The following is a 144,179-nucleotide window of genomic DNA, read 5'->3' on the forward strand; positions in this document are numbered from 1 at the left end:
CCCCTCTTTCACTTTCTCTGTTTCACACACACCCACAGGACTGGGATATGCCATGACCTGACAAAGAAGTGTGTGTGGGTGGATAGGGGGTGATTAACAGTTAATCAAGTATACAAGATCATAGCTGTTCAATGCATGTCGGTAAGTGTAAGGGGGGAAAAAATGAAGCTGGATTGGAAACGCTAGGAGCGATGTAACAATATCCAGTGCACTTTTATTTTTTTTAAACATGGCACCTGATTTCCTTGACATGGCTTACTTTACAATTGTATATATGAAAAAGAAACGTGCACACTTAGACATGACAACGCACGTTCGAGAACACCAACCCCCATAGCTCACGTAGGCACAAGAAGTTAACATAGACCCCCCCAGACACACATTTACATATACATATACCAACCCCCCAACCTCAGATTTCTAACCAGAACAAATTTCTATGTTCTAAAGCTAAACATACAGAGCCACCAACCCCCAAACATCACGTACATCACACATAACCCAAACACAATACTCATGTTCAATACACAAATGATGGATAACATCTATCTATCTATCTATCTATCTATCTATCTATCTCTATCTATCTATCTATCTATCTATCTATCTATCTATCTATCTATCTATCTATCTATCGAATGAAAACGTTTGAACAGTTTATTCAAAGTAACATAATCAAAAGAGTTTTTCATGATATTTAAAAGCTACTGAATACCGACTTCAAACTGACGTGGCATCAGTTAATATTTTAAAAGTATTTTTAACTCTTCATTGGGGTGCAAGTCATCACAATATTTGTATCATGTTTTATCATTCCAGCCTCACAAAACTAAACATCTCTCTGAGGCAATAACCCATTCCCTAATAACGTGCACACACACACACACACACACACAAAAACTTAGTCATTGCCATAGCTATATACATTCATTACACCTCAAACACTTCCATTCTTGATAGAAACACTTCATACATACAAGATCTAAAGCGTCAAACGGCCCAGATTATGAATCTTTAACTCTTAGTCCGGTCATGCTGTGACTTGAAAAGAGGTGACAAAGGCCATGAATAATCAAAACCAGAGAAAGGGACTCTGTGTGTGTAAGAGAGAGAGAGAGAGAGAGAGAGAGAGAGAGAGAGAGAGAGAGATAGCACAGTCATATAATGTCTTTAATCACTGTTAATATTTCCATTTAAGTTAAAATTTTACTGTCTCCATTAAAAAGGTATAAAATTTGTATTTGAAATTGTATGTATTTGAAAGTGTGTGTGTGTGTGTGTGTTTTGTGTGTGTGTTATGATGTTTAATATATCTAATATGATGTTTTAAACTTGCGGGGACATTTACCTGCTTTTAAATAAAAAAAAAAAAGCTAAAAGTTTACTCTACAAATCTTTTGGTCCTTAGCTTCAGATTTAAGTGTTGCACAGTTCAATTTAGCTGCATTACTAATTATGCCAGTGGTGTGCCAAGGTGTGTGTTAACCGTTGCCACCTGCTGGTTTGGACTGAAACCAAATCAGTCTTCATATATTGTCACATGCCAGTAGATTGTCAAAATGGTTTTATTATTTAAGAATAAAGGATGCAGACATATTTATATATCATTTACAACAAATGGAGTATGAATGAAATGGAAGGAGAGGAAGATTTCAGTGGAAAGACATAAAAATGGGAAGTATGTGGAAAAAATATAGAATGTAGAAATGTTACACGAAGCATGTTATTTTATTTACAGACTAAATATACTGTAAATGATATATCGGATGCTGTTAAAAGTCAGCCATATTTACTTCTATTGCATATATAAATAGTAGATAGTAAGGAAAGGGAGGGGTAGGGGGTTGGGGAGATGGGGCTGGGCCTATTGAAGACTTATCCAGGCTGAAGAACTTATTAATAAGGTAAATGGTAAAAAAAATACTGAATTTCTTCATTAGATTCTTAGGTTTGCTGCACTGAAAAATATGCCGAAGCTATGCATAGAAAGTGATATATAATGAAAATCTGAAGCACAGGAGCACTTTATATGACACATATATGAAAACTGCACTATAAGTCCTTAAATATAATGAAAGTACTGTATATCTGGTTATCTAGCAATGGATGCAGAAAAGGAAATATGAAATGAATGAACACAGATCATTATGCACTGCAATAAAAGGCTTAACGCTGAAAAGAAATGTGCATGTAATATCACTTATATGATGTATAGTACAGCACAAGACTTACCGAGTTATTAAAAAAAAAAACAATTGAGTCAATACTCAATTAAAAAAAGCTGGGCAAATCATAAATCTATTGATTTAGTGATATAATTCCAACCATCACTAGAGTTTCTGTGAACAAATTACAGGATAATCATGCACTGATAAATATAAAAGAAGCATACACAAAATATGAGCAGTGATGTAAATGATGCATATATTTACCAATAGAATATGCTAGACTGTCACTAATTATTACAATCACAATTTAAATAGGTGACTTTTAATAAATCATTTATGGCAGTAAGAGAGACGCTTTGAAAAATTGTCCAGTTTCAATCAGTTTCTTCCATTTTCAACTGATATGACTAAAAAAAATCGGACTCATTTTGCAGCCTAAATGATCTTTAAAAATGTGTATTTAGTTTAAATGATGTATGGTATCTTTGGTTATACAAAAATAGTGATTCAATTGCAGTTATTAGATTTGTTTAGTTGAATAAGCAGTGTGGTTTATTCAGTTTGATGATGTGAAAGCCCAGAGAAGATAAAAAAAAAACGGTGGCAAGAAATGTTTTATAAAGGGTTTTCGAATTGAAACCGAGATCTCGCACAACTTGCAGACTCCGAACAGTGCAGACTGTAACTCTGGTATGCAGATCACATGGTGCTTCTTCTTTGCGGACCGACACAGCCGGCAATTTAAAGTTATTTGAAGCTGAGATGATGGGACTCCCTCTATTGGAGGATCTGTGCAAAAGGCCCAAAGCCTGAGGTCTGTTTGCTCATTTAAAAAATGTGTTACACCAAACAAAAGACATTCCATCGTCTTTAATAGTCTATTTTTATATTCTTATAGTAGGCAGTAGTTTTGATGTCCTCTATGCAGGCACAAAATGTTTTTTGTTAGTGCCACGTCCGTATGTCCACTTAAATCCCGAATAGAGTAGGAAGATTTGCTGAAAAAAACATTCGACTTCATTTGGCCTTCTGGGAGCCGATCATCACCTTGGAGACGAAGTTGACGATAGCGCTGGCCGGCTGCTCAGGGTCATGCTCTGCAAAAAGGTGACACACGTTCCCCGTGCTGCTCCCACTCTTCCTGGCGACAAAGCCAAAAATCCTGTGCGGGCACATATATGTATTCAACTTTATTATTTCGATGTATTTATTCATTATAACATGACCAAAAAAGAAAAAATGTATTTGAAAAAAAGAAGAGAAAGGCTTACTTTGCATTTAAACAGCCATCTCTTTTCCATCTGCAAATAAAAGAATTAGTGAGCCTTGCTGGAATACGCACTGGGTATGATATAGATATAAATGGAGTTGTAGATGTAAGTGTGTGTGTGTGAGTATTTACCTTCTGTCTTGAGGGTCCAGGGCACAGAATATGACTGTGTTGACTGGGTAATGTCTTCTAAAGAACAATCTGGAAGCACAAGATATTTTTAACTGAAACTGTGATTTCTGAATAATGGTGTAAGGGATAAAAAAAAAAGTGTGTATGTATGTGTGTATGTATGTATGAGTGTGTGTGAGGCTTACTTCCTCTGGTTATCTGTAAGCGTGATGCCCTGTGCAGACACTTTGAAGTGGACGATAGTGGAGGTAGCTGGAGGATCCTGACTAAAAATGACTGTGGTGGCCTTTTGTACTGCCTGTACACCTGTCAGAGACTCCAGCTCCACACTGCCCAGGAACCACACATTACATGCTGAAACACACAAACGTGCACGGTTGGGATCTGCTTCGTCACATGTTTAGAATTTAAGGTAAAACAGAAAGACACTGGACGGATACATTTTTTTATTAAATAGAATAAATTAAATCGAAAGTGTTGCCTAAAAGAAAAGTTTTCCTGCAAGTTCTCCTGCCATTATCCAGCACTCTTGTTTACCTTCAGCATTACACCATATGTGTTTAAAATTGTTTTTTCATGTCTAATAACTGCTTGTAGTGCCAACTTCTAAATCCAAGAATCATCTCAAGCCTTTTAAAGCCTGGTGAGCCCAGTGTAACAACAGATAAACAACTCATGACTATTGACCAGATATGTAAATGGAGCTTTGCTTTGTTGTTTGCTGGTGATTTAAATGGCCTCTTTCTGTAAATATAGATGGTACTTGGCCTGCACAGTCATCATGTACATAAAGAACATATAATTTCAACCATTTGATGAGATGAGAATACTGCAGTCAGCCAATTTCATCCCTTGAGGTTAATACGATCTAAAATGTTTTTTACTTTGTACATTTATTATAGAAACAATGTATAATTAAATATAAAGCCAGTCTACTGAAGGTAGTGAATGAGTGCGTGACTCTACGAAAATTCAGCATAGAATCATCTACAAAATACTGACTCTCCATTTAATCAGTAAAGAAAAGTGTTGTGGTGTTCAAAGGCATGTGGGCTGCTGACAATTAATCGAGACACACATATGCATAGTGGACTTTATAGCTTCATAAAAGCTTACAAACCTGCCCCTTGTTTCAGTAACTCAGTGGCGGAGTTTGTAGAAGTCTGTCCTTGGGACTCGTTCAACTCCTCCAGAGGGTCTGTTAGCAAGAAAGGGGCAGGGACATTGAGAGGGAGTTGCATTTATAATGTGAAGCTTAAAAATGCACAGAATATGTTATGGATAGACACACACACATACACACACACACACTTATATATAAACAGACTAAGTACCTCTGTCTGGGATGATGAGTTTACAGGGCAAGGCCAATGGCGTGGTGGAATGTTGGCACACGAGAGCTGTCAAGCTTCCTAAAAACAATATAAACAACATTTAAAAATAACACATTAATCAGCTCAAAATCGAAACCAGTTAGACAGAAAGGCATTCTCTAATGATGATGGTGATGATGATGATGATGATGCATGATTTATTTAAAAATAAACCCCTGCAGAATTTGGCCACTAGAGGGAACTGATGGTGAACGGAGAATTATAAAAAACTCTTGCGTTTTCAACTAAACAGATTCACCAGGTGAACAGACGTACACACGCACACACATTACCGAAGTAGGGTTCGTTTGGGCAGCCCTTGAGCCTGACCCCTTTCTGTGTGCACTCGATCAGGAAATGCCGTACCAGCTCACTTGTCAGATCCCCCACTGCGCACAAACACAGGATTTGCCATTAATTGCATACAGTAAATTTTTCAGAAAATTTAATTTTTATCTCATACAACTGAGCATCTATGGGGTTAAGGGGCCTTGTTCAGAGGCACAGAAGTGGAAGCTTGGTGTGGCTGGGATTTGAACTCATGACCTTCGGATCCAAAGCAACTACCCACAAACTAATGCTGGAGAGAAACTTGGATGACATAGATTCATGTATGCATAAGTGTTAAAAATAGGCTCAATAATTTCAACGATCATGGTCTAATATCTGTTTTGGCTAGTACACGCCACGTACAGGCATGTTGCTGAATAGAATATGACACATGAATGTACACGTAGAGTATGTGATATTGAATTGCAGCTTGTGTGACATATCTGAGCTTCTTTGCTAGCGATGACGGCTGAAATATCGCAAATATTTTCCAAATTGCATTTTTATTTATCCTGACAATTTTAATGAGGGTAACATTGTAACTTTCTATATCACATGTAATTATTAAACTATATTAAATTAACACCTAGTAATTATGACCCGGAACATGGATATAGATTTTTTTTTTTTACATGTGAATCAGGATGCAGGGTGTGCATATATTTTTTATTTATGTGTGTGTGTGTGTGTGTGTGTGTGTGTGTGTCTGTGTGTGTGTGTGTGTCACATATGGTTTATAAAGTTGCTTTGACATATAAGCATAACACCTTCTGGCAACAAACAAAAGCAGATTTGGCTTAATTCCTGCTTCAAATTTCAATAGCGCTTATCCTTATATAACGCAAGGAAAAGGACATCCTGAATGGGGTGCTGACATATAACGAGACACAATCACGATACAGAGAATTTAGAAATGCCAATCATCTAAAATTAAGAGTTTGGACTGGAAGAGGAAACCCCCATGGGGAGAACATGTAGAATCTGAGCACAAAGAATGAAGGACTCAACCTCAAAACCCGAGGTTTGAGACACATGGCTAACAACAAAGCAATGCTCCTGAAGTTTAAATGCCACTATAAAGCCAGACTATGTGTGAATAAGATGCCGTGTTCTCAGCCATCTCACCTTTCTTGCTTTGCTGCAGGATGGAAGGTGGGGGTGTGGCCACCTTCATGGCTAATCCGTACGCTCCCCTGAACGAGTGACTGTCTCTGACAATGAAGGCGCCCGGCTCTTTATCTTTCAGTATCGCTATGGCTACAGCACATCAAGAGACACGGTACAAAACGATTGTAATTGTTAGGCAAAACTGTCAAAAAACGAGACATTGACATTGAAATTGAAATCATGATTGATGCTCACCCTGCTCTCTGGAGATGTCCGGCTTGTACCAAAATTTTGACGTGTCTTGAACAAATTTCACGTTGTCAACTTTACTGGAAAATGAATCTGTTCAATATGGAAAACAAGATGATTCACATTTCAGGTTTGTTGAACAGGATTTGATCCAGATATCTTTATTGACATTTGCAACAAATGGTTAGAGAATATAAAAAAATAATAATAACATGACCTGAAGATGATTTCTATTCTATTTCAGGTTGGTCAGAAATCACATAATGGGTCATGGTTTACCTGGACTAGGAGAAGATGCTATTGGTGACCCATTGTTATTGAGACCACCACTTGGGCTGAATGGAAAGTTCAGGGATAGCTCTAATCCATCCATCCCTCTCCTCTTCTGAGGTAGCAGTGGTGGCTGTGCTCCATTGAAGCCCAGAGTCTCCAGGCCCTCCATTGCTTCCAGTAGACTAAGCTCTAAGTTCCCTACGTCGAGACTGGGTGGCAGGGCACGAGGGGAGCTCTGGGAGTTGGGAGTGGAAAGCGAGTGTGGAGGTGAAGGTTGGGGTGTGTAGAAGCTCAGGGGGGTGTTTGAACCACTATCCAACCATGAATGAGCTGGAACAGGGCTGGATAAACAGGAAGGTATAGAGAATTTAAGAATAGAGATTAGCTCAGTATTAGCTGAGTCCAAACTCACAATCAAGTTCAGTATTACAGACATACAGATGTTTAAATAGATTTCTATAAATCTCTGACCTGAACTAGGCCAGAATTACACTCCAAGAAAATATTCTGACCAATCCGATTTGAGAATTTAACAACACTGTGATCTGAATGCTTTTCTTTTGCTGGGCCATAAAAAAAAATGTAATTTATAATTTAACACTTAATTATCACAATTGTGTTTTTAGTTGGAAATATTACACATATTTTTTCATTAATGTGATTATAACATAATTCATGTTTTTTTTCTCTCCACAAAGCAGAGGTTTGGCTGCAAAGTGGAATCAGGTTTGGCTCCTGCTTGGTTGGAATAAATGCCACTTTGTGAAAACGTTTGAAAGATTGAAGGCTCCTGACTCTTTTTTTTTCTTCTCTTTCATCTTCCTTGTGTTCTTTATCTCCAATGCCAACGAGTTTCTTTTCCAAGATTCGCAATAAATGAATTGTGAGAAACAATACAAGGGCAGAAGGTTTGAGTTACCGTACCGGTCAATGTTAGGGAGTGGACTTGAGGTGCTCACTGAGCGCATGGAGCCAAAGCCTCTCTGGCAGGGGGAAGGCCTAGACGTTAATTCCGAGTGAAAAATGTCTCCGTCTGATGACATGGAAGAGTGTGTCATATTATCCGTATATCCACGCGATTCTGTCAGACAAACAAAACAAAACACAATCTTAATGCAGTAAATTACTCCAATAGCTTTTATTAGTCGCTTTATATGTCGTTTTCTCTGTATAGTATAGTGATATTTCCAAAAACCATGAACCCGAATGGATCTTTTTTTGTTTGTTTTACAAATAATTTGCATACACTTTTAGCCCTATTATATATGATTAGTTAAGAAAAAACTGAACAAATAATCAAAAGACTGCATGTGATCAAACGTGTGTGTCCTTTGAGTGGCTTTAGTGGCTGGTGGTCTGCACACACACACATACACCCACAACCCCTCCAACACACCCAGACACACATTCCTAACATTGTGCACATAACACAACACAGAGCAGGCGTCTTATAACAGATTCACTCCGCCACGAGCATTTCCAAAATCAAACCCGAACCACACATATCAGAAGCAACGTAAATTGTCATTGAATTCTAAACGTGTCCTTGTTCAGAAATTAAGTTCATCTGTACATTAATAGTTTTCTTGTTTTTTCTTTTAATGAATTATAAGGCATGTATCATGGTGATGAAGTCAACAACAAAGAACACAATCCATGTAGTATACTATACCTAATATACAATTATTACATACACAATAAACAGTATTTTATAGGGCTGTCAAAATGAACACGTTATTATAGCGTTAACACAAATAAATTTTAACAGCACATGACCATTTTTATAAAAAATATACATAAATAAATATAAAATCAAAGCACCAAAATCCGCCATGGTACTCAGATCTGCCAATTAAAACCGTCTGTGTGGAAACATAGCTATGTATGTGTTCAATATAGTCAGCGTTTTCATTCAATATATTCAGAATTCATTCAATATTCTCATATATATATATATATATATATATATATATATATATATATATATATATATATATATATATATATATATATATATATATAAAATCCTGGTATAAGATTGCATGGTTTAGTTACAGCATAGGTATACAGACAAACATGTGGTAAGTAAAATTAAGCCCCATGCACATATACTGGAGATAATTAGTGACTCTAAAAAATAAACCATAAATGTGAATTCCCAAAATATTTGAACTTGTATTTGTTCAGGGACTTGTGGAGTCAATTAGTGGAATTGAACTTGAGAGTGATACTTAGAATATGAAAGAAAAAAAAAGATAGGTATTTGTTTGATAATCTGAAAAAAAATGTATTAGTCAAAAACAAAAATAGAAAAAAAAAAGACTCAAGCATCAGGAAGATAAACGCCCTATAGGATTGATGACGTTCACATAAGACCAAAACACCTGCCCAATGTATTATGCTGCAATCAATTCGGTAAGTGGAAAGTTATAACCATGCAAATTTCAAGGTTACTATGTCTGCCTTTTTTATTTTTGGAGTGAGTGCCAGCTAAATGTGATGAGGGACGTACATTTTCCTCGGTCAGCGATAATGGTGTTAGACAACAATACATCTCTATGTATGAACTAAACTACAGTAGATACATGTATATATAGTATAAATCATTTTACATGAATAAAATAATAAACACTGCTCTGGTATCTATTGATGCTGTGAACAGCCATGTTGATTTGATGTCAATGTCTGACCAGTGTTGAAAAGACCTCCTCAAGCTTCTATGTAGGAGTTCTAAATGAATAGATAGATCACATTGTTATTAATCCCAGAGGCAAATTCATAATGAGGTTTTTTTTCCACAAGTTTCACAAGATACACAAGTTTAGGTGGAATGCTGCATCACTGTCAGCATGTTCACTAATATCAGACGGTGGTTTATCACAGCTGCAAATAGAGACACCAAATATAGCTTCAGAAGATTCCTAGCCTTAGCATGTAAATGGTTGTTGGTTATTTCAGTCATCGTTTAATTTTATGGCATTATTGCATGATATTCTGAATAGGCAAGATATAAAATAGCTCTACCAAACACTGGGGCAACAAGATAACTGCTTGGAAATAATCGGACTACAGCAAGAATGTGATTAAAGTCCACTCAGATGTTTCTTGATGTAAGGGGCAAGCCTTCCAATAGTCCAGACACATGCATAACAACAAGAAATCATATATCGTGTTTTATATAACGTGGGCCTTTTTTTCTGCTGTTTGGCATAAAAACGATGCATACAAAAGACTCTGTGCCTCAGAGAAAACCATACTCACAACTGACTTCATAAATCCACCCCATAGAGAGCCAGAGATTCATTTTTGTTCTAAATATAGCAAGTGACTGCATCACACATCCTAAAAAAGTTATATAAACTCAAATTCTCAGCATGTAGGAGTTTAAGAGGCTGCGAATGATTAAAAAGTGTGTGAGAGTCAATCATTTATTCCAGCAACAGAGGCTCTCTGGATTATATCTCTGGCAGAAAGACAAAGAAGGACTTTAGTGTTACAGGCTTAACAAACTCACTATTCAGAGGAGGAATGCATGCATGCATGCGTACACGCACACACACACACACACACACACACACACACACAGAGCCAAGTTGAAAACTATTCAGCTGTTGTGATCAAAGCTGCACTGGGGAAAATGAGTTGGGGGAGGAGAGAGACAGAGGGGGGGAAGCCAGAGGAGAGACAAGCCAATTTCTTAACCTGCGTGATGGTTAGATCAACGGTATGACACTCTAGTTAAAATATTTCTGTATAATTTGTAGTGTTATGAATCATTTTCACAATTAGGCTCTTTCTCTTTCTTCCATAACGTCATCAGACCTAACGGAACATTCTGCATTTAACAAGGTTATCCATCATGTACTGGCTTTGTGATGTATAACGGTAAAGTTTAAGACTTACTAATAATATCTAAATACAAACTAAGACTGCTGCTATAATAAAGTACAAACAAATAAAATAGTTGAACTCTGCACTTTCACAAACTCATCTTTCACCGTTCTGATGAAACGTATTATTTTTATTCACTGATTCAGGCCCAAACTGCCGTTAAATACTTAGGCATGTACAGTACAGACCAAAAGTTTGGACGCACCTTCTCATTCAAAGAGTTTTCTTTATTTTCATGACTATGAAAATTGTAGAGTCACACTGAAGGCATCAAAACTATGAATTAACACATGTGGAATTATATATGGAATTATATACATAACAAAAAAGTGTGAAACAACTGAAAATATGTCATATTGTAGGTTCTTCAATGTAGCCACCTTTTGCTTAGATTACTGCTTTGCACACTCTTGGCATTCTCTTGATGCCTACTTTGAAGAACCTACAAAATGACATTTTCAGTTCACTTTTTTGTTATGTATATAATTCCACATGTGTTAATTCATAGTTTTGATGCCTTCAGTGTGACTCTACAATTTTCATAGTCATGAAAATAAAGAAAACTCTTTGAATGAGCAGGTGTGTCCAAACTTTTGGTCTGTACTGTATATACCGAAATACAAATCCTTAGCAACTAATCACCCCTACACAATTCATGCAGACTAAATGAATCATATCTAGCTGTATATCTCCCTAAACATTTAACATTGTACTGACCATTAAGTCATAGTATTGTCATGTCAGTATGTTGTCTACTCAATATACTTCTCAAATCTTCTAATGTGCTGCAATCGATTTGGCCCGTTCTTTGTCTAAAAGAAAAAAATGACCTGTTAAATGGTACCCATGCATAAACTATACCAATGTCTGAGATTACAAGCAAATTTTAAATGTCATACACGGTACGAACTTTTACGCAAACATGTTCTTTTCCTGCAATTCAAAGCAGAACTTCCTGAGTAAAACTGAATAACCACAAATAGTATTGGCAAACATGGAAAGACCTAAAAAAGGTACCTTCAAAATGACTTTTAATGCTTTATCTGGAGCCGTACCTGCTGCAGTGATTTAGTTTTATGCTTACACTACATGGATAAAAAAAACTTGATTGGTTTGTGCTTTTTGAACATTTCTATTCCACATTTACTCCCTATTTGTTCCTATAAAAAAAAAACTCCACTCTTCTGGAAAAATGTTCCACTAGTGTGTTTGTGGAGATTTGTGCTCATTCAGCCAAAAGAATGTTAGTAAAGTCAGGTACTGGTGTAGGTGAGGAGGCCTGGGGTGCAGTCAGCATTTCAATTCATCCCAGAGGTGTTTAATTGGGTTGAGATAAGAGCTCTATAGCAGGCCACTCAGGATGTCCACTCCAAACCATGTAAAACCATGTCTTTATGTAGTTGGCTTTGTGCACAGAGGCATTGTCATGCTGGAACAGGTTTGAAACTGTTAGTTCAAATGAATGCAAACCCCATCCAAAGACATCTTATACAATTATACATCTTATCCAATTAGTGTTGGCAACTCTTGTTATTAAAGAAATTCCCAGGAGAACTAGGGTCAGCTCATATGAACTTCTCTAAATACCAGTTAATTAAGGCACATGTTCAGAACCAAGGCATTAATTCACAGGAAGGACATTAAGAGAAATGGCAGAGGGTGTACATGGTGTTATTCATGTGATTTGCACTTTCCATGTGATTCAAAGGTGAAGAAAAACAATGACGTTATTTCTGTTTCATTGCCTAGCAGGAACAGTAATAAATAACATACCTGTACATAATGAGTATTAAACATACAGCTTTAGAATGACGAAACTAGACATTCAGTTGAAAATGACTTGTGAGCTGTTGCTCCTATGTGAATAAACCCAATCTGGGTTTAAAAGCAACACGTGTTTCAAGTGCTCCTGGGTTACTCAAGGACTCCTACAGTCCTTTTAACACAGACAGTCATAAATCCAGACTTTCTAGAAGCAAAAGAAAGATCTACAGAGAACATTCAAGCATAGACAGTCACAGACAAGGAGATACAAAAGATTTTACTCCCTGCGATTACATACAGTAACCCTCTAGAATAAACTTGAAGTTACTGCAATAACTGCAATCCCTTGATAGAACCCAATTTTAACTGATTGAATGTTATGTTTTAGTGAGAAACTTTAATACAGTGGAATATTTTGGACAAAAATGCAATAGCTGGTGTGAAAATGTGTGACAAATGAGGAATTCCAAAGGTCTTAAATCTTATTTGAGTGCCACATATTTATTTCACTTATTTTCCAAAAAATAATATTTAATGCTTGAACTAAGAAACAGGATGATTCAAACTATCAAAAAAAAAAATGGAAGAAATATCAGTCGAATGTTTTCAGCTATTTTTAATCGCTAAGATGAATGTTTTTCCCCAGTGTGATATCGAGGCATGAACAAGTAGCCAAATGTGCTTTTAAGTTGTTTACAAGCTGCTCCTATCTGCTCAGATCTGCAGAGTTATCTCGAGCTCGAGTTAAAGCCTCAATCACATTCTTCTCCAAAACCAACGGGCAAAACAGGAAAAGTATATCAAATATATAGAAACTCAAAATCCTGCACAAAAAAATGCATGCACTCACTATATCTACAGTTACTACAATAATCATAGTGTTAAAGTTTATTTTTCTTTACTGTTCACAAGAACATAGTTAAACATCAGTGGAGGAAAGTTAGGAGCAGGCCAAGAGCTGCACTGACAAAAAATAAATAGGGAGAGACATCTGCATATGAACACAGTGACATTCCAAAGCCTGTCTGTAAACACACACATTTACTCAGGTTGGAATCTGCATGTTATCAGCACATGAGATGTAAAGAGAGAGAGACAGAGCAAAAGGAACGAAAGAAGCGAAAGCCTCTACTCTTGTAGGTTCAGGATCTTCTTACACTGCCTGCTGTCTGAGTAGACAATGCAAGCTTGCCAGAGACAGCTACAGCAAATGGCTAATCCATTAGCATGCAAACACACACACACACACACACACACACACACACACACACACAGATATTACACAGAACTCTGCATTCAAACTCTGCATACAGAAATACACAGAAAGTAGTTTTTACACATACCCAGAGAAGCAGTCATGATGAGGAAACCCTCATGGGAGATTCATACACAGGAAAAAGCCAACTCCCTTGGTTATGTGTAAAGTTTTGCAGTTGGAGACGTCTCTGTCCCACTACCACTGAAACTATGTCTCTGTCTTTAAAGTTGACGCTTTTCTCTTTGCTTCTTCACTATGCTTTGCTTTCTGACACAAATAACATGTTACACAGTTACCTCTCTCTCGCTCGTTTACTCTCTCTCTCTCTGTCTCTCTGTCTCTCTCTCTCTCTCTCTGTCTCAAGCGTTCTATTTGTCTGTGCCACGATTGAATGAAGTCATTCAGTTGGCCGAGATCTACGAGCCTCCAGATGGAAAACTACTCCATCCTTTCTTTCTAGAGTAATGTGCCATTGAGTGACTGCTTTGAGGAGACACAGGGAGGGACAGAGGGAGGGAGGAATAAAGAGGGAGGGAGGGACGGACGGACAGAGAGAGAAAGCAAGGGAAAGCCTGAAAAGGAAGAGGAGGAGGGTAGACGACTGCCCCCGCCTGGTGCGAGGTCGAGGGACTGAGAGAAAAGAACACTTTGGGCTCATTAACATATGACTTCATGATGACTCTCTGGCTTTTAAATAAGCATCCTGCAGATCTTCACAATCTGTCCTGTCCAAGCACAAGGCCAGCAGCACAGGTCAAAGGTTATGATGTCCTCTTACCGATGTCCGTATGCTCACTTTTTCCCCTCTCTTTTAAGTGCAAGGACTCCAAACATCTGCTCTTTGCACGTGCAAACACACTTTCTCTTATACACTTCTTTACAGTGAGCAAAACATTATTTTGTTCTTTAAGTCCTCCCAGTCTTTCCAACACTTTCGTTAGTGTTCATCGAAAGAAATCAACATGCTGAAGCTTTCTTTCAGGGGACATTCATATCACTTAGCTTTGTGATTTCTGATTTCTTGGTCACTTGATAAACAACAAATTTTTTAATCAAATAAAAAAAGACAGGCTAATCAGAAAGCAACCATTTAAAGGGGAACAATGTATACAATTTATAATTAAAAAGTACCTTTACGTTAAAACTGCTATATTGCAAGATAATAGTAATGCATCTTGTGATTGTTCCACAATATTAAATGTGTAATTAAATACTGTATCTAGTAAACAGAGATGGCAAAACTGCACACATAACTCACTCAAGTAAATATAAAGATGTTTTAAAATACTCTGGTAAAAGTTGAAGTAGTGACTACACTTTTTCACTCAAGTTATAGTAAAGAGGTTTGGGCTCTGACATGTACTTAAGAAAAAAGTAGGCATCACTACTACCTGTTTTAGTGTCAGGCTGGTAACTAGACCTTACATCATATTAATATATTAAAACAAAATAAATAAAAATGTTGTTATCTAATGATTGTATCCAGGCGGAAGAGCCACTATATAGAACACAAGCAGAGAAAAGATGATGATGATCAGGTGATCAGGAATGTCTCTGTTCTCAGTCATGTTTACATCACTGACTCCCTCTGTCTCATTCACATTAACCCCATACTTCTTGTTGCCTTCTGTCTTGATCATTGTGCGCCTCCTAAATTAGTCTATATCTGTGGTGTGTGAGAGCCAGTAAATGATGCACCAGTGGTAGATTGAAAAAGCCGCGTAATGACAAGACACAGGTTGATGGACACCAAATAGATTAAAAGTAACGAGCCTGTTTGAAAATGTAAGAAGAAGAAAGTACATATTTGTGTCAAAAAATGTAATGAGTGAAAGTAAAAATTAAATAGTGAAGTAAAGTAAACTTAAAGTACAGTAATGAAGTATCTGTGTCAAACCTCTGGTAGTAAATATGTTATAACAGTTAAAAAGTTTTCTGTGGTATAAGAGTAATACCCTGCAAAATTGACATTTTAGTAAAGTAAAATATCTTGAATATAGTCAGATACTTTAGCTTTAGATGTTTAAGCCTATAAACATTTGTTTCACTCCTTTTTTGAAAAGCTATAATTTTTCTAAGAAGATTATTTTGCTAAGTTGATGAGAAAAAAGCTAAATGATCTAGAAGCTAGATGATGCTGTATGTCTATAGGCTTAATAATTCTATATTGGGTTGCCTGTAATCATATAATAAGAAATAATAGACAGATTTGACTAGATTCTAGATAAAATTACTTTTGATGCTGTTATTATTTGCAGTGTAACACACTTTAGATTGTTCTGTTATATGAACATGATCAAATGACAGTGACTGACCATTTACCTCACACAATATACAGTATATTTATAGAACTAGAAATAAAAGACTATTGATATAATGCAAACTGTTTAAAATATTTGGACATACTATGTGCAAGTAAAAATGTTCTGGGTGAGAAATAGTGCACATCATATGTTTCAAATGTAAAAATCTTTGAATATTATTAAATATTTGAGCTGAGTTATGATTATTGAAATTACACTGTCTAAAATAAAAGAAGCTAGTGGAATATTCTAATACAATAAATGTTTTAAAGCCAGTATGGTACTTTAGGTTTAATTTGCTTTCCACATGCTAATAATAACAAACAGCTGTTGGTGAAGTACACTCTATAGGAAAAAAGTTTGGGACACCTGAACATGAGATTCATGAGCTTTTTGAACATCGCTTTCCGCATTTAATTAGATTAGTGTAGTTTAGATTAGATGCTTTATTTGACTTGATATTGTCATTGTAAGAGACGACAGGTACAGGGCGAATGCAATGCATTTAGCATCTCACCAGAAGTGCAAATAGCAATGTATAGAAATAAATCTAAAATAAATATATAAATATACAAATAAACAATAAATTCATTATTAGAGTGCAAATGTGCAATCATTAATACTGTATAAGGTGCAAATGTGAAGATAAACACCGAAGAATATTATGTGAAAGTGACCATAATGGTGCCAAAAAGACAACATGAGGTAGAGTGTTGTACTTGATGCAACAATAAGAGAATGTGTAGAAGTAGGCAGTAACAGTAAAAGCTATCAAGGAAAAAAAAAAGTTTACAGTATGGGGTTAGTGTACAGTCCAATCTTTGAGTAGTGTTAAGTTGACTGAGTTGAATGTAGAGATCATCGTTTATTTATAGAGTTCAGTACACTGCTAGCTGAGGACAAGAAACTGCTTCTGAGTCTGCTGGTGCATCAGTAAAGGCTCCTTTAATGTCTCCCAGATTGGATAGTCTGGGGTGAGAGGTGTCTTTGATAGCTTTTGGAGTGTTTATGTGAAGATTTGTGCTCATTCAGCTACAAGGGTGTTAACAAAGTCAGATCCCTGGGGTGAGAGCGTTCCAATACCGATTCACACCTAAAGGTGTTCAATAAGGTTAAGGACGGAGCTCTACAGCAAACCACTAAAGATCTCCCACTACAACCCATGCAAACTATCTTCATTAAACATGTTTTGTGCACAGGGGCATTGTCATGCCGGAACAGGTTTTGGTCTCCTAGTTCAATAGATGGGAAATTACTGAATGTATGTCCTACTGCATCCAAACACATCTTATAAGATTGTGCACCTCCAACACTGTGGTAACAGTTTTTGGGAAGAACCACATATGGCTAGAAAAGTCAGGTGTCCCAATACTTTTTATTCCATATAGTATAATTGAACACTCTGGTCAGTTGTGCAATCGAAGCAATTCTGAAATATTTAATTAAATGTATGTATTTGTTAAATGTTCACAACACAGACCTACTAAGAAAAACTTAAAGAATCTATATGGATTGTTAAATTCATTGTTGAAATATAGAACAAAGTGTTGTTTAGTAATAGAGCGAGAGGGGTTGGTAAATAAAAAATAATTTAAATGATCCAATAAAAATTCAAAATTTTGTTGCTTGCAAGGGTAGGCAGAGATATATTTTAATAACTAGTTATATAGTTTTCAATCCATATCACATGCAGATATGTACATCCTTAAAACAAATCCTGGTTGAGGCACAGGATGTCCATTTCCTGGCTCACAAGGCCACTTCCTGTAACTGAATAAACTATTTTAGCAGCTATACACATTTTATTAAGGGAGCTGATTTCGGGGAGCTTAGGGGAATTCTTTAAAAAAAAAATGCATACAACAGCAATTTGGTCGAAACTTTGTTCCCGTTATCATACATGTCAAGCAGGCATGCATGTCTGCAGGCAAGCACACACATATATACACACACACACACACTGTCTTAATGCCAGAGACCCTGACTGATACGTGAGGTCAGCATAGAGCAGGGGGTCTCAAAGGAAAGCAAACCAGCTGCACGAGCCGCTGCAAATCATTCTCAAAAAAACTGTATGTAATGTAGTCATTTTGAAACAAGAAGAAGTGGTGAAGTTTTAATGTTCTCCAAACAAAGCCGAGTTTGTTCATTATTACGAGTGCAAACACTACGTTTTATTCGTTTCCTGTATGAGAGCAGACAGGTGAATGGAGTTTACCTTGCTGTGTCCTTGAGAGCAGGTGCTGTGGGCCGGCCTGAGAGCTGAGACTCACAGGGGAAAAGTCATACACACCCTTCACTGGTTAAACAAAAAGACAGAAACAAAATAAACATATTAATTACACTCACACATAGCGCTCGGTTCTGAACAAGCCATATTTATTCAATAGTATATTGTACTATGTGCGTCATTTCATTGGACCTAATTTCAGAGCTTTATTACTTCTGCGTTATCTTTAATAGCAATGTATAAAGCCTGTTTATTTCTGCCTAAGTGACTCTTCTAAGCAGATAATCTGGTTTAGGGACCATAAACAGGAAAATAAACTTTCTGCAAAGTGATAATAGTCCATAATGTGGGAATGCCATAAATTAGTGACTAGGAAGAACACGGAATGTGAGGTCATGGAACCCTTGGGTCTGGCTAGTATATCTAGTGGATAAAAATAACTAATGGTAAACATATATCTAATAAATGGAGTATTTTGAAATGATCGTATTAGCATAGTGAGATATAAGGGTTAGATTATAAGGGGAATGTGGGATTAGTTGTCAGGGTCATTAACTTATGGCAAAGAGAAAAAACACAGCTGTGAAGGTGAAAGAAAAAGAATAGGTGAGGTGTGTGAGTGTGTGTGAGACAGTCAAATACACACAAACAAAGAAAATTAATTATTAAGTAAAAAAAAAAAAGAAAGAAAAGAATCCATAACATGGAAATAAATGTATTACTGTAAGCAAAAGTTTTAACAGCTTAATTCATGAAGGGAGAGGAATGTGTGTGTGTGTGTGTGTGTGTGTGTGTGTGTGTGTGTGTGTGTGTGATAATGAGTTGGTCAAAAGAGAAAGTGTTTCTTCCTGCAAAGCTTTTCTTTCATTTCATATTTTCACTTTATGTGACATGAAAACATTATGTGATATGCAATATCAATATTTATGTGATATGAAATATCAACAACAACATCAACAACAAAAGCTTACATGTAATCTCAACCCTGGCTTCTTCGACAGGAACTGTCCCAGCATAGTAACAATGAACAATGAAGATACTGAGTGCAGTTTAGTTTGACTCATTCCTGCAGGTTATGAACATTAAAATGGAAAAACAATTTGCACCAGGAGCAGCTGGTGTAAATAGTCTGGCAAAGCCAAGCCACTTGTTGTTTCAAAGATAAAAATACATCAAAAGGCGGGTACATTAATGGGATCTACATCAGATTATTTACTGTTAAACACCTTGAAGCTATTTTTCGTTGGTAACAGAACAATAGTCATGACTAAGATACACAGAACAGGATAAAGAAGTGAGGCTGAGGGTCAGTTCTTTCTTGCCCAGACTGTAGATTCATGCAGCAACAGCTGTGTCTGGTGAATCATATTTAAATAGTGATGGACAGTAATGAAGTAAATGTAATTTGTTACTGTACTTAAGTAGCTTTTTGATGTATCTGTACTTCACTGAAGTATTTTCCTTTGGGAGACTTTTACTTTAACTTTACTACATTTTAAAGTCAAATATTGTACTTTATTTACTACATTTTGCGAAATCAGTCGTTCCTTTTCATTTATGAGAGGATAGAAACTTTTTGAACTTGTTTTGATTGCTTCGTGGTATCTATTTAGTACGAACACACAGTTCAGCATCAGTTCAACAGCAAGAAGAATAAATGATGGAAGAAATTCCTGACTCGAACTTGACACAACACCCGTGTTTGCGCATTGTTTTTGAAGTAGTTGAATAAAAGGTTTTTGGCTTATGATCATTTCAATAGATATCAATCAACTCATTAATATCACTTTATTATTAGGTAGGTGTGCTAAGAGTAACATAACTTTTCACATAAACTGAGTAGATTAAGAGTCTTGTGACAAAAAATTTAATAGGAACATTATTGCCATAATAAATCATAGTATTTTGGATACTCAAGTAAAAAGGGAATTTTTACTTTTACTGAAATTATATTTTACCTACTGTATCGCTACTAAACATCTGCCAGGGCTTACCATAAGGTGTAGGAGGTGTCACAGGAAATGCGGGTGTCATTGAAGATTGGTTAAGATCCACCCATAACAGATGGTCAGCCTCAGGATTGAAATCCCCATGATCCACTGCATCACTTGCGTACACGCCTCCAAACTGGCACAAGCACACACACACACACACACAACAGGCCAGATGTTTACTCTACATGGAGGTGGAAATAGTTATAATGCATGACATATATTCTTTGGTTATGAAGGGGGTACTGTATGAATATAAGCCGTGTTTCTGTGTGTGTGGTTGTTTGGTGGGAATGTACCTCGGATGATTTGTAGACAGCAGGCTTTGATAATGGCTGTAAAACATCATCACTGCACCTGGATGCAGGCTCATTAGTGGCATTAGTAAGCGACTTATTCCACGAGCCTGAGAAAACAGGGAACAGAAGAATAAGAAATAGAGCTTTATGAATTTAAAAATTTCTGTAAGAAATAAAGTATTCAGGAATCAAATGAATCCCTTCAGCTATCATTACAATGTGTTGGCTGGGGTATTGGTGCTTCACTTTACTTGAGTTGTTGCTGTTTAGGAATAGGGCCTGAACAAGGATACTATAAATAATAATAAATGTTTCTGTATATAGCATATAATGTAGTTCCAGGGACACCACGAGGTAAAATTATTTAATCAGAGTTCAGAAACTCTCATCATGCATGATCAAATCTATCATATTTAGGGATCCTACCACCAAAGTCAACACACACCTGATTTGTCTCTAGCACCAAAATGAAAGATTTTTTGAATATTTTCCAGATTATTCAGAAGATAAGGTCTTAGATAAGCACCATTTCTTTTTGGCTAAGTTTCAATATAACTAACACATTGTGTTTTTCCTGCAATAAGCATTTGCAAATACGATTTTGCAATAAGCAACATCATGGAAGATGCCATGGAAGAAACTATGAGATGAACAAATGTTCTGTTCTTATCATTAAGCTAATTTCCCTGCTGAAGGGATTGGGCTTTATACTATATACTACATTATACTTTGAAAAACCATAGCGCCCTTTTTGCAGGTAAGACACACTAGTTTAGATCAGTTGTAACTTGTTGTGAAGTACATAGTGAAAGCAGAGCAACACAGATGCGAACTTCTGTTTGCCTGTAAATTGAGGACCTTACATCTTCTGGTACAGTAGTTCTTCTCCCCAAAATTTTGCCTTGTAAACAACCTTTTTTACCTAGATTATATTCCCGTGTTAGCCAATTGGCAAAATAGCAAACATTGTAGTTTACTTATATTCAAACCTAACATCAAGCTTGCTATCCTGGTGCATTCCTCAAATATAGATCATAATATGGTCTTAATCTACTTCCTGTATTTAATTTTGCTGCACTGTTTGGAGAATTCCAATTGAAACACATTTTATATACACTGACTCTGAATGTCCTCAGATTTTATCAAGAGGAAACTAGGTCTGAACAGAACCAGGTCAGATCAGCTGTAACCCCTCTGTTTGATGACCCAGGGATGACTCAGCATAGCAAATGTTTCAACAAAAACTTATTAATGACAATTAGAGTGATGCGAAATCCTCTTTCATTACGAAAACCATAAGCTGAACTTGGCTTCTTACAACATCCACAAGTCCACAAAATTATTACCATAAATGCTCTGACATTCTTGTACCTCTGTAAAACAAAAGGGATGGGGAAAGTAAACCTTCAAATGCATTCCTAAACTCTTATGCAATACATCTTCAAACAGAGAGACAGAGAGACAGAGAGACACACACACACACACACACACACACACACACACACACACACACACAACAGGACGTACTCCAAAGTTACTGTATAAACATCCGAGCTATTTCTATCTACAATGGGGCTATTGCACCTTTTCACTCAAAGCACTGTCCAGGAACGTCAAGGGCAACTTTAGTAAGTGAGTAAGAAATAACAGCACATAAATCCACTCAGTAGAATTAATGTATTACTTCTTTTTCTGAAGTTACGGTAAACATCAGGAAACAGGGCACTCTGGTTTTAGATTGCACTGTATATTCCTGATTGTAGAAAAAATACATTATTTATGGATAATATGGATCTGAGAGGATAACAGCCGCGACCAGTGGAGTAACAGAATAAATTAAATAAATGCATGCTCATAAACTATCAACCATTACATAAAGCAGATTAAAGTACAAGGGTTTGAGGCGCATACCTGAACTGAAATTTCCTAACTCCAAAAACTGATTGCATGTTATTTGTCAACACTGGTGGGCAAAAGAACTCCATTCCTGTATTGAGTAAAAGCACAAAGGTCCTTGCTTCTGAATGTATCAAAATTAAATCTACTGATCTGTGAGAACCATATTTAAATAATTAATTATTCATTCTTCTGCACATCATACATCATATCTTTATATGTAGTTTTTTTCTTTTACTGTTCTACTGTTTCTCCTGTTTTCTACTGGTGCAGACACACAATGAGAGAACCCTTACAACACACACCCTTACCAGCACTGTGGGGTTATGCTCGTGCCCTTGCAACAGCTTCTCAATGTACTCAGTTTATATATTTACTTCATGGTAGAGAGGCGAGACAGGCTTTCTGAAGTGGTATGATGTAAAAAATTAAGATGTCACACATTAAAATGTAGTGAAGTCAAAGCTTCCCAAAATGATAATACCCTCAAAGTACATATACATGAAAAATGCTTAAATACACTAACAAAGTCAAAATACTCGTTTGATGTCCACCACTGAACATCAATCCTACTTTAAATGCTGCAGAGGCCAAAATCACATTAATTGGTTTATCATATCGTGGACATTTTTCATACTGAATTCCAAGGATGTGGATTACAAATGGACCGATTTTGTATTCTTCTCAGCAGATTCATGACAGGAGTCAAGAGTCATTTAATCCCTTTGTGCTGGGTTTAAAACTAGAACTTGGTGAAAGTTAAAGTTAAACAGCACAATTGCTCTAACCCTAGATGTTTAGACACTTAACATACATATTAAACACACACACACACACACACACACACACACACACACACACACACGCACACACACATGCACATACACACACAAAATACTGCTCATTCTAATACCCTCCAGAGTGAACGGGTTTATTTTCCTTAGCTGTACCTGTTCAGGGTTTCACACAGAGCTCTATTGTGCATGTCTGTATGTGCGTAAATCCACTCAAGCCAACATAAGCTTTTCAAGTTACGAAAACACATAGTGATTCAACGCACTTTCAATTTTTTTTTTACATAGTCGGCAAAATCAAATATCTTACAGGGCTTTTTGAAGGCCCACAGTCATGTGGTCTTTATTCACTATTTCCTTTCCACCTGAAGTTCTCATTAAAATGTGTTTAGGTTCAAAATTGCCAGCAGATCCAGTCTGAAGTTCAGATAAAATGTAGTGTTATAATTCAACAGTAAAAATATATGTGACCGATGATTGTAATAAAAAATGTCAACTGTTTTTACATGTATATTTTATATATATATGTATGTGTAGCAGCCTGGGAAACCCCATGACATGGTGAAATGTTGACCTTATCTATTCTATATAATAAAGAAATACACAATATGAACAAACGTTTTGGGACACCTGACTTTTCCAGTCATATGTGGTTCATTAGAAGCATGCAATCATATCCGATGTCTTTGGATGCAGTAGCATTATATTTTCCTTTAATTTGAACTAGAAGACCCAAATCTGACAATGTCTATTTAACACCCTACATCAGTACCTAACTTTACAAATGTGTTTGTGGCTGAAGTAGTACATTTCCCCAAAAGCACCCTCCAAAATGTAGTGGACCATCTTCCCAGAAAAGAGGAATTTGTTATAACAGCAAAGAAGAAACTACATGTGGACAAAAAGCACATGTGTGTCTTATGATCAGGTGTCCACAAACTTTAGTCCATATATTGCACACAGGTTTTCTGAACTTTAAATAAAGTTTATTTTAACCTGATTTTAAAGTTTATTTTTACACCTAATGATTTATTTTTTTAGAGTGAAAAACTATTACTATTGCTATTATTTGTAACAGCCAGTGTCTAGTTACACACTGAACTGCTAAGTTCCACTGATTTCACAACAACATGGTCAACTCCAGGCATTCAACTTGTGAAGAAATCACACCATAGCTAGGATAGTGTATGATGTCAAGCATCAATAAAACTCTCAGCATTAGTAAAACTCTTTTGGCTTCTAACACAACACAATCATTATGACAGCAAAGGTCAGATAAATAAAAATATTGTGAAATACATTCATTATTTAATAAAGTTGAGGTGTCAAAGAAGGTTTTACTAAAAAAAAAAAAAACTAAAAAAGAAAGAAAACAAAAGGAAGAAATAATTTGGCTATCTATCTATCTATCTATCTATCTATCTATCTATCTATCTATCTATCTATCTATCTATACATACATACATACATACATACATACATACATACATATGTGTACATATATAAACTTAAAATTTCCTATGTAACTGAATAAATCTTACCTGATTGGATGGATTTTGCTTGACCAACTAAGTGTCCAACTCCATTGGCGTGTACAGAGTCTGAGCAAGTCACATGACCCCTAGCCAGTGTGGGTACAGGTTCAAACTCTGGATCTAGGTCTAGGATCAACTGGTTCAACTGTTCAATTGATTGGTCAATATCCAAAGCAAGGGAAGTAAATTCATCATCCTTGTCTGCATTTGGCTCCACCACCAGAGAGCTGTTCTTAATCCCTGGTTCCACCTTGTGTTCCAGTCTGTCTGACATGGTGTAAATGTACGAACCGGAAGAGACTAGCTGTTGCTGTTTGACCCACATGTGTGTCTGATTACTGTTAGATGTTGTGTGAGTGTGAGTCCGTGTGTCTTCCGTGTTCATTCCATCTGCAGAATCTTCTGGATGGGAAGTATATTCATGTGTACTCAATACAGCAAGTCTAAGTCCTGTTTCTTTGGGTTGCGATACTAAAGCAGCAGATGTATACACATCCTCATCCTCTAGGATATTGGTTTCTCGTTGTGCACTTGTAGTTTTACCATTCAAGTGAAAAGAAGTAGAGTCTATATGATGAAAATGTTCTCCCGTTGCTCTCTCATCTCTGTCACATGCAATGGCAAGTTCAGAGGAACGAGGCTGCTCTCCTGCCATGCTGTCCCCAAAGTGGCTTTCTGGACTTGGCTGTGGAGTCCTGCGCCTGCTGCTCCGGTCCACAGTGAGTTAGTGGAGAGGCCCGAATCACTGCTCACAGAGGATAGTGCATTCAGTCAGCTGAGCTGGGGGTGAAATGAGCACAAAGAATAAGATAAAACTATTGAAATAGATAGCATATATAGGCAGTTGCATGCAAGGTAACATCAAAAACTACAAAATATTATTTACTGAAGAAAAAAACTTTTTTAAGGATCATAATATTAATGAGATCATGTTAGTCACAGGTTTTTTATTTAAAAATAAATAAATAAATAAATGTATATTAGACAGGGTCATGTCTCTTTTTGGTTACATGTCTTCAATTACACGTGAATTAAGATGCCTGTTTCTATGTATAGAAAGATTATATTGTTTATAAACGATATGTATTATGTACACATCCTAGATATTTAAAAATCTAATTCTCTGACAAGAAAAGTAGAGAAATTTCCTAAACGCCAATATCGATTTAATCACGTACCTCGTTGTGCATGATTGCAAATATTACTGTGTTCATTCTCCCAAAACATTATTTCTGTTTACATTTCTAATAGTTACTTTTCAAGCTATACCCCATTTTAAAAAACACATTTCAGTGATCCTTATATTTGATAAGTACAGTGGGCTGTACAGGTGTGTTGAAAACCAAGTCACTGCGGAATCCTCTGCTGACGTACACTTCTGCTGTGTATCAGATCTGACAGTCTAGGCTCGCAATGTCAACACAGTGAATAAAGGGTTTTTTACACACAGATACATATGCACACAGACACACACACACACACACACACACACACACACACACACACACCACTGACAAACTTAATCTGGATTTACTTTTGTCTGACTATCATCACTATGTTCCAGCTCATCATTCATGCAGCAGCAGCTGAATACTAAGCAGACTTGATAAAATGTGTCATCTCTCTTTTAAGCACACATAGACGCAAACACCAGCGCACGCACACACACACACACACACACACACACACACAGAGACAGGTACGACTCATGTTCTTTAAATAAAAAAATGTATACAATCGATAGAAAATAAGAGGCACGTGATGAAAAAGTAATCCTTATTGTTGTATATTCAACATCATAATACAAGGAATGAAGGAAATTGCCAGAAAGAAAATAAAAAGAGTCCTGTATTGTTTTTTCTTTTTACTTTGAGAGCTCAATTGTGATTTCCTATAATAAGACAACCTCCAACACCAAAACATGCCTAGGGGTCATATGCATATATACACATGCCTTTACATGAAACCACCAGAAGCTTGCGCAAACCCAAACATCACTAAGTTTCATTCTTTATCACAAACTCGCATCACTTTTTCCCATCGCACACATCTGGAGTTTAAAAAAAAAACATCTCCACTCCGAACCCCAGCGAGAGGCTACCGACACGCTGCTCTCTCACACAGCATTCCAAACCCAGCAGTTAATCAATCTCTTCCATATGTTGAGATGCACCGCACATTCCAGAGTGTGTGTGTGTGTGAAGTAAAAAAAAAACAACTTTTAAATGTTGCCATGGTGACACTGAGGCCAACATAGAAAATGCTTTGAAATGACTTTATACATAATGAAGTTCTCTGGCCACATACAAATGCTGTCTCCACTGTGCTCCTACTGTTTTGTCCCCTAATCTCTGGATCATGTTAGGGGTTTTGCCCTAGTGCCTTTCAATTCTGTCCGTAAGAGGCATGTCGACTGGTGCGTGTTCGTCTGTGCGTTCGTCAAAGCTTCAACATTCGAAGAAACACAAGTGGATGAACAGAGATAATTATAGAAGCGGAGACATCATCCGCACATAAAAACACACCGAACAGCAACAAAACACACGTCGCATACACACGTCTTTCACAATTAGTTTTTTTCCCAAAAACTCGACAGATGGAAATCCAAATACCAGCTATGCGTGATGACCCACAGCTGGCTGGTGAAACACACACACACACACACGACTCAACAATCCACTCTTCGTGAGGTCATCTTTCACAGGAATTATGGTCATACCGAAATCTATCTATCTATCTATCTATCTATCTATCTATCTATCTATCTATCTATCTATCTATCTATCTATCTATCTATCTATCTATCTATCTATCTATCTAGGCTAGAATAACATCGTATCCCTCTTATTGCATTATTAACTTCAATTATTCTGCTTAACTGACATGTCCTCTATTAAATTGTAATTAGGAATTAAAATCGTCAATGAAATTCTAAAAAAAAAGCCCCAATGCAGCAGACATTCACATGGACTATAGTTTTCAAAAAATAAATCCTATATAAGATATCGTAAAACCTAAATCGTCATAGAACACATTTCACTTAACCATTCATAAATATACAATGTTGTTTATTGCACAAACATATCTGCGTAAAGCATCTTAACTCTCTTATCTTAACAGATAAGAGCTGCAAAGTAGGAACGCATATGAAGTATATCAGGCAGCTTTAGGCATTTTTTTTGTCTGTGGCAGAAGAAAAAAAAATAGTTTCTAACCGTTTGATCCTGCTGGTTCAGTCCATGTCCATTCTCTCAAAAACGTTTCTCTCTCCTTCTTGCTTTTCTTTGCTTCCTCACTCACTCAGTAGAGCTTCGCGGGGGCGGGCAGCTTGCATTCTTTACCATGAGGTGATAACAGCTCCCCTGTGTCGTCTTTTCTTTCCTAAACTTTCCTTTTATTTTCTTGCTCTCTACCTCCTATTTGTATTCCTTTTGCCCAAATTCTGCAAGGATATGAATCCCTCCCTCTTTTTCTTTCTTTCTTGCTGTTTTACTTTCTTTTCTTTTTTCCAGGTAACCCCGTATTTTGACTCTCTTGATGTACAGGAGAGGGGATCCTAGCTAAGGAAACATTATTCCTCTCAGAGCAGCCAACGGTCCACACACACACTCAAACACACACACACACACACACACACACACACACACACACACACACACACACACACGACCTTGAGCCGTCCAAATATGGTCTGGGGAATGTAAACAGGAGGGTGGAGCTACATGTGGGTGGATAGTAAAGTAGTAAAGAAACAAAGAGCAAGGTAAGGTTGTGACATAGGAGGTAAGAGAGAGTAGAAAAGTCTAGAGATATGAATGGGTTGTGGAGAAGATGGGAGAAAGTTAGGTGAAGTGAGAAAAATGTATTCCACTGCATAAAATGCATGAAAGCAAGCTGTTTATATTACACATGAACACATGGGACTATAAATTCGCCTCTAAAATCAGGGCATTGAAATTCCCTTTACATCAGGCATCTCTAATTACACAGTGGTTCAAAATTGACTGACACAACCAGATGTGCATCAACTGTAAATCACTGCCCTCTGACAAACACACACACTTGTGTTTGGGTTTGTTTTTTTGGTTTTTTCAGAGAGTGACGGAGAAAAAACAGGCTGCTTTTAAATATCCGGCCTGTTATTTCCTCTGTCTGGAGCCTGAAATGGGTCCAAAAATGTTTTACTCCCTAAACGGTCACATACAGATGGTGTGGAGTCTCCATTAGTGAAAGACTATAGTCTTTGGACTATAGTGGTAGTTTTCTCTCTGTCTCAAAGTTTCTCCTTCTAGCTTTCTGTGACAGGGAACTTCCATAGCTTTGGGTACTTAGATCCGCATTATCATTGATATAAAAATCAAATGCTTTCTCTTTTGTTGAATCATAATGGCAGCAAAATAATATGAGACAACAACTTCTGGTAACATTGTGATCTTGGTAGGGAGTATGCTTTGTATTTAAAAAGAAACATATTAATAGCTTTTTTTCTTACATGCTAGTTGTATGAGCGAATGCTGGTTGCAGCATTTACATTTATTGCATTTGGCACATGCCAAAGTGGTTAAGGGCCTTGCTCAGGGGCCCAGAAGTGGAAGCTTGGTAAGGTTAGGATTTGAACTCATGACCTGATCCATAGACAAATGCCTTAACCACTAATCTACCAACCATAGCATGGTTGTTGATGCTGGTTTGGCTCAATTTTCCTGGGATTTCCTCACACAATTATTACACAAAATGGTGCAAAAAGGTATTACAGGCAGAAATGTTGATAAGAGAGCTCCGGGAAGAATGAACAGACCGGTGTGAATGAACAGAAAGGCAACAACTCAAACCAGCACTCTTTACAACCATGGTGAGCTGAAAAGCTTTTCAGAATGTACAACACATTAAACGGTGGATGGGCTTCAACAGCAGAAGGTGCACACATGGCAGCCAAGAACAGGAAATTGAGGCTATAATGGGCACAGACTCAACAAAACGGCAATTTCTTTCAATTATTGTAGCTAATGTAAGCATTTTACATTCTCATCACTGGAACTTGCCTGTTTGAACTTGGCTGCGCTTTCTTCACAACAGTTCATTCACTTCAGAATGGTTTACAGTAATTCAAGCATTTTGATTCAGTCCTGTGAAAAGATGACGCAGGGGTCAAGCCAGTGAGTCTGGTAAAGGGTTGAATGTATTCTCTTAAATGGCTGATTCCAACTATAGGTATATAGCAGAGCACCATTTCCTCATTCATGTTTTCAGTACTTCCATGATAAATATATCTGGGGCATTATTTACCGGTACATTATTTAGAGGTTAGTGCAAGAACACTTGCACAGCTGCAAACAGTATGTTAAGTGAGTTAACTAATGTTAATAAATGCTGAACAAGTTTTCTTTGTTATAGTGTATTGTGACAGGTTTTGCTATTCTTAATTATTACATCTATCTGCGAACACAAAGTTATCAGCAGTGAATAAACAGGGTATTTGGGATTGTAGAATGATATTTCTAAACTGCTAATTTTAGAAATAAAAATCTGGATAAACTTTCTTTCGGCTTCTCCCATTAGGGGTTGCCACAGCGGATAATGCCTATTTATGATCCGCATGTTTGATTTGGCACATGGTTTTACGCTGGATGCCTTTCCTAACGCAACTCTCCCCATTTATCCGGGCTTAAATAAAAACCCTAGATATTGGCATTAAAACATTTTTATAATATGAACTGGTGACTGCTTTTTTGGTTATTAAATAATGTGTTGAATATAGGTTATTGTAATCGTTTTAAAAGTAATATATAATTTTCTATTGAGTATTTTAAACTTTAATATTAATTCAATAATAATAATAGATTTAATTTTCATGCATGCACATGCAAGTAAAGTCGCATCCCATTCTCCCATTCATTCACTCATTTATACACCACTCATTCATTCATTCAATTATTAATTCCAAAAACAAATTCTCAGCAAAGTTTATTAAGGTTAGGCGTATTGATATGAAATTAAAAGTATTAATGGTTAACCTCTATATCCATCCCTAGAGTATATTCCCGTAGTTGACATCTAAAGGACTAAAATGAGTCTGTCTATAGTTTGTTTAGTGCTTTAAAGCCAGTTCATGCTTAAAGCCACAGCATTCCAACAATATAGTACATGAATGGAGAGCACAAGAAGTGCAATTCAAGAAGACTTAAGAGGAATTTTTAGGATTCTGGGCTAACTATATGTTACCTTATAATGGTTATGCCAATGTGTGTGTGTGTGTGTGTGTGTGTGTGTGTGTGTGTGTGTGTGTGTGTGTGTGTGTGTGTGTGTGTCTGTGTCTTGTTTTGTCTTGTTCCTTGAAATTATGTGGACCACATCTCTAGTAAAACAAATGCAGTAAATATTCCCCAGACACCGGTCTCTAGACTTCAGTATCCTGTAAACAACAGCATCCTGAACCCATTCACAGTGTACAACAAAATAGTGGTGAGAAATATACAACGTCAAACCTACACACAAACTATTCATTCATGAGCACATGTGTGTCTGCAGCTAGTAAGTTAAGATTTAGATCAAATTTAAGGTAAGATAAAATTTATCCAAATGAAAGGACATAGTTTGTTTCAGTTAGTTTCATAGCTTGATTCAGGTCAATCTTTTTGGCTTTGACAGCATCAAAATGGCAAAGCTGAAATGAAGAATATGATTACTGTAATAATATCGATAGATCTCTTACATTTTATAGTCTGAGCAAAATGCTTATAAAAGACACTTCACATATTTGTGAATGGTCCTGACTTCCATCCATCCATGCATTCTCTATACCACTTATCTTATACAGGATCACGAAACTATCTCCAACCCGGTGCACAATGTTGAGGACAACCTGGAGAGATTAAGAACCCTTCACATGGTCCTTTACCAACAGTACACATTCACACACTTCAGATACATGTCAATGAAGTAGTGCGGCACAGGGTTGAGGCAGGATTTAAACCCCAATCCCTGTTGAAGTGAGGCAAATGATTAAACATGATCTCTTTGAACCAAACAGAAGATAAGAACATGTCTGTGTGGATACAGTACCTCCTGCTGTAACGTTCTCATAAGAATCCCAGTGAACCAAAGGATCCAGTGTGTCATAGTCAATAATAACTGCAGAGCTGTTCATCCAGCCGACACTCCCTTTACACAGAGTAACTAACATCAGCATGACAAAGAGCAGATCTGTGCCAAGTACACAGGCTTTCTGATTTTATTTTATTTTGTAATTCTTTATATTTATGAATATGAATGTGTTTGTCCCCTGAGGCGCACAGACAATTTTTTCTGTGAATGTGATAAAGAAGCTGTTACTTCACTTTATTCTTCTCCTAAAGTTCTGGACAACAAGGGGCTCAGTCTTAATATACAACCAAAGCAATTTGCATTATACTTTATTCATTCAATCAAGTAATTATCACTAATTAGGATGGCAAGATTAAAATGCTTACCTTGTGGAAAACCTGGAATTTGAGCCATATTTTCTGAGAAAACTACCTCCACCTCTGTTTCCTCCAAAAATCTGGGATCTGTTTTAGAAATAGACAGAGTGTCATATTTTTACTGTTTTACTGTTGCATACGCACCTATGAATGCTATGTCTTTCACTTTCCTTCTAAGGACGTCATTTTGAAGTGTAATAGTATTGACTCAGTAACAGTGTATGTAAACAGTGTAAATATATTTTACAGGCTTCTTTAATAAAAAAAAAAATAAATACATTTAATAAGTTTAGCCATTTTTTACTTCAATGTATATGCTGCTTTAGAAATCTATCAAGAACAGTGTATTATTCAGATATAATATAATTCTTATATTATTATACAGATGCTGTATAAGCAAAACAGTCCGGGTCTTTACTATATACATTATAGTCATTTCTTTGTAAAAGTTGGTGGTATTGATGGTTTCCAGCAAATCATGCTTGCTGTTAATTCTGATATCTGCTCAGAATTTGATAACAGCATTCTAGCTTGGTGGACCCATTTTTTAAAATATGGATGTAACTTAATCATCATCGTCTTTCGGCTGCTCCCATTAGGGGTTACCAGCGGCTCATCCGTCTCCATACCCCATTGTCCTCTACATCTCCCTCTTTCAAACCAACTACCTGCATGTCTTCCCTCACCACATCCATAAACCTCCTCTTTGGCCTTCCTCTTTTCCTCCTGCATGTTGGCTCCATCCTCAGCATTCTCCCCCATGTCCCTCCTCTGCACATGTCTCCCTCACCTTGTCTCCAAAACGTCCTACATGCGCTGTCCCTCTAATAAACTCGTTTCTAATCCTGTCCATCTTCGTCACTCCTAACGAAAACCTCAACATCTTCAGCTCTGCTACCTCCAGCTCCACCTCCTGTCTTTTACTCAATGCCACTGTCTCTAATCCATACAACATCACAGGTCTCACCACAGTCCTATAAACTTTTCATTTCACTCTTCTATCACAAATCACTTCTGTCACTCTTCTCCACCCACTCCACCCTGCCTGCACTCTTTTCTTTACTTCTCCAACACACTCTCTATTACTTTGCACTGTTTACCCCAGGTACCTGAACTCCTCCACCTTCTCCATCTCTTCTCCCTGCAACTCCACTGCCCAGTGTCACTCAATGTTCCTGATCTGACATGCAAGTGTCCATTACACAATCTTTGATTTGTCCTGCAAATATTGTACAGTTCATGACTTTTTTCAACACTTGTTTGTTTTGTACAAGAATGTTATTGCAAGAGCAGTGAGAAATACTCTACTCCATAGTAGGACTTCAGTATGCCATCTTAGGAACAGACTATAGAACTTTCTTTCTCCATGAGCCCAAGATTTTTTGCCTTGGTCAAAAACACTTCCCATTTCCTTGACAGGAAGCAGAGACACTGCATCAAGCATATTGTATGAGATAGTCATTGCTACAAAGATAAAAAGTGTAGCAGCTGAACCTGGATCCTATTATAAGCCTAACCCTTACCTTAACACACAACATTGTACAACATTAAACAAAATATTACACACAGTTATCCAGTCTGGAACAAATTAAATAGTTTTTAGCTCCTTGACATTTGTTTTGCAATGAATCTTTCAAGAATTATGAGCTCAGGCCAGAATATTACTAGTGTTAAAAAATGAAAAGAAGATGGCGGGGGCTTCCAGAGAGAGAGTCAGGTCATATCCTAGAAATGACGATGGGCTCAGCTGTCATTTTTTGCAATGCAATTAAAATGTTCCATTATGCAATATATATAAAAGTGGCAGGTCATCATACAGTCTTTAAAATAATCATTTTGTAAGTATGTTTAACATTTTATCCCTCTGTTACACCTGCATTTTTTTGTATGCCACACCACAAAGAAAGACAACTGGAAATCTATGTTCTCCTTGAAAGTGCATTTCAGACTGACAAGTACCTTTGTTTGCGAGATCAAGCTCCTTTTTGTGGAAGACGGCGGGGTGCCCATGAAGAGTGCCTGTGTGAAACTGTATGCGAAACACAGCTTCTCTGCTCTTCTTTGTGACGTTTTTATGATAGCATACAATCTGCAAAAAAAATCTCATTGTAGTATCACTTACACAATTTAAATGAAATGTTAAAACTGTGGTGCACTGCTACAAAATGCTGACAATGTATGAGTGAGTAGTCACATAAGACGTGTCATTAACTCACCACAATGTCTCCTTTGAGAAGCTGTGGTGGTTCCAGAGCAAAATACACTTTGTCCGTCTGACCCACAGAGACCTGACTGAGAGTCAAATACATTTAACGATAGTGCCACCTCGCCACACGTGATAATTTCTTTGGTGTAATGTGTGAGTATCTTACTGTATTCCGGTTGTGCACACCAGCTGCATGTCTTGGTATACTTTCACAAATAGACTGCATACTAAAAAAAAAAAATGCATGCTTTAAGAAGCAGAAATGTAGACATTTAATACGGTTTAATACTAATGAGTCTGTGTCTGCGAGTGTGTTTAGTTCTTGCCTGTGGGGTGCATGTTTGGCATGTTCTTCAGAGAGATGAAGTGGAAGAGGAGAGGAGAGGAGTTTATCTTAATCTGATGGGCCAGGAGCTTGCCAAACATCTGCACATACCTGAATCACACATACTACCATCAATCTCTTCATAGCATTGCAATAAAATTCTTTCCATATTAACAGACACAGGTTAAATATCTGCTGCTTAAAAATGCAAGGGATGGGAATCTGATTTATGACACAAAACACTATTATAAATATATAATATATATAATATAAATATTCTACAGGTTCTGGACTTGTACTCGAGAGACGGAACAGCATTCTTTCAAACGTTATTCCCTCACTTCATATTTTGTTGACCGTGGTGGAAAAAATGTCAGAGCAAAATCTCCTACAGGTGTTCAACTTCTGACTGGCTTCTAACTGAGTCATTCTGAAGGCCATAGCATACGATATACATGAGTTTTATCCTTGGCAAACTATCCAGTGAGCCCTTGTTCCCTGTGAAAGGGAAAATTATACTCTAAGAAAGCACTCCTTTCAAGATAGAAACATTTTATAATTTGATAAAGCAAAAACCATGAACAATAACCTTGCAGTGATTTTTTAATAATCCTTTCCTCTGACAAAAATTCAGCCTGGACCATGTCATTATTTTTGTGAGCTTTTGGATGCTATAACATATGTGTTGATTAAAAACATGGTATTATTCCTTCTAATAATTAATTTCATACTCTGAAAGTAGAATAGGATAGAAGTAGAATAGAATAAGATAATATAAGCATGTAATACAAACAGAAATCATACAATAATCTAAGAAACTTTATATCCATACTCTAATATCCAGACATCTCTGATATCTGAAATATATAGTGTTTAGAAGTATTCAACGTATTCAATAAAAGCATTTAGAGTGTTATTTATACATGAAATGAAGCTCTCAGAAATGTATGCAAATTTGTGGACTGCTGAGTACATTTAAAGATGAATACTTTTGTACTTTTACTCAATCAAAAGTTTAAAGGTAGTACTTTTACTGGAGTCATATTTTACCTACTGTATCTCTACTTTTACTCAAGTACATGCTTTGTGTACTTTGTCCACCACTAACAAGGAAAACTACTGTATTTTTTTTTTTTGGCTACGATTTGAACAGTGGCCAAGTTAGGGATCTAGGTGGTGTTCAAATGCTGAGTATAAGTTACTATGATCTGTTTCAGTAATATTTTTGCAAATTTGCATGGACTGAGTGAAATTATGCATGTGATCTGAGTGGACAAGTGGGCAGGATCTAACGCCCTACAGTAACAAAGCATTCCAGTGGCGCACAGGATTAAACATGCACTTTATGCTTGGGGTGCAAGCTGTATTCCTCATTGCAGATTTGGCAACATGTGATGTAAGATATAATTGCATATAAACTCTAAACTAAACTTACACTACACAAAGTGGTGCAAGTGAGAGAAACACTATAAAATGAAAATAATAGATTAATGGAAATAATTTAATGCATCATTTTAATGGTAGAATATATTAAAAGGTAAGTTAATGATTCAGATGTGTGTGGTGTTTAGGTCAGGAGAGAAGACCTTGCTGGCCCTGATGGCCTGCCACTGCAGGATTCAGACCCACACTGTGCCTGCTTGTGCATTTATCTTTGTAATGACAGGCTTATGCGTGGCAACCAGACTCAAATATTAATCTTGGTGTATTATGGAATGACTGTTCTTGCTGACAGTCTGATCACATCCTTCATTACATTCTTAGTCACCTAAACAACAGTTCCTCATCTGTCATACTGAATGTTGTGACTATATTACAGTTTATCTATTCACAGATCTTACTTCAGTCACTGTTTAGTTTTCCTGTTATCACCCAATTGATTATTTTCCTATAACAGCACTTTCTAAAATGTTTACTTCCTTATACAGTATACCAGTGTATTACCAACATGAAGAATTTTTTATTAATTTTATAATAACATTTAATTTTCTAGAACATTCACCAAACAATTTAGTTTTTCTTTTTACATACATTGGATAACAGAAATGCCATGTTACTGAGAGATCTCTTGTTTTGAAGAATTTTTAGTGTCAAAGCAAAACACAAAGAAATTGCTTTTACATCTGAAAATGATGACACAGACGAAAAAAAATGCTAAGTTGTTTGATGTATTGGAAATTTTAAACCGAGTGCAATACAAATTCGCTGAACTCCTGTCTCAAACATGCAATTATAAAAGTAGCATCTGATCAGTAGGAAATCAACAGCACTGTGAGATACGTACAACATGAAGAGATGTTTAGGGGCAGCTGTAAACGCTATTTGTCCCATTCATGGTAGCGCTTTTATAATTTGATAAAATTGTAATCATATTGCATTTGGTAATCGGTACTTCACAGAGAAAATCAACAAGAAATACTACTGTATAATGCATGTTCTGTGTCATATTTGTATCACACAGAACATGCACAAATCACATGTTTAAAATTATCCCCTTTATGCCACTTTACTCCTATGACTGATCTGCTGCATACACAATACTTAGAGAGAAAATGTTTGCCTTTTTTGGGATGGAGTCAAGAAGGAAGCCATCTTATCACTGTAGAACCTTTTCATTGTGTAGCAGTCTAAAGCCTTCTCATCACTGACACAGAGAGAGAGAGAGAGAGAGAGAGAGAGAGAGATTATGCAATGAGAAATCAATGGATAGACAATGTAGAAATGCTTACAGGTAGCTAAAAATTCGCATTTACAATACTGTACATTTGATCCAGTAAAATCGTATATGTATTATAATATACGCTAATAACCGGTGCATTATTGATCTTTCATGTTAGCTATGGAGCTGGCAGGCATTTGGAAATCACATGGCAACCCTCCCACAAACAAAACAAAACTTTGGCTCAAAGTTCATCCAAGGAGCCTCTTATCCCTGACCTCTTAAACACACTTTCCTTAATATGAAAAATAATGTGTTATGCAAAATATATTTATATTTATATCAGGGGATTACTTTGATTTAAGTATTTTGTTACAACAATTAAATATTTTTACTCTTGATTAATGGCATTTAGAATTTCAAGAAGAGAAGAGAAACTTGTTTTCTCCCCTTTTATCAAAATTTTTTTTTAAACATTTTTTTGCAATTAATTGAAGTCTTTCATCTTTTCATATTCATCCAGTGGATGTTTGTTATACCTGTATATTTGTTCAAAGAGCTAGGTTTAGCAGTGTGTGTGTGTGTGTGTGTGTGTGTGTGTGTGTGAAAAGCCATGAGTGTCTTCTCAGATGTTTTAATATGATGTCACTTCAAGAATCGTATAAAACAAGATGACCTTGTTTGCTTGCTAGAATTCATGATTTCCATTTAAGTTGGAAAACTTAATGTTGGGGTAAGTTTTGCTCATTTGCTAACATTTACAGGCAATATTTATTTAAGTTCATTTCCCTGTTCTTTGCTAATGTCAGGTTATTTGTTATCAGTTACTAGTTGATTGATATTGTACTTTTGATCAATTCATTACAAAACTACAGAGAACAATGTTATCAGGTAGAATTGTATGTTACTATAAAAAAGTTCAATCCAAAACTAGTCTTAAAAGACATTTAATGTAATGTAGCTCATTTGCTTTTTGTTATGAAAATAACATATATCATATTACATAAAATCAATAAAACAGTGTAAATAGCATTTTTTGACACGTTATTTACAATTTCATGTTAATAATAGTTGTAAATATTGATACTAACTTATCCCTGTTTATTACCCTCTTAGTTTTTGTGAAATGTGCTTGGTGTATATATATAAAATCCTAATTTTGCTAAAAAATGTTTTTGTCTCGCTTGCCTATATTGGAAGCTAAAATACATGTGTTATGTTCATTTTACCTGCTAGAGATGCTTGGAAGGTTAATATAGGATGAAATGATCACTCCGATCCGATCTTTTGTGCCCTATTAAAGAAACAATGTGAGATTGTGCATATGACACAGCACTTAAGAGTGCATCATAGAAGTACAATATCTCTATCAATGTTATAGATCACATCTATTAGATTATAAAGTAGGTCATGCTCCCCAGATATGTCTTTTTGTATAAAAATAAATGCAAATCTTTCCTCAGTCATATCAGGATATTGGATTAATTTTGAGTTTCTTTCTCATGCCATCTTGCTCATTACGAATCAAGCTATATTCATAATAAAAGCAGCTTTGTGCCAGTTGTGTTTACTGTTGAAAGTGCATTACCAATACAATAGAAACCTGATAATGAAAGATATTTAGTAAGCCATTTTATTAAAACAGAATAACCTCTGTGATGCTAACATTGTTTTGCTAACACTTGCACTAGCATTTACTGACTTAAGCAAGCATAACACACTACGTGTAGGAAAAAACTGCTTCTGTTGTTACATACTTTTTTCTATGGAACGAAAGCATCCATGAGAGAACATTCAGCATTCTTGCTTCTACCTGTGTACTGCTTATCTGAACTTATTTCACCATAAATCTTTACTTTATATAACTTAATTTGCTATTTGCATTACTGCTATGCATCATACTGTTTAGCTTTACATGTACACTGTTACCATAACTATTGCACTATAACCTTTATTTATTTGATATTTGCATTGCTGCTCAGATGCTAACTACAGATCATTGTCTTTGTACTCATACTCTGACACAGACAATAAATCCGAACCCATCCTTTGAACAATAGCGCTTTAATGATACAATAGTTTACAAGCAAGACCTGGATGAAAAGTGATATGAAGGAAACAGAAAGATGGGTTGAGGGTTTACCCTGCAGTGTAGCAGGACGACATGTTCGCTGTGTGTACTGAGCCAAGTTTCGATGCTCTTACACATATAACACAGTAAATGCAGGGTTGGAGCATGCTGTTCTGGCCAGCCAACATCCAGTACCTGAGAGAATACACAGATATAAATGAATGTAGCACATGCAGAGATCAGGGTTAGATTTATATATATATATATATATATATATATATATATATATATATATATATATATATATATATATATATATATCTTGTCAACTGTTTTGTAGACTTTACCCTGGCGTTTATTCTCCTTAGCTCTTCCCTGGGCTCCGAAATGTTAATAACCTGCCATCAGGAAAAACACAAGACTTTCTTATATTCTATAAGTTAATGAAGCAAATATTTGGCCAATTAGACAGTCTCAAAGACAATGCAAATGTATTCATCAAAAATTTTTTTGAGTTTTCATATTCATCAAAAAAGTATTCATCAAAAAAGTTTTTATAAAACTGTCCTCACCATGTAATTGTCTGAGTGTTTGGACTGCAACATCTGCGTGATGTTGTGTAAGTTGTGTAGGTAGGTCTTCTCTGGGCATGACTGATTAAAAGATACAGCAATTATGCGCTCGGTGATGTAGTTCAGGTCAAATTCGCATTCTTCTGCCATCATTGAACTCTCTAAAAAAAATAATAACAATATGCTCTTTTGAGTTCATCCATATGATAAACCATAAGGGTTAAAAGGCAATATAGGTTAAAGCAAAACTCGACCCTGAAATTCACCATTCAATTCGCTGCCAGTTGGGCTGGATTGAATATCTTACAGACTATAGTCTACACAGATTGGTACAAAAAACATCTAGAGGACCAGACCATACTGTTTCCAGCTGGCTGGAAGCATACATTAACTAAGAATACACCCTATAAAACCATCCTAAACAGAAATATATATCAGACCTTTTGAAGTGAATGGGCTACAGCAATTACAATTATTACAATTACAATTGAATTTAATCAGAGACAAAAAACAAGTGATTTGTCAGTCTGTTTTCACTGTTGGTATCAAAAAACAAAAGCTCAAAGGTTCTTTTCTTACACACCAGCATTCGATAACATTTAATGTTAGATTATTTAGACATTGGTGTGGAATTGAGGACACAACAAATATTGGATTCCAGTGGCGGGCCGTGCATTTGGTACCTGGGCCTTCAGTGGGGACTTACCCGACATAATCTACCTCTTAATACCACCACTATCATGTCACAATTATAGAAACCATCAATCTTCTTCTTCTTCTTTCGGCTTCTCCCATTAATGGTCGCCACAGTGGATCATCCGTCTCCATACCCCCCTGTCCTGTACATCTGCCTCTTTCACCCCAACCACCTGCATGTCTTCCCTCACCACATCCATAAACCTACTATACAAAAATGCAATATAACAATGCGTGGCATTACAGAGACAGGCATTTCACATATGGAGGGTAAATACCATTTTTACTGAAGCAAGAAGCCCAGTTAAGACAACTCCAAACCTCTACACTACAACCACAACTTTGCCACCTACATCATCTGGAGCAGTTTAGAATCAATATTTGTCTAATAACAAAAACATTTTAAAAAGTTATTAAATACACCAGAGATGCATACTCATAATTTGCACCACTCCTCAGAGGCTGTAAGCCAGTGGTACCGTTCGTATTCACTGGTCTGGAAGTGGTGAACAAACTCTTTCCCAGGCTGAGACATGTTAGCTTGCTTCAGGGTTGGCCAACCTCCTCACGATGTTTAGCTGCTTTTTAGCCTGTGAGGCGATTTTGAAATCTGATTGGTTAAAAAAACAGACCCATTGCTAATATAGTCTACGGTACATCAGCCAGCACTACTGATTCTGAAGGCCCTGGGCAGATTAGATTGACTTTGCAGCACATAGAGGCTAAAATCTGATTGGACAAAAAATCTAACATCCACATATATGTACTGGAAGCAGTGCAGCCAAGAGAAACACTACGGAATGAAGAGAATAAACTGTTGGGAATAAAATAATACAATTTCATGGAACAAATATTAGAATTTAGGTTGTAAATGTAGGTCAGTGCTTCTGATAGTGTTTAGGCCAGCAGAGAAGGCTTTGCTGGCCCTGATGGCCCACCAATGTTGGATTCAAGGTTCTAGAATGCTCGATTCTTCGAGTTAGCAATCTACAACTGATCTGTTTGAGCATAGTGAATCTATGAGTACATTAGAGTAAGAGATCCTAAAGGAATAAAGCGCTGCTGCAGTCTCCTTGAGAAGTGATAAAGCAAAGTGAATTCCTGTTCACACCACTTTAAAATGTTGTATCTGGTTTTTCAGGTCAATGCTAAAGCAAATCTTAAAGCAACCAAAAATATAAAGAAACAAGCTCCAGTGCTCCCTGTCTTCAACATACAGAAGCTGCCATTATATGTTTATTTTTATGGAATATCTATGTAAGATTTCATCAGTAGAAAAATCAAGCAATTCACTAAAATACCTATTGAACATTATATGGTCATGAAATAGACATTAATTCTTATAACATGTTTGTGTTGTTTAAATTCATTAAAAGCAGACCATTAAATATTGCTTTAAGATTTACATGAAAACATGTCCTTACACACTCTCTGAATTGTGGTATAAGGTATGTCATAAAGTATATCAAGATAGTCATAATGTGTCTGGAATGTAATAAAAACACAGTTTGACTTAAGTCACCTTGGCTAGATCTCTACAGCCCAGTCACACCTTAAGAAAGAAAAGAACTAAGCATTTTCTTTCCACACTGTCATTTTTCTCTTCAGAGTAAGGCTGTGTAGCTCACTTATGACAGAAAGAAAGTGTTTAATGCATATATCATTTATCAACACGTATATCACTACGTTATCATTCAGCACTAGTGGAGTCTTGTTTTAAATGAACCAATATTTGAAATAGTACAAAGTTCATATTTTATGCTAAAGTCTTTACATAGAGCTTACCTGGACAATGAGATTACAGAGTGTGCAGTCCTACAAGAACATCTGCTATATTCAGGCAGTAAAGAAGACAAAAAGAAAAGGAAAAACAAGAAGGATAGGGGAGGACAAAAAAGAGGAACACGCACTGTCCGCTACATACTACAGCTCACATGCACTTTGGCCAGCATTCGGTACGTGCGCGTGTTCTTCTGCTGTCAGCACTTGTTCTCAGTATGACTAAAGCAAAGAATTCAAGATTAAAGGACACACCTCTTGTCTATAATATTTGTCTGAGTCATAAGATAACTGCAATACAGAGAGCACTTTTATAGTGATACATATTTTACTGTGTACAGTACAATTTCAATTGAGTTTATTTGAAGTTTTTATTATATATTAGCAGGTTAATTTATCAAGCTATACATTCATTAATATGAGCATTTAGTGGATAAACAAAAGGCTAAAAAAAGATAGCATACACAGTGTGAAGTGATCCTGACAGATGTGCAAGAAGATATAAGTGAATATGATGTTGATTAGAACAAGACTTATTGTGCCCCAATGTGGAATACATGGCACTGTGGCAAATTAAAAAAAAAACCTGTTTCCCAACGTTAGATATTCTCGATCTTATGAGGTTTTTCTATTTATACTGTATAATTGACTGTATTTCACCTATGCTATGCTAAAATGCTACTGCAGTTTAAAATAAAGTATTGAACAATGCAGAAATGTCTGGTTTTCCAAAAAATGTCCTTGCACCGGGTATATTTAGTGGTTGTCCTTTTATTATCGTTAGTACAAACATGTATTGTATGGTCAGAATAAATGGCTAATAAAATTTACCATTTGGTCAAATGTATGTGGACACCTGACCATTAGATGCATGACGACCGAAAAAAGGCGAGGTAGGTCTGCAGCACGACCACAGCCCGACATCCGTGGCATTGTGCACAGTCAATTCGTCCCCAGGGGGGGCAGACCGGGTTCTCGAGCGAATTCTACTGCCAGGCTGGCGTCTGAGGGAGGACTTTCAGCTAAAGCCTTGGTGTGATTATCAACCCTAGTCTTTCCTTTGAGGCTCAAGTGGATAATATTACCAGGATCGCCTTCGTTCACCTTTGAAATATTGCTAAAATTTGAAATATGATGTCGTTACAAGATGCAAAAAAAACTAGTTCATGCTTTTGTTACATCTAGATTAGACTACTGTAACGCTTTACTGTCTGGGTGTTTAAATAAGTGCATAAATAAGCTTCAGTTAGTTCAGAATGCAGCAGCAAGAGTCCTCACTAGATCTAAAAAAATATGACCACATCACCCGTTTTAATCAGTTTACACTCCCAATTGAATCTCGCATTGATTATAAAATACTACTACTGACGTATAAAGCACTTAACGGTTTTGCACCGCAGTATCTGAGTGAACTTCTTTACCAGTATGATCCTCCACTCTTACCTAGATCAAAAGGTGCAGGCTATTTGTTGGTACCACTAATAATGAAGACTACAGCAGGGGGCAGATCTTTCTCTAATAAAGCCCCACAGTTATGGAACAGCCTTCCAATAAGTGTTCGGGACTCAGACACAGTCTCAGTGTTCAAGTCAAGGCTGAAAACATTTATTTAGTCAAGCTTTTATCAGTAGATTTTTCATAGGTAAAGGCACAGATCTGGAGGGAACATGGATATAGAGTGTTTGGTGAACTGGGATATTTGTATGCTGTCGTCCCCTCACATTCACACGTTCACTCAGGTTTGTTGACGGTGGTGTGGTGGGTCGTCTCTTATCCTTCTGGATCTTCCTTTTAGTTATGCTGCCATAGCGAATCTTGCCGGAGTCCCCAACTGCACAGTGTCCTTAACTTTCATACAACAATAAGGACACATAATAATCCATATCCTTCTCTTCCTGTCAAACCTCTCTCTCTCTCTCTCTCTCTCTCTCTCTCGGTCGAGTTAAACATGCTCCTAAGTTCCAGTTACCACTGTTCCTGCCCCTCCGCGGATCTTTCCACTTCGGGAACTTTAAGATGGATTTGGACTGTAGGTAATGTCAACAGTCTGCTTCATTGATTTAGGACTACAGTTTGCTTATAATCATCATCGATGTACCCCATAACATCGTTTATCTGCAATAAATGGACATTCGGTGCAACCCAGATGAGGATCAGTTCCCTCTTGTGTCTGGTTCCTCTCAAGGTTTCTTCTTTATGCCATCTCAGGGAGTTTTTCCTTGCCACAGTCGCCACCGGCTCACTCATCAGGGACAAACTTACACTTACAAAGAACATCTTAATTTTTAGCACCACATTATCTGTGAAAAGCTGCTTTAAAACAATGTGCATTGTTAAAAGCACTATACAAATAAAAATTAATTGAATTGAAATAAAGTGACCAGATCTGTGGCACGCTAGTCTTAAAACCTTTTGACAAGTTCTAGTTTATCATTATTAAAGCAGGGGGGACAAGAACTGCCCCAGAGATTGAAAACTAACCCTGAATCACAAACACACAAAAAAAACAAAAACATTCTCAGGGTTTTTTTAGCTTGTGGCTTGAGCTTATATTGTTTCTTCTGTAACTTGGCTGCAAAAAAAGACTGACTTGAATAGAAACTATAATGTCATCCAAACATGTTAAAATCTTTTCTGGTCTGCTTAGCATTGACATGGATTTTCACTTTGATTTGTGTTCAAAATGTGATATGCCTATTATTGTGTTGAAAGAAAACAGTGAGGTCATTCTTTAAATGATTACATTTACTGAACATTCATCTACAATGGAAATATGTGAAACACAACATTTATGGAACACCTTTGGTAACTTCAGGCTTAAATAGTAAGTGAGCAGATTGTTTATACAAGAGACTCCATTTGAATTACATTTATGTATAGTGCTTTATAAAAGTACTGGAAATTTTGTGTATGTTGTACATTCATCAACTATTTATTTGAACTGAAAGATATAAGGGACAAAATCTCAGTCTAAATCTCAGTCAAAAAACTTGCATTGCTGGGAATTTCAGCTGTCTCGAAGTATATCCCATGGATAATAGCAGCTCATTGGTTAACAATGAAAAGTAAACATACTTTCTCACTTTCCACCTGAAGTACATCAGCTTTTGTCTTGTGTCTTGGGATACCACAAGAGAAAAGGCTAAATAACCATATGGTCATTAGCTATATAACATGGTCAAAAGTATGCAGACACCTGCTCATCACACCAACTTTATATATGATCAACATTTTAGGGAAGTCACAAGTTACTGTTATATTAAACCTCCATTTTTTCAGGGGAAGACCTCCTATTGGATTGTATGAGTGACAGCAACCCGCCACAAAACCATTAGGGAATTCATGCAGTAATGCACGCATGTCAGGAAAGTCAGTGTTCCGGTTATTCCAAGGAGTGTTTAGTGGGTTGAGTTCAGGGCCCTGTGCAGGCGTTCTACAGCACACAAAGTTTGTATAATATTTTGCATTTCTCAACTATCTTCCAGAATACTGATTATTAAAGTGGATCTGTGAAGCATAGCCAAGGTTTAAAATATAAGAATTATTATTATTGCACCCTTTTAATAATTATACTTCTCACTTTAGTTGAAAAGGCTTAATTCAAGTCCCAATAACACAGAAAGAACAAAGTGTCAACTTGGATGTGGTGGAAAGTTGAAAAACAAATACATTGATTAAACACTAATAATAATAATAAGAAGAAGAAGAAGAAGAATAAAAATAATAAAATTTCCATAAATTAGAAATATTTTATTTATTCAATGTTATAGTTTTTAATTTTTTCAACAGGTAAAAAGGTCCTTGGGGGCCTTTAAGTTTAAGAACCCATGATTGACATTAGGCAGTCATAGCTAGACATCATATTGTTTAAAAAAAAAACAAACAAAAAAAAACATGTATTTAAACCAGTGTAAACAACAAGTGTATACTGCCTCCTAGCGGTTACAACATTAAATCAAACCAGCAAAAATCTATACAATAAGCGTGTATTTTAACATTTAAACTTAATATATTTACCTACTCATTCACATTATAGATTTAGTCAAATATGGATGTATAAAATACATTTTAAGCATAGTGTAGTAAAATGTTTCTTAAACACCATCATATGTTAAAAATTTGTACAAAATATTAAAAAAGACAAAACATCATATTCAACATCAACCACACTCTGGGCTGAAGTTTATATATAGATGCCTGACTCAAGTGGTGTGTCCTGGCTATTGTCTGGCCGGTTAGGTTTTTGTGCTTTATTGTGAGCATTAACATACCGGTTCACATGGTAAATTGTTCTACCAGTAAGCACGGCTCCGATAGCATATAAAATGGTCACTATGATTCCAAATAATGCCACAGCTGCATCTGCACCGTTCACACTGCAGTTCATCCAGGTCTGTCCGTTACGGGCGTACAGTCGCTCGCGCAATAAACACACGTCTGTCGAGTTCACTTTTATCACAAAATATAAATACAGGCCCACTGCAATGACATAAGCCACTGCTCCAATCGCCTGGAATGCAAACTGACCAATCAGGATCTTCCGGGAAAGCACATGGGCAGGCTTGTTGCCAGACATGACAAATAAGAGAGACAGTACGCCAAACGTGATGCTGAATGCCAGGCCGCCATAGATTCCAGGAGCTCTCATTTGTGAAAACTGCATATCAAGATCACGCACCTGCTGGAGCTCTGTCCCTTCGAACGGGATGATGGCGTCAACAAAACTCCCGCCGCTTGCAAAACTCATAGCCGACATGCCTGATAGAGTCACGTAAGCAGCCACGACACAGAACAACACCAGAAGGTTGCACAAAAATGCACACATCAGCACAATTCCTGTAACACAAAGTGGAATAATGCACTTATGAATAAAGATATGTGAGTCTATCAAATGAATAAAAATGATATGAATTGCAACCAACTGTAAATAATAGTATAGGAATGTTCGGATGTGTTGGCGCGTAGAAAACCGATATTTATAAATCCTTCTACTCAAGCAGAGAGCGCAAAACAAGTTAAACCAGCTTATAGGAAAAAGGAAACATACACAGTATCGTAGGGCGTGGTGTGAGCCGAGATAGAACTACTTGTGCTGTAAACATCTACACAAACACACCTCCGCTTACTTCGTTTATATTAAATGAAAATTACAAAACACGAGCTCAAAACTTACTGACTGTGAAAACCGTAATGTTGATATGTTTATATATAAAACTCTATTAATTTTTTCTTTATTTATTTTCCACTTCATCCTGTATAACACTACCTAAGATACTCTCTAGATCAGCAGTCCCCTACCACCAGAACTCGGACCAGTACAAAGTTTAGCACGGACCAGTTTAGTTTGGTACTGGGCTGTGCAGGAAGAATAACAACTTTTATTTTATATTTTAATTTTATTGACTTTTGCATATATTTTTTTATTATTAAATAAATTCATTCATTTTAAATTTGAATGAATTCATTCATTCTGGCAGCTGCATTTATCAATGCATAGAAAAAAAACTGCGAAGGTGCAGGAAAGTATTACGCACTGTGATGATATAAACAATGATCATTTCCCCACTTATTTTAGTCACAGCGTTTTTTTTTTTTTATGCATTAAAAAATTAAGCTGCCACTGACTCTGTATTATGGTGATTTGAGTTTCATTTTCATTATATACATAGCATAACTAAATTCATAATTAAATCATATACTATGTATAACAGTAATACGATCCCCGAGAAAAATTGTCTTTTGTGAAATTGATACGTGCTGCAAAAAAAAAAGGGTTTTTGGGGCACTGCTCAAGATCGATAAATTCACACTGCCAATCTACACCTGATTTCCTGATACACACCCCTTCTGGAGCAAATGTGGGCACACTTTGACCCATGGACATCTCCTGATGTTGGCCTTCTCCCATGCTGGGAATGGGATGACTGGTTTCTAGAGGTGTACTGGGATCTAGCAGATGATCTGTTGGAAAATAGGTTATATTTAAAACATCAAAAGTGATACCAGGACACTAGAAAGAATATGATGGAAACAATGGTCATAACAGTGCTTTTTTTCTTTACATTTTTGTACATTTTATACATTTCGTTTCCAAGAACAACATACTAAAGGGTTAAAAAGTTCAGTAGTTTGTCTGATAAGATCAAGGCTGTAAAAATGAGGGAAGGGGGGGAGAATGTTATGAACTTCCTGGCGTCCATTATCCAAAATAACTATCCATGGATATGAAAGAGCTGGAAAATGTGATCATGAAGACTCCAGATTGAGGTGAATATTGGGGTAGAAAAAAATATAAATAATATTCGGGTAAAAGTGCATTAGTGTGTACATATACACACCTGCTGTTGGAAGATGGTCGCGTGTTTTGATGCGGTCGGTGATGTCGTTGTTGTTGTTGTTGTTGTTGTTGACGCTCTCTGTGGCCTCCTCCGTGCTTCTCTCGGGGTCCACGCTGGGTTCTGGACTCACTCATAACTAAAACCACAAAGCAGGGAACAATAATGTCAAACTTTTCTCTTCTATTTGACAAAGCAATCCGAGACGAATAAAAAAGCGAACATAATGAAAAAGTGAAGATTGTAAATTGATAACGTTTAGATGAAAATGAAACCTGTTGTGCACGCGCCATTTGTTGTTGTTTTTTTTTTGCGGATTATTCACTACAAGCAAATGATTTTCAGGAAACATTGTGAAAGGAAAAATGCCGGACATATCCGCAATCCGGTCTCAAGTTATACAATAAACTACACTAAAGACGCTGCAGTGGAACAGGTGCAGGAGGGGGGAAAAACACTTACTAGTGATGATGATGTTGTTGTTGATAATAATAATAATGATGATGATATGCTCATCTGGGTCGAGTTACAATCTCAAAATCTCCGTTTCCGAGTTGGAGGTGAACAGCCGCTTTCGGTCAAAATCCGAGACCGCTTCTGCCTGAGTTTTTGTCACGTGATTCGAGTCGCACCTGCAGAAGGGGCGGGGCTTATGCTGTGCGACTATATAAGCTCACACTGGTCGCTTTTAAAAGTAGTTTGGACGCAAAGTTCATTAAAGAGCTTTGCAAATGAACACTTAGTTTATGTTGTTTCAAGGGTTGTTCAGTGAGATAAGGGGTCGCCTTGGTGTGTTTGTGCTTTCTTTAATGCTGCTAAAGAGCCATTTCTCTTTTCTGGTGAGAGCACAATAGCTGGGGAAGTTGTTGTTTCTGAGGTGATGCTCAGGAACGCTGTGAAGAAACATATAAGGTTGTTTATACCCATGTCCATGTTAAAATCACTTAGACTGGCTAAATCTTAAATAAATCTAATTTTTAACACCAGTCTAGTGTTTATTTTGTCTCCTAGTGAAATCTTAAGCAATGCTTGGTGAATATCATGGTAACGTAGTGACTTAAAGCCAGATGATCCAATACATATTTATGCAATAAACTAATGTTAGTCTTACTACTGTAATTCAGCATATTAAATAAAATCTGAGTATTTATATATACATTTAAATTGTTTTAATAATTTGTTTTAATTACACTTTCCTTCAGGAGGTATGGTGGTAAAAATGGCTACACTCTGGGTTTACTTTCTGTTCATGTTTACTCTGATATGTGAGTAGGATTCCAACAGGCTTTCTGGTTTCCATTCCAACTTGAAATACAGTGGTCATTATATACCTTAGAAACTGAATACTTGTACTTTTAAGTAATTACAGTATTGTGGAAATACTGGGCAGGTGTTACTCCATTTCCGCAAAAGAGTTGGAGATTTGGTCAGGATTAATGGTCTTCAGTGCGGAGAAATTTCAGGCAGATACTTATCCATCATACAGTACCATCAGGGAGACATGTGATTGGGCTCAAATTAATTCTGCAGCATGACAACAACCACAAAAATACAGCCAATGTCTTTATGAACTATCTTCAACATAGAGAAGAACATGGAGTCCTGGAAGTAAAAGTTTGGCCAACACAGAGTCCTGACCTCAACGTCAATAAATTTGTCTGGCATTTCGTGAAGAAACAGAAGGATTTAAGGCAGACTATCCACAAAAGATCTCTGCTTAGTTCGTCAAGATGTATGGAACAACCTACCTGCCGAGTTCCTACAAAAACTGTACCTAGAAATAGTCACAGCAAATATTGATTTCATTTTGATTTCTAATCTGTTCATACTTTCCATTTTGTTAATTAATAAAAATCAACTCAACACTATTTTTTAAAAGCAGTCACATTTTAAAGCTTTTTCAAACCTGAATAAAACCTATGAACAGAATTGTACATTTAAAAAATCCATTTTTTATATATATATATATATATATGTTACAGTTCCCGAACGTCGCTTGTCATGCAACCAATGACTATATGCTCTACACCAGTAGAGTGGGCTCAGTTTCACATACAGCCATCATGCAATCTAGTCCATTAATAGATGAAAAAAAGAATAAGAATAAATCCATGACAATGAATGAAAAACGATATCTGTTAGCGTGGGTTTATAATTTTATTGTGCTCATAAAAAAAAAAAAAAGAATTTCTCCTTTAACTTAATCTCACGATTCTACAGACGTGTATCTCGTTGGCCAAGCTTCAGCTTTCTTAAGGTCACAGAAACAAAAGGAGCAGAAAGAGTATTAAAATGAACATAACATTAAGCAATTAAAAGAACATTGAACAGTTACAGACAAAAAATCATGAATTAATCATTAACTGGAATGTAAATTACTTCAAATACATGAAATGAACTAATAATCAAAATGAATTGGGGGGGGGGCTAAACCTTATCCCCTTTCAATTGTATACACTGAAATATTATACTTAAAATCTAAACTTTAAAGTAGTTAATTCAGAATAAATAAAAGAAGTGCACTGGACGATACACAGCAATATTTACCCTTTAAAAGTTTATTGCCTAATAATAAGTAACAGAGGGTACATTTATATTTTTACAGCAACAAGGGTTACAAGACTGCTTTAAATATGGATAAGTTATCAGGTTTCAGCATTAAACTTGAGAGCTGTTTTCATGCAAAATCACATTGGTGTTATAAAAGAGAACTAGTCATTTAAAATATTTTTTACATGTAAATATATTATTAAATTAATTTTATCAGTTAAAAACAATGACTACATTTGATTGCAACTTTTGGACTGTCATACTTTTTGGCTGGTTGCAATATGAGATACTTATATAGGCCCTACTGACATTATCAGTGATACTAGAATAGCAATTTGTATCAGTCTTCACAATTCATTTTAAAAATCCACTAAAACGATTTTTGCTGTAAGCTTTCATGTTTCTCATTCACAAGCATGGCAAGTAAAATAAAAGATAGTCTGAATGCAAGTACCAATTCTTCACTAAACAACAAAAAAACAGTATAATATGTCATGTCCTTTGCCACCAGTATTGCAGCAATACCATATACCAAGCTAGACCCTCACATTTTAGTCTTGTATACAGTAATTTTATTAACAAAAATACTCCTCCTTATACAAATATTATATAGACATAGACTTTGGTATTACTTGAAACTGAATGGAAGATGCCTTTGCTATACACAGTTAATTGCCCAATTAGGTAGTTGATTGGTTCCCACACCTGCAAACTCTAGCAGTTCCTGCAGTTTAAAATGATGTCTCTCTCTTTTTTAAAAGAGAAATTTCACCTCATGTGCTATGTGAGTTATACTTCTGTAAATATTTGTATATCGTGTCTACATATGACTTGAATACAATTAGAAATCATTAATAAATAAAGCCTACCTTTTACATGTAAAGCTGCTGTTGATTGAGGACTGGTACTGAGCAAAATGCTTTTTCATTGTTAAGAGCTGTAATATTGTGGGAAAATGGATGGTGGCTTTGAGGATCTTGAGCTACGAGAGGCGCAAAGAGAATACCTGGACTTTCTGGATGATGATGTGAGCGCTTAAGCAAATTAATTTTCTTCTCTTCAATCGATAATTGCACAAGAACAGCATGGGCATTTGTATCATTTCTCTACATCTTTCTTTGGTGATTGCTTGATTGAAACAATGAATGTTTGCAATGCCTTAACCTTTTTTTTAATCGGATCATGACTATGCTTGAATTTCTTCACAGCAAGACCAGGGTGTATATCATGAGAAAGTCAGAAGTATGGTGTCTGAGGGCCAGTCTCGGCTCATCATCAATATTAATGACCTGCGGCGAAGGAATGAAAAGCGGCCAAAGAGTCAGTAACTCTGCTTAAGTTTTGTGAAAATATAAATTATAATGTGGTGATATTTGTTTGATTGCCAATGTTTTCTGGCAAACACACATCGGTCACACATTATATTTGCACATCAGTCTTCGGTTGAGTTTTTTTTGTTAAGTGAAAGTTTTTGGGTAAAGCTGGCTTTCATTTTGTCTCGGATGTAGAAACAATAGTGGTATTGTGGTTTTTTTTTTTTTTTTTGTGTGTTTGTTTGTTTTTGTTTTTTATCAGACTTCTAAAGAATGCTTTCTGTGAGTTGGTTGCATTCCAGAGAGCTCTGAAAGACTTGGTGGCTTCCATTGATGCAACATATGCCAAACAGTTTGACGAGTTCCATGTTGGTTTTGAGGGCAGCTTTGGGAACAAGCATGTCTCCCCTCGTACTCTAAGTGCCCGGTTTCTGGGAAATCTTATTTGTTTGGAGGGCATTGTTACCAAGTGTAAGTATAATATGTTTGTTAATTACATATTTCCAATTTTTCCCTCTACAGGTTGCTTTATGTAGGTATAGTCCAGTTTTTTCCCTTATATCTACTGTCTCAGGTTCACTGGTCAGGCCAAAGATCATGCGCAGTGTTCATTACTGTCCTGCCACTAAGAAAACCTTGGAAAGGAAATATACTGATCTGACTTCACTGGATGCATTCCCCTCTAGTGCTATCTACCCAACCAAGGTGTGTAAGTGATGCTAGTGTTGATCAACCCCTTCCAGTGGTGTTTTAAAAATGTGGACCTGTTGGTTTTGTGTGTGTGTGTGTGTGTGTGTGTGTGTACATATAGGATGATGAGAATAATCCTTTGGAAACAGAGTTTGGGTTGTGCTCCTATAAGGATCACCAGACCTTGACCATCCAAGAGATGCCAGAAAAAGCTCCTGCCGGACAACTTCCTCGCTCAGTTGACATCATTTCTGATGATGATCTTGTAGACAAAGTTAAGCCAGGAGATCGTGTACAGATAGTTGGTGTGTACAGATGTTTACCTGCTAAACAAGGGGGGTTTACCTCAGGAACCTTCAGGTATGTAAAGGTTTATAATTCAACTGCTAGAAATCTGGCCTGTTGTCTCAAACCTGTGAATCTACAGCTTGGTTACATGTTTGTTCCATACAGAACTATACTTCTAGCTAACAATGTCAAGTTGATGAGCAAAGAAATTGTTCCCACATTTTCTGCTGACGATGTTGCCAAGATTAAAAAGTTCTGCAAAGCTCACTCGAAAGTAAGCAGCGAAGAAACTATACAGATTTATTAGGATTTACTGGTCAAAATTGTTGCACTGCCCTATGTTTAGCATGTTGACATATAGCTTTTGCTGTGTTGTTCAGGATATATTTGAGCACCTTAGTCGATCACTAGCCCCCAGCATCCATGGCCATGAGTACATAAAGAAAGCCATTCTCTGCCTGCTCCTGGGAGGAAATGAGACCAATCTAGAGAATGGCACTCGCATCAGAGGCGACATCAACATCCTGCTTATAGGTTAGACTTGAAGTTGTACACTTTCTTTTGTTTTGACTTTAGGTATATAAAAAATTAAATGGAAAGTTTCGAGTTTAAAAATACTTTTTTCTTGGTTAGCATAGCATACCTGCATAAGTTTGTAATCTTTAACTTAATATACATAACATTGGGCTGGTGATGTTCCTATTGTATTCATCACTACATAAAGTAATGCACATTAAAGATTGAGTCATACTTTTTTTGTTTGTTTATTTTTGTAGGTGACCCATCAGTTGCCAAATCTCAGTTGCTGCGATATGTCTTGTTCACTGCACCGAGAGCCATTCCCACCACTGGACGAGGCTCGTCTGGAGTGGGTCTAACTGCTGCGGTTACCACTGATCAAGAGACAGGTGACTAAAATGCAGTGAAATTGTGGGCTAATATTCTGAAATTGGCAACCTCAGATGACATCTGTACTTTTTTTTTTTTTTTTTTTTTCTTTCCAAGAAAGCCCAATTAGGTTACCAAATATTAAGGATTTAAGATCTTTTGTAAAATTTTGCAATTTTCAATGCTTGTCTCTCAGGTGAGCGCCGGTTAGAAGCGGGTGCTATGGTCCTTGCTGACCGAGGGGTTGTGTGTATTGACGAGTTTGACAAGATGTCTGACATGGACCGCACAGCCATTCATGAGGTAATGGAACAAGGGAGAGTCACCATAGCGAAAGCTGGGATCCAGGCCAGACTGAATGCTCGCTGTAGTGTGTTGGCTGCTGCTAACCCTGTGTATGGAAGGGTAAGATATAGTATACTAGCTTTAGGGTATGCTAACTTCTGGTAAACACCTCCTTTTACTGTGTAGGGTTTTTTTTTTTTGCTGCAGTTTTTTTTCTTATTTAGCTAGATAAATTGTATAGTGTTTGGCATATAACAATGTGTTTAAATGGGTTTTATTTGTCCCTCCCTCACTTATGTCCATGCCAGTATGACCAGTATAAAACCCCTATGGAGAACATTGGGCTGCAAGATTCTCTACTCTCCCGATTTGATTTGCTCTTCATTGTTCTGGATCAGATGGATTCAGAGAGTGATCGTGAGATTTCAGAGCATGTGCTACGCATGCACAGATACAGACCCCCAGGGGAGCAGGAAGGGACAGGTGAGCTTGTTATTTAATGAAAATAAATAAGGTCTGTTGGAAATTGATACACTTGTCAAAGAATCTGAATGCCATAATTTCTGGTGTCAGGGGTCAAGAGGGCCCTTCTGATGGGATGCTATTCCTTCTCTTTCCAATACTCTCTGGGACTAAATCATGAAACGTCACTTACCAGGACTAAACTTAAGACATTTTTGTGAGATGGACTTAAAAATATTTGTATTTGCCATGAAATATCCATTAAAGCGAAGATATGGCAATAAACCCAAATACAATCAATGCTTTCATATTCCAGAGAGGTTAACCAATCACTTCTGGATAACTATACAATACATGAATGCATAGTTAGAGAATGAAACAAAATATAAGCAATGTCTATTAAATAGGAAGTTATATTGAGAAACCAGCATACGTGACTTATATATGTGCTGTTTTGATTGTGAATTATTGTGCTGTCTAGTAGGCAATATAATGTCTCCTGGTGTACTATATATCAAGACCAACTTTTCTATTGTGGACAATAGCAATGCCTTTGGGAAGCACAGTGGATGTGTTTGCCACAGAGGACCCAAACATCACTGAGGCCACTGAACAGGAGCTGCAGATCTATGAGAAAAAGGACAATGTCCTTCATGGCCACAGAAAGAAAAAGTAAGCCCTGGTTTCATTACTTTCACAGCAGAGATCTGTTTTATTTGTGCACCTCAAAGAGCTGGCAATCTGGGAACATTTTAAACAAAATGGTTGAATTAAAGCTGTTTCATTAACCCCTGATCATACCTTTCAGAGAAAAGATTGTCACTATGGAGTTTATCAGAAAATACATACATGTGGCGAAGCTAGTGAAACCAGTTCTCACTCAGGAGGCTTCTGACTACATTGCTGAAGAATACACCAAACTGAGAAGCCATGAACAGGTCAATAACGACCTGGCAAGGGTGTGTATCCAGGATAGCATTGAAAATTTCTAGTCATATTTACTGACTAAGTCATTTATCTTATGTCCTGTTTATTTTTGTGTTTTTGTTTGAAACGTGGCTCCAGACGATGCCCGTCACAGCACGTGCCCTAGAGACTATGATCAGGTTGGCCACAGCTCATGCTAAAGCCCGCATGAGTAAAAGCATTGAGTTAGGAGATGCAGAGACTGCTCTAGAGCTCATGCAGTTTGCCTATTTTAAAAAGGTAATTGTATGAAGATTTCTTTAAAAAAAAAAATATTTATTAAAACTTAAAGCTTATTCTAAATGGTCTACATAGATTCTGGAGAAGAATAAAAAGAGGAAGCTTCCTGAAGATGGTGTGGATGCAGATATGGACACAACTCCAAGCCAGGAGACCCAAAGCCAAAGAAGTGTCAGGTCTGAGATTTGAGATTGTTCAGTTTTTGGATAGTAATAGTGCCTTAAATCTTATGGATATTTTTATTGATGCTATCCACAGGAAACGTTCTCGTGTATCTAAAGATGATATGGATTCAACAATGGCAGACGACTCTGATGATCCATATGACTTTACAGAAGATGGAAACAGTCAGATATTTCTCTCGCATGTTAAAATTACTACAAAAACATTTCCAGTTGATGTTTAGTTTGATTAAGCTGGTTGTATTTTAAATTCTTTAATCAATAGCCCAACCCAGTCAACCAACCAGACCAGTATCTCAGAGAAGCAGCCAAAGGAAGAAAACGGACATAAGTCAAGACAGGTTGAGTTTTTGCCACTTTTTCCTTTTGTCTCTTATTGTACCATACAAACATTGAAGTACAGTAGTTCTCTGCCTGATGTGCTCTTGTCATGTTTTATGCTGTACTATTTATTGACCCTTGTTTCAGGATGAAGGTTTTCAAGGCAGCCCTCCTCAAAGCATTCAAGGTGACCAGGTCTCAGTCCGTGCCGATTCCTGAACTTCTCACTCACGTCAACAAAGGCCAGTCAGAAGAATTTGATCAGCAGGAGGTGCAATTACTTCTGGAGCGCATGCAGGATGATAACCAAGTCATGATGTCTGAGGATGTGGTCTTCCTTATCTGATTAAAGGACTTGATGGACACGATAAAGGAAATGATGGACTCTACACATGATCACAGATTTGAGATTGTTGTATATTTTCAATTATTGTCTGTATGGTTCATTGTTGGTAAATAATAAATAGTTTGAGCACCTATAAAGGGGTCTTTTTTATTATTATTTTTTTTTTTTTTTTAACTACTCTTGCACAATGTTTAAATACAAGATATGTTTGCAAGCAATTATATTTAATTTTAAAAGTCATAAAGATTGGGTTGGATTAAATGAATGAGCAACAAGAGCTATTTTCCAATTATATTGTATGCCAGCTGGAGAATTTCTGAAAAGGAAAAAGGATCATATTTTATACAGAGAATGGCAATATAAATTACACGATTACAATTTTTTTTTTTTTATCACTTACAGCCGTTTACTGTTTCTGGTACGTTTCCTCTCTCGTTGTCTGTTTCTCCACTTCTTTGGAGTCTCCTGACACCATACACCACACTTGCAAGCACAAGCAACAATGTAAGCAAGGCTACAAAAGCAAAAACCACAGCTGATGTAGTGTTTACAGCAGACAGACTGGGTAAAGAGCTTTTTCCCTCAATGTAGCCAGCAGGCTGAGGTACAGGTTGAGTCTCCAAAAGTCCAGTCACATCTGTGCAAGAAAAGCAGATGAACAAAAACAATTATGTTGTGTGACACTGGTTTCAAGATACTTAGTAAGCACCAACGAGGTTAAAATGTATTCATTTTATAGCGACAAAAGTTTCCCAAATTTACCTTCTAGACTAAGGAGGAAGATGACATCACTTCCTTTAATGAAATCCCGACTCTTTAGACGGCTGTGAGTGATGAAAGAACTGGTGCCAGTACCCGGTCCTCTGTAATAAAAGGTACCGTCTGGGTTTTTTACAAGACTGCCCACCTTCTGTGGGTCATCCCAGAAATATTTGATGTTTCCCAGAGCTTTAGGAAGGAAAGACTTAATTTGGTATCATAAATATCTGGTGTTTTAAGCAAAAGATAAAAATCTAGAAACAATCCTGGAATGAATAAAGTCTCTAATTTCAAAATCGCTGCCTTTTCCCCCTTTTCCTCTTGTTTTTATTGCTTTCAGAATGATATTGTAATTGTGAACAATTATAATCTAAGAATATCAGAAATATGAATTATTCAATGTTGCAATGTACCGATATCTAGTATAAATTGCATACAGCCTTATTCCACATAATTCTACAAACAATACCCCATAATGGTGATGTAAAAGAAGTATGTTTGAAATCTTTGCAAATGTATGAAAAAAATACAAAATTTGTATGTATAAGTATTCACAGCCTTTTCCGATGCACTGTACATATGATTTTGTAAACCACCATGTCTTCTTGTTACTTCTGATAGCTAGCCATGCAGTTGTTAGTAAATAAGCTTGGCTTTGCTTTAAGTTGTGATATTAGTATTAAACTGCATTGACAAATTCTCAGCAATATATATTTAACAATAATTGTCAAATGTGTCAAAAATATACTGTACCATCATAATTCTATTTTTTTTAAGGTAAGATAATCAGGCTAGATTAGCATGCAAATTCTTTGGCTAAAAGTTTAAATAGGAATATTCCATTCAAGAAATCATAGCCAGTGAAAATGTTTTGAAAATGTTGGTGGTGGAGGTCAACCTCCCTCTAATCCCTGTCTCTGTTTTAAACTCTTTTAAACGTATAATTTATTTGGTTCTTACAGTCGGTGGAGGTCTTGCTGGGATCAGTGGTGATCATTCTTTGATTATCCATGCGTTGCTGAATATTTGGATGCTGGTCCATCAGTGCTATGGTAGCCTGTCTCCATGGGCATGGCCATTGCAGTTGGCTATCATTGGGACCAGAAGTCAAGTGCAAGTACATGCCCATATTATTAGAACTGCCTGATTTTCCATTAATGTACAGACCAATCTGGAAGAGTAGCCATCAGGGGATAAGAAAGTCGGGCTGTAGATTTTGGAGCCAACAGGTGTTGTGGCAAGGAGGCTGGTAAAATTTCGTATGTGCCATGTATGATGAGGACATTGTGTTTCTGACAGGTTGACATCATCCAGAGAGAGACCTCCTTGAGATGTTCTCATTCCCTTCACCCCTTCAAACACGAACCGGAACTTTTGAGATGCGTCTAGAGTCACATGGTGAAGCTCCCAGGAGTTTCTCAGGCCACCTATTTCAGAAAAGAAAAAAAATTGTTAGCCATTATGCAAAATTTGCGATTGCAAGGACTAAAATACTAGCTTGTTGTTCAGGCTGTGTCGCAAAACCATGCATCAAATTGGCAACTATTTTTACATTACTGTATAAAATACCCCGGAATGTCTGAATGAGTCTCAACACTGCTTTAGGATTTTCCTTGGTATATTCATGAACCCATATGTTCAGCTGGTCATCAGCACTCCCGCTGTTGTGCATGTAGAATTGCAGGCACTGGCGTCCTCTTTTGGGATAAAAGAGTCGACTTTCCAAGTAAGCGTTATCTCTAGGGTTCCCTGTAGCTGTGCTAAAATGCATAAAAAAACCTATACCTGCAATGAAAAAGCAAACAATTTATTATTTGCTTTGTAATAAAAATATTTTAGTGTTACATTACAGTCATATTGGGTTAGAATAAAGTAAAAAAGAAACACTAATCTGAGAGAATGATCAATTCCATTCTCATTTGCTTATATGATCTTATCTAAAAAGTGATGTGTTATCAGTAGAAGCTCATGATCACTGGAATGTACGGCTTATAAAAGTTACAATGATCTTTTTAACCGTAATAAATGTCCATACCATTACACTGGCCCATGTTAGTGTAGTCTGTGTTTGCACCACCATCCACACTTTTCACACGCACCCACTTTGCCTTTGCATCTTCTCCCTGGATCATACCACAAATATTGGGCTGCTCAAAGCTACAAGAGTCCATGAAGGTAGAGGTGGTGGCTGGAAATAATGATAAAAATAATAATAAAAACGAGGTAGGCAAAAGAACAATATTCTTCATTAGACATTTGAGTTCAGCTTGAGGTTACTAGCACTTTATTGTATCATAGGCCATATCGTATAATAAATGAGTGTAATAAAATGATTGAATCTTTAACTGACATCATAAAAACAATAAATTATAATGGAAAGGGCTGCACCTACTGCAGTTATACAGCCTATTTAGCTTGCGCACATCACTGTAACTGAACTCCATGCGTTGGCCAATGATGTCCATGAACTCTGGAATCTTAGTGACGATGGTCGGTTTAGAATCCTTGTTAAAGGCAGTTTTACTGTAGTGCATAACAGAGGTGTAGTCGTAAGGGAAGCCTAGAGCGCTGGACACTGTGTCATCGTAATTGTTGAAGTTGTGCTCTTTGCCTAGGTATAATGCAATGCAATGAGTCATAGAGTGTAGGCAAGTAAAACAAATAGATTTAAAAAGTTCAATAGTAAAATTTAATGAAAAAAATGTATGCATAGTGCATCACATTATTATCATGTACTGTCTTTATTGTGGATATGATCCTAACATATTAAGTTAATGGCCCATTGTTGCAGTTATACCAGCTTCAATCTGGTCCCACATGATGTTGACGTAATCGTTTCGGTCGGCTCTGGATTGCTCGTGCCAGAAACCCAGAGCATGCAGGAACTCATGCTCCACAGTTGCAAGGCGATCACAGTTGTTTCCAATTGATAACCTTTGCTTTCCTACATGACGATTCCCCACAGATGAAAAACACCTATAAAATCCGAATTGTGGTGGGGAAAGAAAAGGATGGGAGAGACTTCATTTTTTGCATTTTCTTGCATTGAGAAAAACATCTGCCTACAAACTGAGAGGTGGTGTTGAGCCCATAACCGTGTTCTTCTGTGGCAATCATCAATGAATAGATACAATAAGGTTTTTCTGTGTCTGTGATGTTTGTGATGTATAAATCATTTACAATCTATCAATGTATTTTTTTATATGCAGCTATAGTATGTATACAGTGTGTTTACTTCCTTTGATAGCATCTTCCAAGTGCAATGATCCTTTTTGTTCTGATATCAAGGATTGATTCTGGAATCATTTGGATTCGTTCCAAACCAAGATAAAGTTCAGTGCAACATTTCTACTGGTCAAAGTGTAATGTGTTTTTATGAGTTAAATCACTTGAACTGTGATTTATACTGTATATCAAGAAAATGTCAGACCTTCTACATAAACCACATCGATCCCTACTATAACACAACCAAAAGAAGACATTTTAGCTCTCTGGCATTCAGTAGTTCAGCTTGGTGGCTTACAGAACATGGTGTGGATTGTGCCTGAGACCATTTGAAGCAAGATTTCTGTACTCAGGTTTCAAAATAATCCAAATGTTCTGAAACCTCTCTACAAATTGTCAAGGGTTCTCAATTAATTTCCATTTATATTATTTTGCAAGTGTCCTGGGCTACTTACAAAAGTGCCTTAGTCTCTATTGATGAATATCTTCTGATTTGTACCATGATTTTAACAATAGACATTATTACAAAGAAGCTGTACAGAAATAAACATATAAAAAAATATAGATTTTAAATGCCAGTGGTGACAGGGGTAAGAAAACGCTCGTTGAGGAAAAAAACTCATAACAAAGGAACCCATCCTCATCTGGTTAATACCAGATATCCATTCATTATAGTCTTATCATTGTTAAAATTAGCAGCTCTTTACTAAGTGTAAAACTGTTAATGGCAGATGTATGTTCTGGTGTTAAAAAGTGTGTGAATGCCCAAGTCTTTCTTACCCAGAACCTTTGAATACAGAAATGTAGTTTGGCTCGCCACTCCAGGGTTTGAAGTTAATACAAGTCTTGAGTTGATATTGCTCGAATGCTTTCAGTACCACACCTTTAGCATTGATCTCTGAGCACAATCAAAATAGTAAGGAGATGTACAGCATGTTAAAGTGACATTAGTGGAATTATACTGAGTCTTGTCTCATTCGATTATTAGACTTTTTTGTCAATATTTCTGTTTTTTCTTTATTAAAAAAGGCTTAGGCAGGTTCTTACCCAAGCTGTCCTCCAGATAGTAAGGCACAGTGGTCGGCCACCGATATTCCGAACCCAGAATACTGTTCTTGCTATCTCCCTGTTAATTAATTCATGTTGTTGTGACATTTAAGCAGCTCCTAATCAATAATAATGAATATCGGATTCCGTATATGCAAATTGTAATGTTACAGAAAATTGACAAGCAGGTACATAAAGTGATGTGCTGACCTTTTTAATCACTATGTCTCCCTCTTCCAGATCAAGTCCTGTTTCTGTGACACAGACACAGTTGCTAATGGCAAACTGATTCATAATGCAATAATAGCATATATATATCAAACATGCCTCAACACACTAATGTAATATTTTTACTCATACCTTCATTTATGTCAAAAATATCCCAGTCTTTTCCATCATCGATGTCCACTTCTGTAAAACCTAATATTAAAAATTCCAAAAATCATGTCATCAAAATATTATTTGATGGCCAAATTTGTTGGTACCACTCTACAAGGAACCTATCATTTTCTCTGAAATAACTTGAAATGGACTAAAGTAGTTGGTGTGCAGCATTGTTTATGGTAGGATTCAAATCAGGGTTCAAAAAAGGCTACTTCAGAATAATGTAGTGTTTTGTTCTTAGCCTTTTAAAAAATATAATCGGGCATGTTTCCAGCCATATGTATTATATAACACTGGCCACACATCAGGCTTCCTCACTCTATATAAGTACCTAATTTTACTAATGCCCTGATTTTACTAAATGTGTCTAAATGAGCATCAATTTTCCAGAAACATACTCCAAAATCTAGTGGAACATCTTCACATAAAGATAAGGAGAGAGATGCATATGTCTTACCTGAGATAGAAGAAGCTGACTATAAAAAATAAAAAATAAAATGATTATTGGCAGATCATGCTAACCACTATAATATTTAACAGCATGAATGAGTTTTTTGTTTGGTTGTTTGTTTGTTTATATAATAATTTGCTGCATAACAAGACAAACAAGATAATATTTCAGATAATATTTCTCTGCATTGTTGTTTGGTGTTATTTTGAACTGTTCACTTGGTTACTCCCTGGTCATTCCATTAAAGACTTTCATCAAAAACTCTCTTGCTTGCGTTCTGCATTTGGGTTCTTCTCCTAGTCTCACCCCCTTACAGTATAATCTGACCAAATATTTGGCCAAGGGCGCTGTTTTGCTCCAGAGTACCACCTTGGGTGCCACTCCACTCACTTGTCCTGTTGAGGTCACCACTGCATGCCAAAGCCTTGCTAACAATGCGTTCCCTCTCCGGGTGTCTCTAAAGTGTTCGCCTGGCCTTCTGGTTTTACTGATGTCTTGGTCTTCTTGGTCTGCCTCAGATCTCTGCCCAGGGCATTGCTCTGCCTTAGACCTCCACAGAGGGCATCGCTCTGCCTCAGACCAGGTACTTTCCTGACGTCCAAAGTGTTCTACCTGGTTGCGGTCGGCATTAAGTCCCGCTGTGTTCGCCGCTGGCACCCCACCTTTTTCATGCTCCGGCTCAAGGAAGTTTGTGTCTGCCCAGTATTCCCCTCCACCAGACCCCCTCCACCCACTCAGGGTGGGTTGCGAGGCCTTGGCTCTTCCCTCTGCCGCCTCTTACTTCCCAGACAATGGGCAAAACAGGGCCGCCTGGAGACAGCAGTGGAGGGGTGGGGGTTGGGGTGCTGTCAGGGTTTTCTGGGCTCTCTGCACTGATTTCTTATACCGTAGAGACTATAGATACTAATATACTAATATACTAGGTACTAATAGAGACTATTATACCGTATAACAAGATTAAGTCTGTTTCTAAGCAAATGAAATCATCTGAATATCTTAATTAATTATCTTCACTCACTAAGGTGTTATGTTTGCAGTGTACACAGGTGAGTCAAATGCATATTATGCATTGTTCACTACATACGTGTTTCAAATGTATATAATTTTTCTACAAAATCTCCATTTTGTTCAATGCAAGTGTATCTGCACTTGACAAGGGTTTGATTGCTCCAGGATAAAAAAAAAACTCTTGCGCTTAAATACAATAATTTAAATTTGACTTGTTATTAATCGATAATCTTTTAAAAAATTACATTTGGTATATAGATTTGCAGATTTATCACTAAGGAAATCCTGAAAGCAATAGTTATGCGTTCTTTTTGAGTTGCTGCTTTTTCAAGATGAGCAGTTTCTGCAAAGACTCGATTTATTTACACAATTAGACATCTATTTATTATTTACATATCACATTTGCACTGATCTCATTATGCTTGAATTAAAAACAAGGAAAATGCTTACCAAATAAAGTCTCTCTGCACATAAGACATAGACAAGCAGAACGGTCGCATATGTTCCCATAGTTACTGTTGCATGTATGTAAGCTGCTGTTACACACTCTGCAGCCGTATGTGTTTATGTACGAAGTACAATAAAAAGGAGGAGAGCATGCTGTGTTAGTAGTGAACTGTGATAAGGATGGTGAACTGATAAGACACTGACTGATAATTCTGACCAGTGGTGATGCGGTAAATAAGATTTTTAATAATGTCATGTTGTATAACGATTATATAATAAGATTTTCCATCAAATTCCACAACGATATTATTGTGTCATGAAATAGAGCCAAAGGTGAATGCCAGTGCAGACTTTTATTGCTAAGTAGTACAAAAAATATATACACAAGCAACAAAAACCAAAACAAGACTGAAACTAAAAGCATAAAAAAGAAATCACAACAACATAGTAGACATCAAGAAAAGCCTGACAATGAGAGAGGTTGAAAGAGAATTTGAATAGTGTTGCGAATTAAGATAAAACTAGATTTCTGGTTATATAGAATTATATATAAAATCTAACAACAAATACATTTTAGTTGTTTTTGGTTGTGCCAGGAGGATTTCACTTATATGCTTCCACTTCTTTCTTTTTTATTGCATGCAGAGTGAATAGAGGCATAGATTGCTGCATATTAATACTAATAGTTTATTTTAAGAAAGTACTGTAACATCTGATCTGTAAATGTGGATTCCATGTGATTACAACAGACATGTATTAGAAATCCAGATTTTTTTCTTGGCTCCCTGTTCATCCTCGCCGGCCTGATCACTAGTTAGCTCTCTGGACTGTTTTATGTGTGTTTTTGCTTTGCCCTATTTTGCTCTTTTAATTGTACCTGATTTCTGGACTAATTTGTCGAGCTGTGTTTTTCTTGCTTGCCCTCAGTCTTCCATGTTTGAATGATTGAGCTCTTCCTGGGACAGTAAAATCTGGCCAAAAATGGACCCCGTGGATGCACCAAAGCCTTGGGCTTGTTCCGCCTTAAACTGGCAAGTCAAGGACACACCCAAGATGAGCGATATTTTGAAGCTCAGCCCCCAGCAAGGAAAAGAGTTTTTATGGGCACTTTATGCCCAAGCTTTGGTACACCAGTTGGTCCTTGATGACATCTTAAGACTGCTGTCCCTCTGGCCCCTGAGCCCTGCTGGGGGGCTGTCCAACCTTAGCCTTAATGCCTGGCTGGGGTATTGCCCAGCTTTCCCGACCTGCAGAGATCACTGACACCCCCAGCCTGAGTCCGGCCGAGGGTGGCGCTCCGCTACGGAGTTCCACCGAGTGCACCGCTTCACTCCCTTGTCTTGTTGGGGTCACCACTGTACACCCGAGCCTCATTGACTACGTTGTTCTACCCCCGGGTTTCTCCAAGGTGTTACCTTGGCCCTTGGGTTTTGCTGACATTGTGGTCTCCACAGAGGGAGAGGTACTTTTCCCATTCGTGTCTGCCCAGTTGTTCCCTCCACCAGACCCCTAAAAACCATGAAAGCAATAGTTTTTCATTTTGAGTTGCTGCTTTTTCAAGATGAGCAGTTTCGGGAACTATCAGATTTTTTATTTTACACAATTAGACATCTTTTTATTATTTACATATCACATTTGCACAGATCTTGATATGCTTGAATTAAAACAAGGAAAATGCTTACCAAATAAAGTCTCTCAGCACATAACACATAGACAAGCAGAAGGGTCCTATATGACCCATAGTTACTGCTACTGCATGTATGTAAGCTGCTGTTTGTCCTGACATTATCTCGCCTACAACTCCACAACTACACTATTTTACATGTATAGGACAGGAAGAGCTGTATAATGTTATTATCAAAGCTAAATCAATGACATGTCAGTTAGATCCCATTCCAACAAATCTACTGAAGGAAGTGTTATATACAGCTGGTGAGCCTCTTCTGAATATTATTAACTCCTCACTATCTTTGGGTCACGTCCCTAAATCCCTCAAGTTGGCAGTTATTAAGCCCCTCATTAAAAAACCTAATCTTGGTTTCAAACACGCTATCGAATTACAGACCCATTTCAAATCTCCCATTTATGTCTAAGATTTTAGAAAAGATTGTCGCTGCCCAGTTATGTTCCCACTTGCAAGAGAACAATATCTTTGAAGAGTTTCAGTCAGGTTTAAGGCCCCATCATAGCACAGAAACTGCCCTAGTTAAAATAACTAATGACCTGTTTTTAGCTTCAGACCAAGGCTTCATCTCGCTGTTAGTTTTACTAGATCTTAGTGCTGCGTTCGACACTATAGATCATGATCTTCTCCTAGATCGCTTACAGAATTACATCGGCATTCAGGGACAGGCATTAAGCTAGTTTAAATCCTACCTGTCCGATCGTTACCATTTCGTAGATTCAAATGGAGAGCTATCCAGGCTAATGCTAGTGAATTATGGCTTGCCACAAGGTTCAGTTCTAGGACCCCTGCTCTTCACAATATACATGCTTCCCTTAGAAAATATTATTAGAAGGCATCTAATTAGCTTTCATTGTTATGCTGATGATACCCAGCTATATATCTCATCTAAACCAGGCGATACAGCTCAATTAACTCGGATAACTGAGTGTGTTAAGGAAATAAGAGATTGGATGACCCATAACTTTCTAACTTTGCAAGAGTTCTTACTAGGTCAAGAAAATATGATCACATAACCCCAATCTTATCGTCCCTAATTGGCTTCCTGTTAAGTTACGAATAGACTACAAACTACTGCTACTCACTTATAAAGCACTAAATGGTTTGGCTCCCATGTATCTCTACAGTCTTTTAACACGCTACAATCCGTCACGCTTCCTGAGATCTCAAAACTCTGGGCTTCTAGTAGTTCCTAAAATAACAAAGTCCACTAAAGGCGGTGGAGCATTTTCACATTTGGCACCTAAACTTTGAAATAGTCTTCCTGACAGTGTGCGTGGCTCAGACACACTCTCCCAGTTTAAGTGCAGATTAAAAACATATCTTTTTAGCAAAGCCTACACATAACACACATCACATCATAACCTTGTGCTCCAGAACATATGATCACATTATCAACTTGTGCTGTTAATATCATGAACAGCAGCTATGCTAATTGCTCTCCACTGCTTCTCTTTCTCTCCCATCCCGAGGCTTCCTGAGGTTTGGCCAGCTCCAGTCATGTCCCACCTTGTGAAGATTATGGACTTTAAAGAAGTAAATGCCAAACTTGCAAACATCCTGAACCATCTAGAGACATGCCAGTGCCATTTGGATCCCACTTCATGTGTGAAGTTTTGACATTGGATCTCCTGTAGTGTTTAAAGGCTCTGGCATGGAGAAGCTGTTGCTGGATCTGTGATGATCACAAATGCTGAGCTCAGTAGCTCCTACTTTTATACCAAAGACTGTAGAAAGAACATTTACTTATAATCTTATACTCCTGTACTCATGTTAGTTCTCACTCTCCAGTGTTCTGTATTGTTGAAAGACTTATGATCAAACTCTTGATGTCACCCAAATGAGGATGGGTTCCACTTTTGAGTCTGGTTCCTCTCAAGGTTTCTTCCTCATAACATATAAGGGAGTTTTTCCTTGCCACAGTCGCCACGGCTGCTCATCAGGGATAAATACACACCATTCACCTTAACTGTTGATTTCTGTAAAGCTGCTTTGAGACAATGTCTGTTGTGAAAAGCGTTATAGAAATAAACTTGACTTGACTTGACTTGTTACACACTCTGCAGCCGTATGTGTTTATGTACGAAGTACAATAAAAAGGAGGAGAGCATGCTGTGTTAGCAGAGAACTGTGATAAGGATGGTGAACTGATAAGACACTGACTGATAATTCGGACCAGTTGTGATGCAGTAAATAAGATTATTAATAATGTCATATTGTATAACAAATATATAATCTAATTTTCCAACAGATTCCACCACAATTTTGTGTCATGAAATAGAACCAAAGGTGAATGCCAGTGCAGACTTTTATTGCTGAGTACTGCCCAAAAAACACAAAGAAATAAATACACAAGCAACAAAAACCAAAACAAGACTGAAACTAGGAGCAAGTTATCACTGCAAAGAACATAGCAGACATCTAGAAAAGCATGACAATGAGAGAGATTAAGAGAGAACATGAATGGTGTTGCCAATCAAAATAAAACAAGATTTCGGATTATACAGAATTATATATAAAATCTAACAACAAAAAGATTTTGGTTGTGCCATGAGGATTTCACTTAGATGCTATTACGTCTTTCTATTTTATTGCAAATATTTTAGAAATACAGGTCATGCAGAGAGAATAGATGCATGGAGTGCTGCATATTAATACTAATATCTTATTTAAATTAAAAGTACAGTTACTTCTGATCTGTAAGTGTAGATTCCATGTGATTACAACAGACATGTAATAGAAATCCAGATTGTCAGGGAGCTTAGAATAAACAAATATTCCAATCTCAATGAAACACAGTAGCATTAGTGTATACTATATGGATAAAAGTATTGGGAAACCTGACTTTTTCACTCAAATGTAGTTTTTCCTCAAACTCTTAACACAAAATTGAAAGCCCACAATTGTGACAGTTCTTTCGTGCAAAAGCCATTAAGATGTTTACATTGGTTGGAGTCGAAGATCTTGAGTGGCCTGTTATAGAGTTCTGATCTCAACCCTATCAAACATGAATTGGAGCTCTAGTTGCACCCCAGGTCTCTTCATCATACATCACTACCTGGCTTTACTAACACCACTGTTGCCAATAGAATAGAAGAATATATTTTATTTGTCACATATACATTACAGAACTGTGAAATTATTTCAAGATGGGGTCAGAGCACAGGGTCAACCATGATACAACAACCCATGGCACGCAGTTGTTAAAGCTTCTAGTGGAACATCTTCCCAGAAGAGTGGAGGTACTATAATGGGGACTAAATGTGGAATGCGTTGTTAAAAAAGTGCATACATCTCTTATCATCAGCTGTCCACAAACATTTGCCCATATAGTGTACAAGTATGATTGCATTAATGCCTGAAGGTTAAAAGAACAGTAGCATTTTCCACATGCTTATATGCTGGATGTGTTCTGCATCAATTAACACCCAAACATCTCTGCTTCAGAAGCACATATTTAATGCTGTTATAGTCTTAACAAAAGCTAAATGATATTTTTAGCATAGTTTTTGGGAACAACATAGTCGTGTTTATTTTTGTTGCCATGACCTCATTATGGCATCCTGCAAGTTAACATCATCACTCTGGTAGACATTCTGTTCAGGAAAGAAGCAAAATACAAGTAGTTATTATAAATCTATGTGTGTTTAATTCAATAAATGTCTGTAAATCTTACAGTTATGTCATCGATGTAGTAGCTGTGGCGGAGGTTAAGATGGCCAATAAATCCCTGCTGCAGTATGTTGGGTTACCATGAGGCAGCGACACACAAACGGGGCAAACCTAAGGCACAAAAAAAAGCTCGCATATCAATGACTTCTAAAACTCTTTGCTACTGTGTTTCTCTGGTTTTCCATCTGTTATGTTAGAGATCATGTAATTCTTTGTTGAGTAGCACTTTTAAATCATACTGACCACTTGTCTTCTGTCATTGATGTGGTGTTCATTGCAGTGATCGCGCAGATCCAGATCATCCAGGCCACCCTCCTGACAGTATGGACAATTGTATGTCCTCAAGATGTTTCTGCGAGTAAACAGTGTATGTAAAAAAAGGATGAATTTTCTGTCATGCAAAGAAAATCATTGCAGATATATATATATATATATATATATATATATATATATATATATATATATATATATATATATAGAGAGAGAGAGAGAGAGAGAGAGAGAGAGAGAGAGAGAAACAGCGGATTTGTTGTGCATTTTTACTGCCATTGTTTGCTTCCAGTTGTCCTCTTAAAGGGAAGCAAATCAATACAAAGTCTGAAATTGATTGATATATGTTAGTGGGGTGCTTTTTTCCAAGATGAGCACAGCTCCATGCATTTTAATATGTATTATCATAGTATTATATAATAATAATAATAATAAGAAGAAGAAGAAGAAGAAGAAGAAGAAGAAGTTAATAGAAAAAAATTGTATCCTTATTTTTATTAACTGTATATGCTCTGTTTGGTGATTTGTGTAGATTAAAGGTTGTTTTTTTTTTATTACCAACACGTCCACTAGGTGGGGTAATTTCAGAAGGAGATAAAAAAACAATAGGCCAATAGTAAATAAATACAGAAGATGAGGTTTTCGTTGGGAGTGACGAGGATGGAAAGGATTAGAAATTAGTTTATCAGAGGGACAGTGCATGTGGGAAGCAGGAGGCAGGAGGTTTATAGATGTGGTGCGGGAAGACATGCAGGGAGTTGGTTTAAAAGAGGCAGATGTAGAGGACAGAGGGTATGGAGACGGATGATCCGCTGTGGGGACCCCTAATGGGAGAAGCCGAAAGAAGAAGAAGAAGAAGAAGAAGTAGTAAAGAAATACAGAAATAAAAAATCCTGGCTAGCTTTGTGCAAGCAAAGTGACAAACATTGACATGTCCTCAAATCAGTGAGGGTCAAAAATAACTAACTGATGTTAATGATGTAAGTCAAATGCAGCACTAGGCTTACTGGTTAACCAGTAAAAAATAATTAATAATAAGTCTATATGGGCCTTATATCTGCTGTTAAAATATTAAAGAAATCATTGATAGTCTTCAAAGCACTTGTTTGCATCGCTCTGGATAAGGGCGTCTGCTAAATGTTGTGAATGTAAATGTAAATTTTATATGTTACACAGTACTCTAGACCACCATCATCATCCAAAATATGGCTGAGGAAATACATTTTGGAAGAACAGCATTTATCTCTCCAGTACAGTTCATGAGCTTTGGTAGTCTTAGTAGTCAGATCTTTAGTGAAGCTGTTCTGGTGGATTGTGGTGGATCAAAAAATTGTCATAAACATTGTACATGTACTTATTTTGTACAAGTCACTGAGAATACTTACCCTGAATTGTCCATTACAGGAATGTGAGGTTGCAAGTTCCTGTAAGTAAATCCCATTTTAGTGTAGCAAACACAACGCCTGAATGTAAAATATTTAGTCAAATTGAAAATACAAAATTTTTATAATAAACTCACATGTCATAAATGTCATTTAACGAGAGGTATGACGGAGCACTGGGGTTTGCTTGGATGCTGACTGGATTTGGTGCTTGGATGCTGACTGGATTTGGCGCTTGGATGCTGACTGGATTTGGCGCTTGGATGCTAACTGGATTTGGCGCTTGGATGCTGACTGGATTTGGCGCTTGGGCTCGCACTCTTGGTCTGGGAACTGGCCTCTGCAGAGCTCCGACAGCAGCAAACCTCATATCCTGTGCAGTAGTGTTTGGAACTGATTCAACTGAAGCCTGATTGGGAGTGCTGGTGTTTGCCCTGGCCATCCGTGCAGAACTTGCCCTGAGCTGGTTGAGGAGACTGGTGTGGAACCCCAAAAAGAGAAATAAGATGTTCTTCATCATTCATATTGTATTTTATCAGTTTCATTAATTTATCTGACACTTTCTTAAAGGAGGAGTAATTATTTATGTATTTTGTAAAAAGTAGTTGTACATTGTTATGGCACCTAAGCATTATTTTGGAAGATTTGTACTCACTTAAATATTAGTGGAATTTTAAATGCTTCCTTCAAGCACTCGTTCACATGTAGTATATCGGGTTTTCAAGAGGCAATAACCTACTTTTTACTCCTTACATATTTATTTTGACCATAAATGTGCTTGTAAATAAATAAATAAATTATACGCCACATTTTTCTAATTATACAAATTTCCAGATTTTTAAAAATATTTTAACATAACTCCAGCAACAACAAATTCCTACAAAACAAGAATCCAGTCTATTTATTTACTGTCAGCACTTACCCTTGTATATTTCGGCTAACGGTTCGTGTAGTCTGAGGAAAGCACCGGTCCTTGCAGATCGATGCTGCATCGTACAGCATTCTGGGAGAAATAGAGTAAGATAGCTAAACACACAGTCTAGAAATAACTTCCCAAATATTTGAAAAATTGGCTAAGAACCAATGAATTTGATCAATATAACACAAATCATCTGGACCAGGAAACAAAAAATATATCTTCACTTCTGTGAATAATAAATGAGCCTAAAGAAAACCTTTACATTGTTTTAACAACAAATTGTTAGTCAGAAAATTTTCAAGAATTAAACAGACTCCTGAGCCTCTCATGTGTTACCATTAGTTTGTTTTATTTTGCTGCAACTGTTTAAGGGAAAAGCCAGAAACAAAGAAATTCCCTTTTATATTATTTTATGCATGGATGTACAACATTTTTGTTTTAAAAATATTTTCTGGTTTATCTGTCACACCAGATCACCTAGCAAGAGCGTGAATGGGATTTATATAGCAGAGAGAGATCTTCACTTTGAGAGTTTAATTTTTAATCATTTCCTGACCAATGATTTGTTCTTAAGACCATTGAAAGTGTAATATTGTGATGTTTTAGGGGGCTTGATCCATTTCGTTTATACTCAGGAATGTATATCAATCTATATTTTATATTCAGCAGCTATACTGTACATCACAGATATTATAATGGCTGGTCTTACCCTAAATACACTGCCAGCATGGTTGTTTATTGGGCTCCTACAGTAGGGGCACTGGGGTCTGGATAAAACTGCTTGTCTTAGGCAAGAATGACAAAATCTGTAAAGAGAGAAAATCATCATATCATATTCCAACTATTTGTTTTCAAGCTGGAATTTTATAAAACCACAATATAATAATAAATCATATGATCACTTAGCTTGGACGTCAGTCCTATCAGCATGTTTACCTGTCTGTCATGCACTGGAATTTCCCTTCACAGAAATACTTTCACTTTGCAACTCAAGGAACTTGATGCATTTATAGGACGTTGTGTTAACCTTTTCAATTCCATCTCATAAAGTGAAACATTTCGGACATTGAGCATAAGTCATTTCACATGAAATTAGGTTGAACAACTGGATATAATCTACATTCACAGTAACTACTATGATAAATTCTCTACAAACATTTCCTCTTATGTATATTAATCATTATATAAGCCACAACAGGACCATTCATCCAAAGTTAATGACTGAACTAAAGTTATTTACTCTTTTAAATACTACACTATTCTTGAATATATGTTTTAAATAGTGTTCCCCAGAGTATGTTTGTAGTTATTACGGCTGATTTGCACATGACAGGATTTGTATTTATTATTTCAGTGTTTCAAGTTTATTGCCATGTGCATGAGTGCTTTAAACCTCGATATTCAGTCAAATTCTTGTACACTCCTATCCAGCCCAATACAAAATAATCAACTTTTATCAATTACATTGATAAACGTCACATATTTTGTTTTGACCTGGTTTTAAAAGGCGTGAGCTATATCTGTTTTGACAACTCAATAATCTACACAAATAGTTTTGCTTCTCTGAGACATCCTTTTGTTATTGTCTACAAGTTCACAACCTGGACCCATACTGTAAAAACCCACAAAATCTTTTGATAGAACAGAGTGGAATGTTATTCACATTATGTACTTACACTTTTCTACAGCATGGAACTGGAGGTGAAGGATTCTGCAGAGGGCCATAACACACAGGGCAGTCTTCATCCATGGTGCTGTCCATAATAACTCCACTGCCTATGCTAGCCAGGTCGTGACTACAGCTCACTGACAGTGAGGTTTATACTCATAGCTCATAACTGGGTGGTTTGAGATGCCTGTCATAACGTGACTTTCTGTTAGAGCATATCAACTTCCTTATGCGACCTTAGGCAGTCAGGTTGTGCAATAGAGATGAGTTGGGTGTGTGTTACTGTAGATAAACACCATGTCTTTAAATGTGTCAGTGCAATAAAAAAGTTAATTCCTTGCCTTGTTCTAAATCAATATATATATATATATATATATATATATATATATATATATATATATATATATATATATATATAAAAGTGCTTTGTAATACTTTCTGTGACAGAGTTAATTATATAAAGGGGAGACCCCGTTCTTTGAGCTGGGTACTTATCAACAAATTATTTCTGGCCATGAAAGATTTTCACTTTCGAAAGAGAAACATTATAAAGGTCAAAGATACAGTATATAAATTTCATATGACACAGGAAAATCCCCTGTCGTATTTTCCTGGAACTCGACAAGTCTAACTTTAAAAGCTGACATGAACTTATTTAAATTGTAAAAGGTATTTACAAGAATCAAAAAGCATCTTTTATTTTACATATTGATATTTCACATGCAGCCTATATATTATTATTATAGTATTAAACCATACGGGTCATTTCTTTTGATTTTATTAGATATTAGTGTAGCTGTTTGTGTTTGTCAGGTTTGTTTTTCACAACCGCTGTGGTTTCATTTCATTCAAAACCATAAGCATTAATAGATGGTGGCACATGGTTGTCATGTTGGAAAGAAGCCCCAACACACACACATATTAGTGTTGTTAGATCAGACCCTTAGATCAGACAAGTCAAACTTAAGGCCACCAGGCCATTTCTGGATTATATCCAGCCTGTGAGATAATATCAGATTTCTTTTATAACTGGCACAGTTGGACTTTCTGGTCGCTACACAGTTTCTACACTATTTCCCTGAAACAATGTCCCATCACCACCTACAGGCTGCTCGAACGCTCTGTATGTTTTGGAAGCACATATATGTGTGAGCAACTTTTCTGTTAAGAAGTCGAGCAAAAACACACACAGGTGTCGTCTCTCTGATACACACCTTCACTCTATCCTGTAAGTCGCAACAGCTCAAAACTGAACCTCAAACATTAATGAAAAGACAGACAAGAAAAGGTGCAAAGCATCTCGGTGGGGCGAATGTGCATTTAACTTGCTGTTTTATTTTCACACTTTATCCAAATGATGACCATGTTGACCCTCTACACAGACCCAGTATTTCATTTTAGATAGTTGTTTTGGATCCAGAAAAATGTCCTGTTCTTGATGCTTCTTATTTGTTTTATTACTGTTATTATAACTATTATTAGTATTATTACTATTAGTAGTAGTAGTGGTGGTGGTTATAGTAGTAGTAATGCATTTATGGTTTTTTGAAGCAGGTAACTATGATTGCTTTCTTTATTACCAAATATATTTTTTAATTCTTAAAATTATATACAGTATTTTTTATCAATTCTCCAGGATTTATATGTCTATCTTTATGGTTTCATATAAACTATATTGAAATAGTTATTTTCATTTACTTTCATTTGGTTGACCTAACATTAAAAACCTTCAGCTTGAACTTACAATATTCTTGTAAAAATGTATTAATTTATTTAAATACACCCATTATATCCCAGATGTACACAGACACAGTGATGCTACACAGTAGTAAACACGGTCCTGTCCAAATTTTTTTGAGACATGCGAACAAATAAACAATTCTTCATCTGTACACTGCACCTCACATTGTCGTAATCATTGCTACTGTTTTTGGTCCGTTATACCTCATTACATATTGCACTTCCTTTTTTTGCTCATCCAAATATATTTGCTGCACATCTAAATATATTTTCTCAGTGTAGTGTTCTCAGTGTATCAGTGTTTCTCATTTATAGCACTTTTGTTAAATACATAAAAACAAATGTAAAACAAATCCCTTGTTCAGCAGTATAAATGACATTAAAATTGTCAGTTGCTATGGATAAATGCATCTTCTCTTACTTCTTTTTTATTCTCATATTCTCTCATATTTTGTATTAATAGACCCTTTTTAATATAATGCACTATTTCTGAACATTTCTGTAACTGTTCATGACAAATAGAAATTTTGTCAAAAGAATTTCTATATATTATCGAAAATAAATCGTCATATTGTCTTGTTAGATAATTTTGTTCCAGAAACAGAAAATATGTAAATTAAAGAAAATAATAATAATTTTGGGTCTTGTTAGTCTGTCTGCACTTACAATATTCTACAATATATATATAATGCTGAAATCCTCGATTTATGCTCAGATTGTTGATCATTTCAGATTTATTTTTACTCAGCTCTACTTTTACTATGGAAGAAAAGCAGCACCCTTTGGCCGAATCCCAAACGACTTCATTGTATACACTATCTAGGGGGTATACTAAGGGATTCTGTGCACTATATAGAACACTGTGTATTGTGAGTTGGTGTATTTGGGCTGCGACCGGCGCTTTGCGGAGTCGCCTGACAGCCGCAGTGCTCGATGGGAGTGAAACAGATGAGGAGACGCTAAACGTTAGGGTACATCATGGCTGCCGCCGCGGCTCGGCACTAGACGGGACAGTTGTTTTTTTCTAAACTCGGGAAGCTGGTTGCGTTTTAATTTCGGGTTAAAAGGCAGAGGAGACCGCCATGGCTCGGTGCGCCCAGTCGGTGCACGAGTTCATCCAGGACTCGTTCGTGCCCATGGTGGCCGTGTTGTGCAGCGACGACGCCGAGAGACTGAGCCGCAAAAACAACCTGAGCTTCCACGAGCTGCTGCGGCCTTTCTGCCGGCTGACCTCGGAAGGTACGAGCCGATAGGATATCCCCATTTTTTTAATTTTCAGCTTTGATGGAACACACACTTTTAGACGATTTTCTCATTGTATTATAAGTTTGACGCACACACACACACACACACACACAGAGTTAGCATTAGCAGGATATCGTTAGCGTCCTGCTCCCTCGGGCACATTGACAGGATCCGGAGAGCTGTTCGTTCCGAACTGCATCCTAATGGACTAAATAGTGTCAAAATATAACAACAAACCAGATAAATAGGGCACTCGGTAGTACCCCTTGGTGATCTGATACTACGTGGTTTGTAACGCAGCCGGGCCCTCAATGCGTGTGTGACACCTGATCGGGTTTTTGCCGGTGACCCGAGTAGCTCGGTAGGATTAGATATCCTCAGCTGAACTCTTTAACATCTACATGTACTTCCACTTTTTTTTCTCCTGGTCCAAATATTAACTCGCCATGTTCGCATTAATCGCCTGACAACACCCTCTTTAGCTAATAAACTGATTAGTGGACCGCTGAGTGACCTGGTGTATGTGCTTCCGGATTGGCACAAGTGGGCGTGGTTTAAACCGGAACGAGCTTTTTAAAATTATTATTATGTCGCCTCAATTTAAATATGAACCTTTAGAAGTTTGGCTCAGAGAAAATATGTTGTGAAATGTGTTATGTTTAAACACACAGGTAGAAATGGTGACTGTGTGTGTGTGTGTGTGTGTGTGTGTGTGTGTGTGTGTGTGTGGTTGGGTGGGGCTCCAGTTCCTCAGCCTCAGCTTCATAAAGTTCATAATGGGCTTCTTTCCCCTTATTTCCACCTTATAACTAAAGAGGTGCAGTCACGTTCCACAGTTTGTTCCCCTACTTTGTGTTAGAACACAAGCGTGAAGATTTTTCAACTCGAAGTTCAACCTCGATGAGCTCGGACCTGCAAATTTGTCTCCGGTGAAGACTTATGAGAAGTTTGACACGTCCTGGCATAATCTCTCCTAAAAATCCAAGATGGAAGAAGCAGAAATTAGAAATCTGTCGCACCATCCACAGCGTTATAAATATATATTATATGAACAGAGACTCCTTCTGGTTTGCGGTATTGCGGTACTCCTTCTTTGTATGCAGGAACATGTATAGTTTAACGTTGGGGCGAGATGTCACATCTAGTTGCCACCCATATGCATAACACGTCTATGCGGGACTATTTCATGCTGAAAGTCATGTGACCACCCCTTAAACACAGCACATCTGCTTCTAGGCTTGTAATGTTGTGTATTTGCACTCTATGTAGTCTTGTGTACTTCTGAGTTGCACCATGGCCCTGGAGTGACCCATGGTAAAAAAAAAAAAAAAAGCACTCAGGTTGACCTATTAAGATGAATTAAGGTGTCAGGTTGTATTGATAGTTTCCAAAATTCCATCAGGGGTAAGAAAATCACTAATAGCAACATGCACACATTCTAATGTTAGTATAGAGACTTGCATCATGTCATTGTATTATCTTTTTTGCAGCTGCAAGGGTTTTTTTTTTTTTTTTTTTTACGCAGAAGTTTTTAAAAAGGATAAATGACAGTCCTCATGGTAAACTAAAGTCAGCGTTCGCATTCATCCCAAAGGTGTTGACCTCAATAGGGTTGAGGTCAGAACTCTATAGCAGGCCACTCAAGATCTTCCACTCCATCCCATGTAAAGCATTTCTTAGCTTTGTACACAAGGGCATTGTTATGCTGGAACAGGTTTCGTCTTCTAGTTATAAGTGAAGTGAAAATGTCGTGCTCCCACATCCAAAGAGACCCTGTACAATTACGTGCTTCCAACATTGCGGTAACAGTTTGGGGATGAAGCGCAGATGACCGTGTGAAAGTCAGATGTCCCAACACGTTTGTCCAGATAGTGGTGAATGAATGAATGAATGAACATGGTAAAAAAGCATCGTGCAGGCAGAATGATGATGCATCAGTTAATGCACGATTGCATTTGTGCGGACATCTGGATAAAGTCTCAGGTTTGGGATCAGAATAGAAATTAACAGTGAAGGTGAACGATATGCAATTATCTCTGATGAGCAGCCATGTGACTGTGGCAAGGAAAACTCCCTTAGATGTTGAGGAAGAAACTTTGAGAGGAACCAGATTTAAAAGCGGAACTCATCCTCATTTGGGTGATATCAAGGGTGTGATTATAAATAATATATATTATTTATAAAAAAATATATATATATATATATATATATATATATATATATATATGTGTGTGTGTGTGTGTGTGTGTGTGTGTGTGTGTGTGTGTGTGTGTGTGTATATAATACATTGACCTGGTACTTATTATACCTTTCGCTATTCATTATTTATTACTTATCTATTTACGTACTTATTATTAAATAATTGCTATCACACATTTATCTGCTTATCTTTTACTTAAGAAAAGTTTATCCCTTAAAACGTAAGTATACTATAGAGAGGATGCTCCCATAAACCCGCTATGTAAATATTTTCTCGCCATTCGTGAATTAAAGGGAAGCTTGCCTGAGATAGACTGATTGGAGGTTAGAGTTGTATCCTATTTCATATCAGCGCGTCAGATATCTAGGCTGAAGATTAGGAATTGTTGCTGGCCGTGTGGAAGCTTGGGGTTTACCTCCTACTAAATATGACCATTATTACAAGATTATTTTCAGCCATCATGTGTCTTTTCACCTGCATCAGCTCAACTCACCTGCTGTTTCTGTGCTTGATACATGTCGCTTTCAGATTGGACTCTTTATTTTCTAAATTATGACAGGACAGAAAGAAAGAAAGAAAGAAAGAAAACTTGGTTATTGCATAGTACAGGTAAACAGTAATGAAATGCAGTTTAGCATCTACCAGAAGTGCAATTATCAGCTGTCAGGTGCAGATAATATGAAAATATATGTACAATAAATAAATATAAAGGTTTTGGCATTGAAAATGTACATAAGCTGTTGAAGTACAATAAATAATGAATAGATGAAGTATAATGTAATATATAAATATAAAGGGTATACCTGCACCATTCATGTGTGGGATTCACTCCTGCTACATTCATACAACACTGTGAAACGTTACATAGTATTTGCCGCTTCCCGTTTGAGTTTCGTGATCATCCAAGATTCACTGGCGATACCTTGGAAATACGCTGTGTAGTTCTCGCTGTTCTATAGGGTTCCGATGTCATCGTGTTTTCGAACATTACAATGTTTCTGTGCACAAAATTAGCTTTGGGATTCCCCAAATTCAGTAAAAAAAGAGTGATCATTCAGTTTAAACCTGGAACTGGATGTTCAACAAGTGCTTGTGAGTGTGAAATAATAGGATATTTCATGATTTGAGGAAAACAACAATCCTAGTGTCAAGGGTTTCCTTGTGCTTCCAAATAACATGAACTGGGCATGAATTAAAGGCAAGATCTTTTTCTTTTCGACGGAACTCGCGAGGCTTGCCGTGAGCAACATTGAATGAAGCGTCGTTAAGATTGTCTCCGGGAAAGCTTGCGCAGGTCAACATGAGTGGGACTAACGAAGCCAACAAGGTTGCACAAGAACTGGGCAATATCGAATATTTTTCTTTGCATTCAATCCATTTGGGGGTAGGGGGCACTTATCATGCACCAACAGAAAGACCCAAAACACACTGCCAACACAGTGAAGGACTTCATCAGGAGGATAAAAGTGTAGACTGGCCAAAGCAATCACCAGACTCTAACACTACTGAGCTGCATTTGACTTTTTCTAAAAGGGGATTCAAGCAAACACCTGAAAGATGCTGTGGTTTTTCAAGCACGCAAAAAAAAAAAAACAATTGACGGCTCGGTGATGTCAGTGGGTCGCCGATTTAATGCCGTAAATTAAAGTATCAGTCTCTTTCATTTACTCTAGATCTGTCTGTTACACATTTGTTCATTTAAAGATCATGTTATCCGTAACCAAAAGTGACATGTTCTTTGATTTAACACATTTAAATAACAGTAAATGACGGGAAATGAGAGCTGGAATTCTGATCTGTCAGTACGTATAATTTTATTGAATTTTTTTTATCTCACAACAAAATAAATGTAATGTATATTGCAGGGTGGAAGAAAAATTGCCTGCCGTTACAACGCTTTCGGAAGAGACTTTGTGTCTGTTCTGTCTCTATTAAAAACTCTTTGTGCGATAGTCCCATGAGAATCAGCTGAACTGCAGTGCTTCTTGTAAAAGTGATGACTTGAGGTGCATGGTTTGGACTTTTCTGAGAAACTGTGTGTGTTTTGTGTGTGTGTGATGCAATGCTAATTAAATTTAGGTTCATTTCAGAATGTTCAGAAACATCATTTTTTACACTAGATTATTTGTGACGTGGTTCATTGCTGCTTGTGTGCGTGTCTGTGCTCTTGACCTAAAGATACGTGTTTTCCCTTCCATTTTGCTCTGTTTGTTTAATATGTTATGGTAAAAACAATCTCTCTGTTCTATGGTATTGTCGCCCCTGCAGGTCACCTGCGTGACCCCAATAACCAGATCTTGGTGGTGAAGGGGCTCAGGATCAGTGTGACCGAAGTGAACACTCAGCCAGCGCAATCCACCGAGCTTCATGGACTCCTGGGCCAGGCCGTGTCAGCCTGTCAGCCTCCCGAAGGCCACGCTGCTAACGTCATTACTGCTGGAGACTACGACCTCAACATCAGCGGTGAGTCACTCTGAGGGGTAGAGGTGAAAGATGGGTCATGGAAGAGACCCAAAAAGAGAGACGTAGAAAGCAAAAGATGGAGTCAGGAAAAGCACATGGAGAGATGGGAGAGAGTGACCTTGAAAGAGAAAGACAGTGAAGAAACAATATGGTTGGCAGTGTAAGAGTTTTATGCAGGGGAACGGATGATTAAAGAGAGCAAGAGAAATGAGGGACTGAATGAAATGAAATAACTGGGAGACAATTTGGAGATTAAGAGAGGGATGGACAGAAAACTGGGGTCTAGAAAGTGATAAAGAGTAGATGGAGAAAAAGATGGGATGAGGGAGAAGGATGGATTTAGGGATAGAGGGGCTGAAAGAGGGAGAGGAGTGCCGAAAAGAAAGATGGAGAGACCGGCAAAGAGAGTGAATGGAGGGAAATGGAGTATATAAGAGGACGAGAGAGAACAATGAGCAAATGGAGAGGTTCGGGGGGAAAAAAGGAGAGAGGGAGGGAGGATGTTGGGCAAAACAGCAGAGGAAAAGAAAGACAGCGAGTGAAGGGAAAGAGGAATGAGGCCAGGAGTGGCTTTAGTTTTTTCCTCTTGAAACTGCTAATTGAATTGAGTGCTTTGTTACTGGTTAGAAAAGTTTCTGGTTGTACTGGGACAAAGTATTGACTGCTATAAACAACTGTACTGTTTAACCCTCAGTGTGTGCAGTAATCCTGACTGTGGCATGTCCCCAAAACCTCATTTCCTCTCTACATACTCTTCAGCCTTCACATTCTCCAGTGCCTTAGTGGACCACTGGTTGGATGTTTGTTACAAAACATATCGGCCAAAAGAATCTGCATCAAATATTGTCCACCGGCTGCTTGATTTTTAAATATCAGCATCAGTCACAAAAAGAAATAAAAAAACAACATATCTGTTGACCTGTAGTTGGAAGCTTGGCATTTCACTCCCTCATTTTACTCCCCTTATCTCATATTACTGAATTACAAATGGTGCATTGAAATTTCATTCTGTTCAGGATTTCAAAAGAACTCAAAATCAATTGCTGTCAAGTGACAATTTCTTGTGCAAAAAAACTAAAAGGAAATGCTTGCAGAAGTGTTAACTCCCACATATTTGAAATGTGGTCAAGTCAAATGTTGCTAAATAACATCCATTATTTTATCTTAAAGGAGGTATTTTGTACATGTGTCTTTTGAAGGTACATACTTAGCACTCAGTGATAACATGGTTTTTGCCCATTTTTCTTAGCAGATATTTTTTTCAGGTTGCTTGGGTGATGCTTCTGAACTGCAATTTTCAAATAGTGCAACAGATTCTCAACAGGATTAAGAACAGGGCTGGTGTGTGGCATTTATATTTTAGTTCTTTAATTTTAGTTTTTTAATTTTAGTTCTTTACATCCATCCTTTCTTCAGTTCTAATAAGAAGCATCCCCACAGCATGATGGCGCCACCACCGTGCGTCACTATAGGAAGAGTGTGTCTTCAGTAAAGTGTTAGTTTTGCACCACACATACGAAAAGCCTTATCTCGGTCTCATCTGACCACAAAACCTTCTTCTGCACCAGAGCAGTTTCACACACATGCTTTCTGGCAAACTCAAGATGTGCTTTCAGATGCTTTCAATTGCTTTTTTTCTTGCCACCCTCCCACACAGGCCAGCATTATGCAGTGCTAGTAATGGTTAATAGTAATAGTAATGGTTGACTGGTGCACCATTGCGCCTCTCCCAGCCACTGAATTTTGTAGCTCTTTCAAAGTGATTGTTGACCTCTCACAGGTCTTCTTATTAGACCAGTGAGTTTTGAGAGACTGCCTTTTCTTGGCAGTGCCTTGGGGATGTGCTGCAGCCTCCATTTCCCGATTATTGATCCATGCGTACTCACTGGGATATCCAAACTTTTACATATTACCCTTAAATCTTAAATACTTTCTTTGTAGTTTCTGTGAAATGATTTTTTTTTTCTTCAGAAAACGTGGTCACAGCTTTATTGGTGCACAGGAGGGGCCAGTGGTAAAGTGATTGTGTTCTTGTTAAGACAGTTTCGTTCGTCTGCGTTAACCAGTCAGCTTGTTTCCCACGTTAAACATTTTAACTGTTCCGCACGTAAACCAAAAATTGCATTCGGTGCACATGTGAACTATTTAATGACCTATTAATAAATTGAAAGCAATGACTTGATTTGGGTCGTTTGAAGACCCGCTGATGGATATTTACAGCAGGAAAGTTGAACTTGACTCAGAGGGGAACAGAAAATGAAATCATTATGAAAAAAGAAGCAAGGTGCCATTATAATGGGAGCTAATACTCACACACAAACATTATCTTTCAGTTCTAATAGCTTTTACTTTTCTATAAATAATTATTTGTTGTGTTTCTGCTAGTTCTTCAAAAATCTCATGTTAAATGCTAATCAGTTAATGCTGAATATTAGTTGATTATTTATATTCAAACTTCTCCGCTGTGGCGACTCCTAACGGGAGAAGCCGAAAGAAAGTTTTCATTTTATACTTCTAATCAGTTATTGATTTACCAGGAACCGACCGCATGAACATCTGCCGAGCAGCCGAAGTAGTAAATCGTGGTAGAAAAAAATTCCTCTGGATATGTGCTCGTCTTGTGGTAATGTTATTGTGCTCCGGACGTGAGGATTATCACTGCAGAGACTGCATTAAAATAAAAAAATAATAATAGATTAATCGATAAACTTGTTATACTCTATACCTATAGTATATATAGTACCAAATAAAACATTGAGCTTTTCTTCCTCTCAGTGCTGAATTTTGCATCCCTGCTGGCAAACAACAGATTAATGCACCGAACACTATTTGCTACACAGATGTGCCTGTTTTTAAAAAGTGATGTATGCACCAAATGGATGACTTAAGAATGAAGAAGAAAGTTTGCTTCTAACATGGCTGATTTAAAAAAAAGTGTGTTTTAGAGTGCTTTAACCCTCTGGCTCTGTGCCCCTTTCTCCCCCATTCTTAGAACGCTCGGTCAAAGCTAGCGTTCCCTGGTACTCTGACTGGAGAGAAACGTTCACCCAGCTCAGCTCCTCCAAATACTATACAGGTACTTGCTACTGTCTGCACTGGGGAGAAAAGGGGCGGGGAGCTGATTTTAGTTTAAAATCACCCACTCCTCATCTCTTTTCCCTTTCTTTCTGTAGCAGATCTGTAGCTAACTTTAAGTTTCTGGCTCTTTCTCTTCTCGCCTTACAAGGTGTTAATGACATTAGTCTGTGGTGTAAATATACAGAGGCAAATGACTCATTTGTAATGTAATTGGGTAAATAGAATAAAAGCATTCTAATAGGCTCAATTCAAGATGGGAGATTTTTCCCTTTTAATGAAAGCCGCCCAGATGTTTTGGGCTGCATACTCGCTCACATTAGATACGAGGAAATCACACAGTACATGAGTCATTTCACTCTAATCGTTCTCCGTTCCCCATTTCTTTGGATGTCTAGGTGCTTTAGATCCTGCTGCTGTCTTTGGGCCTTTCTGTTAATCACAAACGCAGAACACATCTGAACGCTTTCTGAAGATAGAAATGGATAGAGACGGTGGTTTTTAAAAAGCCAAGCGCTGACGTTTAGCAGAACGCATCAGCTGGATGTTAAAACATTACTAGAGAGCGAATCAGGTGTGTTTTAAAATGTGATCAATGTCCTTTTATGTAATTGTTTACTCTTCGGTTGGACCTCTTTTAATTTCTTTCATTTTACCATTTTTCTGTTACTCAAATTCCTACAATCATGTGTCTGTCTCCTCACACATCGGGTTGCTTGATTAGTCAGAACCCAAGTTGCTTCTTCCTAAACTGAAATTTCAGCAATCGCTTTCATAAATTTTGCCTAAAGAGAACCGATTCCGAGGTGTTGAGACGTAGCTTATAGTGAACATCCTCAAACACATTGTAAGAGATTCAAGTTTTATTTATGTACAGAGCTTAAGTCCTGTGGTTCTCTTTCTCCTTCCTCTAAAAGCTAAATGCTGCAACGATCGTGTGTGTTGTTCCTCTTTCAGTAGTGATGTTTTCTCCCCCTCTGTCCAACCATTCAGGAGGATTTACTTCTGCCCTGATATGCTTTGGGTATTTTTTTTTTTTTTAGCAACAACACCATGGTTTGAAGCATACAGGGAGAGTTTTCTACAGTCCATGCCTGCGTCGGATCACGAGTTCCTTAACCATTATGTGGCCTGTATCCTTTATTAGTCTGTCTGTCTGTCTGTCTGTCTGTCTGTCTGTCTGTCTGTCTGTCTGTCTGTCCGTTTGTCTGCCTCTCTCTCTCTCTCTCTCTCTCTCTCTCTCTCTCTCTCTCTCTCTGTGTGTGTTTGCATGTTAGTCTTACTCTGTGTTTTTGTCAAATCTGTTTCTTTCCCACTTTCAGTACATATTTCAGGGTTCCTTGCTTTTTTTTGTATTTTTTATTTTTTTTATTTTATATATAATTATATAATTTTATATATATATATAAATTATTTATTTTTTTAAGTATTGAATTTGATCTGAGTGATTTATCAGGTCTGGATTAGTATGGAAAAAAGGTCACTGAAAAAATGTTTTTTATATATATTATATAAAATAATATTTTTTTGTGTGTGTGTAGATAGATAGATAGATAGATAGATAGATAGATAGATAGATAGATAGATAGATAGATAGATAGATAGATAGATAGATAGATAGATAGATAGATAGATAGATAGATAGATAGATAGATAAATAAAAATAGACTCTACGTCGACACTAATCCGGATACATTTAAAAACACTCCGCGTCCACACTCGTTTTGCAAAAGTTGCTTGTCAACACTAAAACGTCTGAAAAGGCTTACATCCCTGTACGTCAGACGCTTTGAAACGCGTAATTTCCGCCTGTTGCTTATTTACTTGCTCATGGAAACATCACGGCCATGACTAAGAACGTGTCCTCACTATCGAAAGCCTCTGTTTTCGCAGACACAGTTTTTAAATTGATCCACTTTTGAGAGCGTTTCTAAAAGCTGCATACTGGTGTGGACATTGCCACATTTTTTTTATTTTATTTTTTTAATGATCTTTAGTTCTGTTTTTTAGTTTCTTGGTGAATTGGGATTGAAGGTTTACATCTTAAAAAAATGTATTTAGAAATGATTCACATTGCACTGTTTAACAATTGCAGTTTAAAAAAATTCTGTGCATTAAATACGGTTTGATGTTAATTTGTATGAGCCACAGTAGCTACAACCTCCCGGCAATTCTTTTATAAGAGACTCTGACATTTTTCTCTCTCTCGCTCTCTTTCTTTCTTTCTCTCTCGCTCTCTCTCTCTTTTTTTCTTTCTCTCTCTTTCGCTCTCTCTCTCTCAATATTGTCTTATAAATCTTTATGGAATCTGCATATTTGAGTGTGGAAAAGTGTGTAATTTTGAAATGAATGTGTAGAGAACCCTTATATTTGCCCTTGTGCTAATTTCTCTACTTTGTTACCTTTTTTTTTTTTTTTTTTTTTTTTACATTCGGTTTCTCTGATTTCACTTCTACATTAACAATCGGTAGCTCTTGAGTGTGCGGTTACTGAAATGAGTGCATGCAAAAGCATCATTCATCATTTCTTCCAAATGTTTGTGCAATAATGCGGGCATCCGTTTCGAGGAAAAAAAAAAATAAATTATGCATGACTTTAAGTCAACCAATGTTTATTAAAGCGACTAATAACATATTCAGGGGAAATGTATTTTCGTGTAAATAAAGTACCTCCTGCATGCAAAATACTTAAGTCACTACTGCATTTCGTGCACCACGTTGAAAGCGGACAGACGTGCACTTTCCTCCATTTTAATTCGGCTTCTTTTGTGGATGCAAAGTGTGTCCTGAAGGAGGAGAAAGGGATATAGGTATGCATAATCTCAAGGAGAAGCTGTGCAGATCTCTGAAATGGCAGCAATTTGTATGAATCTGTGATGCTGTTCAGCAGAGAAGTTTATCTGATACTGATGCTACACAAGTACACATTATGAAATAGGATGATGGCACTCAACCGCACACATACGAGCATAAATATCTTGTCTAAAAATCATTGTATTACTTTCTTTCTCATTTCTCACACTTTTTACTTCTTTAGCTGGGTTGTTGTTGTTTTTTTTCCTCTATGCACTTGCTTGTTCTCACTCTGTCCATTTTATTTATTTTTTGCTCCATCCTGCTCTGGTTTTTGCATTCCGTAAGCGCTAGTGCGTGTATTCCTTCACTCCAGCATGTGCAGGTATGCTGGTGGTGTCGTCTCACGAAACCGTGCCCACTGAGCAGTTTCAGAAGCTCTCTCAGGAGCAGCACAGGATCCAGCACAGTGGAGAGTACGCCTACCCCAAATGGTTCATCCCCAACACTCTGAAATACTACATCCTACTTCATGACGTCATTGACGGCGACGAGAAGAGGTTTGGCTCACGACCACAGTCTGTGTGAAATGTATATTTGTTGGATGGTTTGTGTGGCGAATGCAAGAAATTATTTGCTCACCCAGATTGTTCCAGTGAACTTGAAGTGCAGGCTTGTACTTTTAAACCTGTCCTTATAGGCGTTTTAAGGAAACCGTAGAGTTGAGCTCAAACTTTTTTTTTTTCCCCCCATTGTTTACATTTTTTTATATCTCCGCACAGGTCTAGGAATAAGACTGGTCTGAAGTTTTAAATTTGGTATGACAACACAGACCAGACAGTAGATCTGGCTGTAACCTGAACAATGGGTTTTTTATTATTGTGGTGTTGCTATTTATATTATTTTATGATGTTATTTTTATATAAAATTAGTAGCGGTAGACCAATAGTGGGTTTTCTATAACAAAAGCTCGGTTGGATCATACTTGCCGATAATCAAATAAACAACCAAACAGTGGAAGTGGAATACGACACGGATACCGGATCAAAAACACATATATGTGTGTATATATGTATATATGTATATTTTATTTATTTTTTTTATAAAAAAGACTAAAATAGTACAAAACTTTATTACATAAAAGCACTGCTGAATCATGAAAATGTGCTCAATTAAATAAATACGAATATATTAATTATATTAATAAATATGGAAGAAAATAAGACTCTTCAATCTGAAACAAAAAGTAAGACACTTCAAATAAATAAAAACAGTTACCGTAATTTCCAGACTATTAGGCGCACCCAAATATAAGCCGCACCCACTGAATTTGACAAAGATTTTTATTTTGAACATAAATAAGCTGTAGGTGTCTACGTTAAAACTAATGAACTTTACAAATGAAGCCGCGGAGTTTAAAGCGTGGGAAAAAAGGTAGCGGCTTATAGTCCGGAAAATACAGTACATCCAAAAGGAATGAAAAGGGCACATCAAATTAACAGCATGTGCCAGTGTTTCGCCTCTAGAGGCCGCTCTCATACTGTATGGATTTTTGCCAGTAGTCCCAGCACATCAGCAATTTTGCTGCAAGTTCCTGGTCAACTTCTTTAAGCTATTACACACCCCAGACTGTGCTTTGATTTACTGTCCATTGTTTCTTATTCTTTAATTAACACGAGTTTGTGAACTGTGGTGGGGGTATGAAATTTGGTTTCCTTTGGTCTTACTCCTTGTACTATCTACAGGGCAGACTCCATATATGAAGAGATGAAGCAGAGGTATGGTACTCAGTGCTGTTACCTGTTAAAGATCAACTCTGGAACCGGTGCTGCTGGGCCAGACGAGCAAATGCCAGACCCTTGGAGTCAGTATCTACAAAAAAACATCAGCTCTGTGAGTCTTAACAGCAGGGACAAACTAGACCACTGACTTCACCCTACTCCTTCTCACTTTACCTACATCAGTACCTGACTTTACTAATGCCCTTGTGGCTAAATGAGCACAAATCTCCACAAGCACACTTCACAATTTAGATCATCTAGATCATCCTACCAGTAGAGTGGACTTTATCACAACAGTAAATTGATACTATATGTTGAATGGGATGAACAAAAAGCACAAATTAAATTTATGGTCATGTGTTCACAAACTTTTGTCCCTGTAGTGTATTAGCCGACACTGTAGCAATACAGTAAACCAGAATTCCAGTTACTCCTCCTTTCTCTAAGGGTTTGTGGTATCCACGTGCAATCTGATCCACCCATGTTGCCACCGCAAAGTCTATATTATATGGATTTAGAGCTTACTTTAACAATCTTTTTTGTCTGAATCGTTTATAAAAGCTTTCCACGGAGAAGCCAGAATCAAACCTCAAGCAAAGAAGTGATGGTGCCATATAATCCTGCATTTACAGTAACTGCTGCTGTACGAAATGAACTTCATGAGTACTAAAGCACACTTGGTTCTCACTACTACATTCACTTGTTATAGCTTGTTAGCTTCCTCTGTAAAGAGGTCTGCTATTCTGAAACAATGGAAAGATTTGTATGTAACTGTGGTTCAATGCATCATGATTCCCTTTGCGGTATTGCTGAAGTCATGAAAGATTCTTAGAACAACAAACTCGAGTAAATCTCATTTTTCCCATAAATGAGAACTTTTTTTCACCCGCCTCAGCAATCACTCCTAGACTTTCTTTAGACAAAAAAGTGTTTTGATGAATCTGGTGTTCTGTTATCAGTGTAGATAAACATGACTAAATTTATCTAACTAAGTAATGAGGTTTCCTGGAATTTTCTCTAACCCAGTTTCAGACTTTGTGAAAATTTAGGCCATCTTTTGTGTACATGATACAGGAGCAGTACGAAGAAGCTGTGGTGAATAATGTCGAGGAGAATAACATTAACTCTGAAGTGGATGGACTTCACACCTCAGGTGAATGTATTTTTTTCCCCGCTTAGAACTCCACATTGTTTTGCATTTTTAAGCGAGAAAATATATATAAATATATAAATATTTTTATATTCTTCTGATGTTCTCCTTACCTTTTTCCAGATGCAATCACCGATACCCATCCACTAAAACTGGACCCGACAGCTGACCCCGGTTATGCTTGCAACCACGGCGAGGCTATAAACAGTGTGGACACGGATCTGTCGAGGTCCCAGAAACAGACCCCCACATCACCACAGGCTCACGGAGTCTGCTTAACCCTCAACGACCATGACCGCATCCGCCAATTCATCCAGGAGTTCACCTTTCGAGGACTGCTGCCACACATTGAGAAAAACATCCGCCAGCTTAATGATCAGGTGTTTAATCTTTGTTACAAGCTTACACAAGTTTCCAGCAAAGCTTTAGTGTAAAGGGACGACCGATTCATTCGTTTTTGTTAATTAATCATCACCAATAGTTGATTGCTGGAACTATCGGCTATGGGCAAAAATCCATACCGATAGTTTTTCCAGGTTGCGTCTGCGCTGGCATGGCTGACACGGTCATTATAGTATGTCGTTATAGAATGATCATGACCCCTAGAGGCGAATAACTGGTGCCATCTGATGTTTTAACATGCCATGCGCTTTACATCATTCTTGTCAGTTCATAGTGCGTTAACTAGAGTACCCAGATAAAATGTCAATTAACTTAAAACTGTTTTATTAAATATTAAATTTAACAATTAGCAATACTTCTAAACTATTTATTAATTTCAGTTAATGTTACAAATGGATTCTTACTTTAAAGCATTAAATTATTATTATTTATTTATTTATTTTTATAATAAAGTTCAGAACTATTTTACATGAAGTGTTTGTTTTATTTAATTTTTTTGTTTTAGTATCTATTTTAAAAGCTATTAGTTAATTAGTCGGTAATCGGCAAGCACGATCCAGCCTAGCTATAGGTATCGGTCAAATCCACTATCGGTCAACCTCTACTTTAGTGTGTTTATGTAGTTTTGTAAAGATTTACTTTGGAAATGGACTACAAACTAGTTTCCACAAAGTGGTTCACATCTTTTCACCCTCTTCATTAACCCCCTCTTTCTTTCTCCATAGTTGGTGTCAAGGAAAGGGTTAAGTAGATCTCTGTTCTCAGCTACGAAGAAGTGGTTTGGAGGTGGCAAGGTACCAGAGAAGAGCATTGCTGAACTCAAAAACACTGCAGGACTTCTGTGAGTGTGCAGATATTACACGTTCACTTGTTTTTTTTTTTTTTTTTTTTTAAACAACAGCCCCTCTGAGAATTTCTTTGTTTTTGACCTCAGATACCCCCCAGAAGCCCCTGAGCTGCAAATTAGAAAGATGGCTGACCTGTGCTTTTTGGTTCAGCACTATGAGTTGGCATACAACTGTTACCACACCGCCAAGAAGGACTTCCTCTCTGACCAGGCCATGCTGTATGCTGCTGGAGCACTGGTTAGAGAACTACACATGAATGGTACAATTTATTGATTCATGGTTGGCGTGACGCTATAAATGTTTTGTGTTTGTATGTCTGTCTGTTTTGTAGGAGATGGCTGCCGTATCTGCCTTTCTACAGAGTGGAGCCCCCAGGCCGTACCCTGCCCACTACATGGAGACGGCCATCCAGACATATCGAGATGTTTGCAAGTATGGCATGCATACCTTTTTTTTGTTTGTTTGTTTTGTAATCCATTATATAGGCTTGAATTTGAATGATGGTGTGTAATTTTTTACACTCTGCGTGTGATACAGAAACATGATCTTGGCTGAGCGCTGTTCTCTACTAAGTGCTGAGGTGCTGAAGAGTCAGGGCAAATACTCAGAAGCTGCAGCTCTTCTCATCAAGATGACCAGTGAGGTGAGTGCGAGAAAGTGTAAACGTGTTAGCAGTCTCTCTCGTACTCTTTAGAATCCTTGTCGTTAAATCGGAACGATGTGCTTTTCAGCTGTGCTTTGTGTTAATCATCTGTAACAGGATTCGGATCTGCGGAGTGCTCTCTTATTGGAGCAGGCAGCTCACTGCTTCATTAATATGCGCAGCCCAATGGTGAGGAAGTTTGCCTTCCACATGATCCTGTCGGGCCACCGTTACAGCAAAGCCGGGCAGGTGAGAGCGAACCTTCTACTCTGAACACGATTACATCTCAGCTGCATGTTTGTGGGTCAATCAGTTTCCGCTATACATTTGAATGTGGTTTTAGGTCGGAGATAAAATGTCCACGGTTCTATTCCTGGAGCACAATAAGAGCAGTGTTTTTTTCAAGAGAATAATTCAAATGAAACACTGTAGCCTTTATGGAGTCAGTGTACTGTGTACTTCACTATAAGTGATGTCATTATTGTTTTCATTAGTCCTAGTGTTAAGGCTGTATTATTTATGTACTGGAACAGATGTCTTGGTTTGAATGTATTGATTGTCTGTAAGCCTTGTAAAAATCATAGTTTCTAATGTATATTATTTTATCAAGTTGTATTAGGAAATAAACCCATGTAATTATTTTGACCTCTGTGTCAGGAGCATGAGCACTGGGTTTGTCTGTACTAAGGTTGCAAATGGGTGGAACATTTCCAGTAAATTTCCAGATCTGGGTGGCCTTGCAGTGAGTGTGCATGTGATTGATGAATGTGCAGGTAGAAATTCAACTGAAATCTGGATGTTTTAACCAAAACTATCCTGCAAGATTTCTTTACATTTAAGCTCCTTGTTATAGGCTAACCTGCAATTTTATACATTCCCAGGCTATTCTCATTAATTCCCATTCATTCTAATGGAAGGTTTCCAGTTTTGAAAATTCCCAGAGTTTTGCAACCCTAGTCTGTACTTCTTAAATGTTTTGGATGTAGTAACAGATGCTTCTGTTGCTCGTATGTGTTAATGTTCTCTTGCAGAAGAGACATGCATTACGGTGTTACTGCCAGGCCATGCAGGTTTATAAAGGGAAGGGCTGGACTCTCGCCGAAGATCACATCAACTTCACCATCGGCCGACAGTCGTTCACTCTGAACCATCCCGAAAACGCTATAGCCGCCTTCCGGCACATTCTCATCGGCGACAGCAAGCAGTCCGCTGTGCAGCAGAGCGCCTTCCTCAGGGAATACCTGTATGTGTACAGGGTAAGAGGTTCATGTCTTTTAAACACCAGATGAAGGAACACCAGTGTTGTGCTCAGTGTTGAGTTTTATGGACTGTGGAGGTTTAAGTAGTCAAATTGAGTCAAATCAAACTGTGGAGGTTTAAGTAGTCAAAGTACTGACTTCTCTCGGGCATGTTTCCCAATTTATGCAGCATTATGAAATCCTTCCCATTTTGTCTGTTACTCACAAAAGTGTTCATGATTTGCGTTTCTTTATAATAATCATAATCGAATCAACAACCTTGTCCATTGCACGTTGTGTTTTCAGAGCGCGAGTCAGCCGTCTAACGAGAACGCTCTGCCCCATCTGCCTCTGCCTTGCTTACTCTGCACCCAGACACGCGTGTTCTTCGGCCACGAACGCCGACTTGCAGAGGGTAAGACATGCATAAACGACATTGCACGCAAACATGAATATGAACAATATGAATTCGAGCCCTTGAGGGAGTGTATTTTGCCCCAGTGCAGTTTCTCAAACTCTCAAAGTACCTCAAAGTGGAGAACATTTCGAGAAAATGAAAGATCTTTAAGACTGGGCATAAAACTCCTGTATATTTCTATAATTTTTTTATATATATATATATATATATATATATATATATATAGTGTGTATGTGTGTGTGTATATATATATATACACACATACATACACACATATATATATATATATATATATATATATATATATATACATATATGTATATGTGTGTGTGTATGTGTGTATATATATATATATATATATATATATATATATATATATATATATATATATATATATGTATGTATATATATATATATATATATATATGTCATGCATTTGAATCATCCTTTCTTTAAGAAACATCTGCCATTCAAGAAAATATCAGTGTTTTAGATAGTACATGCTATTAATATCTGAATATATACAATTATTTCAGCTCCATATTTCAGCTGTAGAATAGGGTGATTATATAAAAATATACTAGGAAACACGTCGTAACATTTAACAAGTGGTTACAGAGTTGACTTTATATATTGTTGCTACCCATCACAATATTTTTGTTTTGTTTTAAGCTAGCTCTCATGTTTTTTCAAATCAAGTGACTGGATTTTAAAATTGAGATGTTGCTGATTGCAGACGTGTGTTTGTGTGTTAACAGGGGAAAAGCAAGCAGCCACCCATGTGTGGCTGGACCAGGAATACGACAAGGAACAGTCCCAGCTGTGGGTGGAGCTGGAAGAGCAGGTAGTGGCTGTAGTAAACAGGGGTAGCCTACCAATCAGCTTCCAGCCGACGCAGTACTGCTTCAGCAGCCACACCGATAATCTGCGCTACCCTCTCGCTGTGGTGGAAGGTACGACTCCTCTCAGGCCTCCAACCACCAGTGACTATATCAATTGTTTCACAACAAACCTCACTCAGTATATTTACCGTAATTTCCGGACTATTAAACGCACCCAAATATAAGCCGCACCCACTGAATTTTACAAAGATTTTTATTTTGAACATAAATACGCCGCACCTGTCTATAAGAAACTAATGAACACTGAAACTAATCTACATTGAAACTAATGAACTTTACACAGGCTTTAATGAAAGACAGTTTCTGTTACACGGCTTGTATCTAAACAGTAGCCTACCAAGAAAGTCATTTTTCACTGTCTTCCTCCTTCCTTTCACAACTATTTCTCTCGGGAGTTTTTCTTTTGGCATCGCTATGCTGCTTAAAAATCACCATCGGTGAAGCTTTTCTCCCGATGCCGTGCAGCTCAGAACACAGGTGAAGTGTGTTTTTTCATGCCCGGTTGTTTTCAGCGTGACGAATGATTCGCATTTCCTGTTGACAGTCTGAGTGAGCGGCAGGTCAAACGTCAGAGGAACATCATCCATATTTATGATGTGGTGCGGCCCGATTCGGTGGGAGCGCATCTGATTTAATATAAAGAGTTTCACTGGTTCACCTGAACCCGTTCTGCAATTTCATTGGTCTAATGTTATGGGGCTCAGTGTTTTGGCTTGAAGTTTGTGAAACCGAAAACCCAGAAAAAAATCCAAGCAAGTCAGCCGCTCCGTTGTTTAAGCCGCGGGGTTCAAAGCGTGGGAAAAAAAGTAGCGGCTTATAGTCCGGAAAATACAATATCAATTAATAACAGAACTGGGTGAGGAACTAAAAACAGAAACTTTCCTGACTTGCTTGGTTATCATTAGCTTTGTAGCTTTGTGGGGAAAAAAAACTGCAATGAGAAACTTCACTCATGACAATGGGCTTGATGTGTGTAATATTAAAGTGGAACAATTTTCCCAATAGTTGCAAGTCAATAGCAACAATCACATCACAAAACTCCATTGCGTTGCATCTCTGCAGAGCCCATTGTCGTGGAAGTGGTGTTCAGAAATCCTCTAAAGGTTCCACTGGCTTTGTCTGAGCTGTCTCTGCTGTGGAAGTTCACACCAAAAGTCTTTTCTGGGACTCAAGGAGGCACGATTGGAGAAACCATCTCCAATGAAAAGGAGGCAGCCTCAAGCAAGGTAAGTAAGTGTGAGGTTGTCGAGGTTTTAATTATTAATCGGTATGTCTGTCTCCTGTGGTTAATGTTTTCACGTTACAGGCCACAGCACTCGATGACCTTATCAGCACTGAAGTCATTCCAGAGTTCCTTATGAATCCTGAAGAAACAAAAGTGGTGAGGATTTTAATTAACCTTTTCTTTTTCTTTTTGTGTGTTTTTCTTGGTGTATTTGATATTTCATGTTTGTGTCTTTTTTTTTTTTTTTTTTTTTTTTTTTTTTTTTTTAAACTTCAGGCTCGCTTGAAGTTGCTTCCTTATAAAACCGGAGCGCTGCATGTACTTGGTGTGGTGTACAACCTGGGCACAGGAGAGGAGGACAACACTGGGGAAGGTATCGAACACTCAATCACACACTCGCAGTCCTGTAGTTTAATCCTTACATTGAACCATGATTACATTTAAAGATCCTGTACTGCTCTACTGATCCTGGATGATTAGATGAATTTCATCTCACGCTTCATTTGTATTGTAACACACATTCAGTGGCGAGTATGTACAGGCGGTCCCCCAAAAAAGAAGGAGGTGCGTTACAGTGACACCATCGTAACTTGTAAATGACGTAAGCCGAGACATGGACTAACCTACACAGGAGTCTTAAAGAATGGTGATTAGTTATGGGGTTGTATACTGTAATATGGTAATTTAACAAATTACTGTACACAATTTAGCAAAACGGCAATTTATAGTGCTACCGTAATGCATGTGGACATGCGTCTCACAAGGCGGGAGATTCGTATCACTCTAGTCATAGTAAGATTTTTTTCAAAAAGTGCCACCATCGTAACTGTATTCAAATGTCTGATCTATTATTTTCTGCTACAAGCAAATAGTCCTAAATTAATGATTGTTAAATAAGCAGAAATTATTAACATGTTTTTTTGTAATAACTCCGCTTGTACTTGAGGATCTATTTCAGTGTCTTCAGAGCATTGTCGGTTTTCTTCTGTTCTCAGCAGCCAGTCCTTTGATGTGTGTCCGCGGGAGGCAGGATCTGGAGATCCAGGGGCCGAGACTGAACACGACCAAAGAGGAGAAGACCTCTGTCCAACACGGATCAGACCGTCGCCTTGAACCCATCATCACTCCTCCAATGCCTCTGCTGGAGGTCTGTGTGTGTGTGTTTCTGTAGCACAGCAGCAACCTTTAATCCCTTAGCGCTTGTTTGCAGGCTTAAGCCACATCCAGTCTGCAGTTGCCGTGCATCTGTTAAAGGCGCTCTTACCGAAATGTTCGTTATCCTCTTATCCCAGGTGTTTTTCATTAACTTCCCCACGGGCCTGCTGTGCGGCGAGATCAGAAAAGCGTGGGTGGAGTTCATCAACGTGAGCGCCGTTCCCCTCGCTGGCTTGCGGGTGGTGTCCACCCACCCAGAGTTCTTCACTTTTGGAAGTGCGACCTCTGACCTCACCCCAGTGACCCCCACTGCTGCCGAACACTGCTCCGCTTACAAAACGATGGCCACGCCGCCGTCAGTGGCCGCAGTGACTCTGGTATCTCCCGCGTCGTTCGGCGTGACGGGGGATGACCGGCCCGCGATCGCTGAGATTCCGTTAACGGCAGGAGTTCTGGGACCAGGTGAGGCACTACAGATACCACTGTGGCTCAGAGGACCTGACCGCGAGGGCGTGCACGAGATTCACTTCCTGTTTTACTACGAGAGCGTGGAGAAAAATGCAAAGCTCAGGTACCCGCCAGCAGAGGGCACTTTAATATTTTTTTCGCAAAATCAGCATCGAGCTCACAGGCTCAAACGTCTCTCGCTTTTCCCTTTTTTATTCTCAGCCACCGGGTGCTGCGGCACACAGCCTTCATCTGTGCAAGTCGTTCCCTGAGCGCGAGAGTGACGGCATGCCGCAGTAACGTGCTGCCAGGAGAAGTCAGGAATGAGGAAAAGGGGGAGGAGCGCAGCGGCAGCATGCTGGTGTTCGTGGATGTGGAAAACATCAACACTGTATGCCAGCAGATACATCTTACATTCCTATGCATGACCAGCACCTCTTTTTATTTTCTAACCAAAGTTTTGATTGCACAACTATCACATATTTTAATACGCACAAGGCATCGTTTCTTGTGTCCGTGTGATTTGGTGCTGACATGAGCGATTTGTCGTTATTCAGAGTACGCATTGTAACGCCTCTCATTCTCTGTCCGTCCATAATATCCCTCACGTGCAGAGCGAAGCAGGAGTGCGCGAGTTCCACATAGTGCAGGTGTCCAGCAGCAGCAGACACTGGAGGCTACACAAGTGCATCAATCCTGCTGGAGACAAAGGTCTGAGTCGTCTACATTTTCATCTCTTAGTCACCCTTTTTTTCCTTTCGCTTTCAAACTTCCTTATTGAGAGCCATACTTCCGATTCACTAAATACAAATGTGCAGAATTACATTATGTTGTATCTTGTTCATGATTTTGTTTTTATGTTGAAGTGTAAGCAGATTGGCTTAAAGTTGGACTGCTGATAAACGTACAGCTCCTACTTAATAACTGTTACTGACTCCTGCTGCTCTTCACACCTTTCCTGACACTTTGGTTAGGGATTTTTTTCGGGGGTGATGCAGTTGAAAGTTTTCATAGTATTGATATTCTAGTAACAAGTGTACCATTCACTTCATTAGAAACAACCACAGGTTCTTGCAGTCATCTAAAAACAGGGTTTCTGCAGACTCTTTAAAAGTTTCAAAATCTAAATTATAGGTCTTAAAAAGTCTTAAATCGGCTGTTCAAATTTTCCGGTGTTTATGTAACGCTACCTTTTAATGCTCATTGAATGCTCCTTTTTTTTTTGTTGCAAGTCCAAATATAATTCCCTGTCTTACGACTATAAATGAGACCAACATGCAACAGCCAATCAGATTTCTGTTATTGGCACAAATCTCTCTCGGATTGTACCACAGACACGGATTGTATTTTTCCGCATTGTGCAAGTGCAGATTTTTACGATTCCTGACTTGGATCATTTAGGGCTTCATGCCGGTTGCTAACAACATATTTGTGTGTGTGTTTGTGTGTGTGTTTTAATGTGTCTTATATTTTATTTTCAATGGTCTTTAAAAAAATCATAAATCTGACTCGGTGAAACCTGCAGAAACCCTGAAAAAATGATTGAATATATGTATATGCCCGCACACAGTTTTCATCCAGGAAATCAACTTTTTTATTTGATGTTTCTTTTTATCTTGTATATCTGCCTCTCCCGGTGTTAATTTTGCTGCTTTAAACGTGTTATTTCCTAAATATACTATTTCTCTGATAATCCATTGTGGATTAATGTAATCGTTACAGATGGCACACCTTTTTTTTGTATCTATTGGCTGAGGATTTATTACGATTGTACCCAAGAAATGGATCTTCGAATAGACCCACTGGTCTGGATGTATTATCCTTCCATGTGCTGTGCTTTAGTGCCCTGTTAGTGTAATCATGATCTGGTTGATCTGATCACAGATTAGATCATCTCTGCAGTACTTTGCTGAGTCAGGGGTGGCTTCATTGGATATGTGCAGCGAGTGCATTGACGTTCTTATTCGTTTCAGTTTACTCGCTTACTGTGGAAAGTACAAGCGCAAGAGACTTGATGCATCTATAACAAATCAAGTCAAATACCACAAAAGCTTTATTGTGTAGGAAATGTTAAATAATATGCAGTCTTGTTCTGCAAGTCAGCATGATTTAAATGTCGCGGCCTAATGAGTTGAAAGTAGGGATCTGATTTCTGACCGCTCAACCATTTATTCATTTGTCTTTTTACGCCCGATTTATTTCGGAATTGCGCCATGTCCTCAGACTACATTGGTAGGCCTGTACCTAATCATGCACGAACATGTCATTTGTGTGGACGTGTTCGAAAATCTGTGCGCAGGACGGGAAGATGGCAATCTGCAACGCCTGCAAAGGACATTAATCGTGTAGGAGCAACAGTGAAGACGTTCGGCACAACAAACTTGATCAGACATTTAAAGGTTCATCCCACGCAGAGCGACGTACAGCACTGGAAATGCAGAGCTCCCTGTCTGAGGCACAGATACAACAAGCGAACAGATGTTGGTGTACTGGCGTGCAAATACGAGCTGCATATGCGTCATTAAAGTCGGCGCACCTGCGTACCTGTTCGAGCCCTGCACTGTAAACGTTTGGATGAGGAGCAAAACGGACAAATCTTTTCTCGCATGCACTTTTGAAAAGCCAGGCGATGGCCATGTTTTAATTTAATGCCAGTTTCAACTAAATTTAAAAACAAAAGCCGCCATTGCTTTTGTACATCTGTGTTTGTAGTAAATGTAGTCTGCTTACTGTGCAGGTACTGCTATTAAATTCAGATGGTTACCGTTATTGTTTTCAATAGCCCAGTTTGGCCTGTTAAATACCAAATCAACATCTTGTTAATGTATACTTTTTTACTGTTGCTTGATAAAAAAAAATTATAATAAATCTGTATCGGAATCGACCATAAAAGATTATCATGTGAAAAATAGACTGCTGAAGGGTAACTGTCGTTCAGTCTGCTACTGTGTAACTTAATGATGTAATATCTCCTGTCAGACATTGCGCAAGTGGTTTTTGATCTAAATTTTTTGACCGATTTTTACTTTATAATTATTGTTGTAACAGCAAGAAACATGCACCAATATGGACAAAAGTTTGTTGATGCCTGACCATAAGAATTATGTGATTTTCCCCATTTGCTGTTATAATTACCTCCTCTCTTTTTGGAAGATGTTTTACTAGATTTTGGGGTATGGTCGCGCAGATTATGCTCCTTCAGCCGCAAAGGTGTTAGTAAAGTCAAGTACTGATGTAGGTGAGGAGGCCTGAGGGTGCAGTCAGTATTCCACTTTATCCCAAAGGTGTTCAGTAGGATTGAGGTCAGACCGCTATAGCAGGCCACTTAAGATCTTTCAATTCAACCCATGTAAAGCATATCTTGATTAAGCTTTCTTTGTGCAAAGAGGCATTGCCATTCTGGAACAGGTTTGGGTTTCTTAGTTTAAGTGGATGGAAAATGTAATGGTACTTTCAAAAGTCAGGTGTCTCAATTCTTTTGTCCGTATAGTTTGTTTTTACAGTCCTGGAAAGCAGTGCCAATGATTTCTCACACCACCCTCAAATGCCCTCCTGATCTCTTCATTCACTATAGCCGACACGGAAACTCATAAGAACATTCTCCAGTTTTCTTTGACGAAAGATGTTGAATGGGAAAGTGCTCGACACATTTTCTTGATCTAGCTAAGAAAAAAAGAACAAATGTTTTAGCCCATTTAAGCTTTTCTGAGACTTGGATCGAAAACCGAGTGACGAAGACCATCGAAGACCATTTCTAAATCACATACATTGGGGAAAAAAAGAGGTGTTTGAGGCCCAGAGTCAGAGTTAAAGCAAATCATTTGAATTCTGACTGTATAAAAGTACACTTTTAGAGCAAAAAAAGGCTCGGGGCTACTCGCCACTTACTCATTGGCTATTCAATCAATTCTTATTATAAATAAATAATAGGTTTCGAAAATCAATAGGAAATATGAAATCTGCAGTTGAATACGTGTACAAATTCGAATTTTGAGCAAAAAGGCTGCAAAAAAAAGGCATGCGTGTGCTGTGAACATTTTCAAGCTGTGCACTTCTTTGTAATTGTTTAAACTTGAATTTTTTATCCTGCTCTTTCTAGATTCTAAATTGGGCAGCAGGGAGAGGGGGAAGCTGTGCTTCAGGGCAACTAGATGCAGAACACAGGAAGGTGAGAACTTGCTTACATGAACAGCTTTTCAGCTTCAGCCATCAGATCATGACTCGTCACAAACCTCTGCAACTAGAGAACACTTCGTATACAGTCATATTCATATACATGAATATCAGTGCAGGTTTATAATTAGCTAATCATGAGGCTGCAGCACAATGTATAGGTTTGGGTTATGCTGAGATGCTTTTCTCCTCACCACAGTTGTTACAAAGTAATTATTTGCCTAGTTAGCCAGATAGAAAAAAAAAGAGCAAGCACAATTATGTAAGCAGACCTACTCCTATGAAAATATTTCAGTCTCGAAGAAGCAACACTTAAAGCCAAAGAGATTAAACTGTTAGAAGCCATTAATATTTTGAAATCACTTTGCATGAGTGTCTTTGTTGTTTTTTTGTTTTGGTTTTGTTTTGTTTTTTATTTCACGCTTACAGTTTCCGTAAAAGACAAATGCATTTTTAGATTTGACTGTAACTATACTGTAGCATTGTGACCAGCACTGTGTGTATTCGGTGCTGCAGTTTACACATTACTGTCTCCATCTTGTCTCTCAGCTAGTTACAGCAAATCTGATTACACCATTTAAAAAAAAAAGCTTTAAAATAAATATTCTGAAGGTTTATTGAAGGAAAAGGTGAATGGACAACCCCTTTTTTTTTAGTTACTTGTGGCATTGAAGCCTTATAAAATATTTCATTTGTGTGTGTTGTGCCAAACTTTGTGTAGCAATATGAGGCTTTTTTAATTCAGTATTCTATACTTTTTTATTTATTTATTTATTCCCTCCCCAGCTACCTCAGACTCAGTAGAAAAGTACACTTTTGCTGACCTAAACCTTGGAAATGAACAGGTAAATCAGAACCTCTCTCTCTCTCTCTCTCTCTCTCTCTCTCTCTCGTGTATATACCTCTAACAGTCAGAACGTTTGAATTCACATTGTTCACATTATTGCTTTTCACTATGTCAAACCGTCCTGAATCAAATGGTTTACTCCCTGTTTTCATCCCATTTCTTTGAATTTTTTTTTTTTTCGTGCCTCTCCATTAGATTGTCAGTTCTATGACTCCGTGTGCCGACTTCTTTTTCCGGAGAGGTCCGCCATCCGAGCCGCGGAAAAGGGTCGTGTCTCAAGGTGCGGCCTCACACATGAGGAGGCAGAGCCTCACCCCTGCGGGCAGGACGGATCACAACCTGACTAGTGTTATACGGAAATGCAGTGAAGTGGAACTCGACATCATCGTCCTTTGGAAGGTGCTTTACTGTTCCTTCACATCAGTGAGACTTTATAAATCCACAGAGCACTTTCCTAGGAATAGTATTCTGCTAATTGCTTCGCCCTTTTGCGCTGACCAAACATATTTTTTCTATGACCGGGATTTCTCACATATTCTTGACCATATTGACACGATTACACAATTCCTGCAGATTGTTCAGGTGCACTTTTTTTGACGATGACTAAGAAGGCCATTCAAGATCGCTAAATTCATTGTGAAACCTTCGCTTTATGACCTAGTTCATTATCATGCCGGAAACAGCTTTATGCGTTATCATGCAGGAAATGGCCATTAGAAGTTGATAAGTTTTGGACATGAAGGAAGCACATGATCATCAGAAATACTCAAATGGATTATGGCTTTCAATTGATGGTGTATTGGTACTAAGAAAACATTCCCCACAGCATTATACTACTTTCACCAGCCTGAGCTGCTGACACAAGGCAGGTTGGGCCCATGGATGTATGCTGTTGTCACCTGATCCTGCTATCGTTAGCAGAAATCGTTAGCCGATTCATCGCTGCACTATGCTACGTGTTTCTAGCTGTGCTTCCTGGCATTCTATTCTGCTCACCACAAATGTAAGGAATGTTGGTGTAAGTTAGTGTAGGCTTTTTTATTATTTAAATTGCACCATTCTGCACGACTTTTGGATCTATAATCATTTACGGTATTTCGAAGTGTCCGCGATAACAATACCGTGCATGTTCATCATCCCGATTTCTTGTCTACACAGTGTTTAGCAGTCAAAAGAAAAAAATGCCAGATAAACGTATACTACTTAATAATAGGATATGATTTGGCTTAGTGGCAGAAGTAGTAAATATTTTTGCCATAGTCACCCCCTGCATTGCAGTGCAGCTCCGTGGCTGATTTTGCAGCTTTACATTGTGTGTTTTCATCTCTAAATTACAGTTTCTAATGCCTTGGACTGTTCTTGCAGGCGTATGTTGTGGAGGACAACAAGCAGCTCATTTTAGAGGGACAACTCCACGTTGCTTTGCAAACTATCGGCAAGGAGGCGTGCTCGCTCGCACAAAAAGAGGTATCCCTTCAAAGATTCCACCTATTAAAAAGTGCCTGAAGCATTACAGTACCTGGTTTTTAGTACGAATGTGCAGTATTGTTAATGCATGCATACAATGAACAATAGTTGGTTATATACTTCCTTGTGTAATTCATTCAGTCTCCATCGACACTGTCGTTCACGTGAGTGAAGCGACGTTCAATACATAGAATTCAAAGGTGTGTCCCGAATTGCAAATTATGCAACTGAAGAAATTTGTTTTCGTTGACTGGGTGTCCTACAAGTAATAGCAATAATTAATTCCCTCGGGGCCGCACTACGTAACATTCAGGGATTCTTGTACATTGTTTTCCGCTGACACTGCAGATTTGATGTGTGTTTGGCAGGAAGCACAGGAGATGGTGCTGCTAAAGTTCAAGCCTGATCCTCCACCTCCTGTTGGCAAACCCTCGCTGGAACAGCTTTCTCATCTCATCAAGACCTGTCTGCACTATCCTGAGTCCTATGACCACCCTTTCCCACAGAAAAGGTGTCTAACACACTCTCACACACAAAACATTCGTGTGTCTGGAAATAGTATGCGCATTAAAGTGACCCAAGTTTTCCAGAATTTGCTTTGTTGTAAATTCAAGTTTTCTACATGAGAAATAAAGTATATGAGTGCAGTTTACCTTCTAGTTAAACTCATTTGCCCAAATGGCTTGAATGGCCCACTTCAAAACCCATTCATTCAAAATGTGTCAATATAAATCCTAAAAGAAACGGATATTGAATACAAATGCATGATTATGTCAAGGATACAGACTGAATAAGCAGAAATCTGCTGATTGTGTTTCCTTGTGGATTATTTATCTAATTTGTGTTTATCTTTTTCTCTCCAGTTTATGCATGGTACCAGTTACCCTGACTCTCTCCAACAGTTCCTTGGCTCAGGTGGATGTGATCATTGACCTGCGGCAGAAAACGACAAGGTAATCGAGACCGAGACAAAATTACCAGCGCACAGTAAAATGTTCTCCTTTTTTTGTGTGTTTTTTCTAACTACCAGTCATCTCTTCTGTTCTTGATAGCCCCGAGTCACTTGAGGTGCATGGTGCGTTTACATGGTTGGGACAGACCCAGTACAAGCTGCAGCTGAGGCCACAGGAAGTCCACCAGCTCTCGCTGAAGGCCTGCTTTTTCCAGGCTGGTGTTTATAACCTGGGCACGGCACGGGTATTTGCCAAGCTTGCCCAGTCAGGCACCTTGTGTGAGACCAGCCAGCAGACCGCGATGCCAGCTCTCATCATCATTAACAGTGTGTGAGCCTGTCATGGGTGCAGTCCTGCTGCTACTGCTTCAGCCTGCTTCAACTCACCCCCTCCTTCCACAGCACATTTTCTTTCAGACTACAGCAGTTTTCTACTTTAAAATAATGAAATAAAACTAAAATTGGAGGGGGCACGGGGGCAGTGTACTGAAGTTAACACGTTCATATGCATCTGACATTCTTGTAATCTCTGGGGAGATGATAAAGACCAATGTGTGTACCCTTGTTGTTTTTGTCTTAAATGCAGAGAATGGATTTTAAGCATAAGGGGTTTTTTGTTTTGTTTTTTTTCTTTTCCAAGAATATTTCTCATATCACTATTTTTATTTTATGAATCCATTTTATTTACCCGAAACAACACATATGACTAAACCTGTGTGTGTGTGCACAAGCAAACGCGTGCATGCGTGGATGTTGCTAAACAAATGGGTGTTCAATCTCTTCAGATTGCCAGTGTTTCAGGCACAATGCTTCATTTCTGTACTAACAAAGACTTCGCTCCATGTGGATACTTGAAGCTGCGTAATTAAAAATGTAACCTGCTACAGGACTTGTTTTCTCAACCTAATGGACCATGGTGTAATTTCTTATTCAAAGAGCAGGCTGTCTAAGCCAGTGACATGTAACTGGCACCTGTTATCTAATGAGGAAGCCGTGGCATGTGTAAGCCCCTGCAGTAATGTGACCAGCTGTGGGTTATTCTGGGTGTGTGTGTGTGTGTGTGTGTGTGTGTGTGTGTGTGTGTGTGTGTGTTTGTGTGTGGGGTTCGGCTGGACTGGGCTGATTTCACAGGAATAATGTCATTTTCTTTCCTTTACGAAACCCAATCATTACCTTCCTCTTTCCATTTGTCTCCTCTGATTAAACTGTTATTTAATGTATCTATGTGATTGCTTTTCAGACAAAAAAATATGTATTATATTTATAACAAATGACTGTAAATAGAATAAAATGTAACCAAATAACCACAGAGTGTATTTTTTTTTTTTTTTTTGGTTCTCAATGTACATCATAGGTGCTTTATACATAAATTGCCCCTATATACTGTACATAGGAACAAAGATTTGTGGACATGTTAATCACGTCAGGATCAGGGGTCCTAATACTTTGGTCTATAGTGTAGTGTTGTATTTAACACCTTAGTTCAAGTTTACTTCTATAGTGCTTTTCACAATGGACATTATCCCAAGCAGCTTTACAGAACTTAAGATTTATAGTAAATGTGTATTTATCCCTGATGAGCAGCCTGAGGTGAGTGGGCAAGGAAAAACTCCTTTAGATGTTATGAGAAAGAAACCGTGAGAGGAACCAGGCTCAAAAGGGGAACTCATCCTCATTTGGATGATATCAAGTGTGTATTTATAAATCTTAAAACAATACAAAACACCAGAGTAAAAGAACTACCATGACCACCAGAGAGTGATTATGAGTAATGTCCTTTCTACAGTCTTACAGTCAGTTGATGTGGTGGAACCAGGAGCTACTGAGCAACCCATAAAATAGCTCAACATTTGAGATCATCATTGATCCAACACCAACTCCTCCATGCCAGAGCCTTTAAACATTCAGAGGTTCAATGTCCAAACTGTACATGAAGTGGAATCGAAATGGTGCTGGTACGTCTCTAGATGTTTGCAGGGTCAGCATCTACTTCTTTGAAGGGCCATAATCTTCATGAGGTGAGACACGACTGGAGCTGAAGTATACACTATCCTTAAAGGCGTTGGAAATAAACTCCTAATTTCTAAATCTTAATGTTTAAAATTTAATTGTTAAATCCCAGTATGGCCTTTTTTCACAATGGAATGTGGCCAGGTAATGTTTAATGTTTTGCACATCTTCATTTGTCCACTTCCAGTAAACCTGTGCCTACTATTCTGTAGCATTAGATTCTTGTTCTTTGCTGACAGGACTGTAATTTGATTCTGCGGTCTCCTGTTGTAGCTCATCCGTTCTAAAGAATTTGCCATTTTACGTGTTCTAAGATGTTTTCCTTCTCGTCATTGTAGTGAAAGGTGGTTAGTCGAGTTCCATAGCCTTCCTCTCAACTCAAACCAGTATGGCTTAAACATTCTGAATACAGGGGGATACTCTGCTATTCTACTATAATTTCCACATAAATAAAACATCTTGCAAATAGGATTGACACCTGAGATGCAGGTTAATCATGCGTCTCCAGAACACAACACACATATATAAAATAATATTTAAAAATAATGACATTTTACTTTGTCTCTTCGTTGTCTTTCGTAGACAAAAAGTAGAAAAATAAACTCTGAGTAATTTTTTTATCTGATGTTATCTTATACATCATCATGTGTTAAGGTGTCTGTTTTCCTTCCCTTGATCCCAGGGTCCAGACATAGTCAATAGTGTTCCAGACATACTGCTCATCTTCTGAAGACATCGACAAGCGTTGAGCTCCTTCAGTAGCTTTAAAACGTGTTTATTGGGATTTATAGGGATGCACCAATTCCTTGTCCCTTTGTGTAGTTTGTGTCCATGCCGAAGGAAATGCTTATTCTAAAATAAACCATGATTTGCATTTAAAGAAGCAGAAGTGTGTGTGCATACAATTCCCACCATCTTTGTGTGATTTAGATTTACTAATTTAGCTAATGGTTTTTTTTTTAACAATATTGCTGCTTTAGAACTGTCATTATTAATGCAAAAATCTAAATATCATGACCTACTTCTACTGCTCATTAAAAAATATATATATAAATAAATAATTTATATCATGGCTCAGACTAGGACAAAACATTTATATAAACATCTGTCTTAGCAAGCACACCAATACATTATTATACGCTTAATAAATAAAACTGGTTACATCGAAATGTGTAAAACAAACACAGAGGTCGTTATTAGTGTGCAAGTGCTTAATACTAACAAATTATTCATGTCAGTCACAGCTGTCCTGTGAAGACGAGTGACTGAAAGGAATATCAGGTAACGGGGGTGATGACTCAGCCATGTTTCTGTGACTGCGGTTTCTGCTCCAGTCAAGTTGCTGTTTACTGCTGCGATTTGCTCCTGGAGGTACAAGTCATTAATAGAGGTTGAACCATATTTTTATTTGATTGAAAACTGATACATATGAGAGAGAGAGAGAGAGAGAGAGAGAGAGAGAGAGAGAGAGAGACCAACTGATTCTGAGCCACACTATATAACTAATTGACATTGTTTACAGTGTATACAGAACACAGACATTCCAACAAAAAGGCTGTTGTGTAGTGATAGTAATAAAAACAATTTATATTTGCTATTTCTGTGTGAATTTCCTGAGCATCATTATGAACCCCTAAAATGGCGTATTCTTGGATTGTTTAGTGACTCGTTGGCAATAGCTGTTTGTGAATCTATACAATATGGCCTACAGTATGTGAACACTCGAGCATCACACCCATATGTGTTCCTTCCTAAAACAGTTCTCACCACCGCAGAAGTCTAAAATTTTCTAGAAGGTCTTTGTATGATCTTAGCTTGCAGTTTCGCTTAACTAAAACTTAGAAGCTCAAACATGTTCTAATGCATTTAGACAAAGCATGTTCCCTTAAGATTTGGTCGAAATTAAAGAACTTGTGTGGTGAGCCTCAACCTCAATAGTCAGTTCTCAAGTTGTCTTGGTTCCTCTCTGTTTTGCAATGCTGATTTTGAGCTTCACCACATTGTGATGTTAATTGTTGTACAGCAAAGCTTAATGTACACAGCTCCAAGATAGTCGGCTCATGAGTACTTTTGGAAGATCGAATGCACATTCAATCTAACTGATGGAGCATCAAGAGTTTTTAAACGTCATTTTACAATTCACTATTTGACTCAGTGTACTTCTTATTGATGGAGGAGGCTGATAAATTTCTATAATTAGTTCAAAAGCTGCATAATGCAATGGTGGGTTGTCGGGGCCAGCAAGGCCTTTTCTGCTGGCCTAAACTCGATCAGAATCGCTGATTTACATTTTTTCCTTAAATATACATTAAATTATTCCCAATAGTCTAACTGAGGCCACTGGCAACTGAGTGTAATCTTCGGTTAGAGTTTCTATCCAAATAGATTTTAGCCGTCACATCACGTGTTGAAGGTTTCAAAGGAATCGTGAGCCTTCAGAATCAAACACTGTGGGCATCTGTAGCTTAAAGTAAGTTTTCTTGAAGTCTGCTTCGTTAACCAATCCGATTGCGAGTTTGCAACACGAGCCATCTAGCAAGCATACAATAACGATGGCCTTTTCATGTCCTTTGATTGGATGGTTGCAGAGCACACTAATCGAACGTCGCAAACCGCATCTGTAACAAACAGCACAAGATAGAATATATTCCTATGGATTTAATAGCTGTTTATTTAATTCCACAGTCACCGAAAGAGGAGAAAAAACTGATTCAGTGGCAGATATACTTACAATAACTTTTTAGGAAAAGCAGGACATCCTGGAAAAAGGTTGGCCAAAACTTAAGATTTTTTTTTTTCCATTAACCATTTATACTTACTATAGCATTTTCTCTATGTAGAATTTGCACAAAAACACACACTTTGACCCTAATTTCAAATTCCCAGGAAAATTAAAAAAATTACATAAATGCACTGAAAACCCGGAGTCATTATATAATGTTAATATTGATGCTTCTGCTGGTGATGATGAATGTGGGCGGTGTAGCTGTGGCTGCAGTGAAAGGAGACTTGTTGACTTGTGCTCATTGGATTTCTTGCTTTTGTAATGGCATTCATTCTCACTGTATGAGATCACATGCAGCTCTCTGTTATACTATGCTTCTGTATAATACTGATATATTCTATAGCCGTGACTTCATCATGATTGTATTAACAGGTGGACTGATTCAGGTAGGACAGCACTAAAAGCCTAGGTGTGAAATACACGGCCCGACAGTGAGTTAATGAATGATAAACCTGCAACTACTATACAGTGCATGTGAACTACAGTATGCTGTTTACTATATGTATTAATCTACAAATGATAATAAATGTGACATTAGAATATAAGAGGAATGCACACATAAAAGACCTATTTACAACAGAACACTATTAATGTGCATATGAACATGCATCAGGTTTCTAAAGAAAATGAGGTAGCTGCTTCACATTACTTAAAGTAAGCATGATTGTTGGGTGATAAGGTGTCATGCAATAAGGGAAAGCTAACTGGTTCATGACAACAACTAAACAGTTAGAATAATTTAATGGGTGGGGGTATGCAATTACTTAATTGTAATATATAATATACATGTTTAGAATGTTGCATTCTGGGAAGAACAAATTTGGAAACCCAGAAGGACCACCCCAGCACATTTTAATAGTCAAGTCAGGTCAAGTCAAGAAGCTTTTATTGTCATTTTAACCATATATAGCTGACACAGTACATAGTGAAATGAAACAACGTTCCTCCAGAACCCTGATGCTACATTAAACAACAATCACAGAAACAAAAAACACAGGGCTGAGGACTAGTAAGTGTCCTTGCCGCAAGTGCATGTGTGCAACCTGGTGCAAACAGTGCAAGACAACACAAGACAGTTCAAATACAACACAAGACAGTGCAAGAGAACACAGGACAGTGCAAGAGAACACAGGACAGTGCAGGACAAAACACCAAACACAAAAATGGCAAAATAGCTCCGCCAGTAAACCTGTTATAACAAGCCTGTTATAACAAGACAAAGTAAACAAAATTGAACAGTAGCAAAATGTAAACAAAATGTTATGCAAAAGAGCAATATAGCAGCAGTTCAGGAAGGATGTGCAAAAAACTGCATGTAAACAGTTTGTAGTACTGAAGTCATGGGTGTGCGAAGTGAGTACGACTGTGTGTTGAGTCCGGGTTGTACAGATCAGTCACACAGTGTATGTGTGTGTGTGTGTGTGTGTGTGTGTGTGTGTGTGTGTGTGTGTGTGTCCAAACAAAGAATAAACTGTTACCTCAAGTTGGAAGCTAGCATAGTTCATTACATAATTGTGATGGATAGTTTAAACTGTTTAACAACCTATGCAGATAAATACCTAGATTCATCATTAGATCATTAGATCGTTAAAAAGACAACCTGGGTCAGGCTTCCGCCATCTTTCGGCGTTTGCAATGCGATGCATCCTTGAAATCAGGAACATATTTAAGTCAGTTCTTGCATGCTTCCTAGTTCTTCTTGCGTTCTTGAGTATTGGAATTACACTTTTTAAAGAAGAATGATGATGTAGAAAGAGTACATATAGATGTGCAGTATATCAAGAAAACCAGATAATGTTTTATGAGGTTGTGTGGTGGTGGGGAATTAAATCAAAATAATTTTCCACATTATTTTCACTAATAAGTAATAAACAATTATTGACTGTTAGACCTTTCACAGTTTCAGTAAATAATTTATTGGTTTTTACAGGCAAAATCCCTCAAGTATTGCTGTAGTAAATTGTGAAATTTCTCCCTCTGTTCTGTGGAGTGGGAAAGGGCAGAACGTTTGGAAAGCATCAACACATTTGTTTCTAACAATAAAAGATTGATTTACTTTTTTTAAACAAGCGAGTCTAATATTTATTTAACGTGAGTAGGAGCTATTTCTTCTTTGCTGTGCTTTCGCCATGTTCATCATACAAACAAGTCAACATTCTGATAAACAATCATATATCTTGAGATCACGGCATTCAATGGAGATTTTTTTTAAAGCAGTTGAGTTGATCAGTCAAAGAAGAAACTGGTTCAAGAGTGAAAAATTTTAAATGTGCTTGTTCCTTTACAAAGCATACACAGCAGAGTGTAGAAGCATCATGTCAGTTTGTGTGATCTGTTCATGCATTCTATCTGAAACCAGAACCTAACTTGCTTGAAAATAAAGTGTTCCGAGAAACAAATCATAACTTGACGCTTGGATTGGAGCAGTGGAAGGCTGATACTGACTAGAACTCGAGGATCTTTACTTTTATTTAAAACAAATAACACATAATGAATTGATCTATGATATGATTTAGATTTAAAAAAAGACACGTCAGCCATCATTGTATTACATCCACCTTCTTGTTTATTTGTGTCCACACACGGGGCTCAGATGAAGCATTCAAACCCTCTGTTCCACTGCAACAAGGATCACATTAAATAATTATGTATTAAGAATTAGCAGATCAATCTTAAAGTATTGATATTTCCCATACTAGCATTGTATCAAAAGGATTGAGAAGTATTGGTCCTATCTGGTTTTTATCTAATAGTTTACACAGGCCTGTTGTGCATATCAATACATGCACAAATCAGGAAAATTCAACCTGAAATTTAGCTGATTTGCCCGTTAAATAATTGGAAGTGTTTCTTGCCTCAATCCATTAACGTTTTCATTAACATTAGTTTAGTCCTGACTTGAATCCTATTAAGATGCTGATGCATGACCTTAAAAAGGCGGTTCATGCACGAAAACCCTTCAATGGCTGAATTACAACAATTCTGCATAGATGAGTGGAGCAAAATTCCTCCACAGCGCTGTAACAGACACACTGCAAGTTATCACAAACGCCTGATTGCAGTTGTTGCTGCTAAGAGTGGCCCAACCAGTTATTAGGTTAAGGGGGCAAACACTTTTTCACACAGGGCGATGTAGTTTTGGATTTTATTTTCCCTCAATAATAAAAACCTTCATTTAAAAACTGCATGGTGTGTTCACTTGTGTTATCTTTTACTAATATTACAATTATTTTGATCATCTGAAACATTATTCCTATTTATTACCCACACTGTCTATACTGTCTCACATTGTGTTGTCTTGTATAGTCTGTTTTTGTCTTGTCTTGTCTGTTTTGTCATGTATAGTTTTTATTTATGTCTGTACTTTTGAGAGTCACAAACAGCTGGAACCAAATTCCTTGTGTGTGTCAACACACTTGGCCAATAAACCTGATTCTGTTTAAAGTGTGACAAACATGCAAAAAAAAATTTTAAATCAGGAAGGGGGCAAACACTTTTTCACACCACTGTATGCATGTATGTATGCAAAAATTTGAGATACGAGCTCAAGACGCCTCAGTCAGTGTTGCTGATTCGTCTCGATGCACACGCACACGATCAAAGGTTTGAATGTGCGCGCGCACTAAAACGTGACTGTGACGAATCTCGCGATGATTCAGCAACACCGGCCTCAGTCAGTGTACTCGTTTGCCTCACAGTCGAAACATCTTTGATAAGTTGTGCTCGCGTTTTGTGCTTTTTGTACATTTACAGTACTTTATCACATTTCTTTTTATAACCACTTGGGTCCGAAGAAAGTGAGTGGAAAGGTCAGTGTTTAGAAGAAGATGATGTCTATTGAATTAAAGCGTGAAATCATAGGAAAACATGAGCAAGGTGGCGAGGCAGTACAGCCGTAGTACTTCAATGATATGTACTACGCTTAACCAGTTTATTTCTTTACATTCTCTTTTATGTTTTTATACAATATTTGTCATTTATAAATACATTTTTCTTATTTAAAAACACGTAACAAAAACAACTGGGGTGGCATTTTGGGGGCTGGAACGGATTAATGGCAATTTCAATTGGGAAATTTGCTTTGAAATACGAGCAAAATTACGAATTAAACTCGTATGTCGAGGTACCGCTGTAAACGGAGCCACGCCCACAGCGCGTCTTCGTGTTTACAGTGGTTCATCCACCAATCCTACAATGCGTTGCTGCTGTAAACAGGTTAGACTGTAGTCTACACTTCAGCCCAAATACATTCATTTAAAAAAGTAACGGGTAACGCACCATACGGTAACGGTAACACTTTATTTAAAAAGTAACCGTTACAGTATTAGTTACTGTCAAAAGTATATATATATATATATATATATATATATATATATATATATATATATATATATATATATATAAAATATATAGGTGTGTGTGCGCCTGTGTAAAACAAAAGTATCGGTATCGATATCGGCGGCCAATGGCGATTGTGAAACCGCTTGGTATCGGATCGGAAGTAAAGCAACGTGGTATCGTCCAATCCCTAGCGGTCATTCAGACTTTTCGGATGTACTGCAGCAGTAGCGGAGACGACGCCTTCTTGTTTCATTCCGTGTTTGAACCCTTTTCCGTGCTGATCTCGATTCGGGTTTCGTGTCGGGAACATTTCAGTGGACGTTATTTCAGTGTTTGGGTTTAGGGGGTAGCGGGTTTGAGGTGGAGAAGGTGGTGGAGGAGAAGGTGGAGAAGTTTTCTCAGCGTCATCTCATTTCCTCCACCTTCCCCACCTCAAATGAAAACATGGTGCATTGGCAGGTGCGGGTCTGATTTCAGCTTTTTTCTCCTCGTTTTTCGACTCCACGGCCACACCATGGCACGCGTACAGGCTTTGCGGATTGTCTGGGCACTGATTTAACATCTGGTTTGCTCTGGTTTTTTGGGGTCAATCTGGAAATTTCTCCTCCTCGCCCCTGTTTCTTTGGCGCTTTAGCTTAGCTGCATCCCCTCCGTGCCGGGGCCCCCCTTCCAAACCAGGCCACAGCGATGCGGACTTTACTACTGCTTTGATTTCTAACCTTAAATATATATATATTAGCTATAGTAAAGGAAAGAAGCTTTATATAAATATATATTTTTAGGTATATTTTATGGACCTGACGGATAGCTAGGAGACGCTTCCCTGAGCAAGAGCCAGAATGCCGAATGCGAAACGGCTGCTGCGGCTTTCCAACCGCTCCTTCTTGGCCTTCATTTTCTTCTTCTCCATGTCCACGACCTGCCTATACTTCATTTACGCGGCCCCTGGAATAGGTGAGTATTTTTTTGGTATTTTTATTTATTTTTTTCTTTTGTCGTGTGTTCTTTGGAAAATGAAGCGACCCGGTGGTCATGGCTACATAACTAAGCTACTTGTAGTGTCAGGCTAAGTTACTACTAATTAGCAGGCTAGTTAGGGGAGCTAATAGGCAGCTAATCGAGTTGTATTTATATTAGCAGGCTAGGTTTTGTTTGAGTTCGGTGTTTTTCATATCGTAGAAATGAAGTATATGATATTTGTGGTTCTAGCACGCTAGTGGAGGATCTGTAACCGCGTTCAATCAGAGGCGTAGTAAATGTTTTGGATGGTTGATCAGCAAGGGAAGCTACTAACAAGCTAGCTATTCTTTTGATTTGCTAACCTTAACCTGTTCGGCATGGTTATGAGCTAGTCGGCTAGTTATGCTAGGCTGTTTAGCTAGTTAGGGGGGGATGCTTAGCAACCGATGGACGCTGGAGGGAAACATACTGATTCAAAGTCTACGAAAGGCTGGTGGACTTGTAAATATAGACGAGGACCATACAAGCATCAGTTTAGTGCAGCCTCACCTAGGTACCTTCTTATCAGGTGATCTAAAGTGAATAAGATCAGATATTAAGGACACTGTTCCAAAAGACAACACAGGTTCCATTATTTCATTCATTCATTCAACCATCCATCCATCCATCCATCCATCCATCTATTTATTCAGTCATTTCTTTATTGTAGAGTCAGGGTTGTCATGGATCTGCAGCCTGTCCCAGGAATCCCTCCTGGATGTAATGCTAGACCGTTAGTCTGTCATGTATGCGTACACACACACACACACACACACACACACACACACACACATTCACATTCACACCAAGCGGCAATTAAACATAATCAGGAATAACTTTACCACCAAGTATGCTTACACACACACACACACAAGGAATTTGACTTGGCGTCAGGAGCTTCCAGTGCAGGAGAAAGTACAGACATAATGTAAACAAAATAGTAAAACAGACATTAAAATAATAATATATACAGAGTAAAAATATTGTTTAAATGAATGTAGAGATGTTATTTACTAGTGTGCTGCACCAATGCAAAAAAATGTGCATGCAGCTCTTTCCCTTATTCACCACCTTTGTAAAATATGTAGTGGGACGTGTGTACGCAATAATTACTTTTCAGCCGTCTCCTGCGTGACAAAAAAAATCACAATGGAACGAGCACAGGAAGGATGAGTTATTGTATTATTACTTTTTTTATACAAAAACGTGGGTCTTTTCATCTCGTTGTCATATGATCGCACTAACGGCAGTAGCGTAGAGAAGAGATACCGGATCTTATTTCTTTTAGGGGAAAAAAAAAAAACGAGGTTCCGGCATCAATTTGTAAAATGCAATAGAACAGTAATCGCACATCTGCACAGACAATCACGTCATGGATATCAGACGCGGTTGAATTTGTCATTCGACTGCTGAGTTTGGAGAAAAACAGTAGGTAATTTTTGGCCTGTAATTTTCTCAGAGGAGGACGGAGATGAACCGAGACATGAGCGATCTGGATTGAAATCAAATCACAATGGAGCACCTGTAACTAACCTGCAGTCACCATTTCAATTGAATTCATTGGGGTTTGATAAAAATAGTTTTTTGGTTTCCATGGGTGCAGCCATCTGGTCTTTCCGAACTGGTTTTGGATTGAAGACAAAAAAGCAGTTCAGCCTATGCAAACCATATTTCTGCACGCATGTTATCCTTGATGACATTCAAAGTCCCACTCGTTACAGTGTTTCCTGTTAGATGTGGCAAACAGACACATTATTGATCCTGGATGAATTCGGGCTCTGTTTTGTACTTTCTCTTGTACTTTTGACTCCTGATTAAAATCATTTTGTTTGATTAGCCTCCGAGAAGAACGTGATCTTCTCAAATTGTGTATCTGTGAAGGTGCATGGCAAAATCAGCACCCGCAAAAGGACATTTGGAACCACCGCCCTTCAAACGTGCTGACATTTATACACTAATGAGGTTAATTATATCGTGTAGAGTGTGTTATTTATAGACTCCAATTTTAGCATGCATTTAAACGCGGCAGATGTTCAAGTACAAGTTTATTTCCTATAGCGCTTTTCACAATGGACATTGTCTCAAAGCAGCTTTACAGAACTTAAGAATTAAATTGAATGATGTGTATTTATCCCTGATGAGCAGCCTGGGGTGACTGTGGCAATGAAAAACTATAGATGAATGAGGAAAAAACCTTGAGAGGAACCAGATTTAAAAGGGGAACCCATCCTCATTTGGGTGATATTATGGATGTGATTTATAAATCTTAAAACAATACAACACACCAGAGCGAGAGAACCATGACCATCGGAGAGTGTGATTATGAATAATGTACTTTCTACAGTCTTAAACAGTCAGTTGACGTTGTGGAACCAGGAGCTACTGAGCAACTCATAAAATAGCTCAGCATTTGAGATCATCATAGATCCAACACCAACTCCTCCATGCCAGAGCCTTTAAACACTCAGAGGTCCAATGTCCAAACTCTACATGAAGTGGAATCGAAATGGCGCTGGTACATCAGAATGTGGGGTCGGAATGTACTTTTTGAAGGTCCAAAATCTTCACGAGGTGGGACACATCTGGAGCTGACGCAACCTCGGGATGTTTTAAAAATAATCTTGTTTTATTTTATTTTATTTTATAATTCAGAGCAACACAATTAACCGCAGAGAATCATAAAGCCTGGGGCGGGGCTTAAGTGGAACTTGGTGGTGAGATTGTGTTTGAAAGAGTGTGTGTGTGTGTGTGTGTGTGTGTCTCAGTGTTGGTTGCTGCAGCACCGCTCGGGGGTTTGGCCTCCTCAGTAGACTGTGTGTCGCTGTGAGTTGTGATCTCACACCCACTGTTGACTTGATGTTGGCTTGAATTATATATACTGCAGTTACCAGAAAAATCTGTTTTTCTGTTAGTGAAAAATCGAGACAAATTAGAGACCAGAGCCAGTCGTACTGAAAGGATACCAACCCGCTCTTATATGATAAAAACAGCTGAGCTGGCAGAACACAACATAATGACACACAACACGTGCTACTTTCTTACTATTGAATACAAACAAGGTGACCTAAACAAAATACTTCATATTTCGCACAGTGTGACGACGTTAAGGCGAAATGCAAAAAATGAAAAGTAACCTTGTCTAGTTAAGAGTCTGTGGGAAAGCCACACCCACACCACTAGCACAGATGTTTTCACAAGTATCAATAGTCAGCTATATGTGCAAGCCACAGTTTTAACAAGTGCAAATATAATGCTTTTGTTGAGAGAATATTACTGAATATGCTCAGAAAGTCCAGGACATTTTTTTTTCTTAAAAGGACACAGAAGGCAAAAGATAAACAAATGACATAAACAAATACATGGGCAAACATTTGTCAACACGGGACCGTCAAAGATATATATATATATATATATATATATATATATATATATATATATATATATATATATATATATATATATATATATATATATATATATATATATATATATATATTACACAGGTAGTCGTCGACTTATGACCGATGCAACTTACGACCATTCGACTTTACAACCACGACAGCAAGAAACAAAATGGTGTAGAGATGATACAAATGGCATAAAATTAACAAAGAAAATGATATATACAGTATAACAATAATGAAAGAAAATGATGATAAAATACTACTCAAAGTTTTTTATAAAATCATTTCACAGTACTGTACATATAGCCTACTCTACTTATGACCAAATCGTGTAACGACCGGTCTGTCGGGAACCAATCGTGGTCGTAAGTCGATGACTACCTGTATGTATGTATGTGTGTGTGTGTGTGTGTGTGTGTGTGTGTATTTATAATTTTTTAAAAAATTTGTATTTATTTATTTATTTTGATTTGTGATCATTCAGCTGCAAGAGCTTTATTGAGATCAGGTACTGATGTTAGGTGACCAGCAATAGGTGATCGAATTCGTCCCAAAGAGTAGTTCAGTAGGATTGGAATCTGTGCAGGACACTTGAGTGCTTAAGTTCTTCAATCTTGAAAAAGTCATGTTTTGTACATCTTACTTCTAGTGAAGATACAGCATACAAAGACATTATGCACAATTGTTTAGCACTACTTTTTGGCAACAGTTTTAGGAAGGAGCAGATGTAGGTGTGAGGGATGGGTGTCTGCATACTTTTGGCTATAAGTTTCTTACCATTGGTTCAGTTCGTCTATGCTAGGGGAAAAAAAAACAAGTGTCATCAGTGTTTACTCTAGCAGTGTTATGCTCAGGCATTAGTGCATGAGATTAACTTGGTTGCTGAGGTACACAGCTTTGGCTTTATTGTTTCCATGTATTGTGCTACACACAGGCCTGTTTCAGCCCGACAATAGACTGAGGATAATTTGTAGATCCGATTTAATGGCTAGTGTTTTCGCAGACAGTGCGATTCTTACGTCCCCGTTCTAATTCCAAACCTGTTTGTAGTTGATGGTTTGCAACGTCATTGCATTTATCTCACATTTTTCTAATCCCTTTGTGTTTATAAGTTGGCACGGAACAGTTTTCCGCACCTTGTCATTAAATGATTTGCCTCGCATTATGAACCACATTCGTTTTTGTATGAACGTGAGCTGAAGTGGCAAACTGCAGAGCAAAACTTTTCACACCTGCATGTTTTCTCACTCATAATAAATACACTATATGGACAAAAGTTTGTCAACGTAAGACCATAAGATTCGCATTTTGTAATTTTTTTTTTTAACATCCCATTCCACATTTTAGCCCCATATGATGAGGTTGTGGAGAATTGAATCATGTGAACCATATCTTCATGGAGCTGGATTATTTGGATCTCGTTGTTCAAGTGAAGGGAGAACTTAGTGGTACCACTCCCAAAGTTCTGTGCCTCAGTTCTGTGGTAACAGTTTCGGGAAGAACCACATATGGCTGGGAAAGTCAGGTGACTCAACTTTTGTCCATATATAATGTATATGTGACTTTGCCAAGAGTCAGATCTATTTGTTAAAGCATGCTTTTGGAAATTTGTCATTCAGTGAATTCATTTGAAATTCCAAACCTTTTTATTTCAATTATGATGTGCATGTGATCTGTACGTATTGTGTTCTTTTGTATATCATTGTAACACACTCGCTGGTTCTGCGCCGGAAGAAATGGCAGGCAAAAGTTCACAGAGCTGTCTTTATTTTCTTTCATTTTCACCCACACACTCACGGTCCGGCACGCCTTCCTCCGCCGTCCGCCCTCCACTCGCACAATAATCGTTAAAGAAGATAACAACAAAACAAGGGCATGTGATATTGTTTAACCAACACCAGCAAACATCATGAAAACTGTAACCAAAACAGGATCTTATTTTATTTTGGGAATTCCTTTCCCTGAAATAAAACTACTATTGTTAGCATTGTCTGCAAAAAAAAAAAGAAAAGAAAAAGGTTGGATATTTCCTCGAATGCCAGTTCGAGCTCTGTGGTGTCTTGCAGGAAGTCATTGTGCAACCACCAAGCTTCTGAAAAAGATTAAAGATTCAATCTGAACTGCAAAAAAGCATGATGATAAAATAAGTTTAGTTTGTGCAAAACTGTTATCTGCACATTGTGTTTGACAGTTATGTCAGTTATTACATTTTCATGATCTTCGAACTTCCTTTTCCAAGGATTTGTCACTTTGTCCATCAAGAGCAACTTCCAGGTTTTAGTTTATACAATCTTTTTTTGTGCTTGGCTATTTCAGCTGTGAAAATGAAATTCTCCTCTCTTTATACATCTACTTTATATGTCTATTGGCTGATAAATAAGAATAAGGTTTTTCTGTGGGTGACCTTTTTTTTTAATTTTTTTATTTTTTAATTTTTGCCATTTAAAAGGAGCAGCTGCACTTACATGCAGTTATCCAGTCCACCAGTCATATGGCTGTTCTTCTGATATGTAATCATGTAGATACAGATGGCGTTTCAGTTGGCCGCAGTGAGCACAGGCTCACCAAAACTAGACAGAAACAGACCAGGTGATGCTTTTCCAGTATTCAGCTATCTAGTGAGCTTATGTGCCACTGTAGCCTCAAATTCCTGTTATTGGATGCCAGGATTGGTACCAGTGTAGAATTCTAGTAGAAGTCAACTGATTCTTGTCAGTTTTAACCAGTCTGACCATATTTTCTCAAACAACAGATATCAGCAATGCTAGCTTCTGTGCAAACTCAAGACTGCAGAGCATTTCTGTAATGCACTCTGGATTAGATGCCTCTGTCACATACCATACATGTAAACTCTGTAGACTGCTGTGTGCCTTTTTCCTTCATTTATTGATTTTTTTTTTTTAAATGTGCATGTCAGCACGCCCGGCACCAACTTCTGTGCCACGGTCAAAATCCTTGATCAGTTTTTGGTCTCATTCTTGTTTTTGATGCGAGGATTCACTGAAGCTGTTGAATTGTATTTGCAGGGCGTTGCACATTGCACTGCTGACACTCGTTTGACCGTAAGGAAAATTGCATGAGCAGCTTGTGTAAATGCACATTCGACACTAGTTCGACATTGCACGGGATTATTATTGACGTGCTGAGGTTATTTTCTGGTGTACTGGTTATTAACAATGTGAATAGATTAAAATCCATTAAAAAGAAGTGTTGATTTATAGGAAGCTAAATATAAGGGTGGCCTTTTTTTTTTTTTTTTTTTTTTTTTTTTAAATAAATCCAGCTACACGAAATTGCTGATGTTGCTGGTTTTGTATACTAAACATTACTAGCAGGAAACAGCAATTCATATTTGCCTAGGCATAAATAGCATACTCGCCCCACCTTCCTGGATGAGTGCTATCACAGTTCGAACAGCTTTCATTGTCTAACATTTTAGATGATGCAGTTAAGCATAGCAGAGCTCTATGAGGTGTAAGCATATTTTTCATCAAGTAACTTTGTGTTGCTGAGTCAAAACTTAGAGTAACCTTTGACTCCTTTTTGCTTGACTCACACATGAGACACACAGTACTGTGCAATAATATAACCTGCCCGAATGGACGTCTTGACTTTCCATTTGCTTCTTCCTCCCACATTGCTTTTTTAGGGAGAGACTAGTAGCATTTCAGGGAATTCCTTTTATTGGAAGTGGACTGTAAGGTTTGAATTGATTGCCAGTGATTATGATCCTGCTAAGCATCTGGAAGCTCTGATTAGTTTTCATGTTGGCTGACTGTTTAGATAAGGGATGCAGCGGGGCAGCAAGAGTAAAGCGTCCCCGTCCCCTCCTCGTTGTGGGTGGTTTAATTTGAGGTGCATCTATCAATACATTAGCAGGGTAGCTGCACTCTAATAGAGCTGTCGTCATTTCTTTTAAACCTTTATTAAAGAGTTTTCAGTTTCATAATAAAGAAGTGCACAATTGTCTAGGATCTCTTCGTAACTTATAGCATTGAGACCCTCAGACCTTCTTTATCATGACACCGCCACTTCGAGATGTCCGCGTTCCAACCTTAACCCTATCGAACACCTTTGGGATAAAACTGTAACTGAGCCCCCAGACCTTCTCACCCATCATCAGTGTCTGATTTCACCAATGCTCTTGCAGCCGAGTGATCCCCACAGACGTGCTCCAAAATCCTTCCCAGAAGGGGGGAGGGTTTTAAGCAATAACAGTGTGATAGTCAGGTGTAGATATGCATTACTTTAATAATGTACTTATCTGCAGCTGAGGTGTCTTGAATGCTGTGAAGCATCATTTAGATATGCCATAAATATTTTCAGTCATGGCTCTGTCTGGTCATTTACCTGGCTTTACTTCTCTCAGTGGTGTCTGGTAAGATAACCTTGAAGTTCAGTCAGACAGAATTACAAATTCAAGATCTTACTAGAATTCATTCAAACATGTAATGGAACTGTATGCAAGCCAATGTACATGCTGTTAACCCAAAAGGAGGTGTTATAATTTCTACTGTATCCTGTTTGTTAGTTAGGTAATACATCGCTCATACGCTGGTCATTAATGGTTTATATGTGCTAGTGCTGGCATAGATCAGCACATTCATCCAAGCCCAGCCAGAAACACGGAGAACAGTGGTCCTAAAGCAAGCTTTGTTCACACCATTCACACAATCGCCTGAATTTACCCTCTCTAAACTAATGAAAGGGGGAAAAATATGAACGTGATCTCTGGTCAGTGGATTTTTTGATTTTGCTAAGCAGATTAAAGAAGCAGTAGCTACGCAGTTTAATTAAAAGTAGCACAGGTAGCCTGATCAGGATGTTGCTGGTTATGTGAAATACAGTAGTTCCTTCCTCAGGAGCAGATTGTGTTGAGGCAATTTGGTTCTTTTTGGGTTCACATGGATTTCCTTGCTAGCAAAAAGTCATTTAACTACAATACTTTGTCTAACCTTATTAGTTTTTATGGAGAATTACATTATGTTGCTTTTGTTCCTTCTTTCCTCTCTCTTCCCTCAACCTTCCAGCCAACACGTACTTCTTCATGGTGCAGGCTCAGGGTATAATGTTACGTGATAACGTGCGGACAATTGGCCAGATAATCAGATCATACACCAATAAGAACAGCACTCTGAATGGCACAGGTGAGAGAAAATACGCACGCACACACACACACAAACACATCTTCCCCATTTGTATGTGAACCATTATGTTTAATTTTATTCTTAATATGATTCTGAAGTGATATTTTTTGGCATGTTCATGATTGCAGATTATCCAGAAGGGAACAACTCCAGCGAATACTTTGCTCAACCGACTACATACCTCCCGGAGAATTTCACCTATGCCCAGAACCTGCCCTGCCCCGAGCGTTTACCTTCTATGAGTAAGTTTTTGCAATCCACCAGCCAAATGTGTGGGTGAGATTACCCTCTCTGCTCGAAGATGCCCTTTAGTTTCCTAATAGTTTAGATTAAATAGGAAGTAAAGCGCTCTGTACTTGAGTATGTTTGAAGTGGTGGTTCATTACACAACATGGGAAATTTCTCCATTAAGGGAGTTGTATTTTCAGTCTTTAGCCTACTGCATGTTCAGTTATACAATCATGTTTGAAATTCCCGCAATTTATCTTCAAGTTCTTTAATTATAAATTATTTATATATTGAATTATAAATTATTTGTTATTTAAGTTCTTCATCCTCTCCCCCTGTCAGTGCAGCTGCGAACATTTATGAACAAAACCATCCTTACCACTCGCTTTCTCCGGCTCCATCCTTAACGCACACTAGTGCTGGACCATGGCCCCCTCTGCCGCACTTCGATTTCAGCATGTATTTTCTTGTGCAGCTGCATAGAAACCACTGATGGATGATTAATGTGTGCTGATGTGTTGTGTTTCTGCAGAGGGTCCTATGGAAGTAAATATGACCGAGCTTTCTTTTGAAGCGGTTGAACTGCATCTTCGACAGCTGGGTATTCAGTATGGGGGACACTGGAAGCCCGAAGACTGTCAACCACGGTGGAAGGTACAGTCACTTCGTCCATTTGACCATAAAAAACGTCCATCCCTTCGCTACACCTGGTCAAACGTGATGACCGTGAAATACAAATAAGACAACAATAATCTCTATTATTCTGATTCATTTGTATAAAGTATTGTTATGCTAATCAGACAGACTAATCTAAGTTGTGACTTAGTAGTGTGTTGAAAAGAGCTGTCCAAATTTGAGATTTGACCACAGGAACATTTTGGCTGCCCAAAAACTTGAATGGAAAAAAAAGAAAAGAAAAAAATATTCATCTTAATAATCAGATTTACATCCAAATCCATTCAAAGTGTAGAAGTTACAGAAATAATGATGTAAATAAGTAATTTAATCAAAAGTATTTAGACAAACAAAAATCTGAAATGTAACCCCCCTCCTTTTTAATTATTATTATTTTTTTATTTATTATAAATTTTTTTTTTACTATTAGTGCTCAGTGTCTTATCATACAGAGAAACCACATCCCAGTTAATATCTGTTTGTGGAACTCATTGTGCCCTGGTGCTGGACTATCGACACCCATGCCCAGGATTTTATCAAAATAAGATCTTATGACAGTGATGTTTTTTTCTACATTAAAAATTTGGCCATATAACTGCACTGGGCATAGAAATTAAAATATCAATTTTTATCTGGTCTAGGAATAAACTGACATTATTTCAAAGTTTAAGAAATGTAAGAAATAATCGAAATTTGATTTAAAGTTTGAAAAGTAATTTTAAGTGTTTAAAAGTAGCAGTAATTAACTCCTTCTATATTTTGATGATTTTGTCTTTTCCAAAAGGGCTTATTCACTGGTGGTTTGTCATAAGACCGCAATTTCATAAGCGTCTAGTTTCAGATAGCTTGTGTTTCGGGTGTGGTTTTCAAACTTAACAAGTTTTTGGAATAATGTGTAGACAAGGAGATGGTGGTGAGAAAGAGGCCAACAAACAGGGTTTGTCTGGTTCAGGAACCAACATGATTTCATGGTAAATGTCCCAAGTTAATGGACATGTCTACAAGTTAATGAGTGCTTATATGTGATGTGCTGCTGTGTGATTTGAAGATGCTGACCTATAACAGTTTTAAATGGCTGAGCTAGCTTCAGAAAACACTGTTCTTGACAGCCTGGATACGTACATGCATTGTAACCAACATCGTATATAGAGTAATGTTATTGATTTTTAAATACTGATCGAACGTAAGGTTTGGCTTTAACTGATGCTAAATAAATGTGAAGTGAAGTGCTGAATAACCCGTCCCTTCAACAAAATTCTTAGTTGCATAATTATGAATATCTCGTGGTTTAGCACTTATTACATATCGTACATATTACCGTATTTTCTGCCCTATTGTGCACATTCTCGTTCTTCACATAGTATTTAAGTTATGTATTATTTTTTTTATTTGCGTGTCAGGATCCCCTGTGGTAGAAAAGTGTAATTGTGGGTTTAATTAGTTCCTGTTCACCCTTTTCTCTCCGTGTTGTATAAAATATGGCTGACTATGGTGCCTTTCATCAAGGTGCAGACAGGTGATCGATAAAAGACGCACAGTCCCATAAAAGACATATGTAAAGATGAATTGGGGTGATCTCGGCTGTTTTTTGTATTGCTTAAAGGGATGGGCATGCGCAGCTTTACGCAGGGATTGTGTTTAATGATTGCAGGATACTTTTCCTGCGAGTGATAAGTGTGGCTTATCAGCCTGGGTCCAGTGTACTGTTCATCTCTTTCTCAAGAAGGATTCCTGTACACGCATTAGTCCATTCTACTGGCACATTGGCACAAGCACATTTCAGAAATAAGAATTTGAGACAGGTCTGCATTTCTCAACCGAAAAAAAAAGATGTATACTCACTTACTCGCTCACTTACTCACTGCAATACAACACAGATTTGATTTATTGTACAGAACAGCACAGTGATACTCAGACTTCAGCAAGCTGATAGATGAGATGGCATCTTTACATAATTCATGTAGTCTGGTCTTTTTTAAGGGAAATATGTTTACTATATATGGGATTTTAATGCAAAAGTGCATGTCCTTGAATAAGAATGTGTGGAATATATCATTGTTAATTTCATTCATACAGCCTATGCATGTGTTATTGCGTATTTCCTTATAATTATTGTCTGTTCTTGCGCACATAGATACAGCATTGTAACGAAAGGGAAAAAATTTACTTTGGATAATCCTTTCTGCCTTTCTTACACTGAGCTGGTTATACGGCTTACATGATCAGATAATGAGCAATTATATTGGTAATGATACACAGTACTGTCTTTTTCTCTGTCTATACCCCAGGTGGCTTTTCTGATCCCGTTTAGGAATCGTCATGAACATCTTCCCATTCTGTTTCAGCATCTTGCTCCGATGCTGCAAAGGCAACACTTGCAGTTTGCCTTTTATGTAATTGAGCAGGTATGTACACACACACACACGCACACACACACACACACACACACGCACTTTCTGCTTTGGTGTTTCTACCTAGACAAGCACAAACTCACAAACCTTTCGACTCAACTTTTAGGTAAAAACAAGATTCACAGAAATACAATTTGTTATCCGTGATTGTGGGGTTTCTAACAGCCCAAAGGAGGGTTAGTCATCAACATGGTGCATTAAAACTCCACCGCAATACTTACAATTTCTATTTTTGGTCTGCGGAAAAATCCTCTGGAGGAACTAAGCAGGTTCAATGATCCACAGCCCATTAACGAAAAGATTGATATTGTAAGATCGTTTTTCATAATAACGTGTATTTGGCTGCCCTCCAGTGGTGTGTTTGGGCATTACTTTTCAATTGCTGGGTTAGGTATTTTACCCAGTACTTTTTGCAGAGCAGAAGTAAGAATGGCACCTATTTTCTCTCTTTTTTAAATTTATTTATTACAAGTACTTGCTTGTTAATGAGTTATGCTGTTGTTACCAATTCATTAGTTATTTATAATTTTTTTAGGGCTGCAAATAACAATTATTTTGATAATTGATTAATTGGACGATTATTATTATTTTTTTTTTTCATTTCCCACCCCAAAATCTTTTTTTAAACCTAGACATTGTTTAACTAAATGTTTTACTTGAAATTTTTTGGTTAAAAAAATACACAGACATTTTGTTCATTTGTTAAGAAACATCTAGAACAGTGGTTCTTAACCTGGATTCGATCGAACCCCAGGGGTTCAGTGAGTCAGTCTCAGGGGTTCGAAGGAGGTCAAGACACACACCCGACTCATATGATTCGTGATGACACGCCCCACTTAAGAAGGGTTCGGTGGATGCGCATATGAAACTGGTGGGGGTCAGTACCTCCAACAAGGTTAAGAACACTGATCTAGAATATATAATGAATACAATTTTGCATAATCATTTAATGATATATACATAATAAAATATACAAACATTGAAAGCAAGCATTTGAACGTAGTACACATGCAGTAAATCACGTTTAAAACCAGATATCTATGAAAAAGAGAATGAAACAGAGAAATACAGCAAGCTAACAGGCTTAATAATAAAAATAAAAAGATTTATAAATATTATTTTTTACAAATGAATAATCATTCACTGAAAACCACAACGGTGACTACAAATGTAATCGTTTACTGCTGCTGTTATTTGCTGCTTTTAGATTTAGTGTTTGTTCGCACCGGTTTAATTGAATCCGTCACGATAATACGAGCGAACTGATTGCGCAACCAAACAAACAATCGAACAGTTCAATAACACTTCATTAAACTGTACCATTTAAACATGATGAGGATTCTACAGTTTTTGCTTACCGTGCTGATGTTTCACCTTCACCCGTGACAGCAGTGCGTCTTCTTTTCACGTGTTTGTGCATCACTGTGATACTTCCACCCCACACAAACACAACTAATCAATATCGGCATTCGTTGACGGCAAATTTCATAATCGATTATTATCGAATTTATCGATTGGTTGTTGCAGCATTATTTATTTATTTATTTTATTCTGTTCAATCATATATATATATATATATATATATATATATATATATATATATATATATATATATATTGTATTCAATACATAGTTTATGTAACTAGTAAATGGTGGTGATTTCCTCGGATAAAGACTTAAAAAATGAATGGTTTCTTCATGTTGTGGAAGCAGCTGACTGTGGTGTCTCAATATAAAATTTGTTTTTCAGGCAGGTACACAACCTTTTAACCGAGCCATGCTGTTTAACGTGGGCTTCAAGGAGGCAATGAAAGACCTGGACTGGGACTGCATGGTTTTTCACGATGTGGATCATATTCCTGAGAATGACCGTAACTATTATGGCTGCGGGCAGATGCCTCGTCACTTCGCCACGAAACTTGACAAGTACATGTACATGTAAGTGGGTTCCGGAGATCTGTACATACCTTTTAGATGTCATTACTGTTTCATGTAAACAATGCATTGATGTGGTTCATATGTTTATAATTTTATATATATATATATATATATATATATATATATATATATATATATATATATATATATATATATATATATATATATACACACATATACATATGTGTGTGTAGGCAATGTACATTTGGCTTACACACAACTGATTTTCCCATACAATAATCCTACACTGTAGCCTTGTGATAGTTATAATTAAACCTTAAACTCATCACAGCTGTGCATATAATTAGCATAACATCATGTTAGTGTGCATGGTGTTGTTATTATAAAAAAAATATTTATTTATATATGAAAAATAAAGAATGTCGAATGACTGACTTGTCAGACATGATACAAACAAGTATTTTGTATTTGTTTGTTAGTTTATTTTGCGCGTTTGAGCATTGCCTTCGCCATACTAAAGCACAGACTGACCGCATGAAGTAGATATAGTAAGAGTTATGTATGTAATGTATGTAAACACAGGAAGTCATGGAAACCGTAAAATGCCTTAGTGCTGTTCTGCTAAATGTTAGCACACGTGGAACAAATTAGTTTGTCTGGAATATAATTAGTGTAATTAGTTTTGCGTTTGAACATTGCCTTTGCCATATTAAAGCACAGACTGACAGCATGAAGTAAATATCATCTATTAGGAAGTAAATATCATTTATACCTAAAGGAAAAGAAAATGTATTCCCCATATTTGTATTCAAGAATATGTCCAATAATTGTCGTGTGTGTGTGTGTGTGTGTGTGTGTGTGTGTGTGTGTGTGTGTGTGTGTGTATTCAGTCTGCCCTACAATGAGTTCTTCGGAGGAGTGAGTGGACTGACAGTAGAGCAGTTCCGCAAGATCAACGGGTTTCCCAATGCATTCTGGGGCTGGGGAGGGGAGGATGATGACCTCTGGAACAGGTGGGCAGATGTAACGAAACAGTGATACTGTGCACAAACACCGTATCCTTCTTTTTTGTTTCTTTTTTTTTTAATGTCCATCCTTCTGTTATGTCTCAGGGTCCACTTTGCTGGCTTGAATGTGACCAGACCCGAAGGAGATATTGGCAAATACAAATCAATTCCCCATCACCACCGAGGAGAAGTGCAGTTCCTAGGAAGGTCAGTTTGCACTTTGCCTTTGTTTTTTTTTTTTTTTGTGCCGTCTTTTCATACAATGTATGTGTTTGGGGGTGGGGGTGTTATAATATAATAATCTATAGAAGAAATGGAGGTATTTGTGTATTAGTATTTGCTTTACACTTGCTTGTGTCGAGTAGAGGTTAAACCAACAATGTGTATCTTTCCATGTTTAAGTGTAACCTCCAGTGCAGTGACCCATTGCAGAAGTGCAACGCCCTTTACTTTTAACTTGTTATCCTGTGATTTGTTGAGAATGCACTATTCATTTGTATCCCCCCCACTCTCCCTCTTAGGTACAAGTTGCTACGGTATTCCAAAGAACGGCAATTTTTGGACGGTCTGAACAATCTCCAGTATTCCCCAGAAATCTCTATAAGTAGTCTGTATAAGAACATCTCTGTTAACCTGAGCCCTGAGCTTGCCCCCATAGCAGAGTACTGACCTCTGCCTCTTCGTCGTCTCCACTCCGCCATCAGCACCCGAAGACGACCGACTCGGCATCGTGGAGAACACCGTGGCCCGAACATCGCATACGGCCACCACGTAAAACCTTCAAAATCAACAGACAAAAGGTTAATAGGCCCGAAAGCTAAAACGATTGTGCGCGCGTGTACCATCGCACGCGTGAATTCTTACGTGTTTTCTGTGTGCGTGCGCGTCCCAATGCATGTCTCTACGTTTATGCGGCTTCAGCTACTCAAAATCACCTCATGCTAGGAAAAAAAAAAAAGAAAAAAAAAGGAGGAGGAGTAATCAGGGCGTGTCAGTGTCAACAATTCAAATGTTTACTGTGAAGCCTTAACTGATTTTCATAGGCTGTTATCACTCTATCATTTCTCATCCATGCCAACAATGTAGATCGCTCAGTTTTACAACTCTACATCGATTTAAACGCCAATAGATATTTTATGGCTCGTTTTTGTATCATAGTTGTATTTTAAGGCATATGACGATTGTTTTTCTTTTTTTGGGGGGGGGTTGGCCTTCGGCCTTCCTTATTTATTTATTGTTTTCCCTTTCTTCGAACACTCCAGTGGGGTGTGTGTGTGTGTGTTATGTAAGAGTCCATGTTTTCTTTTCTCCCCGCAAGCTGTGAGTGCACGAGGGATCACAACCGCTCACTTGATCCTGTAATGTCATGCATCATTCCAGTGCACATGTTCTTACTTTGGCAGCTAAGTGTCTTCTCGTCTCCCCCACCCCCCCACCATTCCTCACAGAAACAGACACTTTAAATTTAGGGACGGAAGTCAAACGAAATTAAGGATGTGGTCTAATAAAACAAAACACCAATATCATGAGTTGCATGCCTTATTATTATTATTATTATTATTAGAGTTTTTTTGCCAGATTTTTATTTTTTTATTTTAGTTGTATATCATTTAGTATGTTTATTTTTCTTCTGTGCACTGTAGCAACGAAAGCGAAGTGAAGCTCGTAGGCGAGGGGGAAGGGGAACATTTTATTGCTGGTCGTTCACTTAAAGGATTGTCGGGTACACAGCTGCTAAATGCTAAAATACTATAAAATGAGGGTTTGTGTGCATCTATGTTTGTGTAAGAGAGAGAAGGAGAGAGCGGGAGGGGGATCCTCAAGTTATGAAATACCGTGTGGTGTTGCACTCTGGTCATAAAATAAGCTGGGCCTGGATGAGAGAGTGATGTTGGTGTTACTCTTGAATGGCATCAGAATAGAGTTTGGGCAATGAAGACTTTATGCTATTAAAGTTTTGAGCTGTTGAGGGGTTGTGCTTTTCTTTGTACATGTCGATTACCTTTGTATATACAACCTTTTGTCGGTAAAATGACGCTTGTGTATAATCGGTTATGTGCGTTTTTATGGGTTTTTTTTTTTTATATCTGGTTTGTTTATTTATATCAGTCCTATAGAAAATTATTTTTTATTTGTACACTGTGTGTGTGTGTGTGTGTGTGTGTGTGTGTGTGTGTGTGTGTGTACTTGGAGAAGCACGTATTCCCATCTACTTAAGTCGGAGCATATCAACAGTGTCATTTTTGGCACCAGCTTTTCTTTCCCCTGTAGTACTGACATGCTCGTAGCGTTAATCCCGAGGTGTTCTCTGAGATAATTCCCTCATGCCGTGCACTCGGACTTCTGCAGTTCCTCCAAACCGTTCAGGCAGTGCGCCATTGCTATGTGAAGGCGTCGGTGTGCCGACGCATGTGTGCACTCTTTACCGATTTCTTCTCTTCTTAAATCGAAGTCATGCCGAGCTGCAATTGTTCGAGGTTCTCTGAATATGCTTTTGTCCAGTGGAGAGAACGAGCTGAAGGAATATTAATGGAACTGGGTTTAGGACATGGCTGGGAGTACTACAGTAAAGGAGATTTAGAGGTGCCAAATTCCCACTGTGCCCCTGTCTGCCCTGTCTGCACCCCCTCCTTTTCCTCCCCAGACCCAATCCTTCACTCTCGATGCTTGTTAAGCTTTCTGTTCTCACCAGCGTCGAGGTCTTGACATTTAAATTGTTTTCTTACCTTTAGGGGATTCTGTCTGAGTGCTATTAGCTTGTAAAAAAAAAGATTAGTTTGGCCCAAAAAAACCTTCTATAACTAAGTAAAGATGAAACACTGCACGAGCCAATGTTCATTTTAACTGATAAACTTGCTCCCTATTAAGCTGTTTTTCATTCATGAGGTGATGTTTCTTATTACAGCATATTATAAGTGATTCCTGACTCGTGGACTGTGTTCAGTGACGGATGCTGGTCAGACAGTGTGCGCCAGTATTTGGTTTATTACTTTGTAACAATGTGAGAATGAGGATTATTTGTTCATCATGTTTAACACTTAAATGTGGTGAAGTTTCAGTAAAACTGAAAATGACAAACTGTGCTAAGCAAAGCGTCTTTAACCAAGGTGCTCGCAATGTACAAATTGTGGAAAATATGAATATGGCATTGTTAATGTATTAAAAAAAAAAAAAAAAAAGAGGTTTCCCAGTTCAGGAGGTGTTCATGCCCTTCTGTTTTAGCCCAGTATTCCTAATTCGGCGTATGTATTTGAGAGTATTTGTGTCGAGGTTTTGAACCAGTGACGATTTTAGTTAAAATGATAAAATGGCCTGTAGGTTGAAATCTGTTTCATCTCCTAATGTTTTTATTTAAAATGTCGCACTCTTTCCCTCATCCGCCTGTGTCTTTATAATGAGTGAGGAAATATATAGAGGTGAAAAAAAAACGGATTCTCCTTTGCATATTGAATCAGAGTGTTGTTTGTTTTGCAGTATTCATATTCGTGCCTTGATTTCACACATTTGCATTTATGATTGACCGTTGCAGTGAGGTGGCTGTTTTTTTTTTTTTTTTTTGATGCGTCTCAAAGAAAAATGAAAATAAAGTACAGTGCACATTTATTTTCCACAATACACACCTGGATTTAAATGTGTAAGTCTTCTGAAACATGAAAAATGAGTACGAGGCGTTTTTATTAAATAACGAGACGATTCCTAACCTTTGGACAAAGTAGGGAGAATTGATCATGAACACTTAAGTGCTGACTTTCAACGTGCATGACAAATATGAACACACCCGGCCGGTCAGTCGATTATCAGTCGTGGTGTAAAGCGTTTTAGTCGTCTGCTGTGCGCCGGAGAAGAACGCCATGCATATTGTGTTTGTTTGGTTGATTTTTTTTTTTTTTTTTTTTTTTTATTTATTATTATTATAGATGAAAGGTGTTCAATAAGAATTGTTTCCAGAAGGCAGAACAGAGAACCAGCATTATTATAAGCAGTTTTGACAAAGCCAAAAGAAAAAAAAGGCAAAACAGAGTGAGAGGGGAAAAAAAAACTGAAAAAATGTATTCCGATCCCATTATATTAATCCTGTAATGTCCTGCATCATGGTACACGCATTAGAACTGGGATACATATAAATAAAGATGTTATTGTATTCGTCTCGTTATTTACTAGACATACCTTGTACATCGTAGCTGAAAACGTAGGGGGGCCTTTTCTTTTGCATCTTGTATTGTTTTACAGGGTCCATGTTCTCCTACTATCTTTTCAGAAACTGTATTAAGATGGCGACTGCTTTGACTGATGTGTACATTTCTTTCTCCCCCCATTGTACGACACCCCCCCCCCCCTTCTTTTTTTTTTTTTTTTTTCCTTTTTGTCTTTAATAAACCTTCCCCATTTTTCCGGTCTATTCACTGTGTTATCAAATTGTTCACTGCATTACACTCTGTAATGACCATTAAAAGACTTTATAGAACTTATACAGATCTCTTTTTCTTGTTTGAATGCATCCTTTATCCTTCACGGTGACCTTTTTAAGCAACTCATTGCCTGTACAGATGTGGTTGATGAGGGATTTCAGCATACTGCAATCATCTAGTCATGTTCTTTCCCCACTACAGCTGTTGTGGTGTAGGAGAAGGGGCTGAGTAACAGGGCCAGAGTGTAATGCCGATGTCCTTCTGCATGAGCCTCGAAAACTACCTGCAATCATACAGTCGGTAACAACAGTCATACTTCATGTAAAACCTCATATACACTATATGAACAAAGGTTTGTGGAAACCTGAGCTTTGGTATGTATTTCCTTTCTAACATTACAGGTGTCTCAGTACTTCAGTAATTTTGTCCATATGATGTGGTCCTTATACACTAAACAGGGGCTTAATGATAAACAGAACGAACTGGTTGAAGTCTAAAATGGATTCCGTTTGTATTTACTAAATGTCAGAGTTCAGTTTACACATTCATATGTACTGTACATTCAGTCACTTATCGCTATGAGCTTAAACTGGATGCTCTCGAATAGAAACCAGTTTTCCTTTCTGGGTCAAATAATATCGATTTATTTATGTCCACAAACCCCCCCATTTCAGGACCAAACTAGAGCAAGTAAAAAATTAATCGTAAAGGAACACATTGGTTTTGTACAGTGATACTCACTTCGGCAACGTCGTGGAACGGTGTGCGACCTTCTGCTTTCCAGTAGGTCTTGGTGTCGAACTCGACACGATAAACACCTGGTCTGAAGTCCTGCTCGGAGAGAAGTTCATGAACTTCACCGGCTACATTGGTACTCCTTGAGAGAAGCAATATCGTAGTTAGTAAGGAGAGCGCAACAGAAGTGATGGAAAATTAAAATCTGGTACAATTAATTAAATTCATAAGAATAAATGATAAGGTCATTGTCAACTATTACACTTTTCTTTTGCATCATTTCTACGAGTCATGTAAAAGAAAATAAATATCTGAAATAAATACATTTAAATATTCAAATAATGAATTATTTATTATTATTCATTGTCAATTATTATTGTTAATTATATAAATTAGTATTATTATTTATTTATTATTGAAATGCAGGAACACAGCTTATGGAATCTGCTAAGAGCTTAAAATCATTTTGATTTGTTCATTTATTGAGCAACAGATTTTCAGTGAATGTTTTATTCTGGTTTTTTTTTAAGATGACCTTAACGCTGCATGTTATCACAAACCCACTTGATGTCCTAAAATTGATCACATTTTCAAATGTCCTCTTACCCACTGGCGATTTGTTCCCATGTTTTATCAGCACCTTGACGGAAGACCGTAAGCGCTACATTTCCAGCAGGTGCGCCTTTCAATGCGTCCAGGATCTTCACGTTTAGAGGACAGTGTACATCTGAGCCGCCATGGCGATCCTGAGAGACGAGAAAGAACCTCATATTTAAATCTAATTGTAAGTGATTCTGATCTCATTCTGACTCTGTACATCTAAGAGCAAAATATTCAGAGGAAATACTTAAAAAAAAAATTCTCTAAATCATTTGTTCATATTTTTATTAGTAAAACTAAACCTTGAGGGAGATGGACATTTGTGATCTTGATATAATATATTATATATCACTGATATAAATACCCAGAATAATAAACAAGTGCACTGAACAAACTCATGATTGATCTTTCCTTTGTTCATTTCATTCTTTCTATACTTTTAAATAGAAAAAAGGATAAGACACAAATAATCCTCCCACTGCATCACGCTCCCTCAAAACCTCAACAACTGCTCGATTTGTCCCACCATTTCTCCAGGAACAAGGGAGACATGCTTTCAGACTTTTTTGAAAAGAACAAACTTCCACTTGATGTCTGAAAAACTGAGACACCAGCAGACTTCGTTTGATAGCTAATTAGCATTTCTTGGACACAAAACCACAAGCAAACAAAGAACTTGTTTTCAAGCTATTTTTTTCTCCAAGGAGAATTATAAACCAATGATTATTTTTAGTCTGTGCCCTAATAATCCAGCATTTAAATATATTTCTTGATAAAGACTTCAAAGCCTTTTGTAGGTCTCTTTGGATAAAGGTGTCTGTCAAACACCTTCATTTATATCAGCTATGATTTATTTCAGACGATAACATAATATAAAATAATTAAATGACAAGACAGTTGTAAGTTTTAACTTGAACAAAGTTTTAACAAAAACTGTAGTAGTAAAAGTATTGTGTTTGAGTTTTTCAGAAAAATGTGCAGTGCAGAAAACTTACCACTGGAGCAGCCTGAAGGCACAAAAGTATTGAGGCAAGAAGAACAAAAGTGATTGCTTTGGTCATGGTAGTGGAACACAAACGTACACACTGAATGTGTGCCTTAAATGCTTGAATTAGCTCCTTTGTGTGTGTGTGTGTGTGTGTGTGTGTGTGTGTGTGTGTGTGTGTGTGTGTGTGTGTGCGCGCTCCAGGGGAAAGCTGGGAAGTTGCCTTGACACAGTAAATGTAGGTAATGTGTAACTTCAAACAAAACAACCTTAGTGGCACTTTTCCTTCATTCATTCCACAGAAATACGTGTTGCAAAAGTGTTGTGTTAAATGATCATGTGTCACATTCAATAATTTGCCTTTATTTTCTTAGTATCTGTCTTGTGAAAGAACCAGGGTTTCGAATTGTATATTGACCATCTTATGTGAACTTTGTTCTTGAATGTACTTGTACATACAATACACACACAAGCACAAACTGCTAACAGACACACTTTGGAATAAGGCAGCTGACTGATCAGTGTCAATCAAAAGGATGGAATGTTTTCCTTGTTTGTAATATTTGCATTAAAAAAAGGAAAGAAAAAAAGAGCATGCCCTTGAACGTACATGTTCCTGTACTTTCCTGTAAACGAGAGCAATGCGTCATGATCTATGAGATGAATGCATAATCAATATGCTAAATTAGAATACATTTTCATGAAGATTTTGTGATTTGCGCCAGTAATTTCTCATTTATACATTAAAAACCCAAAACAGATTTTAAACACTTTTATGCCAAATAAAAATATATACAGTATATATTTTTTAATTACTGTAATGACTGACTTTTTTTTTTTTTACTAGACTAATTTATTATTAGAGAACAACAAATTTAAAACTTAGATTAGGTTGCACGTCTGTTACAATAAAATCAGCAAGGCTTCTTGTGATATCCATAGCTCTTGGGTAGTCACTCAGGTGAAATAGGAAAAGAATTATGTCTAAAACCTAAATACAGAAGTCCCTTTCACATTTAAAACTAAAGGGATATTCAGTCATTTTCACATTTCAGGTTTAAGCTATATATATTCCTGTAAAATAATTCATTTAGAAAACCTCTGATATATTATTATCGGAATATATTCTATCATTAATCAGTCTGCTAAATAGAATTAGCATGAACTAATGCTGAAGTTCCGATATAACTTCAATATTAAATTTCACAGCTGTAGCTATGTAGATAGGATTATACTCCTCCTTTTTCGGTTTCTTTTGCAGTCCTCTTTTTAATGTGTTGGTATAATTTAGTGGTGCTGCCACAGTAGCTAAAGTTTGCAACGTTCTCATTTATATTTGTAAAATAACTCCACACTCTTTCTTTCTTTCATCTCTCAGACATAGTATCTCTATGCTCACGTATGCTCACGAGTCACATGGTGCCAGGAGAACTAAACAGTAGGTATGGCGATACCAATTATTTTCTTTTCGATCCGATACGAAGTACTTTTAAAGCGAGTATCGTCGATATCGATACTTCAATAAAATATTTTTATGTGGAATATTTTATAGTGTATTTTGATAGCTAACATTATTAATATTAAATAAACTGCAATAGACACGACATCCTTTTGGCTATACTTAGTAAACATCCTGAACACTATTAATCAAATAACTTGTATAACAAAAATTGAACACAAACCTTGTTCAATAATTTTCACATCAAGTTTCTACATTTCTACGTTTTCTTTGACTGATCATGGTTTTAAAATAAATTCAAATGAACAAAATCCTGTTAAAAGTTCATTTTAATGAAAAAATTAATGGACTGAGGTTAGAAACACTTCTAATTATTTGAATGATAAATCAGCTGCACTTTAGGTTGAGGCTTTACATTTGAGTTGGAATCTTCGTTTGTGCATGTACTGATATGCCCAGCAGGCCTGTGTAAACCAATGATGACCTAGATGAAAAACAGGTAAGAACAATACTTCTATTTGAAAATCGTTCTTTTGATACAATGCCAGTACTAAAAATATTAATACTTTATGATCGATTCACCCATCTCTCATAAACAGCAGCAGAGCAGAGCGGGAGCAATGTGTACATATGAGATGTCTGCTCTTTGATGAAACAGGAGCAACAGTTGATCATAGTTTAGAGAACTTTAAACTGAAATATCGATCTCGTCAGTCTGGTATTGATTCGATACCAACGTTGGAATCGATGTTATCGATACTAGGATCGGTCCGCCTACCCCTACAGCAAAATGGCTGCAGATTCAATTATTATTATAATATATTAATATAATAAAAATTATGAATATAATACTGAATTACTGGCATTCATGACCTACAGACAACCTAAATTTACATTAAACACCATGTACATTAGACCATAGCAATTCTCATATACATTACCAAGTCCTACAATTGGCTAGTGTTGATATGATTGGCAGGCAAGACTGAACCATGACCAAAGTTCTTTGGTTAATTGGGATTAAATATTTACCTAATAATAGAGAGAATGTTTTCTTGGAACTGGATACCCTTTTTTGCTTGTCCACATACATGTCTAGCCATGATGATATCGGAGCACACAGGAATGAGATTTGATGTTGTTCTCATTACAGTATAGCTCAAAAACTGGTCATCCAACCTTTTACCGATTCATCAACCCACTTTTAAGGATTTTGGTGTATATTATTAACCACCAACACTATTAATAAATGACTCAATTAATTGTATTTAGATTTTCAACTAGTGACTCATTTTGTCAAGATAAAAAAAGTCACCTTAGGCCTTCCTTAAGTAATCATTTTCTCAGCTGGAGTCTTTTCCTTCTTCTTTCGGCTTTTCCCATTAGGGGTTGCCACAGCGGATCATCCGTCTCCATACCCACCTGTCCTCTACATCTGCCTCTTTCAACACAACTACCTGCATGTCTTCCCTCACCACATCCATAAACCTCCTGCTTGGTCTTCCTCTTTTCCTCCGTCCTGGTGGCTTCATTCTCAGCATTCTTCTACCAATACACCCCATGTCCCTCCTCTGCACATGTCCAAACCATCTCAATCTCGCCTCCCTCACCTTGTCTCCAAAACGTCCTACATGCGCTGTCCCTCTAATAAACTCCTTTCCAATCCTGTCCATCCTCGTCACTCACAACGAAAACCCTCAACATCTTCAGCTCTTCTACCTCCAGCTCTGCCTCCTGCCTTTTACTCAATGCCACTGTCTCTAATCCATACAACAACGCAGGTCTCACCACAGTCCTATAAACTTTCCCTTTCACTCTTGCAGATACCCTTCTATCACAAGCTGAAGAATAGTTAGTAATGTTACTAATTTAGAATAATCTTATTTGTAATATACAATGTAATTCTTTGTATATTACAAAGAATATTATAATTCAATGTAATTTTTAAGTAAGCCTGATTTTGCAAAAAAATTTAGCCAGATGGCTGTGTGATGTTTTAGGTCACTAAGTATATCATTCGAAATGGTCATTTTGAATTTTTTTTGTTTGTTTGTTTGTTTGTTTGTTTTTTAGTGGCTATTTATACTACTATTACTATAGAACCAAGGCAGACCAGGTGATTTATTGGAAACAATCAGACTTTATTGCAAAAAAAAAAAAAATTGCATTTAAAAAAAAAAAAAAAGGAAAATCAGTTTTACAAGAAAGCATCACATTTCAGGCAAATACAAGCATATGATGTGATTTTTCTTTGCCCAAGACAACAATTTAAAGATGAAAACACCCAACAAAAAATAGATGCTCCTATAAAGGCACAGGAAATTGAATAAAAATGTATTTAAATTCACTTTTGCAAGTTGAATAATGGCAAGTACCATTGAGATTCACATAACACATACACTGGCTCAGAATAAACAAAGAAGAGAAAAAAATATTATACACATTTGTTTTTCATATAAAATGAGACTTAAACAGAACATTTTTGCATTTTGCTAATTTGTTTGAACAAAGAAAGTAAATATTTAGTATCTTTTATATCTTGAATATTTCATAATAATATTCATAAATATAATATTTAATAATAATATTATATTTATAGAAGTATATTTATATTATTACATTTAATACTATTTAATAACTTTGTACTACTTCTAGGTCTCAATTTGAATGTAAGCAAATGTGTGATATGGATCATGTTATCAACTTTGTAGAAAATGTCAGATTTCTCTCATGCATAATAATTTCTATTGAAGCATGTGTTCAGACAGCGTTAAATACGTTAAATAGCGAAAAATGTGTATATTAGCCATATAACTCACATCCTCACATACATTTGTGAATCCAGAAGGAATCCTGGGACACCAGTCCATCATAGGGCCTGATGCATACCTAAGGGGGAATTTATCTTAATCTAATCCACATAATGGCATTTGTTTGAGTATTGAAGGAACCCGAAGGGAACCAATGCAAACATGAAGAGAATATGAACAGACACTCCATACAAACCATAACCTGAGCTCAGGATGGAACCAGGGAGCTTGAAGCTGTAAAGAACCAATGCTACCCTCTGTATTACTGTGCTACCTTTGCCATATAACTGCTCTTGTATATCGAAAAGGTGTTCAGCGAAGGCAAATAGCATGGATGCCAGTTTATAGGTGTGTTGTGCCTCCTGTAATCTTTAAATCAGCATTATCCTCTGGAGGCATTGGACAGAAATGCATATTGCATGCTTTTGCATGAATAATAATGCTAATTTATTTCACTGTACACTTTGACACATTGATAATCGCATTAAATTGCCACCTGTCAATATATATACGGTGGGAGCAAGGGACAGTCAGTTCTCTATGTTGGAAGCAGAAAAAATGAGCAAGTTAATGGATCTAAACAATGTTGAGGAAATGACAAAGGTCTTGACTTTAATCTGATCAAGCATCTGTGGGATGTTCTGGGCAAACAAGCCTGGCATATTTAAGAGCCTTATCTTAAAACAGGATCTTCTGCAATGTTGTTAAACCCCACAGCACACCTTTCGAGGTTATGCGGAGTACGTGTCTTGATGGGTCAGAGCTGTTTTGATGGCAAAAGTGAGACCTACGCAATATTAGACAAGCGGTTCTAATGTTTTGACTGATGATCATGGATTCACTGTCTAGGCACATATTTCTGTCTTTTGTCAATTGACTTTTGCTAAACTTCATAACCCTTGTATCGTTATAATGAGAATGACATCGTATTGAACTGGAATATTGGAACAGGCATGTTTTCTACCTCATTTAAACGATGTTGCAAATGTCTTGTTAATGAGATACTTTGATGTGCTGCAAGTGACAAGGCAGCATTCACTGTAGAATGGATGCCATGAAGAACTTCATGTTCAGATATGCAGTACCATTCCACACTACCCTGATTTTCCAAAAAACATTTGAAAGAATTTGCTTGATATACAGTATAAAACAAGGGAATATGTTCAGTTGGTGTGAGGATAAAGGATGTATCTATTAAACTGGCAAGTCAGTGTACATGTTCATTTCTTTGGTTTACGCTGCAACTTTGCTGGTTTTCCAGCATCTGCATCAGTTTTGCTCTCCGATTCCCCTGGTTGTTGTGGGCCACCTTTCTCTCCCTGCACTAGCATAGGAGGGACAGCTAAACTGCCTGCATTGACGAGATTTGGAGTGCTGCCAAACATTAAATTACCTTGTAACATTGGCATCCCATCAATTAAATACATTCCTTGTTGTTCTACAGTGTTCTGTAGTATATTACCACCCTGGAGAATTAACCCTTGAGCTCCTGCAAGCCCATTTATAAGGTACATTCCCTGTGCAGGCTCTTCAGCAAAAAACACAGTACTTGGTGCCTGATGTTCCACCAGGCAGTATAACGGCTGTTGTTGCATAAGCAGTGTAGGAGTCATACTTACGTTGCTCGATTCATTGATTGTTTCGGTAACATTTGTAACCGTGCTCTGCTGTGGTGGAGGCTGATCAGATTTCACAACCTGAACTGCATTACTCACTACAGAACTCTTGCTTTTGATGCTGGTCTCCAATGACTGGACAGTTTGTTCAACTTTAAGGAGTGGCTCTAATTTTGGTGGCTCTAATTCTGGTGGCTCTAATTTGGGTGGCTCTAATTTGGGTGGTGGTGGACTGCAAATTGATGCTAAATGCATAAATTTTTGGTTCAGGTCATTGAGAAAACCCAGGTCATTATCAGTCTCAAGTATACTACAGCATTCTAAGGATTCAACAGGAGAGTCTTGACCTTCATCATTAAACATCAGCATACTGTCAGCTGGACCGCTAGCCAGAAACCTTGCTTTCTGTAATAAAAATAAGAAATGATGCTCAAAATTTCATGTATAGATCATGTAAAAAAAATTGGCTATTATAAATGATAAGATTCTTTAAATATCTAATATCTTTGGAGCGCTACATACAGCAGATAACAGATCTAGCTCCCATATCTGCTCAGTAACCTGGCAAATTCTATTCAAGCTGCTGTTGTTAGTAATGACTGTATATATATAACATTTTATACAGATCTGAATCAGACTGGAAAAATTAAATGAAACCTGATTTCATGCAATCCATGCTGGCTCATAATTGCAAAACATGTCAGCAAATTAGAACATTTGGAAACTAAAGCAAATCAGAAAATGCCACAATTAAACAAAACAAAACAAAACAAAAAATACAACAATAGCAAATTTGGAAGTGGAAGCAAATTTGCAGATTGTCCACATATAATTTTGAGAGAATTAAAAAAATGGAAATCTGTAAATAGAAGGAAATATTCATCAATATAAAACTGTGCAAATCTATAAATCTATATCTTACGATATTATTTGAAACGTACTGTCAATTTTGCAATATATTAATAATCAGAAGCTGAAAACCAGCCTCAAAGAAGCCAGTTGAAAAGTGAATTTGTTTTCTTTGTGATATTCATATCCATTTTGAGGATAGCTTGAAGTGTATTTTGGACGTCTTGTTGCTT

General features: G+C 37.5%; 9 protein-coding genes across 13 annotated transcripts in view; 3 read left to right on the top strand and 6 right to left on the bottom strand.

Annotated features, from left to right (window-relative positions):
* Positions 1-1,547: 1,547 nt before the first annotated feature.
* si:ch211-191a24.3 (tensin-3) lies at positions 1,548-42,832 on the bottom strand. Its single transcript, XM_046835909.1, has 28 exons — positions 42,638-42,832; positions 40,157-40,317; positions 39,932-39,982; positions 39,657-39,779; positions 38,743-38,807; positions 37,415-37,498; positions 34,856-34,965; positions 34,696-34,756; positions 34,540-34,615; positions 34,283-34,412; positions 32,333-32,410; positions 31,926-32,024; positions 25,613-25,643; positions 24,870-25,582; positions 20,639-20,745; positions 20,343-20,475; positions 18,337-18,417; positions 7,827-7,983; positions 6,909-7,243; positions 6,636-6,722; positions 6,399-6,530; positions 5,237-5,332; positions 4,905-4,982; positions 4,691-4,768; positions 3,756-3,924; positions 3,571-3,639; positions 3,440-3,469; positions 1,548-3,330 (listed from the first exon to the last, which is right to left on the bottom strand). Exons 2-28 carry the CDS (start codon positions 40,307-40,309, stop codon positions 3,186-3,188), a joined length of 3,471 nt encoding a protein of 1,156 aa, XP_046691865.1. The 5' UTR covers positions 40,310-40,317; positions 42,638-42,832; the 3' UTR covers positions 1,548-3,185.
* A 3,534-nt stretch (positions 42,833-46,366) lies between these two features.
* si:ch211-191a24.4 (uncharacterized protein LOC100150331 homolog) lies at positions 46,367-50,996 on the bottom strand. The gene is made up of 4 exons (XM_046836580.1): positions 49,429-50,996; positions 48,970-49,105; positions 48,474-48,592; positions 46,367-47,467 (listed from the first exon to the last, which is right to left on the bottom strand). The coding sequence occupies exons 2-4, from the start codon at positions 49,101-49,103 to the stop codon at positions 46,815-46,817; spliced, it is 906 nt and encodes a 301-aa protein (XP_046692536.1). The 5' UTR covers positions 49,104-49,105; positions 49,429-50,996; the 3' UTR covers positions 46,367-46,814.
* A 1,227-nt stretch (positions 50,997-52,223) lies between these two features.
* On the top strand, positions 52,224-57,634 carry mcm3l (MCM3 minichromosome maintenance deficient 3 (S. cerevisiae), like). 2 transcript variants are annotated; one of them, XM_046836579.1, is made up of 18 exons: positions 52,224-52,315; positions 52,452-52,543; positions 52,725-52,840; positions 53,092-53,300; positions 53,404-53,534; positions 53,641-53,879; positions 53,973-54,081; positions 54,188-54,341; positions 54,584-54,715; positions 54,892-55,100; positions 55,289-55,463; positions 55,988-56,114; positions 56,251-56,401; positions 56,508-56,648; positions 56,724-56,824; positions 56,907-56,995; positions 57,096-57,171; positions 57,299-57,634. In XM_046836579.1, exons 2-18 carry the CDS (start codon positions 52,472-52,474, stop codon positions 57,495-57,497), a joined length of 2,430 nt encoding a protein of 809 aa, XP_046692535.1. In that variant the 5' UTR covers positions 52,224-52,315; positions 52,452-52,471; the 3' UTR covers positions 57,498-57,634. The 2 variants fall into 2 exon arrangements, with proteins under 2 accessions (XP_046692535.1, XP_046692534.1); XM_046836578.1 differs by having other exon boundaries at positions 52,725-52,836.
* A 142-nt stretch (positions 57,635-57,776) lies between these two features.
* Positions 57,777-66,192, bottom strand: mep1ba (meprin A subunit beta a). The gene is given in 13 exon segments (XM_046835910.1): positions 57,777-58,134; positions 58,260-58,445; positions 59,217-59,435; positions 59,438-59,683; positions 59,826-60,041; positions 60,292-60,444; positions 60,649-60,867; positions 61,054-61,232; positions 62,262-62,379; positions 62,529-62,607; positions 62,739-62,782; positions 62,889-62,948; positions 66,066-66,192. Coding segments are annotated over 13 exon segments (2,091 nt in total). The 3' UTR covers positions 57,777-57,889.
* Positions 66,193-68,792: 2,600 nt separating this feature from the next.
* Positions 68,793-74,624, bottom strand: LOC124376517. The gene is made up of 8 exons (XM_046835639.1): positions 74,422-74,624; positions 73,455-73,551; positions 72,749-72,829; positions 71,964-72,302; positions 71,830-71,868; positions 70,418-70,526; positions 70,179-70,285; positions 68,793-70,098 (listed from the first exon to the last, which is right to left on the bottom strand). The coding sequence occupies exons 2-7, from the start codon at positions 73,472-73,474 to the stop codon at positions 70,181-70,183; spliced, it is 693 nt and encodes a 230-aa protein (XP_046691595.1). The 5' UTR covers positions 73,475-73,551; positions 74,422-74,624; the 3' UTR covers positions 68,793-70,098; positions 70,179-70,180.
* A 2,449-nt stretch (positions 74,625-77,073) lies between these two features.
* Positions 77,074-106,479, top strand: trappc8 (trafficking protein particle complex subunit 8). 3 transcript variants are annotated; one of them, XM_046836184.1, is made up of 30 exons: positions 77,074-77,393; positions 81,868-82,062; positions 85,055-85,138; positions 86,181-86,270; positions 88,315-88,489; positions 89,675-89,822; positions 90,785-90,863; positions 90,984-91,240; positions 91,988-92,103; positions 92,197-92,347; positions 92,442-92,542; positions 92,648-92,753; positions 92,871-93,002; positions 93,785-94,009; positions 94,298-94,406; positions 95,168-95,362; positions 96,374-96,537; positions 96,618-96,692; positions 96,813-96,909; positions 97,532-97,683; positions 97,829-98,262; positions 98,361-98,529; positions 98,753-98,849; positions 102,238-102,306; positions 103,098-103,156; positions 103,354-103,557; positions 104,524-104,625; positions 104,994-105,136; positions 105,489-105,578; positions 105,678-106,479. In XM_046836184.1, the coding sequence occupies exons 1-30, from the start codon at positions 77,237-77,239 to the stop codon at positions 105,910-105,912; spliced, it is 4,410 nt and encodes a 1,469-aa protein (XP_046692140.1). In that variant the 5' UTR covers positions 77,074-77,236; the 3' UTR covers positions 105,913-106,479. The 3 variants fall into 3 exon arrangements, with proteins under 3 accessions (XP_046692140.1, XP_046692141.1, XP_046692142.1); XM_046836185.1 differs by having other exon boundaries at positions 97,535-97,683; XM_046836186.1 differs by lacking the exon at positions 85,055-85,138.
* A 7,570-nt stretch (positions 106,480-114,049) lies between these two features.
* b4galt6 (UDP-Gal:betaGlcNAc beta 1,4- galactosyltransferase, polypeptide 6) lies at positions 114,050-132,009 on the top strand. 2 transcript variants are annotated; one of them, XM_046836533.1, is made up of 10 exons: positions 114,050-114,181; positions 115,496-115,667; positions 124,147-124,263; positions 124,392-124,505; positions 125,024-125,145; positions 127,455-127,571; positions 129,328-129,515; positions 130,367-130,489; positions 130,589-130,690; positions 131,005-132,009. In XM_046836533.1, exons 2-10 carry the CDS (start codon positions 115,553-115,555, stop codon positions 131,150-131,152), a joined length of 1,146 nt encoding a protein of 381 aa, XP_046692489.1. In that variant the 5' UTR covers positions 114,050-114,181; positions 115,496-115,552; the 3' UTR covers positions 131,153-132,009. The 2 variants fall into 2 exon arrangements, with proteins under 2 accessions (XP_046692489.1, XP_046692487.1); XM_046836531.1 differs by lacking the exon at positions 114,050-114,181 and having other exon boundaries at positions 114,909-115,667.
* A 2,350-nt stretch (positions 132,010-134,359) lies between these two features.
* ttr (transthyretin (prealbumin, amyloidosis type I)) lies at positions 134,360-137,394 on the bottom strand. The gene is made up of 4 exons (XM_046836534.1): positions 137,223-137,394; positions 136,234-136,373; positions 135,634-135,769; positions 134,360-135,175 (listed from the first exon to the last, which is right to left on the bottom strand). Exons 1-4 carry the CDS (start codon positions 137,286-137,288, stop codon positions 135,068-135,070), a joined length of 450 nt encoding a protein of 149 aa, XP_046692490.1. The 5' UTR covers positions 137,289-137,394; the 3' UTR covers positions 134,360-135,067.
* Positions 137,395-141,235: 3,841 nt separating this feature from the next.
* Positions 141,236-144,179, bottom strand: part of si:ch73-74h11.1 (desmoglein-2) — a 12,953-nt gene continuing 10,009 nt past the window's right edge. The window contains exon 14 of the mRNA XM_046836310.1: positions 141,236-143,502. Coding sequence (XP_046692266.1) covers positions 142,702-143,502 — 801 coding nt within the window. The 3' untranslated portion in view covers positions 141,236-142,701. The remainder of the gene's footprint in view (positions 143,503-144,179) is intronic.

This window comes from Silurus meridionalis, chromosome 23, assembly GCF_014805685.1.
Source record: "Silurus meridionalis isolate SWU-2019-XX chromosome 23, ASM1480568v1, whole genome shotgun sequence".
Taxonomy (NCBI): Eukaryota; Metazoa; Chordata; class Actinopteri; order Siluriformes; family Siluridae; genus Silurus; species Silurus meridionalis.

Bases quoted from the DNA above. Each gene is read 5' to 3' on its own strand.
- si:ch211-191a24.3 (XM_046835909.1), bottom strand. From the start codon at position 40,309: ATGATGGCAGAAGAATGCGAATTTGACCTGAACTACATCACCGAGCGC. The intron at 37,499-38,742 runs GTAAAATGAACA...TCTCTGTGTCAG, and splicing joins CTTCCAAGCATCTCTAGCAG to TGATGAGAAGGCTTTAGACT. The intron at 3,640-3,755 runs GTAAGCCTCACA...TTGTGCTTCCAG, and splicing joins CTTACAGATAACCAGAGGAA to ATTGTTCTTTAGAAGACATT.
- si:ch211-191a24.4 (XM_046836580.1), bottom strand. From the start codon at position 49,103: ATGAGTGAGTCCAGAACCCAGCGTGGACCCCGAGAGAAGCACGGAGGA. The intron at 48,593-48,969 runs GTGTGTATATGT...ATTTTCCAACAG, and splicing joins CGACCATCTTCCAACAGCAG to ATCATCTGCTAGATCCCAGT. The intron at 47,468-48,473 runs GTGTGTATCAGG...TTTGTGTTACAG, and splicing joins CCACATTTGCTCCAGAAGGG to GAATTGTGCTGATGTGTGCA.
- mcm3l (XM_046836579.1), top strand. From the start codon at position 52,472: ATGGATGGTGGCTTTGAGGATCTTGAGCTACGAGAGGCGCAAAGAGAA. The intron at 56,115-56,250 runs GTAAGCCCTGGT...CATACCTTTCAG, and splicing joins CATGGCCACAGAAAGAAAAA to AGAAAAGATTGTCACTATGG. The intron at 56,649-56,723 runs GTAATTGTATGA...TGGTCTACATAG, and splicing joins AGTTTGCCTATTTTAAAAAG to ATTCTGGAGAAGAATAAAAA.
- LOC124376517 (XM_046835639.1), bottom strand. From the start codon at position 73,474: ATGCTGGCAGTGTATTTAGG. The intron at 72,830-73,454 runs GTAAGACCAGCC...TATTTCTCCCAG, and splicing joins ATGCTGGCAGTGTATTTAGG to AATGCTGTACGATGCAGCAT. The intron at 70,527-71,829 runs GTAAGTATTCTC...GTTTACTCGCAG, and splicing joins CCTGTAATGGACAATTCAGG to AAACATCTTGAGGACATACA.
- trappc8 (XM_046836184.1), top strand. From the start codon at position 77,237: ATGGCTCGGTGCGCCCAGTCGGTGCACGAGTTCATCCAGGACTCGTTC. The intron at 92,754-92,870 runs GTGAGTGCGAGA...CATCTGTAACAG, and splicing joins TCATCAAGATGACCAGTGAG to GATTCGGATCTGCGGAGTGC. The intron at 104,626-104,993 runs GTATCCCTTCAA...TGTGTTTGGCAG, and splicing joins GCTCGCTCGCACAAAAAGAG to GAAGCACAGGAGATGGTGCT.
- b4galt6 (XM_046836533.1), top strand. From the start codon at position 115,553: ATGCCGAATGCGAAACGGCTGCTGCGGCTTTCCAACCGCTCCTTCTTG. The intron at 124,506-125,023 runs GTAAGTTTTTGC...GTGTTTCTGCAG, and splicing joins CGAGCGTTTACCTTCTATGA to AGGGTCCTATGGAAGTAAAT. The intron at 125,146-127,454 runs GTACAGTCACTT...TCTATACCCCAG, and splicing joins ACTGTCAACCACGGTGGAAG to GTGGCTTTTCTGATCCCGTT.
- ttr (XM_046836534.1), bottom strand. From the start codon at position 137,288: ATGACCAAAGCAATCACTTTTGTTCTTCTTGCCTCAATACTTTTGTGC. The intron at 136,374-137,222 runs GTAAGTTTTCTG...CTCGTCTCTCAG, and splicing joins GCCTTCAGGCTGCTCCAGTG to GATCGCCATGGCGGCTCAGA. The intron at 135,770-136,233 runs GTAAGAGGACAT...GCTTCTCTCAAG, and splicing joins TGGGAACAAATCGCCAGTGG to GAGTACCAATGTAGCCGGTG.